Genomic DNA, 125,097 nt, shown 5'->3' with positions numbered 1-125,097 from the left:
GCTACAAACGGTTTTTTGGGTAAATATCTTTATACCCAGTGACTGGGGCGCTCGATTCCCTTTTTCGAAATTTTGACATTCCTTTTTTCGAAATTTTGACATTGACCGATAATGTCAAAATTTCGAAAAAAGGAATCTAGCGCCCCAGTCACTGGGTCTAGTAAATGTCTAAGTAAACTTCCAATCTCCAAACACGCCGATCACTTTTGAGTAAAAACACCTCAGTAATCAAAGGGTGAGAGTTAAACTTACACCTTCCGTAGCTTCTTAAAACAACTTTCTTACTGGCCTACTTGATTTTGTACGTCTATCCTATCAAATTATGATCGGGCAAAACTTTAATGAAACTATACATGTACACATCTCTCATCTTCACGACAACCTACAATCCAATGTGTGAGGGAGTTTCTGTCCCACTGTATTATTCTGCCCCTCCCCCCTCCCGCCCCAATTCGGCGAACTCAATCATCTTCTTATGATAGCGCCCTCTGTTGAATCTCCGGGAGAAATATTTCCCCATGACACCAATAGTTATACTTAATGCAATATTTAGGATTATTTTTTTGTAAAATTCAAACAAAATTAATGAGATGCAGTAATATCTTTAGCCATAGCCATAGAAAGTTAGATAAAAGGCACCGTCCATCACGGGACTGTGTTTAAAATGTTGTCATGTGAGGGCGGTAGATAAGATTAATGGTCATTACAAAACTACACATCAAGCACAAACCGGAGGCGGATGCGGGACCCGAGGACCAGATTTTCCGGTGAAATAAGGATTTGTTTATCTTAAAATTTCAGGAAACACCCAACAATTATGAAATACTCATTACATACAAAATTGTTCAAATTGAAAAAAACAAAAAACGCCAAAAATTGCTGATTCAAAGAGAGAAACTTCCAAGCAGTCATTGCGTTAACCTCATGATTTTTTTTTTGCCGTTCGTTGAAAATTGAAATATTATTTATTCATTCTTCAGATTATTAAAAAAAAACTTTATAAGCTTTGTAGGCTAAACAAGTAGTTGGTATGTTGGCAAGCTTTTTGGGTAGTAAAGTTAAGAGGAACTAAATTTCCTTAGCAATTTAGGCCTCCCGTCACAAACGAGTTTTCAAATGAACGAAAAGTCAACACTGGTTTACAGCGTCACTGGTTGGGATAGCACCAACATTTTGTTACACTATATTTTTTTGGGGCGCCGACTTTCCTTTTTTTCCACGACTTTTTTGGGGCGGACTGCGTTTTTTTTTTTTTTTTTTTTTTTTTTTTTCAAGTGGCGACCTTTTTACTTGTCCGAGTTTTGTGTTCTTGTGTAATACACATTCATTACAACGGAAACTACAACGAAAAGGACAACACAACCATGAATGGGAGTTAAAAGAAACAACAAAGGAGGGGGAAATTTAATTATAGATATCCCAATACAGGTGTGTGTGTGTGGGGGGGGGGGAATCTTGTTCTTATATCTAGTTCAAAATTGCCGCGTTAAAAAAAAACAAAGTCGCCGCCCCCTCCAAAAAAAAAAACAACAGCGCAGTAACAAAAAATTTGCAGGTACAAAAACAATAGTTACCGTGTGTAAAAAGTCACTGTTAAATTTACATTTATGGAACGTCATAGGAAATAGAAGAACAATAGCAGGACTATGTTGGTTGTGTCTGTTTTTTGTAATGTAGAACAAAACTGTAGTTTCTGGTTTTAACACTACTGATATATTATGTGTTGTTGGTTTAGGTTGTTTTTGTTTGCCGTTTGGGTTTGTACTCCTGATCCCGGGTATGGTAATTATTTTGTATGCAGGGAAACAACCACGAAGTTGGCCGGCTGTGCACACACTAATAACACCAAGACTGGACTACTGCAACAGTCTCTTGACTAGCATCAACAAGATCCTGGAAAGAGTGCTTCAAAGGTCTGATGCAAGGTTGATTCCAAAACACACAACTACGATTCCATCAGTCCTCATCTATTCAACCTACATTGGCTTCACATCTCCCAAAGAATCATCTTCAAAGTTATGATCCTGATTTATAAAGCATACTATACAATAAATAAGCTCTCCTGGGGTGGATTTCACAAAGAGTTAGGACTAGTCTTATCTCGAGTTAGGACGAGTTACTAGTCCTAACTTATGACTAGGTGTACGTTTTTGATATCTCTTAGGACTAGTCCCATCTTAGGACTAGTCCCAACTCTTTGTGAAATCGACCCCTGGATATTATTATCACAGACATGCTCAAATTGAGATCTCAACAAAGACATCTTCGTTCGTCTACCTCTTGCTAACTATTTGTTGTGCCAAGCACTTGCTTTTCAACTTTTGCAGAGAGAAGATTCTCTGTATATGGTCCCAAAATGTGGAATAAGCTTTCTGCACAGATCTGTAACATGCAGAAAATAAAGACTCTTATATTCATGGAATCTTGTTTTGTATCCAATAGTTTAAATTTATTATAAAAGAGAAGCTAGCTTTTTGATAAAAGAAATCATTAGTAGGCCCCTATGCCCAAAATACCATGCAGGGAGGAGAGTGTTTTCTGCATGTCATTAACTTTTCAAGGCAGTATCTTTTTTACATCATCCAACAATGAAGTTAGTTAATTAAACTAATATTTGAACACATAATACACTGTGGAAAAACAGAAATACAACCTCAAAAGAAAACAAATAATAATGCTGAAGGAAAAAGTTTGACAATAAACCAATTGACAACTTATTAGCATTATAATGCGCAATTGGTTGATTAAGAGTATTATTAATACATTACCCCCTTGAAAATATTTTATCCGTAAAGACTATGAAATTATTTAAAAATGCCAACAACAAAAAACAAATTTCTGATCAGCTTTAACGGATTTGAAATTGTGAATGCGTCTTAATGGATTTTGAATCCTTAACGACAGATTGTGATAAAAGGAGTAACGAGTAATTTGAATCCATAAGAACAAATAACGTGAATCTGAGAAAGAAGATTGTGAATCCGTAATACTATAAATTGAGTTTTTATTATTAAACAATAAACCACATTTTTTTATTGGCACAAAATAAATGAGCTTTTGGAAAAAGCTGGGAAAAAAACATTTAAAAAAAAACACACAATGCTGCAATTAATTTTGTTTTCTGTCCTGCCCTACTCCAACAAACAGCAAAAAAACGGGAAAAAACGGAAAAAACCCAAAACAGACAAAACAAAAATTAATCACACGATAATATTTTCATTTATACAGGATGGGGTTGGGTGAAGGCGTTTTTTAAAAGTTTTGTTTGTCCTTTGCAGTTCTTCCATGTATGTTTGTAACTGTTTTACTTGGTGTTTATTTTCGGGTAGGGTGAGCTTCAATTTTTGAAGCAAATGTGGCAGTAAATGGACTGATAATCTCAATCCGAAATGTCCGTCTCTTATTGGTTGGAGTTAACGAGAGATCCAAACATACTGTCCGGATTGGCTAGGAGATTCTCGGGCGTGTCATTCTCAATGACCTCTCCCTGACTCAAGGTCAAGATGACGTCAGAGTTCAAGATTGTTGCCACACGGTGCTGTAATGGATGAACGAGAGAAAAACAAAAAAGTGCGAACAATATAAATGGTAACATGGTTGCTGATTTCTAAATATAATTTTGTTTATTAATTGGATTAAACTCCTTGTCTGTCTAATCAGGACTAACTTTACTCACTTAAAGGCAGTGGACACTATTGGTAATTACTCAAAATAATTATCAGCATAAAACCTCACTTGGTAACGAGTAATTGGGAGAGGTTGATAGTAGAAAACATTGGGAGAAACGGCTCCCTCTGAAGTGACATAGTTTTCAAGGAAGAGGTAATTTTCTGCGATTTTGATTTTGAGACCTCAAGTTTAGAATTTGAGGTCTCGAAATCAAGCATCTAAAAGCACACAACTTGGTGTAATAAGGGTGTTTTTTCTTTCATATTATCTCGCAACTCCGACAACCAATCGAGCTCAAATTTTCACAGCTTTCTTATTTTATGCATATGTTGAGTTACACCAAGTGAGAAGACTAGTCTTTGACAATTACCAATAGGGTCCAGTGTCTTTAATGTCTGTGAAGTAAACTTACAGAAATGGTGTTTACAAAAAGTCAGCTGTGGATGCATCAATTTAAGGTCTACCTGTTTCGCCCTCAATTCCCCTCACCGATAATGTATAATTTTGCGACAAAATTAGTTATCAATATAAACCACAAAGGAGACCGCCAATATAGCGAGACTGCCAATATAGGGCTATAGGGCTAGTAGATAGCTCAGTTGGTAGAGCCCAGCACGTTAATCTGGAGGTCGTTGGTTCGAATCCTACTCTAATAAATTCCTTGTTTAACCCCAAAATTCATTTAAAAATTTACCCAGTCAGTTTCCATTGTGGTTTATATTGATATCTAAAACAAAAAGTCACATCCCCTTAAGGTGATCCCCTGGCTGCCGCTTCCCAGGATGTATCGTAATTTTGGTGTGATCCCTGGCAACACGGCAGTTAACGGTTGTATGGCTTCTGACTGGCACCCCCGAACAAAGATATTGACAAAACAGGGAGAGCTAATACAGGGCTAGATAGCTCAGTTGGTAGAGCGTCGGCACGTTACTCCAGAGGTAGTTGGCTTGAATCCCCCTCTAGTCAATTCTTTGTTCAACCCCATAAAACTAATACTAGTTTAAACTTACAGCAATGGTGAGAACGGTTTTATTGACAAAAGCAGTAGTCACAACCTCCTGCAGTATTCGGTCCTTTAAGGGAAAAATTTAAAATAAGCTTTGTAAAAGAAAATATTCATACAGTTTTGTAAATTGTTTTCTCTATGGAAGTATTTGTGTATCTAATATCTTTTTCTAGGCTCTTCAACTGAGATGCAGTAGCCTACGGTTATCATAGGGTGAGATAGTATAAAATGAGAAGTAAACATTGGATAAAAGTTTCCTTGTAATTTTGACACTACAGGAAAGCTCAATTAAACAAAGAGGCTCAAATAACTTCAAGATGCTATGTCAGATTTTTTGCCCAAAACATAAAACCCATCAAAATACCTATTGAATTTTTAATCAAAATTTTTGGGTCAAATCGGCAAAAAATCTGACATAGCATCTTTAACATCTTTTTCATATGACAACTCACACCTGTTATCTCTGTGTAATTCCTTTTCCAAACAGTGGTCAAATAAAAAGATCAAAAACAAACAAAGAAACAAATGAACAAACGAACAAACCGTACAGTTTCTACGTCAATGGAAGCTGTGGCTTCATCCATGATAAGGATGTGAGCATTACGAAGGAAGGCCCGGGCCAGACAGAATAACTGGCGCTGACCAACACTGAAGTTCTCTCCTCCTTCTGAGACTTGGGAATCTGTCAATCAAGAATAATCAATACCAGTTAAAGACATTGGACACTAATGGTAGTTGTCTAACACCTCACTTGGTGTATCTCAATACATGTTTATACGTAATATAACAAACCTATGAAAATTTGAGCTCAATCGGTCGTCGAAGTTGCGAGATAATAATGAAAGAAAAAAACAACCTTGTCACTAAAAGTTGTGTGCTTTCAGATACTTGATTTTGAGACCTCAAATTCAAAATTTGAGGTCAAAAAATCAAATTTGTGGAAAATTCCTTCTTTCTCGAAAACTACGTTACTTCAGACATTTCTCACAATGAGACAGCTCCCCGTTACTTGTTACCAATTACGGTTTTATGCTTATAATTATTTTGAGTAATTACCAATAGTGTCCACTGCCTTTAAGTTGAATAATCCACCCTGTTTTAGTTATTCATTAGCCACCCTACAATTGCTTTGACCAATCACAATCAAGAATGTGTGTCTGAAAACACTCCACTTTGGGTTTCGTCAGTCATTTTGAAAATGGACACAATCTGTACCGGAACAGTGCCTTAAGCCAGAGGCTGAGCCTTGGTCCCTGTTAGGGAAAATGGCCTTTGATGCTGGGTTGCTATTGTGTGTGATGACCGACTCACTTCAGTGTCTCATGAGTGTGCACTTTGACATAGATGCACTTCTATATCCCACAAGTAGGCAAACAAATCACAAAAACAGTTATTCTGATTTGAAAAACACGACCTCTGAACCCTTAGCCCAGGCTCTCCCCTTGACGCAAATTGATATAACAATAGAATAAATACAGACCTAGACCTCCATCCATTTGCATGACAAGATTCTTGAGTTGTGAGATTTCAAGTGCGTGCCATAGTTCCTCTTCGGATCTTTTAAACTCTGGATCAAGATTCATTCTGTGGAACAATGCAGACAACAAAATGAACAATCTTCATTATCAAAATTCACCAATAAAATTCTTAGCACTGTTTGGGAAATATTGTTCAGTATGGCTACTGCCTGCTTAAGTCGAAATTAACAGTTTCAAAGGGTCTGTATTATTTTGTTTTGTTTGAAGAAGTTCAGCAGCTCTGGATAGTTTTATGCATTTTGAAAATCTTTTCACTTCAAAGTACTGCAGTAAAAGATACCACCACTTCATCACCCCAAAAGTTGAATCTGGGAAGAATTACTGACAGTAAACCTGCCTCAGAGTGGTATTCCAATGGGAGACTTTTGAAACGCTTTGTGGCAGCAGACTTACCAGGTAAAATCCATTGTTCTTGTTCATGTGTGCACAAGGAATTTTACCTGGTAAGTCTGCTGCCACCTAGCGTCCCAAAGTCTCCCATTGCAGATTATTCTTGCTACATGGACAAAACAGCTCCAGATTTTTGGCAAAATATCAAAAATGCTAGCACCTTTCCAAATGAAATTTTCACAGGTTAGTGTTATGGTATACATGTATATCCATAACAGGATTTGCACAAACAGTGAGTTCCAAATACCCCATATATACAATTCCTTAAAGTGATTAGCCATCTTTTTGGTACAGTAATGTTTCTAAAGGCTGAGTCACACTGCAGCGATAATGACTCAAAGAGACACATTATATTGGTTGAATCAGCGTGTGTGTAACCTGCGTGGAGCAATTCAACCAATGGGAAGCATTCTCTTTGTGTCGTGATCATCGTTTGCGTTATCGCTGCAGTGTGACTTGGCCTGACCAATTTGTTTTAAACAGTACACGTTTTTGAAAGAAAAGGCCTATATTTACAGTGCTCACTAAATACATTTAAAAAAAAGGTTTGAACATTTAAAGTAATTTTTAACTAAAATCTTGGTCAAACAGTATCTGCACATTTTACTCAACAGGATATGACCCTTGACCTGACTAAGGTCATGACTAACTGAAGTTGACCTATGACCTTACCTGATTGTGCCGTCAAAGAGAACAGGATCTTGAGGTATGATGGCAAGACGTCTCCTTAGAGTGGTTAACGGTACGCTGGCTATATCTACACCATCAATTATTATACAACCTGTGAAACAAATGCAAAAATGGACTTCCTTTTTTTTAAATGTTCTAATTTATTCGAAGTATCACATTTACATTTTTACTGAATACTGAAGTTTACACAATGTGTGTTAGTTTTTAAACACTGGACGTGTTTATCAAGAGGGGCTGTTTTGTTCTTAAAAGTATATCATGCATACCTTTGAATGTGTCTATGATGCGGAAGAGAGCAGCAGTAAGGGAGGATTTGCCACTTCCAGTTCGACCACAGATACCAACCTACAGAGAGGGAACAACACACAGAAGTAGTCATTATACATGTACTGGCAAAATCTCTTCTATCAGCTTCTGAAAAAACCTTCTCTTTTGCCGCCCCTAAACTTTGGACTAGTCTCGCCCCATCTCTGTGCTCTGCTGATTCACTTCATATTTTCAAGAAGCATCTGAAATCACATCTGTTCCCACAGGGATTTCTTGGTTGTTTAAGATTTTAATTAGCAATTTCGTAACTTGTTGCCATGTTTCTTTAGCTGTGTGTTATCACAAACCGCTGTGATCTTGATGAAATGGCGGTATATCAAATATTTTTGTTTGTAAGTTTGGCATGATCAGTGTGAAGGTAGAACTAACTAAAAAAAGATCTAGTTTACATGACCAAATAGAGGTTTACCATAAAGTTATTATCAAAATGTAATGGAAGGGCGGGGGGCAGGTCTCCTTTAATAAAAAGGGAGAAAACAAAGCAAATCACTGAACCTCAGCGTCGACAGAACTGAACCACTGAACATCTATGACCATCTTTTGACCTCTTAATCGCTGTCAAACCTGTCAACCTCTGTACAAACACTGAACCTCTGTTAAAGGCAGTGGACAATATTGGTAATTACTCAAAATAATTATTAGCATAAAACTTTACTTGGTAATGAGTAATGGGAAGAAGTTGATGGTAAAAACATTGTGAGAAATGGCTCCCTATGAAGGGACATAGTTTTCGAGAAAGAAGTATTTTTCCACGAATTTGATTTCGAGACCTCAAGTTTATAATTTGAGGTCTCGAAAATCAAAATCAACCATCTAAAAGCACACAACTTCATGTGACAAGTGTGTTTTTTCTTTCATTATTATCTCGCAACTTAGAAGACCGATTGAGCTCAAATTTTCACAGGTTTGTTATTTTATATTTATGTTGAGATACACCAAGTGAGAAGACTGGTATTTGACAATTACCAATAGTGTCCACTGTCTTCAAACCATCCAACCACCACCAAACAACCGAACCTACATGTATGTCTTCAACTAATTCAAGAAAGATCTAGTGTAAATAACCCAATAGAGGTTTACCATAAATTTATACTCAAAATGTGATGGGGGGGGGGGGGTCTCCTTAAAAAGGGGGAAAACATAGCAAATCACTGAACCTCAGCGTCGACAGAACTGAAACCACTCAACATCTATGACCATCTTTCGACCTCTAAATCGCTGTCAAACCTCTCAAAGCACTGAACCTCTGTTAAACCGTCCAACCCCTACCAAACAACCGAACATACATCTTCATTTACCTTCTTCCCTGCCTCTATCTCTACTGATACATCCTTAAGAACTGCATCAAGCTCCTCAGCATATCGGACCGAGATGTTCTGGATAGAGATCGCTCCTTTAGATGGCCAATCGTATGGCGGTTCAATCCCTATTTAAACAAGGGAGTACATAACTTTATCAGAAACAATCTAAATTGATTCTACAAGTAAATCATACAATTTTGTTTACTCACTCCTGAGATCTGGCGTTCCAGAGAAAGTTTGATTTTGCAGAAGTTCAAAATTGTAACTTAAATTTCGTTTTTACCATCATTGTATCCATCATTGGTTTCTCTCAACCATATAATTGCTATTAAGTTGTTCTATTAGCTTTTCGAAATATGACTTGAAGCAAAGTCATGTATTTTTACAAAACAATTTTAACAAATACTATTTTTATAAGAGGTCACCTTACACCACAATGCCACGAATGACCACTTCAAGGTGAGGGCTACACTTAACTGATTTGGGCTGTCAAACCAAAATCAACTGTCACCAGGGCACGTTGCCACCTACTCCTTGGACTTAAGCATGGTTACCCCCTTTCACACTACTTAAGGATGCAGGAAATGGTTTCAAGATTGGAGTTTAGGGATGTCCCTTTGCAACCACCATAGACGATGGATTATATGTCTGCTGGTAAAGCCATTGGTCTTGTGGGGAGCAGGAGGGAGTTGATGGTTAAATGGTGTACATCATTGATCATGTCTTGAACATCATTGATCATGTCTTGAACATGGTATATACATGCATGATATTTGGTTATAAAGAAAGGTATGAACATTTTATAATACATGTAGTGGCTTCTTATAATAGTGTGCATATCCGCGCTTTAACATACAGTATTTACCTGCAAGGTATGTGGGACTAAGTTTGAGTTATGAGATCATTCTCCTTTTACATAGCACCATGCAAAGGTTTACAAGGTGCTGTGGAGCAATATGCTGCCAGTCAGTTTTATGGAGTACAACTTACCTACATATACACATGGTGTAGGCTGAACAGACGTTTCAGGCAATTTAATCTTTACTTTTCAAATTTATTCTAAGGGGAAAAACAAATCGGCAGTCAGACTAAAGTAGGAATAATATCGTGCTTGTTTTTACCTTCATATGATTCTGGAGTGAGAGCTGTATAATGTTTGACTCGCTCTACTGCATTCATCTGCATCTCAGCTTCTGCCATGTACCTGACTAGCTGCTGAAGGTACACAGACACCTGTCGACATATTGAACGTAAAATTGTTTAAAGGCACTGGACAAGATTGGTAATTACTCAATTATAAGTAAGCATAAAAACTTACCTGGTATAACAAGCAATGGAGAGCTGTTGATAGTATAAAACATTGTGAGAAACGACACTCTCTAAAGTAACTTCGTTTTTGAGAAAGAGGTAATTTCTCACTTTAATATTCGAATCTGAGAAAGATTTCAGGCCTGAATCCTTTCTTAGGCATCTGAAAGCAATCCATGGTGCAACAAGGGTGTTTTTTTCTTTAGTATCTTATCATTGCGAATAAAGACATGGGACCAGTCTAATCCCTCCCTTACCCCTATTGACCTTTATCATGCTGTCACCATCTTGGTCATGTTCCCTGTTTCCAATAATAGTAATGAAAGCTAACATTGCGCATGACACCAGACTATTATTTCGTCCAGCCTCAGTTTGGTTACAATGAGTTGGAATGAAGTAAAATCAAGATCACCACACCTAGATAAAGGTGTATAATAATAAAGCTAATTATTTTTTCAAACTTTGCATGGTGGAAATACGATATAGTAAGGTTTGTGGTAACACCATGTAATGATAATCTCTAGAGTTGGGGTGGTTCTGAAAAAAAAACACTGGTCTCAACTTACATGTATACAGAACCACCCCAACTCACCTCACACCTCAGAACCACCCCAACTCACCTCACACCTCAGAACCACCCCGACTCACCTCACACCTCAGAACCACCCCGACTCACCTCACACCTCAGAACCACCCCGACTCACCTCACACCTCAGAACCACCTCGACTCACCTCACACCTCAGAACCACCCCGACTCACCTCACACCTCAGAACCACCCCGACTCACCTCACACCTCAGAACCACCCCGACTCACCTCACACCTCAGAACCACCCCGACTCACCTCACACCTCAGAACCACCCCGACTCACCTCACACCTCAGAACCACCCCGACTCACCTCACACCTCAGAACCACCCCAACTCACCTCACACCTCAGAACCACCCCGACTCACCTCACACCTCAGAACCACCCCGACTCACCTCACACCTCAGAACCACCCCTACTCACCTCACACCTCAGAACCACCCCGACTCACCTCACACCTCAGAACCACCCCAGCTCACCTCACACCTCAGAACCACCCCGACTCACCTCACACCTCAGAACCACCCCAACTTACCTCACACCTCAGAACCACCCCAACTCATCTCACACCTCAAAACCACCCCAACTCATTTAGAGGTGATCATTACAGTGTTACCGTAAACGTTACAATATATAATAACATGCTGTCACTGACCATAAGAGCATAACTTATCCCCAGTCCCACCAAGCTAGAGTCAACAGAGCCGTAGATGGATCCCAGCACCGTAGTCAGTCCAGAGATGAGAACCACCAAAGCACCGACGAAATCCTGTCAATCACAGAACAAAACGGACAAAAGTAAAACATCCGTCTTTAACTGATAAAAAGGGACTGTACATCAGCATAGATTACTACTTCTTGAGTTATAAGTTGTGTGTTATCCAAAGACTGTTAAAAAAGTAACTTCCAACTTAAAAATTCATGATATAATCATAATAAAATCAAAGTTTTATATAGCGCACGTATCTACCAAACAAGGTACTCAAGGCGCTGAGTATTATACAAACTGGTTTATGATAGGGGAAACTTAATGTTTTTTCAAACTGAAGGCTTTTCTTAAAACATTTTTACGAGCAGTGCCAACCGTCTAGTGAAAGACTTCCAACTGGAACATTCCATGTCCACTCATATTTGTGTATCGCTGATAAAAGGACAAAATGATGAGATACTGAGAAAGACGCTGAATTTAACTCATTGACGGCAAGGCGTGATGTGGCCAAGCAGTGAAGCTTACAGGACTTCAGCTGTAGTGCATGTTTTCGATCAGAAGAGCACGGGTTTGAGTCTCAATCTTGACACTTGCGTCATCAAGCTACACATCAACCATTATTGCTCCATCCTTCGAATCTGTGACCTCCTGATTAACGTGCTGGCGCTCTACCAACTGAGCTATCTATATACCCCAAATGTCAATGGCAATCTTGTCATATTTGATTAATACTTGGTTTGATATGTTAATTTTCAGGAGGTTGAAAATTCTATGGGAAAAACTCACCAGTCTAACGGCAAGCCATCTCAAACTTGTCTGAAGATATAAGTAGGGTGTGTTATTGGCAGACACTCGCTTAACAATATCATCAAAGAAAGACTGTTGTTTGCTACAAATAATAAGAATTTGAATATTGAAATTTTGGGAGTGAAGATGTTTTTTCTTTTCTTTTTATCTAGATGACACAAAATGTCCCCGTGGTACTTGACATGGTGGTACTTGATGACACGTAATGGCACAGGACCTCACGGGTCCGCAGATGATGACAAAAAATGACACAGGAAAAGCACAAGATGACACAGGATGGCACAGGAGGGCATGTGTTGGGTGGTATATAATACAGCTTCAGATGATGGCACAGGATGGCACAGGATGGCACAAATGAAACATGGTGGCTATTGATGGCTAATATAGAACATGACGCCTAAAGCTGGCACAGAATGGTACGAGATATTACACAGGATGGCACAGTACAGCACAGGACGGCTTGGGATGGCATGAGATGTCACAAGACAGCACAAGATAGCACAGGACAGTACGAGATTTCACAGGACAGCACAAGATATCACAGGACGGCAAGAGATGTCACAGGACGGCACGAATTGGAATATAGTGGCTATTGATAGCTAAAATATCACAGGACAGCTTGGGCTGGCTAAAATAGAACTTGATGGCTAAAGCTGGCATTGGATGCTAGGAGATGGCATAGGACAGAACAAGATGGCATAGGACAGAACAAGATGTCACAGGACAGCACAAGATGGCACAGGACGGCACGAGATGTCACAGGACGGCACGAGATGTCACAGGACGGCACGAGATGTCACAGGACGGCACGAGATATCACAGGATGGCAAGAGATGTCACAGGACAGCACGAGAAGGCACAGGACGGCACGAATTGGAACATAAGGGCTATTGATGGCTAAAATAGCACAGTACAGCTTGGGCTGGCTAAAATAGAACTTGATGGCTAACGCTGGCACAGGATGGCTAAAGCTGGCACAGGATGTTAGGAGATGGCATAGGATGGTACAAGATGGCACAGGACAGCACAAGATGGCACAGGACAGCACAAGATGGCACAGGACGCCACGAGATGTCACAGGATGCCACGAGATGTCACAGGACAGCACAAGGTGTCACAGGACGGCACAAGATGTCACAGGACGGCATGAGATGTCACAGGACGGCATGAGAAGACACAGGACGGCATGAATTGCAGCATAGTGGCTCTTGATGGCTAAGATGGCACAGGATGGTAGGAGATGGCATAGGATGGTACAATATGGCAAAGGATGGTACAAGATGGCACAGGACAGCACAAGATGGCACAGGACAGCACAAGATGGCACAGGACGGCACAAGCTGGCACAGGACGGCACACGATGGCACAATGTGGCACAGGATGGCGCAAGATGGCACAGGACGGTGCGAGATGGCACAAGATGGCGCAAGATGGCACAGGACAGCACAAAGGACGGCTAAATGGCACAGGACTGCATGTAATGGCACGAGCTGGCACACGATGGCACCAGATGCCACAGGACGGAGTGGGATGCCACAGGACGGTGCGAGATGGCACAGGATGGTTCAGTAAGGCTTCAGATGGAACGAGATGACACAAGATGCCACAGGACGGCTCAGTAAGGCTTTGGCAGTTAAAATCAGTACAGGCTAGGAGATATACATTAATTTTAGACATTATCAAAAGAATTCTGCTTGGTGTAAGCTGGTGAATGCTCGTCATTTTTAATTAGAGGGCCGGAGTCCTTCCTGTGTCTTTACCCTAATAACAAAAAGAAAGATAAGAAGCTCCCTGGGACTCACCGATAAGCTCTGATTGTCGACAATCCACCAAGGGTCTCAGAGAAGAAGGAAAATATTGGAGATTTGGAGATGCTATCTAACCTCTGAAGCTCCCTGATCAAGGAAAGAAAAATAAATTAGGCTGTTTCTTAGCACCTCTCCTCATTGCAACTGATACCCATCTAATCTTTGGCTTTCTCCAAGCAGTATTGTTTGCTAAACAGCTTTATGAAACTGAGCCCTGACCATCTGGTGTGTTTATATCACGCCACATTTTAATTATTAATTCATAAATACCTCAGACAGTTTTGCTATTCCTATTGGTGGAGAGCACGTCACGTGGGTGTATTTAAATGGTTGATAATGACCAGCTGGAGCTGGTCATAAGTCAGTCATAAAAACGCAACACACAAACAAAGCTCAAGGACATCGGAAAACGTATAAGTTTTACAGAGTTTCTGACTTTATTACCCCTTTTAACCACAAAGGCATTGAATCAAAGAGTAGTGACTAGTTCTTAAACTGCTGTTTAAAACCTTGCAGGCTCATGGCTTTATTGCTCGGCCAAGACCCTGCCGGTTTTAAACGGCCGAGTAAGAACTTGTCGCTACCCTTGTTTACGTTACCTTGAGGCTGTGATGAATATTTTCTGGATCACGTAGTAGAAGACAAGAAGAGGTAGAATAATGGCCAGGAAGAGTGGATTGATGATGGTATTGATAACTAAAGCTGCTACGATGGCCATCAAAAAGAACAATATGGTATCGAACGATAGTACCAGTTTCTGAAAGCAACCAGAGGGGATTTTCCATTACAGGAGACATTTAATATGCTAGGTGGCAGCAGATTTACCAGGTATGGTATTGACCCCTTGCACGCGCATCACACGCAGCGACTGTGCCACGCTAACCATTTTGGTGAGCACATAGGTTAACGTGTAAGCGCCGCATCGCCTAAAATGCGCCCCTCAATTAATAACGCACAGTGACATTGCCCACCAATATGGTGTATCCAAGATTATTCTGAGGATGACGTCATGTGAAGTGGGTCAATAATACCAGTGATAGCATATCGAGCGTGTGGTGTACCCAATCTTTACCATGAAGTCATCACACAAAGGGGGCAGCCATTTTGAACACAAAATGCGTATACAAAAATTGTAATGTACTTTGTGAATTAAGGAAGGGATTTTGATTCATCAGCAAGTTTGTCTATGTTGCTTAAGCTTGTTTATGGCAACAACCTTGGTTTGATTATTGTTTACTTCTTTAGAAAATTTGCAAAAAATCATGCAGGCCTATATATTACATGCATTAATAATAGTGTGAGATCATGTGAGATTCAAAATGGCGTTCACTGACCAAAACAAACATGTGCAACCCAATATCCAGACAGTATAATAGAGATCAGAGATAAATAAATTGTTCACAGAAATCTGTGCAATCTCAAATTAAAAGGAAAACAACTACAAAATTTCCCAGTTAGTCTGCTGCAAAACTTAAGCCAAATGAAAACATGTCACCCCAAAACAAAGAGTTAGTAAAAGATCAATAGTTTGGGAAAAGCACACTAGTTTTATTCAAGGGAAATTCAAATGTTTAAATGTTTTTACTCTGTTCTGTCAATGATGCAAACTTCAATAGCTTATCAGTCATAGACTTTAAGAAAACAAACAAAAAAGTTCTACACATAAAAGGTTTTAATGTTTTGGTTACCAAGTTATAAGAATGCAATTTTTATATGAAAAAAATTAAACATTTGACTATCAATTCAAATATCCATTTTATCCAAAATTTGTTTGTATTATTTGTTGATACTTACCATGTCAATAATTTGTGTGTCAGCTGAGAATCTATTGATGATGCGACCCAAAGGTGTTGTATCAAAGAACCTTAGGAAAGGAAAAGTAATCCATTATTTAGTGGTGTATATCTATAGTTTGATTTCGATTTTTTAACCATTCCTAATATGGAGTTAATAGTGGTAAACGTAGACTACTTCACACTCGCTTATGGCCAACGTGGTTGTGCTTTATATGTTTGTTTAAAAGGCAGTGGACACTATTGGTAATTACTCAAAATAATTATTAGCATACAACCTTACTTGGTAACTAGGAATGGGGAGAGGTTGACAGTATAAAACATTGTGAGAAACGGCTCCCTCTGAAGTAACGTACTTTTTGAGAAAGAAGTAATTTTCCATGAATTATGAGACCTCAGATTTAGAATTTGAGATCTCGAAATCAAGCATCAGAAAGCACACAACTTTGTGTGACAAGGGTGTGTTTTTCTTTCATTGTTATATCGCAACTTCGATAACCGATTGAGCTCAAATTTCACAGGTTTGTTATTTCATTCATATGATGAGATACAGCAAGTGAGAAGACTGGTCTTTGACAATTACCAATAGTGTCCACTGTCTTTAACCGCTTACAAACACCAGTATGATGCACTAAAATAATGTGATTCAAGTTCTTAACTTTAGTACTATGTTTATTTTATCTAGACAAAGCTTTCAGAATGACCCCAATTACGTATGAAAATGGGCTAGACCTATTGCTCAGTCTAGGCAAACTTATTTATTAAGCCGTGTTCATTTATTGATGAACACTGCTTTCTAAAGGGCTTATTCACACAACAAGAAGTACACAATTTCACATTTTAATGTTCACTTTGTTTTCTTTGGAATGAAAAGTCACCGATATAAAAATACTTTATTACACGTGGGGCACTTGGGGGCAACCAACTGCAGTGCATGCTGCAGGAGAACTTTGGTAGCACATGAGTAATTTTTCAAACAATGTCTTGGGCCTTGTCACACGAGGTAACTTGTGCAGGCAACTTCGAGGCAGGACCAATTTGGTAGCGTATGAGTAATTTTTAAGACAATGTTTACAATCCCCCAGGAAAATGTGAGTGCCTTTTCTTCATGGAGATTGCCTGGATCCGATTGCCAGTAAATTGCTTTGTGTGACATGGCGCAAAGTTTGTGCAACCAAAGTGTTCCTTTTGCATGCAATGCAGTTAATTGCTGCGGAGTTGCTTCTACAAATTATTGTGTGACATTGCCGGAAACCCATGTATCAGATTAAAGCTCACCTCATGGGCATGTGTATAATGTTCCTGAGCATGAGATAGAACAGTTTCCTAGCAGCAATGACAAGACCAATAACTGTGGATAGCGTTGTGATGAAGGAGTTAAACATTCCTGCCACTGAGATATATGCGTAGACCTTAATGTAGTAAACCGAGTCTGTTGCCTGAAAATACAATTTTGGACCAAATCATTAATCCTCATCGATCATTAGTATCTCATAAATTGTGCATGCTTGTTCATGCTTGCTCACGCTGGTAAAAGTATAAGCATGCAAGACAGCCTAAATTGTAAGTACTCTTTCAAACTGAACAGGGCTAAATTTCAGATAGATTTAACTTTACCCAGTCAGTTTCCCTTGTGGTTTATATTGATATCTGAAACAAAAAGTCGCATCCCCTTAAGGTGATCCCCTGGCTACCGCTTCCCAGGTTGTATCATAATTTGAGTGTGATCCATGTCTACATGGCACTTAATGGTTGTATGGCTTCTGACTGGCACCCCCGAACAAATATATTGACAAAATAAGGACACCGCCATTATAGGGCTAGATAGCTCAGTTGGTAGAGCGCCGGCACGTTAATCCGGAGGTCGTTGGTTTGAATCAAACTCTAGTCAATTCTTTGTTCAACCCCAAAAATCAGATTTAATTTTAGATAAATGTAAATGGTTAGAGTGATTTTTTACTGTGACATCACACTTTGGGTAGCAATTACAATTCATACTAAAATTGGATTAATGATATTTCACCTGCGAAATTTGTTAAAAGGAAAGACACCATGGTCACCTGCTTAATTAGCAAATCTTTACAGAGAATTGTAGTTTAAAATTCACATATAAACATGTAAAACAGCAATCAAAAGGTAGCAGGATATTTTGAACAAAAGGACCTGAAAGATGCAAATGTCTTACATTTCCTTCCGTAAGTCCAGCATTCGACCACTCTGAGAGCCAGTAGTTGCTCCCAGCGATGATACCAGCCTGTAATGGGTAGAGCAGTAGGATGGCCAGGGCCATTGGGAGGCCGATTGCTTTGGCGTAGAAGAAATACACTTTTAGAGACACCGACCCTCGTTCTATTTCCTCCCTCGATATAAGACTCCCTCGCTCATCTACTGGCAAATGTACGAATAGGAAGAAATTATTTAAAATAAGTAGTAAACATGCGGTTACAACCATGTGTTAATCTCTTATGTGATCTCTACGTTTCGAACAGTACTCTCTAGGTGTATCAAGAACCAGGCCTCGCCGGGTTTAAACTACAAGTTTAACACGGATTCAACACGCTTAGATTCCCAATCATAAATACCTTAACCTTCATAATGTTTAAACAAACTGTTAATTTGAGAACGAAATTCTGCTGCCATACTAGCTTTGCCTCTCGTTAGCGATTTATGCACTTTTTTCTATCCATGTTAATGGGCTAATTTACTAAATGAAACACACATCTTGTTGCGCGAATATGTTGGGAACCAGACTAAATGATTTATGACATTTACTTCAGTGCATTCACCCAACGTTTCAGGCTCTTTTACTATGAATAGTTTTATTGTTTTGGTCAAGAAGGAATTTTAACAAAAATTTATTTAAAAATTGTCTCAAATATAGTCCTAATCCACAACCCTAAATTTCACCAAGCTTCAGAACCCTTAAACTTTCAAACGGGGATAAATTCAGCGTGCTTGGTAAGTGATGAACGACATTAGAATGTCAGAAATCCAAGTTGTATACTCCTATGCTGATTAAGTGGCCACACATACATGTAGGCTAGCTGTGTTTACACACTTCTGGCTGTAGTTATATTATCGATTTAAACACCGCCATGTGATGTCCTCTCATCCAATCAAAATGGAGAAACTGTCTCAGGAATAATATTTTAGCACACACTGTTTAGAAATAACTAACTTTAAGTACCACGAAGCCGTATGCAGTGGGGCTGGCAAGTTGTCCCTTATGGCAGCAATTAACTTACCATTACTCTTAAAACTTGTGTACTCACGAAGAACTCAAACAATAACTTTATGAAACCTTTATGAGAATATGTAAAAGCATCACTAGATCTTACCACATGTTTCTGCTGTCTGTTCCTCTCCAATGGCCGATCGTTGTCGAGATATCTGCCTCTTGATCCTAATCAGTTCATGTGTCCTTGACTCCACGTCCGTCTCCCCTTCGGACTCTGTCATCCTCCTGACCGCCGTCTCATAACCGCTGTATAAATCAGGCTCAGCTGCCGCTATGTCTTGCAGTGTTCCCTCGTGGGCTATTGCACCATCTCTCATTAATAAAATCTGTAAAATTGTGACCAAAAAACATAAAAACAGTAATTTTCTTAAAGAATTTCAGCAAAAAACTTCTTTGTAAACATATATAAAAGTGCAAAGTGTTCTCGATTATTTTGTTCCAAAGCAAAAACTTGTTCAGAACTGCTTATGTGACTCTAGGAAGGTAGTAGTAGCACTTAAAAACTAACTTATTACATAAAAACAACTACTTCATCAGATGCAATGATGGGGACAAGCTGAGGCCTACATGTTACATAGCAAGAAAGTAACAGGTGAATGGTTCCAAGTCGTTGTTTGAAAGCTTATGCAGTATGTACATTGTATGTATGTGCTTCGATCTACTACCTTTCTTGTTTTATCTATTTAACACACTTTTGTTTTGTTTTTTGACTCTGCAGAAATTGGCACTCCTTATTATAGTGTATGGTTTTGATAAGGAGATCCTGTGCATAAAACCCACCTTGTCTGCTTGTGACAAATACTGAAGTTGATGTGTCACCAAAACGATGGTCTTCTTCTTCTTGCGCAACTTGTTCATAATGCCGTTATCAAACAGGTGTTTTCCGACGTGGACGTCAAGAGCTGACATTGGGTCATCCTGTGAAGGAACATTACAGTCCAGGGTCCCATTTTAAAATTTAGGATACCTCTTTGGGTCTAGCCTTATGCTTTCCCCTTAACATCATATCTCTACCAGAGTACAAAGTCAGTTGATTTGAGGAGCAAATGTGAAGTATTTGCAAAACGATATGAGCACCTTGAGCACCTCATTTTGGTGGATTTTGGCGCTTTATTAATATTATAATTTATCACACAAGTGCGAGTGGAATAAGGAAAAATATAGCGCGTCAGTGTTCCATACCCAAGGAGGCCGAAGGTCGAGTTTTCCGCATTTCCATGACCAGCGTGTGATAACGTATTTATCTTCAAGCAAACTTGGCCCGTGACATAGAACACACAATACGCATGGTAGTGATATTAGCCGTGCAATATAGGTTTTTATCGCCACTCCATTCTGCCAATCTAATTGGAGGATTAGTGCGTACTTGAGGATAAGATAATCTTTATGATTATTATTACTATTATTATTATTGACATCACAGCGAGAGTTGATCAGTTAGGCCAACCAAAGCCTAACGTTACACTTCGTACAGTGACCTCGGGACAAATCTATAATAAGCTACTTCTGATGGAAGCAGGCGTAAGAGTTTGAAAGAACGACCGTATTCACAACTTTGCTTACTGATCTCGCTACATGCACTGCAGTTGTTACAGAATCGTGGCGCACCAGGCCTTGATCTATCAGAGTGCTTGGTCAAGTTTATTACTCACCAACAGTATGATATCTCTATCCGAGTACATGGCCCTAGCCACACTGATTCGTTGCTTCTGTCCACCGCTGATATTAATTCCTTTTTCTCCGATCTCAGTCTGGTCTCCGGCTGGAAGGATATCGATATCAGCTTGAAGAGCGCATGATGAGATGACACGATTGTACCTAGAATCAACCAATCAATCCGCGACGATTTATAATTCAGCCAATCAGTACGGGAAAGCTCCAGAAAAGAAAGCGGCTAGAATAAAAACATCCTGTTCGTATGACAACTCACACCTGTCATCTCCATGTAAACGCAACCTAAAAACTTATTAGTTCTAGTGTATTGTAATTGCTATTGTTTTTGAATGTAAAGCGCATTGATAATTATTTTAGAAATGCGCTATAGAAGAGCTGGTGTTAATATTATTATTTTTTCCCCCGAAAGTTGACTTTATTGGAACATATACAAACCAAAAGGGTTACTGACGTTCCAAAAGGCATATTAAACTGCTCATCAATTAAATTAAACGACCCAAGTAATTCAATGAAAGTCATTGTAGACACACCCACGTATGCTAAAAAGGATATATAGTTTGTAATTTTGTGTGGGGAAACTTGGAAAATGTTTAATGAAGCTTTTCCATATTGAATAACTTAATCCACTAAGTAATACAGATTAATGGATGACAATACCCTGCCAGTCAAACACAGATTCGGTAAATATTTTATAGCTATGATTTGAGGCATTGCATGGTGAGGTATCAATAAATATTTGGTTTGCGGCAACACCATGTGTATATCTACTTGCCAGGTAGAGTCTGTTCTTATAGAGTCTTTCTTTAATTCTACTACCGCAGAGTAGATTGATCCGATATTCGAGAGACTTCTCAGTTCTGAAAAGAACTGTCCTGACTACCCAGGCAGAAGGTACATTGTATAGTAATATGTTTTAGTTTCCTATTACACATTTTGGCATAGGTTTATTGGACACTTTGAGAAACTGTTTCCCTTCAACACTTGTCTTTGCCATCAAGGGCTGTTATAAGATACTAACATAATCAAAATACCAAATACAAACAACCAACATCCCAATGTCCATGCAACGCCCCCCATTCAGGAGAGAGTGTTGTGATTGTTTTATGTAGGCAGCTGACAAGCGCGCGTGAATGATCTCCTTGAAAGGACTTTTAAAGACAGTGGATACTATTGGTAATTGTCTAAGACCAGTCTTTTCACTTGGTGTTTCTCATACATATGCATAAAATAACAAACCTGTGAAAATTTGAGCTCAATCGGTCGTCAAAGTTTCGAGATAACTATGAACGAAAAAAGAACACCCTTGTCACACGAAGTTATGTGCTTTCAGATGCTAATTGATTTCCAGACCTCACGTGTCCACTGCCTTTAAACGATAATCGTTGGACTCACCGACGCTGATTCAAGGGTTGGCCAAATAAGATATTTTCCTTCAGGGATGCGTTAAGCAACCAAGCTTTCTGACTTGCATATGCAATGGATTTTCTGCTCCTGAAGATATAAGAATAACATTAATACAAGTTTAATGTTCGGGGTTGATGAACAAAGACAAAATTACGAGAGTGGGATTTGAACCAATGACCTCTTGATTAGCGTGCCGGTGCTCTACCAACTGAGCTATCTAGCACTATGTTGGCAGTCTTCCTTGTTCCGAGGTGCTAGTCAGAAGCCATACAACTGTTACTGTCATGTAGCCGGGGATCACACCAAAGCTTACGATACAATTATTGAGGGATAGCCAGGGGTCACCATAAAAGGATTCAAATTTTTATTTCAGATATCAAAATATTAAACCACAAGGGAAACTTAATATTTAAAAACTACTGGGTCAGTTCCCCTTGTTGGTTATTGACATTAAAATAAGTGATACTTTTTGGTTCGTGAGTAATGGATCTGTTGCTTTGCAATAGCTTTTGCTACGTTAAAGCATGACGATTTATCTTGGGGATGACACATCCCAAAGTAAGACCCCGTCTTCCCATTATAATTCATCTTCGAATGTTGACAATATGAAAGTACTGGGTCAACCTCCCCATAAATAATCTAGGGAAGAAGGCATTATTTGGGGTCACCATTTGAAAACAATCCATATGTGATCAACTGCGATCACCAAAATAGATGGTGCATGAAAGAGTTAATACAATGTGTCAAAAAATGGTGAGCCAAACAACAATAATAATAATTTTTATATAGCGCTTTTCATACCCGAGGGCTTCTCAAAGCGCTCATGACATTATTACCCCTGGTCACCGGGCCTTAAATCATTCCTTCAACCATCTCAACTCCCTGGGGAGTACACAGCCTGCGCGACAATTATATGCGCTACTAAGCTGAATTAATCACAAGAACCAACTTTGTCCTCACAGGTACCCATTTACCCCTGGGTTGAGAGAACAATTACAGTTAAGTGTCTTGCTCAGGGACACAAGTGTCACAACCGGGATTCGAACCAACACTCTGCTAAACAGCAGCACCAGTGCTTGAGTTTAAGTGTTTCCACTCGACCACGACACCCTAATACACCTTACCCATTGATTTGTATGGTTCCTTTTTGCAGCGTCATTTCTTCCAAGATAGCCGACAGAAGGGAAGACTTTCCGCTTCCAACAGTGCCAACAATCATTGTCAATTTTCCTTTAATTTACAAAAAGGGCAAAACAAAAGCACTCAGAACAATCAAATTCTTGAGGGCATGGCTCAAACAATTCAATACTACTCTTTAGTATTGTTTACTTAAAAGGCAGTGGACACTATTGGTAATAACTCAAAATAATTATTGGCATAAAACCTCACTTGATAACAAGTAATGGGGTGAGGTTGATAGTATAACACATTGTGAGAAACAGCTCCCTATGAAGTGACCTTGTTTTTCGAGAAAGATGTAATTTTTCACAAATTTGATTTAGAGACCTCAGAATTACATTTTGAGGTCTCGAAATCAATCATCTGAAAACACACAACTTCGCGTGACAAGAGTGTTTTTTCTTTCATTAATATTACTAAAAACTTTGGTCATTTTAAAAGTCATTTTATTTCTTTATAGTCCCCCCCTGGAAGAATGCATTAAGACTAACAAATACATCATTCTCCACAACAACACAAAGTGTTAAGTGTCAGTGATTGAAGATTTTTACAATTTCTTTTAAATTATACAAACCTTACATTTTTTCACACTTTTGCCAACTCATATGTAACATGTGAGGTTTCTTACCTGCTGGTATTGTAACATTGAGATCATTAAGAATTGGCTGGGAACTTTCTGGATCCCACGTAAACGAGCCGTTTTCGATCTATCAAAAGTAAAAACAGTGGAACATAATACGAACTGACTTGAATTATCTGTTTTTACATTTTTACTAATGAATATGTTTTTTCATTGATTCAGTTTCAAATTTGCCTTTGAAAGAATATGAAATATGACAATATTTCACACCATTCCAACTTGAGGTTAGAGGCTTGTAATTGTGTCTATTCGAAAATTAGTGATCATAAAACTATTGTTGTATCCCGTCTTTGACACCTAAATTCCACTATTCCCAGTCGAATTCTACTTGTTCACAACCAGACTGATCAAATCTTTGATGGCTTTGGCCTCTCCTTGATCGCTATGTGATCGAGCAACTCCGAAGAAGGACAGTAACAAACTCACTACTATCTCATTTCCGCAGAATAAACCATTTTTGTTAATTCCCTCGAATTAAAACTTTTGAGGGATCGAAAGAACTTTTTTGGGGAAAAAAATAATGTATTGAGGTATCAATATAATATTGTGAGGGGAAGAAAATAATATTTTGGGGGAACGAAATAATTTCAAAATTTTCATAATTGTTGTATACTTGTCCCTTTAGGAGCTTGATACATAAGGACTCTCTGTCTATTGTGATATGACTGAATCACAAAATTTAATTTGACCATGAAGCTCCAATTTTTTAGGAATAAAGTACACGATTCCCTGTCAGATTTATTTTCCCACAACAAAACTAATCCAAGCTTCAATGGCTTAATCATCCTCACCTGAATCGCAATGTGATTGGGCAGCTCAGGTGGAGGCGGACACGTGCCATACTCAACACTAGATGACGACAATAGAGAGCCATAGGTACCACGTGATTCTGACTCGTGACTTGTAGACATGACTGAGTCCACGAGTTTGTCCGATGTGGTCTTCAATAGTGGTACCTCAAGACCCTCGTCTGAGAAACAATTGCCTTTGTTTTCAAGCTAAAGATAAAGTTAAAAAAGGCCCGGTTGTAAGTCTACTAAATTATCATTGAAATGATTCACAGTATTTCCCAAAGTTGTAATATTTGTACATGTTTATCTAAAAATAGTGCACTTGGAAAACCTTTTCACTGAAATTATGTTATCTTTGACGTCAAATTCTATTGCAAATTTTGATTAATATTAATTTTACTTAGTAATCAGAATATTTAAATTAGAAATCTGTACTAGTTTAGACATTTATTCCAATATTGGTAACAACAAACAAAAAGTATCAAAATGTAATGTAAGCATTTATATATACAGACTACAACGTCAATTGAAACATAATTATAACATGGTTAAAGAAGCTCTGTTAAGTTACTACCAAATGCCCGGAAAAGTTGAAGCATGAAGGGAAAATTTTGAAGCACAATCTGAATGGTTGTCTGGTTGGCATAGTGGTATCTTTTCTCCCCTTCCACCTTTAGGACCCTGATTCAAATCCCACTTTGGGCACTAAGTGGACAGGGTTTTCAGTCCCTATCCGACTACAGGGGTTTTCCTCACAAACGCAAGGGTATTCCTTCCACATCTTAAACTAAAACTTCCGTTTTGGTATTCTCTCCATGGTGTTATACGTATAGTGAATAAGTTCACTTTTCTGAGAGTCCTTGTCTCACAACCAGAATTACTGAATAAAATGAAGTAAATTCACAATGTTACCCTTCCATTGCTCTGCGAGTCGAAGTGCGTTTTCTTGGTCTCGATTGCTGTAAGTGTCTCCATATTAACTTCTGGGGCTGCTAAGAAGGCCCCAATGCGTGCTGTGCTGATTGCCCCGTTGATCGTCATGAACAACGTCATTGGGAAGAGAAAGAGGGGATCTTGTAGAAGATTGAAGAGGGCCAGTGAGGAGAAAGCAACGTCTGGAGTCAAGATCTGGCCGGTCAGAGGTAACATTGTCCCAAAAGACTGTCGAGAAAGGCACAAAAGAAAGACTGATGTTTAATTTGAAAATTTGCATGGTGGAGAGACAATCTAGTTTGCGAAGACAAATTTCTTATTGGAGTTGCAGTGGTTCAAAGAAGACACAGGTGGTTTATAAAGTCAAAGTGAAAGGATACTAACGAAAGTTCCGACGAATGTTTGATAGCCTCTCATTAGTACAATGTACATACTTTTAATTGTTTGAATGATCACACTTTGTGGATCTTATTTTTGACTTTTTCACAATTTTACTTTTTGTGGTTTGGTGTTATAGTTTTCTCTTGTAATGCACATTGGAGCATTATAAAATGGAGTTTGCCTAATAAATGTGTTTTACTATTATTATTATTATTATTATTATTATTGTACGTCTCTGATGTTCCTTCTGAAACACCATAGGATAAATTGACGAAATACTTACTACAAGTGTCACCATGAGGGGGGCTGCCTCCGTCAACGAACCTGCGCAAAAGATATAAAAATGAGTAGAGCAGAGTCATCAGAAGTGAAGCACATCTCACAAGTCTGTTCACCTTGCGATAAATTTCACGCAATTCATACATGTACGTATGAAATGAAAACAGTTTCTGCTATATCAGAGGTTGGAAAGTGTGCAGCCTGTGTTGACCCTAATACCCCAAGACATGTAGCAGATTTCGTATGCTGGGTATGGTGTTTTTTTCCCAGCCCATGAAAAAACACAGCCTGGGAACTGACCCCCCTAAGATATGTGGATTAGTCCAGTATAGGATGTCAGTGACTTTCGAACTCCTCTAGGCATTGCAAATGGGGAAACAAATACTATAAAACACATAGCTGTCGTGGCCGAGCGGTTAAGAGCACCGAACTCAGGCTCTGCTGTTTCTGTTCAGCAGAGTGTGGGTTCGAACCCCCGGTCATGACACTTGTGACGGCTTGAGCGAGACACTTAACTATACTTGCTTCTCTCCACCCAGGGGTAAATGGGTACCTGTGAGGGCAGAGATGGTTATTGTGATTGATAAGCTTAGTGCGCTACATACTTGGCGGCACAGACCGTATACTCCCCCAGGGAATGGTTTAAGGAATGATTTAAGGCCCAGTGACCAGGGGTAATAATGTTGGAGCGCCATCAGTGTCACTGAGTGACAGGCCTGAGCACTATGTAAGAAGCACAATTATTATTATTATTATTATAATTTGTGGTTCCTGTAGGAGAACATGGCACTCACAGGTCACTTACCAATTACTCCGTAGCTTCCCATCATTTTGCTGACATTCCATATTTCCGATCGCCGGATTTTCTCGATGGCCTTCCCGAAGAGGTCTTCCCAGCCGTACATCTTGAGCAGTTTGATTCCTTGGAGAACCTCGTTAGACATCTTGAGTCGATCGTCTGAGAAATTCTAAAAGGTGAAGCAAAACAATCACAATACCGAATCCTAAATAAATGGAATCAAAGATGAAGGTTTACAGCCCTGTTTTTGTAGTTGGTCAGATTAGAAATATTGAGTAAAGGGTATTGTGAAAATTATAATTTATTATAAAAAACATTGATAATCAAAAAGGGCAATTCCAAGCAAACGTGGACATGACACCAAAAAATCAAGTTTTTGTCACATTTTTCTTTCCACTTGGTTGAGGAAATTGTTAAACTATGCAAAGTGTGTTTTTTATACCATGTCCTTTTTGTGTAATGCGACTGACTGCTTTTTACAACATTATAACATCCAGAGCACAAAGCCCACAACATTTTGATAGTATCATCATTTCAAAGCTTCGGGTGTCAATTACAAATCAGTCTATAAACATAATGGAAAGAATATCTCACACAGAACTACTAGCACAGAGACCAAGAAATGACACAGAAAAGTGTAATGCGACTGACCATGGAATTGCCTAAAACATTCTTGACAAAATATTTAGTTCAGTAAAAAATAACAACAATGCAACAAAAACTTATGCCAGTGGAGTAATTTTGACATTTAACTTGTTCACAATTAACAAAGCAATTTCAACCAAAATGTCACATTTCAGGCCAATAATAGAGTGTGGAGAAAAAAAAAAAAAAAAATGGATTATGAATTGAGCATAATTACGCAAAAATGTAAAATGGTTCAAACTTGATTTGTTTGGTCAGTGGGTTTTTGAGTTGTTTAAAAATTAGAATAAACTCGTACCAAGGCTTGTTTCTCCAGTCTGGCCATATAGTGTCCAAAGATGATCTGGACTGGAACAATGAAGAAAAACACCACCACACCAAGCAGAGCTGATATCCCCAACTGGAAGACCAGCAATGTCATAGTGACGACAATCTGAAATTCAAATAACAAGTTGATTGTAATTAGTTTTGTTGTCAGATTTTGTCATTGAATATTATATTAAAGCAAAGATTTTATTTCAGAAAGAAGAAAGTACTTCGTTCCGATGCGCGCAAAACTGTAACAGTCTATGCCGAACTATAGCGAGAGGTGTATTATAACTAATTTTGGTAGTTATGGTGGCCATCGCTCCCATTCATGAAATCACACATCAAAGGTTGGACATTATGAGAGATATACATTGCATGGAAGGACAAAGACTCCTAATGGATAACATATAAAAGTGGATTATGTAGCGTGCATATCCGTACCAGTGACGCTCAAAGTGCTTTAACATAAAGTATTTCCTGCAAAGGTATGTAAGACTACGTTTGAAATATCTATTCTTTTTGCATAGCACCATGTAATGGTTTACAAGATGCTGTGGAGCACTATGCAGCCAATCAATTGGAGCAAACTCCTTTCTATAAGTGCACTGGGTTCTTTTACGTGCGTTACACAACAATGGGACCAACAGCTTTACGTCCCATCTGAAGAACGAGGCAAGTTAGTGTCACAACTGGATCTCGAACCCACACTTTGCTGATTAGAAATACCAGAGTTTGAATCCGGTGCTCTTCACAGCTCGGCCAAGACACTCCCACATTTGTACAATTCAATAAAGTGTCTACCTGAATTGGCACGGTCACCATCCAACAGATGAACTGAATCATATAGAAGATATTCATGGCGTCTGTTGACATATGATTGGCTATCTGTCCCATGGTCATATCCCCATTTGATATCACGAAGGTCGATATGCGTAGAGACTTCTCAAACACCATGGTCTGAAGATAAGAGGTATAAATACAGATAGCATTATTCAACTTATAGTTAATAATATGTAACTTGTTCTTATACAGCACATTTCACAACTATATTGCCTCAATGCGCTTAAATTATCCCTCGTTATTTGGCCAATAACATTCCTTTTACTTTCTCAGCTCCCTGGCGAGTATACAGCCCTGAGCTGCCGTGGCACTTCGGTTGCTTTTTGAAACAAAATATCAACCTCTATCCTCGCAGGTACCAATTTATACCTCTGACTGAAGAGAAGCAATTATAGTAAAGCATCCAAGTGTGTCTTAAAGGGACAGACGCCATTTAAAGGGACTACACTTCAAATTCTGACCTGTATGGATGAGCGAAAGTGTATTCCAACCACAGCACACCAGTATTCGTAGGTCTGCATCAATAAGGTCCTGATGCAGGCGACTATGAACGTTATACCTACAAGAACAAGACCGTGTTGGAAAAACTCTGGAACGGTGATGAAGTGTGGTTCATGGGCTTCCTGTATGAAAAAAGAGATATAAACTGTAGTTGGGATTAAATTTGCTTCAGATGTATAGCTGGGAGCCTATCACTGAACTTTGGGATGGGATCGAAATCTTGTGTTTGTTTGTTTTGTGGAATTTGTGTAATTTAATTTTCTTCTGTTTATTTTTGTTGTGGCGTCTTAAACACTCTTAAAAACAAAGCTTTTTGCATTCCTTCCAATGTGGTTGCAGTGATTTTTACTTTTTGTTGTTATTCATAAATACAGACAGTTTCGCTATTCCTATTGGTGGAGAGCGCGTCACGTGGGGGTGTTTAAACGGCTGATAATGACCAGCTGCACTGTTTATAACCGGTTAGTCTTAGTGCAAGACGGTTCTTGTTACGGGCGATGCGGGCGCTGTCGGTGAGTTGGCCGCGCTGTGTGTGAAAGGAAAACGAGAACGTATTGCACCAAGACTATACGCGCACGAACGAATCCGGAAAATGTCGGAAATAGGTGTCTCAGTCATAACAGTGCAACACACGGACATACAGACATACAGAGCTCAAGCACGTCGGAAACGAATAAGTTTTTCACAGTTTCTTACTTTATCACACCTTTTAACCAAAAAGGTATTTATTATAAAAGAATAGTGACTCGTTCTTAAACGGCCGTTTAAAACCTTGCAGGGTTATGCGTGGGATAAAGGCCCTCGCCTTCGGCTCGGGCCTTTATCACACGGCAATGACCCTGCCTGTTTTAAGCGGCCGTTGAAGAACTCGTCGCTACCCTTTTATTCCCTTATTTTGCTCAAAGTACACTGGGCACTTAAAGGCATTGGACACATTGGGTAATTGTCAAAGATCAGTATATTCTCAGTTGTATCCAAACATACATAAAATAACAAACCAGTGATAATTTGGACTCCATCAAAATTGCAGAGAATAATGAAAGATAGAACACCCTTTGTTGCACAACTTGGGGTGCTTTAAGTATGCGAAATGAAAGGCTTCAGCTTCAAGTCTTTTATTATTTGAGAGTGCCGTTTCTCACAATGTTTTATACTATCAACAGCTCTCCATTGTTCATTACCTAATAAGTTTTTTGTGCTACAACTATTTTGAGTAATTACCATCAGTGTCCAGTGCCTTCAACATTTCTTAAATGATCCTTACCTGCGACCCTTCCCTGACTCGCCCCACCCAGATGATGATTCCATTTAGGGCCATGGGACCCACGTAGCTACACATCTCCCCCGACAGTTTTAGCACCATCGCAAACACCATTCTCCAACCATGTACATCCCAGTAAACTCTCCATAAAGACGGCTGACAATATGCCGTTCTAGCTCGGTCCTGAACATGAATGAAATACTGTTGTTAGATCTTTGGCTGACTGGGCATGGTGGTCAGGTTGGTGTAATAATATCAAAGTCCAAATATAGCGCAAGTATCTACCAACAAGGTTCAAGGCGCTTAGTATATACAGTAACATGTACATTTATACAGAAAGAGAGTTTATATTGAAAGTTATGAATTCTGAGAACCAATTGTGTAGCATCTTATAAGGGTTTAAAAGGTGCTGCACAGCGCATTTAGCAGCCACAGCCAGGCACACCGAGGCAAACCCCTTCCCTTTTCGATAAGTGCACTGGGTTCTTTCACATGCCTTACACAACACATGGGACCAACAGCTTAATGTCCCATCCGAAGGACGAAGCAATGGTCAAGTGTCTTGTTGAAGGAAACAAGTGTCATGGCTGGGGATTCCAATCCACACTCTGCTGATCAGAAACACCAGAGTTTGAATTCGGTGCTCTTAACCACTTGGCCACGACATTTCCAATCTGTCCTTGCCTTCCATTCCAACTTCAGGACCCTGGTTCGAATCACAACAGGGGCACTATGTGGATTGTTTTTTTCATTCCCTACCTGGCTGTGTGGGTTTTCCCTGGAATAAATATCTTTGGTTTTCCTCCATTATCTAAAACTGAAACTTCCTTCCTTGTCTTCTTTCTTTTTTGAGTTACAAACCGCTTGAATTTCATGCAGGTTTAATTCAGGCTTATTTTGATTAAGGAAAATTTAGAGTGTAGGGGGCAAGTTTGCAAAACAATCGGGGGCAAGCTTGCAGAACAAAAGTAGGAGACTTATCCATTGTGGAAGATTTCAGAAATGTTCTCAGAAATGTTCACATGCTCAGATTTATATGTACGGTGTCTGCTGCCACCTAGGGTTCAAAAGTCTCTCATTGTTGACTGTTACGTAAGCCTTGATATTATAAAAAAAACAGTCAAATGTGGCTTCTTTTGTGGCTTCTATTGGTGTTGTGTATATTTGGGATGTGAAATTGTTGATACAATTTAATTTGTTTTAATACTATCAAAACTCTCTTATGCCCCACAAGAAGTCAAATATTTACCTTTTCCCTAAGATAGGCTTTTTTGAAATTATTATGGACGTAACTTGCAGCGTGCTCCTCAGGCAAGCTCCCAAGATCTGCTTGTTCAAGAGGTCTTTTGTAGCCGAGCCGGAACAACCAGTTGAGCCACCAGTAGGATACCTCGGAGGGAAATCCGGAATATTTCTGGGCAAATTTCATCGCCTCAGGGGTTCTGTTGATGTAGGATGCGCTGGCTCTGTGTTTAGAACAGCAGATCTTGAGAGGAAAGTTAAAATATTAGCGATTGAAAGAAAATATGTAGTAATGAGATTTGAGGCATAGCATGGTATTATGTATTAATATAATAATAATCATAGTAAAAGCTTATTCCTATATAGCGCATTTTATAACTGAAAGAAATACCAATGCGCTTTACAAAAAACAAACAAGCAAAGAGCAATAGATAAAAAAAAAAACTATATAATAGGCAAACCAACCTAGATTAAACTGAGCAATAGGCAATAGAAAACAAACAAGATTTGAGCTGTATTTTGAATTGTTCTATGCTCTGTTGAAAGCGGATGTAGCTGGGAAGAGAGTTCCAGAGTTGGGGGGCAGCACTGGAGAAAGTCCTTGAACCGAAAGATTTGGTTTGTACAGATAGTATGGTGAGGAGATGTTGTGGGGAGATGTTGTGAGAATTTATTTTTGTACAGTGTGTATGACTCAAACAAGTTTTATAGGTTGATAAATGCATAGGAAATTGCGATTTGATTTGACATTGAAAAGTTTTGTTGAACAATAGGATTATCTTTTCTTTGTTTACATTGATAAAGAGATAACTATAGATCACTATGAGGTCAAAGAGCGCAAAAACTATAGTATCTGGAAAATATGTGCAAGGTTTTTGAGCATTTTTGGCTAAGCTGTTTTCATTTCTCTCAACCTCTGAATTTGTACATAGATTTCCAAGGTGAGCCTACTGCCCCAGTGGAATTAACATCAGTCAGGCTTTTCTTGAAGGCATAATGGTCGAAAACCATTTTTATTATTATTACAGAATTGGTAAGAAAAAAACTTTTTCTAAAATCACAGATTTATACAGATTTTACACAGTCCAAGCATGATGATAGTAGAAAACATCCCTTGAAATATTTTTGTCTGAAAGGTCATAATTATATGATGAGAAAAAAAATAAAATTGATTTCCCGTCTAAAGTTTAATTAAGTAGGATTTGCTCATCAGTGAGTGTTTTAATCATTTTTTTAAATCGATGTCATGCAAAATGTGTAATCGGTTTTACACTATTTTCTTGTCACAGTTCGAACAATCTCAAAATTTATAGGCCTACCGGTTTGTCAGTTTAGCTTTCATTAGCTGTAAAAGGATTAATCCATCAAGTATCAAGCATCAAGTGGGTCAAAGTGCTTACACTACTGCCAGCAAATGTTTTGTTCGTTTAATGTTCGTTTAATTCATTAGGTGAATTGTCAAAATGTTATCAAAACTCTCGAGGCCTCTAGGGATCGAGTCTCGTCGCTGGGTTTTAACCAAAGAAATATGGTTTACAATGAGCGCATGACTCCGCAGTAAACAGCGCAATTACATTGATTATTAGAAGATAGGCATGTGTTGAACCAACGCGAACCACAGCAGCACAGTGACAGTTTTACAACAAAATTATTAGAAAGCTGATTTAGAATTTGAGGTTTGAAAAATTTGAAAAGGCTTACCTTCACCCGGACATTGTTTACTTGTATTGCGATGAGGCAAAAGTAAACCGCAACACTCAGCACGCACAAGTCAAAACGCAACACCGTGAGCGAACCGAGTTGCACCTCGATAAGCGCCAGTAGATGAATGATCTCGCCGGCAAGAGCGAAACACCAGTAGACTTGGAAGAGCCACAGCATGTATACACCCCGCCACACCTCAATGTGATGATAGTACACCATAGCTAAGATGGACATGACGAGTCCGCAGATGGATGGGATATACAGATGAGGTTGGGTTGAAACGATAACACCCAGAGTGTTTATTCGGAATGTTTGGTCTGTCAGGCAACCCTCTGCTAGACCGAAGAGATGGAGGAGGAAGGCGAGAAACATCAGGATCCACTGGGCCACATGCAATGGATATCTGGATATAAACATAATACATGAAGCCAGTTACAGGATCCACTGGGCCACATGCAATGAATATCTGGATAAAAACATAATACATGAAAACCAGTTACAGGATCCACTGGGCCATCAATCCCCGATAATTCCCAAATTTTCTTTTCTCCAAGTAATCCCCATCCAAGAAACAAGTTTGTATATCACTTCTAACTCAAATTACAGTCTGGAAGATGACTCACCACCATGACCTTGACCTTACTCACCCCAAAATAATCTCAAATTTCCCTTATTTTAGAACAACCCCCTTGATCCAAGTTGCAAACATTTGTCCAAAATGACATCGTAACTCAAGTTAGTCTGGAAACCAGATAGATTTGACTCACCACCATGACCTTGACCTATTACCATTTTCACCTGCAAAACAATGGCAACTTTCCTTTCTCTATAAGCACCAACCCAATCCAAGTTGCAAGTCCAAATGTCACTTCTAACTCAAGTTACGCCCCAGAAACCAGATTATGACTCACCACCGTGACCTTTGACACCTTTTACCATATTCACCCCCAAAACAATGCCAACTTTCCTTTCTCTAAGAACAACCCCTAAGTTACGTCTCACCACCATGACCTTGACATTTGACACTCACCCCAACAATCTTCTCCTAATCCGTTTTCTAAGCAATCCCCATGAAAGTTACAAGTCCAAATCTCACTTGTAAATCTCACCTGCAACTCAAGTTACAGTCCATAAAACGAGATAAATATGACTCACAGTCACCACCATGACCTTGGTCTTATTCACCCCATCAATGCCAACTCTCCTTTCTTTTATGTCTTTAAGAGCAACCCCCACTCACTTAACAATTAGCAAAATTTAAGGCAAGTTGTTCAAGTAACAACAGTCCCGAAACTAGATGACTCACCACCATGACCTTGGTTGATTTCACAAATAATCCTAACTTTCTTAGGAATACAAAAACTTAGTAACAGCTGGTCCTAAGTTGGGACGAGCAACTTGTCTGAACTCGAGGTAAGACTAGTCTTAAAGTTTGGGTGAAATCCACCTCACCTTTAATTATTAATTAACCTTATCACCCACAAAAGAACCCAGGGCCTTCCTCATAGAAGAAACAACCCCCGCCCAAGAGTTCCAGTTCCAAATGTAAAAGAGTGTTACTCCAGTATTGACGGTCCAGAAAGCCACGGACTGGCGAACAGTCTTCGTTGGTAGTGACAATACGCTTGTATGTAGGGGACTTCTGTCCAGTTCCTAAAACCACTTCCGCGATCTACTCTGCGACAGTACTGCTGTGTGCGTAGGGAATAAGATTCAATTGATTCTTCTCAACATGGAGCTGTGGTCTCAGGAAGGAGTTCTCTACCTAGTTAGAACAAATCTACACAATGTATCATCATTCTATCGATTAATACTTACCTTTGTAAATATCCCGTAACCCATTTTTGACGATGTGAACAACATTTCAGGAGAAGAAGAACCAAGGAAAATACGATAAAGAACAGCGCCTGAAGAATGGATTTAAGCCCGTCAATATGACAGACATGTTGGAGATCTGTGTCGTCCTCCCACAGTGAGGAATTACCACCGCAGAACCAATCCGGTACAAGGAGATCTGTTTTGTTTTTGCTGTCCATGGTGGCGTGCCGGGCACCTTCCAAAAAGATAAAAAGTAAAAAACTACAATGGGACATTACAGAATTGGTCTTGAACAAACAGTTGATAGTACATATTAGGCCTATAAGCACTTTATGTAATCCACCTAAACATACACTGACAAATCTGTAGAAGTTTGAGATCAATCAGCCACCTCGGTCACGAGAAAATCATGTGGGGAAAAAAACACCCGATTACACATTTTGCATTACAATGATTTAAAAGAGCGATAGTTTGATTTATTTCCCATCAAACATGATATTTCAAACAGAAATATTTTAAAGGGGTGTTTTCTACTGTCACCATGTAAGTTGTATGTAAATAATGTGATCTTGGACGAGTTTTTACGTAGTGTTAAAACAGGGTAGACTTTAAATAATTTTGAGATGACAAAAGCAAAATGACTAAAGCGGGATTTGAACATGGGACTCCGAGACTTACGTGCCGCCGCCACGCGAGAATTTTTTCAGCCTTACAGAGGTTACACTTTACCTAAAACCTCTCCCGCCGCGGGGTTCGGCCCGTGAGATTCGTGTACTTTTCAGGGAGCCGTGGGCCTACTGTTGTCCCCCGAGATAACTTTTATATACGGACATAAAATATTTTGCTCTTCATCACTGGTGCGCGTAAATAAAGTTTGATTTTTAAAATTATTATTAGGGGCATAATAACATGCAAAAGGAAACACAATTACCTAACAATGAAATCGATGTCAAAATATGTTGTTTGTTTGCCATTATCATAGTAGGTTCCCTTTTGATCTGGCAACAGCTATACCCGCCGTGATGTTGTTAGATATCGTACAACTCTCAGGGTAATTGGGGCAAACGACCCAACGTAGCTGAAACATTTATAAAAACTTCAGTTGTAAAAAAAACTATAAGTAAACCAATGAGCAATAATGTTTCATGAAGCTATGGTTATGTGTTCTTCTACCATCCTTAAAGACACTGAACACTATTGGTAATTGTCAAAGACTAGTCTTCACAGTTGGTGTATCTCACCATATGCATAAAATAACAAACCTGTGAAAATTAGAGCTCCATCGGTCGTCGAAGTTGCGAGATATTAATGAAAGAAAAAACACCCCTGTCACACGAAGTTGTGTGCTTTCAGATGCTTGATTTCGAGACCTTAAATTCTAAACTTGAGGTCTCGAAGTCAAATTCGTGGAAAATTACGTTACTTCAGAGGGAGCCGTTTCTCACAATGTTTTATACTATCAACAGCTCCCCCATTACTCGTTACCAAGTAAGGTTTTATGCTAATAATTATTTTGAGTGATTACCAATAGTGTCCACGCCTTTAAAAGCAATTCACACGGATCAGATCATTGCAGTACAATACACATGTGACTGGCCTGAAGCATGGAGGAATAAGAACAAAACGTGTAGGATTTCTCTTACCATCAATCTATGTTCAGTTGAACTTGTGCATTCTTACAGTCGGTCAAAGACATCAAACCATATCACTTTTTCGCGGACAAAACTAAACTATAGTTTCTGTGTGTTATATACATTTTGTAGCGAATTGAAGTTTGCCAAGAACAACCACCATACCTAGGTACTGTCCATGTATATAATGGCGTTTGTTTGTTTTATCAGGTAGTAGTTTTTTTATGACCTTTGTACGGGAACTTGGCTGATGTCATTGTTCGGGAAAATTTGCAATAGTGAATCCCTTAACAGGTAAACCAACAGCCGATATATGACCCTGAGCAATCCTAAATATTTGGTTTTGCGTAACGTTTATGTTTTGCTGAAGAAAAATCTTATACTTGAAAATTATTTACACTTAATGCATAAAGGCCCAGAATGATCAAAATAAAAACCTTGAGTTCAACAGGAACGACAGTGAATTTGCTGTATTCGCAACCTGCATGCTCTCAAGTGAAGACTAAACTATGATATACACTATTGGTAATTGTCAAAGCGCAGTCTTCTCACTTGGTGAACATACGCATAAACAAAACCTATGCAAATTTGAGCTCAATCGGTCCAGCTGGTGATTTACAGTTCCGTTTGATGCAATAGTGCTGTCGACTTCTTGATGGTCAGGGAAGGGGACAGCACTATGGTAAAGAATTTCAAAGTCGTTTATTAACAGCACAATTGGTTGACCGCGCAAGACGTAGCAAAGCTCTGTGTCAAATGACAAGAAACTTCTTAGAGTCAATGCAAGAGACCCGACAGACAGGGCCAACTGGAGGAGAGCCATAGGGAGAATTAAAGCAGGCCAACTCAGAAAAGACTGAACAACGGCCTTCAAACTGACATGTTGACTATGTGCCGTACAACTCTTCTAACACAGACGTATACATGGGGTGGGGGGGGGAATAAATGACAAGTTACAGCAGGGTTACCAATTATTTTTATGAATAAAAAAGCAAGGAACTGGTGAGAATTGGTTCCTTATTATTCAGGGTACATTGCGGGAAAAGAACCATGACGGTAGGTTGGAACGGGTAGGTAATGCCACACCGATTCCACAACTATCTCTTGCAAACTCCCATTGTATTCTCCCAGAATACACTGAATATACATGTAATCTTGCGTACAAATACGAGGCCGATTTGACACCATGACTCCCAAATTGCTTTTTACAATGTAGTTATTGCTTGAAATTACCGTTTTCACCAGTGATATTCACTTCGGTAAACCATGAGGATGTGCTCAAAGTGTGTTTTCCTGATACCTAATTACTGTGTATTCAGTATAAGCTGTTTGTGATTTACGATAAAAGATCATACCCAGAGAGAATATTGAAGACTCAACTGTAAATAGTTAAAACACATCTTAGCCAACACACTTTCAAACCATTAATTAAGTTTGGTTTGTTCGCAGGGAACACACACAAAAGTTTAATGTTTGAAAGAATATTTAGCCATCCAACAAACTTGTGTGATATATTAGCACAGTTTATACATATCCGAGCAGCGCCCTCTGGAGGCTATATGTATTTTAACATGACGTCATTCGTCATTTTAAAAACCTGTATCTAACCAATAATTTGACCAAGTTTTATCATTATACAGCAAAGTATAGTGGTGTAATTGCCAATTGTGCAACCATATCCTTACCCTAGTGCTAAGGATTTGTGCAATAAGCTCATTGTGACTAGGCTTAAAGAGTGGCCATTTACTATCACTAAGCTACCATCCTGGGATTGCTATCACATCAATTTATCATCCCTAGACATAGACCTTTCAAACAAATGTATTTAGATTTTGCCACCTCAGGGGGTACCAATAAGTCAAATTTTGGCATCCGGCCCATGGACTATTAATGCTATGACGATTTTCAAGGCGGGCCAGCGGCAGGAAGTGGACCTGTACCCCTCCAAAATTGGTGCACGCATGCTGTGTCTAAAATGGGCCACCAAACACACGGCGCCGGTGATGAATAGAACAAACAATATATTCACTCAAAAATGGGCCCGGAGAAATAAATCTCTCAGCCAAACTCTTCATGCTAGAGAGACGCAATTTGTACCTGAGTCATCCCGGCATGTCCCTACATCCGAATTTCAAAGTTTTAGGGCGACTTCCACACTTCTTGATAGCGCAAACGACAAGCAGGCAGGTTATGCTCAGAAACGACCTCCCCTATGGAAATTTTGTGCACAGACCTCTCGGACAGAAAAAACAAAATTTAAAACGGATTAATTCGGTCCCAATTTTATGCTCAATCTTAACAAGCTTTGTACCACCGGATGGCCATTTTCAAGGGCTTTCTTCTCGTACAAAACTTAATGCTATGACGATTTTCAAGGCGGGGCCAGCGGCAAGAGAGTGAAAATTGGTGCATTCATTGCTTGTATCGGGCCATCAAACACACGGCGCCGGTGATAAATAGAAACAAAATATTATTCGCTCAAAAATGGGCCAGGAGAAATAACTCTTTCAGCCAAACTCTACAATAACTCTGAAACTAAAACTGCTAGAGAGACGCAATTTGTACCTGAGTCATCCGGCATGTCCCTACATCCAAATTTCAAAGTTTTAGGGCAACTTCCACACTTCTTGATAGCGCAAACGATAAGTAGAAACGATCCCAGCCCCCCCCCCCATGGGAATTTTATGCACAGAGCTGTCGGAGAGAAACGGGTCAATTTGACCCCAGTTTAATGCTCAATCTAAACATGTTTTGTACCATCGGATGGCCACTTCCAAGGGCTTTCTTCTCGTACAAAACTTTATGGTATGACGATTTTGAAGGCCGGGCATGCGGCATGGAAGTGGACCTTCTACCCCTCCAAAATTGGTGCATGCACTGTTGTGTGTACAATGGGCCACCACGCACACACGGCGCGTGGTGACGGGAAAAACAAATATATTCAAGCAAAAAAGGGCCCGGTAATTAATATATCTTTCAGCCAAACTCTTCAATAACTCTTGAACTAAGTTTTGTACGAGAAGAAAGCCCTGGAAAGTGGCCATCCGATGGTGTAAAACTTGTTAAGATTGAGCATTAAACTGTGGTCCAATTGACAAGAGTCCACGGTTCAAGAAGGGTCCATAGTTTGAAAACGGGAACAAAACCAAGTTCAAGTATAAACAAAAAAGAGGGACAAGAGGTACACGGTGGCAGGCGTATACGCATTCTTGTAATGGAACGCTTTCGTGACAAATCAGGATTCAGTTATTTTTTGTCGCTATTTATTTGATTATCAGTACATTCCATATTAGCCTAATTATACCTGACATAATGTGAAAACGGATACCACATTAGATAGACTACTTTAATTGTCAAAGAAGTAAAAACAAAATAATAATAAATAAAAAAATAAAAACAAGTCAGGGATTTTGCAGTAAATTGTCCGCCATTGCCGACCGCGCGACAGACGCTATAGACAGCAAGTCAATATTAATGTCGTATAGTGACTGAATACGCGTAAAAAGCTAATGTGTTCATGTTATACCTGCCATTATGAGTGTAGGACCTGCGTTTCTGTTCATACGACATACATGTACACTCAAGGGGAACCAACATGAGCAACACCACTAGTGAGAAATCGCATGTAATTAGCATTACTCCCATTATTTGGCTCTGTTTTGCATATGCATACCATTGAAAAGGCAAGTCAATCGATGTAGGTAATGCGAACAGTAGTCACGCTCAAGAGCAAGATCTGGGGATTTCCACTTTCAGGTCTTTCATCAGTACTGGTAAAACCCACTGTTGCGAAATAAGCATTGCAGTCTATGGCGTCTACAAGTAAACATGCACAAAAAACGGAACAATTTGTTGAACGGCAAGAGTGTGTGGGTTGTGGTCAAAACGCCAAAGAAAAAGAAATACAAACAAAATCACCCGGAAATGTCCGACCATCAACGATACTGTCCGAATGTTGACGACAACACGTTCGGAACATTTCGGATAACTTCGAAAAAGGAGGAATTCCTCCTTTTTGGTCATGTGATTTTCGGTGATACCGGACCCTTAATTCGACAAAGCATAGTCGGAGATTTCTGGGTGTGGGAACCAGACTATTTTCGTGTGAATTAAACAATACCATATACCAGGAAATAATCGAAAGATTGACAAACAATAATCACAAGTGAGATTTTCAAGTAAACTACAAGAAGTTTAATCTTTCGGAGGAGGAACTCGTCACACAGCTGATGTTGGTTACATACGCCCGGTGTTTTTGTAATACACTGTGTGCATGAATCCCTGTTCCCTTTTCCCGTTCCCTCGAAATGTGCTTGTGTTTCGTCACTCTGTTCAGTTCAATCCAGATATGTTTTCGATCCCTCAAGCAACGCTTTCGTTCTCTCAAGATACGCTTACGTTCCTTTAAGATAAGTTTTCAATCCCCCGAAATACGAATTCGTTTACGTGAATTCGCAGAAACTGCGGCGGGCTATTTGGACACCGTAGTTTCCTGTGCTGACTGGTCGAGGTAAAAGTTATTGTTGTATTTTCTTTAAGGCCATTGGACCCTTTCGGTAAACAGTGTTGTCCAAGGCCCACACTTTGTGTACCACAACTTCTACATCAAATAACAAACCTGTGAAAATTTAGGCTCAATCGGTTATCGGAGTCGGGAGAAAACAACGGAAAAACCCACCCTTGTTTCCGCGCGTTTCGCCGTGTCATGACATGTTTTGTGTTTAAAACAAATCCGTAATTCTCGTTAACGAGAATTTATATTATTTTGCTGTTTTCTCAAAAAGTAAAGCATTTCATGGAATAATATTTCAAGAGAAGTCTTTCACCATTGCCTTCTGTAAACCCTGTAAGTTATTTGTAAATCTGTTTACTTTTATTTTTTTCTGAACCGAAAGGGTCCAATGGCTTTAAGTGCACATAGATGTCGACATTGTCTGGTACCCAGCACAAGTTGAACCTTTAATTGATGGACATTTGCATCGGGGATAAATAACATTAATTTTGGTTTTATCAGTATACGCCGATGAGTGTTAAACACTGTGATACACTGAGATACAATTATATATACATACTTCTATGCTGCCCACCTTCACAGCCTTTATACTCGGGGAAATCATCCCTTTTTTGGTCTCTCGAAGTCCACGTGGGGAAACTAGTTGGGGCGGGGGTGGTGGTATGTGTCCTTTCCGTGACCTGTACCATACAGTTGGTCATTTTAATTTCGTGACGTTTCATGCAAAACAAAGTATTTTTAGCATGGGTGGAAGTCGAACAGATTATCAGAATGCAAACCTTTATGGCCAAGTGAAATACGAGAAAACCAACCTCGTAAAGTAACACACTTCACATTTTGGGGCAAAATACATGACCACAACCGTAGTGGGCAAAATGGTACATGTTGCTGTTTGAGTTTAGTATCCCAACACACATCAACGCACCAAAAGAAATCGTTGTTGTACATGTATATAATAATAATAATAATAATAATAATGTGTTAATAGCACAGTACTTTCCCGAGGACTGGGGGGGGGGGGTGGCATTTTGATTGATCCATTTTACCTACATACTGTTGACCAGCATGTACATTTTGATTGGTCCATTTCGCCTAGATACTGTTTATTAACTAACATGGACATTTTGATTGGTCAATTTCTTTTCATTTAACTCGATGGGTTGGGCCTGATGTGCCGCAAACGAGTGGCTCAATGTATATGTACTGATGGGCGGCAGCCAGCAGCGCACGCGAGAAGATCACGTAGCCATCGCGCAAGCCTGTTTCTGTTGTTGTGAGCGTTTATATAGCCCGTCGTCAAAACAGAGCACATCAGAAGGCGTTATCATCATCATTCTTATCCATCGATTGTTACTCTGGTGTGCTACTCGATGGTTTTAGGAACACTCTGGGATTAGGACTTCAAATTGTGCTCAACAGGCTTGATACTGAGTTGCCTTTTCAGTATTCAAAAGGTAGGAGCCTCAAATACCAATCCAGTTAACAACCGGAGTCGAACTAGTACTTCTGGTACAGTGGTTTGCGGATTTGAAAACAAGAAAACCGAAATAACTATCACGAGCACGTTATGCTTTATTTTCCAAAATCGTAATGAATTTACAATGGCATGCGACGAGCTCGTGGACTGATTATAATTGTAGTATCTATTACATGGTCTCTATCGACCATACCTCTATGATTTGGCTTCAGTTTGTTACGTTACTCTCACACTTGAGCGAATATGAATAACTTGAAATTCGCCCCAAATTTGCGGTTTGATAGTAAATATGCTCTCGGTCGTCCTAAACCTCTCCTTACAAATATATTACACATAATACGCACGCTTTACCAACAATACCAACGGCTTACCAGAGCTTACGAAAATCGATGACGAATTACCGTCTTCACAACATTGGCTGAAACTTAGGAAGCGCTTCGTATTGCTGCTGTCACAGAGTGGCGAATGTTCTCGCGAAGATGAATATTTGAATTTCGCGATGAATTCGTCCAAATTGGCAGTTGGATTAGTGAATATTTTCATCTCGAACTCACCCCTCGATCGTCCCTCTCCTTAAACTAATATCTTACGAATATATTACGAATGCTTTCCAACGCTTGCCAATGCCTTTACGAACGTTGCAAACGCTTACGCACGCTATACTAACGTTACCAATGCTTACGAAAATTTACGGCGAATGACCGTTTTCGCAACATTCGCTGAAATGTATAATCCGGTTACTAAATTGACCGATCTTCGTAAGGAGATGGGGAATAATTTGTGAACGTTCCGAATTTGTTACCAACGCTTTACGAAGACACGGCAAATGTTGCGAAGTTTGAGCGATTGTGAAATATTTCCTTCCGATAGCTTATTCGCTAACATATTCGCCGTATAAAAGCAGCATAAATTGACCGATCTTCGTAAGGAGGTAGAGAATGACTTATGAACGTAGTGAATTTGTTACCAACGCTTATGAAAACACGACGAATGTTGCGAAGTTTGAGCGATTGTTAAATACTTCCGTTCGTAGGCATATTTGCTAGCATGCTCTCCCCAGTGTGAGAGTAGCATTATTCACCGTCTGCAATTCAATTAACAATATATTTTTTTCAATGACATGAACAGGACCCTGTGTAATCGTCGATCATGGCATCAAACTGGGACCCAAGCCAAGGCCCGGACTCAACACACCCGGTGTCTCAAACGGCGTCAGAGAGAGGGGTAAGCTAACAATACTTCCTTCTTGGATGAGTTTTTCCTTTTGGCTTGAATAGAATTCCAAATACACTAGTTTCTTTATCATGAGTCAAATGGCGACAGCTCTGGAATGTTTGATTATAATGTTGAACTTCGTTTCAATTTTTCCGTTGTTGGAATTGGGAAACAGAAAACAATGAACGTCATATTATATAAAGTGTAATGGAGATAAATAAATCATATTCAATAATTTATTAATATTAATTAAAAAATGGAAGCGTAGTAGATAAATTTGTTTTCTCAATTGCGTAATTAGTGTAAGATTGTGGTATTTACCGTGTGCGCGTTCCATGCAGCTGATTAGTTATCAACCATTGCGTTTCTCACGTATGAGATCGCGGTTATGGACCCTTTTTTGCAACGTCACAGCCCGAGTTTTTGCCCACCCAGGTTGGAAAACTATGAAAAACCATAAATGCAAATAAAAAAACCAGTTCGCTACTGTTTGTAAAAATGTTATCAAGTTGTTCAAAAATTGTGTTAAAGGCAGTGGACACAATTGGTAATAACTCAAAATAGTAACGGGGAGAGGTTGATGATATAAAACATCGTGAGAAACGGCTCCCTCTGAAGTGCCATAGTTTTCGAGAAAGAAGTAATTTTCCACGAATTTGATTGCGAGACCTCAGATTTAGAACTTGAGGTCTCGAAATCAACCATCTAAACGCACACAATTACGTGTGACAATGGTGTTTTTTTCTTTCATTATTATCTCGCAAGATCGATGACCGATTGAGCTCAAATTTTCACAGGTTTGTTATTTTATGCATATGTTGAGATACAACAACTGTGAAGGCTAGTCTTTGACAATTACCAAAAGTGTCCACTGCCTTTAATTTTGTTAGAAAACATAAACAACTAATTATGTGGGGTATTTTATTAATTGAAAGTTTGTAGAAAATGTTGAGTTTGGTAGAAATATTTGTAAATACAAACGAGTGTTTTACTATTATTCGGCCGGTCATTTAATCAACAGAAGAAATGTCTGTTTCATGTATTATATAGCTCAAACTCTGATCCAAACACCAAGATCACTGGGTGTCAGTGTTTGCACTTGCAATACACCCACAAGCTGCCATGTTAAATCCTGTGTATTGACTATAATGCATGTATAGGGACATTTCATGATTGTTTGTGTGCAATGTTGGAGTATGGAGGTCTAACTAAAGTTGTATGGCGTTATTTTGCAGAAAGTAATTTTATTGTAACATACTTTGTTTGAACACAACTTGACAGATTTAATGGCGATTCAATTTTCATCGTTTATAGACCTTGTGTTGAATGAATGTTCATGATTTGTAAAACCATAACAGACATTAAACCTATGCTTATACCTGATAACAATATAAATCATGACGGTTCGATCTTGGATGTGCATTCCGATTAGTCATAATGTAAATCTTACATATACTATTTTGAAAGTCAGATTCTTACACAAATTAACTATTAAGTGACCTGGGGTGGATTTCACAGAGGTAGTCCTAGTTTAGGACTAGTCCTAGGCAATGCTAAGAGACAGGACCAGTCCCAAGTTAGGACCAGTCTTAAGTTAGGACCAGTAACTCATCCTAACTTTAGGACTGGTCCTATCTCTTAGCATTGCCTAGGATTAGTCCTAATATAAGTTAGGACTACCTTGTGAAATCCACCCCAGAGGCTGTATACGCCACTGTACCAATGATATATAGCTAATTACTCTGCAGTTTAGGTGTGCGTATGTGATATTTGCATTTGAAAGCTTTGAGTTTTCATGAATGTATACCTAGGTGTTCGTGCAAAACAAGCACAAACATGGCCAAAACCGCCATTGTTCTTGTTCAAACTGGGTTTTTTTTTTGTCCGGCCAACAGCAAAAAAAACCCTATTGTTTTGGTTTTCGGCCATTTGCCGAAAAACTTCTTGTTCTGGTTTTGTTTGTTTAGGTGCATGGCCAACAGCCCCCCCCCCCCCAAGAAAAAAGAAAAAAACAAAAAAACAAAAAACTTGTTCTTGTTCTGTTTTTGTTAGTAAAGGTGCTCGGCAAACAGCCAAAAATCCTACTGTTCTCTTTCTGTCCTTTGTAAGGTGTTCGGCCAACAGCCAAAAAACTATATTGTTCTTGTTCTGTTGTTTTAGGTGTTCGGTCAAAAGCCCCCGAAACGATAATGTTGCTTGTATCCTGTTTTTAAGTGTTCAGACAACAGCCCAAAAACCATCGTTCTTGTTCCGGTTTTTTTTAGGTGTTCGGCCTACAGCTCAAAATATCTATTGTTCTCGTTATGTATTTGTTTAGGTGCTCGGTTAACATCCAAACAACCTATTGCTCTTGTTCTGTTTTGAGGGGCTCGGTCAACAGCCGAAAAAATACTCTTCTCGGTTTTTTTTAGGTGTTCGGCCGTCAAAAAACACTATTGTTCTTGTTCTGTTGTTTTAAGGTGTGAAAAATACTAACAGAGGAAAAAACGTCGTTTACAGCGATATTATAGACGATGTGACCTATGTTTACATTCAAACCGCCGTCTGTTGAAAAAACACTGTATACGTCATGTTTCGCCGGGCAAAAAGTCACGTAGTCATGGTAAGATTGCATACACTTTCTAGCTGGCTGCCAAAACACAAAGGTTTTGCCCGGCGGTATGCTCGCGAATCATGTTATGGTTTTCGTGTGACGTCAGAGGTCACATCGTCTATAGGTAGGCCTACGCGAATTGGCTATTCACTTTGTATAAGAAAACGGTTGTATAATATTACTGTAGACCAAGGCATGTAGATCCTCCTCAACCTCTTAGTGTGAGTCCTATTATCCTAATCATCAACACTCCAAAATGATCGTTTCTAAAGTATAACTTCAGATGCATTTTCGTCCGTTATTCAGTGGGGGGGGGGGGGGGTAGGACGGCGAACCGTCTTTTTCAGCGATATCTAGGTGAATGTTTCTACTCATTTGTGCACGCTAGTATGAGTTGCTATGGGCAACGCTCTTTGATCAGCTTTTATGACCTGAGGTATCATGAGCCGTAGGGTAGTAATTAGCATAATATTCACGGTAACATCATGATGTTGTATAGCATATGCATCACACTGTAGCGCGTGTGTCGTGTCGCGTTGTTGACAATACATACATTACAACCCGTACATGTACCGTATTAACTACATGTTGCAGACGCGTCGATGTAGATATTCAGTTAGCCTTGTCCAAGGCTCTTTACGCAAGCACCGGCCCGCTCTGACTTCACGAAATGCATAGATACTATACCGCACGGCACACAACAGTACTTGATACCGCGGGGTCGAAGCATGGCTTTCGAGGTATCAACGAGGTTACAAAACGAGGCCGGATCAGAGCCTTGTTTCCTTTGTAAAAGGCTGCTTCAGGGTGTGCAGTGAAAATGTGCTTAGAAATGAAGTTTCGTGGCGCACCTCTTGCATGAGCGTGGAAACAGGTTTAATTAATAGACAATTACATAAATCCACAATTGTGGAAAATAGCGCCCTCTATGAAAATAGCGCCCTCTATTGGCCATTTTTAGAAAACTGTGTACATTTCAATGGAGCATTGATGCAAGGAATTATTTGTCATGAAAGGGTGATCTATTTTAGGATTTCCCTTACTCAAAAGTTGCAATAAAATGGTTCATTAGGGGTGGATCTAACGCTGTCTACTCAAAAATACAAATATTTTATCCTTAAACAGAGAAGTATTATTTTTTAACAATAATTTTGTTGTTCCAAACACAGTTAGATTTACTGTCAACACATTTAAGAGACCATCTAAATGTTTAAAAAATTGTTGTTCAGGTCATACTATGGAAAACTACTACTATTAAATGGATAGATCTGCCGCCTGGGGTTAAATTAGGCGCAACAAATCTAAAAAATTTAATTTTGACATTTTTGGCACTTTTTGACCTCAAAATTACCTTACACGAAGGTGGTATTTAATTTTTTTTTTTCAAAAACTGCCTCGGTACATTAACCTTTCAAAAAAAAAGTAGTTTGAAACATATATATGCACCAATGAGAATAAAGTTGAGAGTAAATTAAATCATTCAATGACAAATAACCACTCTTATAAAAACAAAACAATACATTCTTTTGGAGTAATAATCGTGTGGAAAATGCTGCAAGTAAAATTTATTAGTGTCTTCCTGTTTGTAGGAGACCAAACACAATAATTTACATTCAATGGTTTGCAGATAATGCAGGTAGAAAGCAGTTCCCATAAAACACTAATTGCTGGGGTGTTGTGTTTGAGAAATGCAGAGTGAAACAATGTCATAGAATAATTGTTTTCTCAGGAGTCGAAAATAATTTTAACATGGTAAAACGTATTCATTAGTTGTGGTATTCATCGCCATGTCAGACTAGCGCAGGCACGCCTTCGTGTTGTTCAGTGGACGACCTCTGCAGGCAGGTATTTACGTACTTTTTAAAAATCTAGACAAATAATGAAGCTGAAACTTCTACAGGGCAATTGTATGCATTAATCTTCATTCACAGTTATTAGGAGTTCATGTCATGGCCAAAAACAACAGGCATCAAAACTACGACGTGTTTCTGTAAATAATTTGGCTGCTACACGACACGACTAGACTATACACAGACGGGTGAGATTGTTTGTTGACAGTATGCAGTAGTACAGTACACATGTCTCTGTCACTGTTAAACCTTTGGACTTTAAACTGTCTCGCGTGCAAACCGTGCATTCGGTAGATGATTGGCACACCTATATTGACCAATGAGCATACACCTTCCGGAAATATTAGCATACAGCAACTCCGCCCCCAATGGCGTGTTTACAAAGGAAACAAGGCTCTGATCCGGCCTCGTTTTGTAACCTCGTTGATACCTCGAAAGCCATGCTTCGACCCCGCGGTATCAAGTACTGATGTGTGCCGTGCGGTATAGTATCTATGCATTTCGTGAAGTCAGAGCGGGCCGGTGCTTGCGTAAAGAGCCTTGGACAAGGCTAATATTCAGTAGGCCTACATTATACAAATGTTGCACGCTGTGACGGGGTCCATGGGTTTTTTGTACACCCGAGGGGTAAAATGGCACATGGCGTTTTGTACACACGAGGGGTAAAATGGCACCCTCGGCTTCGCCTCGGGTGCCATTTTCCCGCGAGGGTGTACAAAACCTATTAACCCCAAATCACAGCGTGCAACAATTGTTGTGTTATACCTAGGTAACATTATCATTCCTCTTCTCGAAGTTCTGTTGCCATCCTCAAACATTATTACATAGTTAATAAAACAATTTTTCACTATTCCCTCGAACCCGCGGTTGTTTCGTACTAAGCCCTGGAAATCGCCCAACGGTGGGAACGACCAAGGTAATGTACACCGGTGAACATCACTCGTTTTGTACATCCGTCTCGGTAAAATGATCAATAACCAGGTCTCGGCGGGTTTAAACCACTAGTTGAAAACCTCTTCACCACACATTGATTTCCTTATAACGAGGGTGTACAAAACCCATGGACCCCAGTCACAGCGTTCAACAATTGTTTTGTTATACCTTGGTAACATGATTATTCCAATTCTCGAAGTTTTGTTGTTATCTTCAAACATTATTACGACGTATTGCAGAACAACGAAACAAAACAGAAAGACATACTGATAGTAGCAAAGGTATATCATCCAATTGCTATTAATAATGGTTTCCGTTTTTTGTCACTCATGATCGTGAAATGTGACCATACTACTTTAGTTCACGTTTTTTTCACAGTGGTCAGGAGATCTTCGTAGGGTCTAATGACTTGCCTGATTCTGGTCCGTACGTCCTCGTTGATGATGTGGTCTTTGTAGGAAATACCTGGAGCATATTTCTGGTTTAAACCCTTGATCACTAACAATAGCTCCAGCTGTTACTTGAAGTTTTGACTGTAAAGCTTCCTGTCGTTGACTGTGATGTCAGTGGTGATACCGTTGATACCGTTGGTCACGAGTTTGGTCTTCTCTGCACTGATTTCCATGCCATATGATGAGGATGTTTTGTCAAGGTTTACCACTAGTTTGGCAAGCTCCTGCAAGGCCATCGATATCGTCGAAGAAGCGCGAGTGGGTGGCAGTCCTGCCTCCATTGCTGACTGTACCTTCATGGTCTTCGAGTGCGTCCGTCATGACTCTCTCCAGAAAGATGTTGAAGAGCGTGGGAGAGCGCAGACAACCTTGCCTAAGTCCAACTGTCGTCCTGAATCAGTCCCCTGTGCTGCCGTTGAAGTATACTGCACTGGTGGCCTTGTCATTGAGGTGCTCCTCCTGATCAAATTGGCGTTGACGTTGTACAACCTCATGGTTGCCCATAATGCTGCATGCCACACTCTGTCAAATGCTTGTTTGAAATCCACAAATACGTGGTAGAGGTTTTGCTGGTCTTGTAGATATTTCTCGCAAAGTATCCTGAGGTTGAGTATCTGTGCAGTCGTGCCGCGCCCTGCTCGGAAGCCTGCCTGTTCCTCGGAAATGATCTCTTCTGCTTGAGGCTTCAGTCTGCTTAGCAAGACTTTCAACATAACTTTGCTTGGGTGACTTATCATGCTAATTGTGCGGTAGTTTTGGCACTGCTGTAAATTGCCTTTATTGGGGAGAGTTTAATGATCAGCGACAGAGTCCATAGTGTCGGCCATTCTCCTGTCTACCAGTATACAATTGTTGCACGCTGTGACGAGATCCATGGCGTTTTGTACACCGAGAGGGAAAATGGCACCCGAGGCGAAGCCGAGGGTGCCATTTCTCTGCGAGGGTGTACAAAACCCATTGACCCCAGTCACAGCGTGCAACAGATTTTTTTATACCTTTGTTTAATTGTTAATCCTCTTCTCGAAGTTCTGTTGTCATCTTCAAACATTATCACGACGGTCATTTCATTGTTTAATAAGCAGACAAACAAGAAACAATTCTCTCGAACCCGCGGTTGTTTCGTACACAGTGCTGGAAATCGATCAACGATGGGAACGATCAAGGTGATGTACACCGGTGTCCATGCTCCGCTGTATGTCCATGCTCACACTTGATTGGAAGCGTCTTTTTACCATTATGTAGTCAATCTGATTATGGTGGTCTCCGCTTGGGCTGTGCCATATCCATTATGCTGACCAAATGTTTTTGCCATCACAAGATCGTTGTTTGTGGCGAATTCCATGAGTCTTAATCTTCTCTCTTTGGTCTCTGTATTGCAATATTTACCATATCCAGTTCTTGCATTAATTCATTCCTACCTTTGCAATCCAGTCGCCTTGTACAACCAGAATTTCCTTCTTTGGAGTTTGATCTAAGACTTCTTGTAGTTGATCATAGAAGTCTTCCATCTCTTCGTCATTATAGTCAGACGTTGGGGCAAAAGCCTGGATGACGGTGATGTTGAATGGCGATGCCCTGAGGCGGAGGGTGATGAGTCGGTTGGAGACTGGCGGAGCATATTTATCCTCTCTTGTGGATACAGCTTGTGGCCTTCAAAGTGTGGATGTTTCCCCAATTTTTTTTCCATCGTACTTTACAGAGTCCAAGAATGTTCCAGCGGTATCTGTTCATTTCGTGGGTGAGTTCTTCTAGCTTACCTGTTGCTCTCAATGTTCTCACATTTCATTTGCCGATAGCAATGCTATTTCTGGCACGAATGTTCATTGCACCAGTCGCCCTGATCCGCAGCCAGAGGAGCGGCCCTTGGTAACCCGGGCGACGACCAATCCGGTCGTCGTCTAGCCTGTTTCACTCCACTGCAGGAGGAAAGCCTCTTCACCAATTCTCCATCTCACTCATATCCTGTGCTGTCTGTTGCCAAGCAATGCCCCTGTCTGTACTAAGTTCATTTCTCCATCCTCCGTTTTGTCGCCCTCTTTTTCCTGTCCAGTCTCTTGGAGTCCAGTTGGTTGTTTTGCATGCGCATCTAGCCTTGATAGCGTAGAATGCCTAGTAATGTGGAGTACGCACGCGCACAAGCCAAAACTCGCCGCTAACTCGTGAAATACGCTTGCCGTAAGCACAGAATTCCCTGCTTCCGTAAGCGCCGATTCTGTGCTTGCCGTAAGCAGAGCTATGAAATTGGGCCCGATCCTTGACCATATGTTCTTCATGGAGTTCTGTGCCTTCAAGGCAAGAGCGATACGACATTTCACATCTTTCTCGGTGTCATTTTAACCCAGGAGCCCGGGTATTTGGAAATCTGTCACCCGATTCAGCCTCAACTGATGGTTGTCTTAAAGGGAGTGGCAGTGTTGCAGTAAAATGTCATGTACTTTGTCTTCCTGGTGTTTAGAAAAAACCCCACTCTTGCACATTCGGTCTTTGTTCTTTGCAGAATCTGCTGAGCTTGCTAAATCTCTTCAGATATTAGAACGATATCATCTGCAAAATCAAGGTCTGTGATCATGACAAGAGCCACTCGTCTGCTCCTCCTATCGTGCTCCTCCTCGGCTGGTGGATTGTTGGAGTTTACCTCTTCGCTTATCCTCCTTTAAGGAGCACGGATATGTGCGACTGCTGATCTTTTCTGCCTGAAACCGTTCTGGTTAATCCTTAGATGGAGATTCAGGGCTGGTCTTTTGGAAAATGTTTTAAACAAAATTGCTTTATTTATTCATTTCGAATCAAGTACAATTTTGTATTGGAAAAATACATCCTTCTACATTAGCATGATCAAAACACTGTGTACTTTTAACTCTCTTCCGAATGTGTGTGGAATCAAATTTTATCTTCAAGCAAATTGTACACACAGATTAATTGTAGATCATTAGTTTCTATTGATCAACCAATCAGAATCAAAGGTTCAAAATTGACACCCATATTAATTTCAAATTATACGAGTGCTTGTGGTAATCTTTTTACTTTTTTTTGCAGGTGAAAAATCAAACCACTGATCCGTTGCCATCTGAAAATGACTTCTTGCATGATCCAATAAGAACCATGGAAGGGACAACTGGCAGTGCTCAACATAAAGCTACATATCAAGAGATTTCAGGTCCCCCAGAAGATAGTGCAGCAAAAAGGGTATGATTTGTCTTCTTTAATTTACTGTTCTACTTCTGAAGTGCTTTTTAAAATAGAGGATTGTTGAGCTCTACAGAATTTTAATACTAAAACAATCCCAGTACTAGGAGTTGTTTGAGGTGACTCGATGAGTTATTTCTACTACCTATTGATCTGAGAAAAGATTGTGTTTGTCAAAATGTAAGTTTTAAGACAAGACAGTTGAACCAGCTGTTATTCACGCAGAATTCTACAAGTTCAATACACACCTTTAGGAACTGTGGTTCACTGTTGTTTGACTGTAGAACCCCTACCCCACAGCCCCATCCAGCCAAAATGGCACTCATTCTGTGGACATTGGTCTGTACCTTTTAGGAAAATCATATACTTCAACTCTTTGTCGATGTGTTTTAAAGACAGTGGACACTATTGGTAATTGTCAAAGACCAATCTTCTCACTTGGTGTAAATCAACATATGCACAAAATATCAAGCCCGTGAAAATTTGAGCTCGATTGGTCGTCAGAGTTGCGAGATAACTATGAAAGAAAAAACACCCTTGTCACACGAAGTTGTGTGCTTTTAGATGCTTGATTTCGAGACCTAAAATTCTAAACTTGAGGTCTCGAAATCAAATTCGTGGAAAACTACTTCTTTCTCGAAAACTACATGACTTCAGAGGGAGCCTTTTCTCAAAATGTTTTATCAACCTCTCCCCATTACTCGTCACCAAGTGAGGTTTAATGCTGATAATTATTTTGAGTAATTACCAATAGTGTCCACTGCCTTTAAGTCCACAAAGTGTGTCAAGTCCCTACATTATGTGACCTCTTTTGTTCCAGATCCACACTTTGTATGTAGCGATTAAACACACACACACCCACACACCCACACACGCAAACACACCCATGGATAACATGTCTTACATTCTAGTGTGCTAATCTTAGGTGTTACACCAGAAATCTGGGCAATTTATACAGGGCGAACTTTTGGTTATTTTCTAAAAGTTAAAGGCCATAAAAACGTACATTGTTAACATGGTAAAGAGCACTGGGGAGTTGTTGATATTATAAACAGTTTTTAAAAATTTCTCCCTTTGAAGTAATTTCCCGAATATATTGAACATATATATATACGTGTTTTATTTCTTGAGAAGATCAAAAGTACATTGGTGCACAAGAGCAAATAAAATACTACCGGAGGATTGCCTAAAAGAAACAGTTCCCGTGTAGTGGCCTTTATCGTAAATAGAACAGCTATAAATTTGAACACGAGAAAGACCTCTGGCATGAAGACTTTCCTACATGTAGGTGTTGTATTGGCGTGCAAGGGGTGAGTCGTCGACGAGTCCTGCACTGGACAAAAAAGACACGGTGGACGCTTAGCTTGGGTGCATGATCCAGACTGACGGCCTCGTGGCCAGCTTGGGAGCTGGTCACTCATGCCGTCATGCCTGACTGATTTATTATTATGTAACCAATCACCAATCACCACATTCCTCCCTATCAAATACTTTTAGAAGGGAAATATTAAAATTAAAAACAAAAGTGTATTTTACAAAAATTAACTAAACCAACAATCTTCATTTCTCTGTTCTTCTTTGTTGCACACAAACCTTTGCACAAGACCAACTACGATGGCCAATTGAGGCCAAAATATCACAGGTTTGTTATTGTAATTATGCACTTCTGTTGGGAAGCGCCAAGTGAGGATACTTGACAACTACTAACTGTGTATCCTGCCTTTAAAGAAACACTTTAAAAAACCATTGCTAGTGACACTCTCAAAAATTGTCAAGCTTTACTTGTTAACTTTGTGAAATGTCAACCAATTCTTAAATTCTGTACGCAGGTATCCCATAGCTTCTGCGTCCTTCTTGAGGTTGAGAACGTCAAAGAAATACAGCTGAGAATTCAAGAAAAAGGTTGCAACACAAGCGGTAACAGAAAGACATTTAAAATGACACAGAGCAAGGTCACTGTACCGCTTTCCAAGAAAACCTGGTGGAAGGCCAAGATTGATATACAGTTACCCGAAAAGACAAAGTATACATATACCTATATGTTTGTTAAAGAGGCTTCCTTTAAGTCACCATCTTCCTTCATAAAACAACCCACGAAGGAGCGATGTGAAAGAACAATGGATTCAATGGTTCATAATGATCTCTTCAACTACACTAACTTATTACCAAAACAAACGATAATTTGCCTCACACATTATGAATTGGAACTGTGTAGGTTAGTTAATAACGGAAACATCACACGGTATCTTTTCGATGATGACACAAAGAAGCTTCACTCATTGTTACGTGATGCTCAAAACGAAAAATTCCTGCAAGATGTACAGTCACACATCTTAAATCTGATTGGTGGTGAGGGTAACTCAGATGCTCAGGTAATCTTCCTAGCAAGTCTATTGGGCATCTTTACAATTGATACATTGCCAAGCTTGGAAAAGGTTGCAACATCCATTCTTACAGCTTTTCGAAACTGTAAAGCTGTCATTCGCCCATCTCTAGAGAAGCAGCAGAATAAAGATACATCATATTGCCTCATGGAAATAATCAGAAGTTCCATACAAGCACTGAAGCAAAGTTGGCTACAGCTTGTCTTTTACACTTATCCTGTTGTTAATGCAACTAAGTTGTGTTCATGGCATGACAGTTGGCCTTGTGTTTCTCAAACTGATGATAAACTGGCAGTTAATGAAGAAGATGTCCTGTCTGTCTGCTTCAAACACTACGAATGCAAAGATTCTGAAATGCTGCTCATCAGTTTGGTTTTTCAGAGCATCACAGATGTAAAGCTTCTCCTGAAAGTTCTGAACAAATCAGAGCATGCTCAAAACTTCCAGGATGACCATGGGTACAAAAGCTGGGTGAAAGATGCACTCCAAAAACGCATGCAGTCGATGAAACCAGAAGATATCCAAAATATCTGGGAAGAGGTTGCTGAAACAGATTTTCGCATACTGCATTTGCTTGGAAAGGAACTTGTCCTTGGTTCACTCTCTCACAGCAAAGAATGGTCAAACAATGCAAATAAGTTTATGAGAAGTTTGCTTTCCGATGAAGGCTTCTGGACAACATATCAAGATCATCAACTTTCAGACAGTCTTCTCAAGGTCTTGCACAAAATGCTGGAGCAGAAAGACACACAGGAGGGCATTGACTTAAATTTAAAAGTCATTTCGATGCAGTGGATAACCAAATGGTTAAGTCTGGAAGAACTTGAGAGACTGTGTGGAACTATGTTCAAGAAACAACTCCATAGTACGATGCCTCTTGCTAAAGTAGTGCACTTCATCTACATGTTTCTAAGTACTGTTCACTCTATTCGATGGTTTGATGAGCTTTCAGCTTTTGTTGAGCAGCTAGGCATAGAGACGTTGAAGTTCATCATTGACAGAAAACAGCAAGATACACTACTAGAAATAGTGTTCAGCAGTCCCCAAAGTGCACATGTGACCCTGCCGGATTCAGGAATGAAGCTCGCTGTGAAGCACTTGATATTGAGTATTCAAAGCACCCAGATGAACACAAGCCTAATCTGTGAACTACTGAAACCGTATGCGCCCAATGGAATCATAGACCTGCACTCTCGGTAAGCAAGTTAGATTTGTTGGTCATGGTTGGATTCAGAAACTTATGCCGAGCAAGGGTTTGGCTGGATTTGGTGCCTGCTTCCAAGCGCGCAAGTGCTGCACGCTGCCTGCGGCTGCGCCACCATTACTATGGGTCACGGCAGCACGATGTTTTCTACACGAGGGCATGGCAAAATGTGTTTTTTTTTTTTTTTTTTTTTTACTATATGCGAATTAGATGTCTTCTCAATGATTTTGACACTTTCACTGACAAGACAGTACGACAAAATTATGTAGAATTTACTGATTAAATAGTTTTAAACTAAACAGAGATGTAATTGAAATTCTGTTGAAAAACATTTGCCAATGTAACACATTAGATTGTGTAGTTTCTGCTCTGTTTTCAGAATTCAATTTCCGTTAAGTATTAAGTATTTATGTTTAGTCTATACATCGATATGATCGAAATATCATGCTGTCGTGTCACGGAAATTGTGTAAGTAGTTGAGAAAGACACCTTGTTCACATTAACAGTAAAACCACAACCATTTGTACAGATATTTTTGTACAAAACATTGCCCTACCGCTACCCAGCATTGGCGGGTGGAATATGGCAGCGTACAGCACTTTCGCAATCGGGTTAAAATGGACCGGTCTATATTATCTTGATTCGCCCCTTGTCATCATAAACTATGTAGACTTTTCAAAACAACCACAATATCTATAATATATGACAGCAATAATATGCATCCTTTTGAGTAGAAGGAAGACAAATTGGCTAGAGTGAGACTTGAACCTATTACCTTCAGGTTAACTATCTAGCCCTAATGTTGACAATCTCCCTATTTTGTCAATACCCCCTTTTCAGGGCGCCGACAAAAGATATTAATCACCTAAATTTTGTAAGGCGCACAGTATCTGGAATTATTAAAACCATGCAATGGCGTCGGTTGCTAGCAAGTTCTGATAGATTGCGCAGATGAGTCCTGAGGTTGTGTTTGAATATTGACAGATCGATCAGGTGTGTCCCTCCACTCGTCTGTGTGATGAAGATGAAGATCCAAGGCCTGGTCTTTTGAGATGTTGACTTAATAAGGAAACCGCAAATAAAAGGCTTGGAAGCTCAGTTGGTAGAGTGCTGGCACTGCTCTAGAAATGTTTTCTATGCTCAACAAAGGTTATTTACAATATTGTCCAGTTTTCCTTGTGGTTTATTAGAGTAATGATCAAGCAACTTTACCTACGGGATCAAAAGTCATTTTCTCATAAATCGATAACACGCTGTTTTAATGTTCTAAACATTTTTATGAATTTTGTTTACTAAACAGAAATGCTGTTGATGTCCTCTTGTCTTTGGTTGAAACAAAATTTGGAGCCAAAGATGATGTTTTCACAATCCTTGAAAGCAGCAGTTTCTGGCAACTCATCTTCAAGGCAGAAGGGCAAATGGTCTCAGAACTGCATAACAACCAGGTATACAGGGCAGTGGTAACCAGTTTGAGCTGTATCGAGCAGAACTTATTACACAAGAAAGTCACAGTTGGGTTTATCAACAAGCTTGAACGATCAGGATTTTGTGGTAACTTGGAACAACTTTGCAAAATTGCAAATACGGGTGCAGACTTTGTAGAGAATAAGGATCAGACATTCAGAGAACCTCTGGAAACGCTTCAAACCCATAAACAAATCCTTCACCAACTAGAAACATTTTCGTTTTTTTGCAGCAAGTTTAGAATGATTCTGAGTGGAAAAGACCTGAAGATAATGAGAAAAGAACTTTCCTTACGAATGCAACATGTTGATGCAGAAAGTCAAACTTGTTTGATGACTCTTGTTGATCTTGAATACTGGGGGTTCTTAAAACCTTTCCTGGAAACTGCAAAAGACACTTCGAAGTTTTCGAATTCCACTGTGTTCTTTAACATTTGCATTTCTTTTGTTAAGAACATCCACACAGCAGAACTCAGCAGTGCCCCATGTACAGCTGATGATTCTTCCTCAGATAATGACCTGGAAAAAGATTTAGTATCTGATGCAGAGGCTAAAGATCAGCTCAAAGACGAACCTGAACTGAAGTCTCTGAAAATTGATGATTTCTCTAAATTAGTTTCGTCAAAATGTCTGCCTTTGTATAATAAACTTCGTTCCGACATTGCCGAAGGGTGTAAGACCATGATTGTTCGTAACATGAAAATCATGTTTGCTGGAGTAATAAAGGTTGAGGTACTCCACCGAGAGCTTGAAATCATGCAGATCCATGCAAAACAGTCATTTGACTACCTTAAGAGTTGGATTAGCCTAAAAGACCTCATGGGATATTCAAAACAATTGCAGTGTCTGTTCAAGACATTTGAAGTACCTGAACAGAAAGCTGGTGACCTTCTGGATAATGTTGAGCTCTTGGTCAATATATTTGACCCTGACAATGATGGGAAGACGCTTCGAGAAGTTCATATGGCAGTAAAGTCAATCGAAGATGTGGAAAAGAAGTTTAATGATGAGGATTGGTGCAGAATGCATGAGCTAATTCACTCGAAAGACTTGATTCAGTTCCTGAGACCCATCATTGACGATGACCTGAGAAATCTCACAGACGCAGTGGAGGAGAGGTCAGATTCTTTGATCAACGAGTCTACTGTGTCAGATCTCATTGAAGTACAGCGGTACTTGAGATCTTTTCTGAGAATTGAAGTCATGGACACACCCGAAAAGCTCATCAATTCCATAGCAAAGAGTAAACAACTAGAAATGAAGAATGTGTCTGAAAAGATCAGAACATGCAATGAACATTTCCATGCCTTGAGGAATCTGTACAACAATATTGCTCAGAGAGGAGAGATGACAAAGAAAATAATCAGAAATGCCCTTGAGAAGGGCTCATACAAATTTGTCTTAAAAAACGATGGGGAAATGTGCAAGGTGTCCATGAGCTACACAAGGAATGATGGAACTAGTGCCACATATGAGCAAGATGAGCTTAATGATTTACGCAGTAGAGCCCTCCTCATGGTGAATTCGAGAATATCTTGTCAGCCTGAGGGAAGTGAAGGGGATAGAGTTGTTGGCCAAATGTTCAAATATCTCCAGAAATTTATACAATGCATAGATGAGGTGAGTGAAATTGTTGCGCTCTGTTCAAGGCTTTCTAATTCTGGTCATTACCACTTCAGACGGTTCCAAGATAGCGTCAGAGATCTGGAGAGTCTCCTCTCACTGAAAGATCGCTTGGAGAGAGAAGATTCCAACTGGAGATCCATTCTGAAGGATGCAAGGGGTCAATTCTACTTTTTGAACTTCTTCCATGCAAGACATCTATGGCTGCTAGATCAGTTTTTTAGAGGAGAAATTGATTCAAAGAGAGAAGTCGTTCACCTGTTCCACTATGTTAACCCTGACATTCATGTGGGTAATAACTTAAGAACTTATTATGAGTCACCAGATGACACTAACGATTTGAGGATGCGGGTTTTCCAGATTGGTGAAGCTCTCCAAGAAGTTTTTTCAGGTGTTGTGACTCCTGTTCGAGAAATTGTGTGTCTTAAACCTCATCAAAAGGCAACTGTGGAAAGCATAGTCCAACGCGGGACTGTGTTTGTAGCAGAACTAGATCCAGAGAGCACAAACTCCATTCCAGTTCTTATGACACTGCTAAAAAACACAACTGGAAAGTATCCCCTGGCAAATCATGTACTTTTCTGCCATCTAGAAACCACATGGGAAGAGGTGTACCTTTTATTACAGAGGTGTCGCAAAGCATCTTCAATGCCACAACATGATCTGTATGTACTAATTAATGTTGAACAGCTGACTACAGAGATTCAATTTATGCTGGTCGATGAGGTGAGGGGAATTCAGGAAGAGGAACGTTCTTTCCTGTTGGCCATAATTTGCCGTGGGGGATGCCATCACCACATTATCGATCAATTTTCTCCACATTACACTCACCGAATACAAGGAATGACACCCAATGAAATGAGGGACTGTCTCGAGCAAGGTTGGCCAGACATTGAAGTTGTCACTTCCGAAGTTCCTGGGCTTGGAAAATCGGAGTACATATCTTGCAGAGCATCAGAAAAGGGGAAAAGTTGCCATTTATTACCGATGGGAGGACCACAGACAAAGATTGATCTCGTCCGTCAGTTATTGCAGACGCCTCCATCAGAGTTTCAACTGCTTCACATTGACATAAGAACAACATCAAACCCAAGCTTGATTGATTCATTCATTTTTGAGCTTATAGTGGTTGGAATGGTAGTTGCGGGTTCATTTTTATGTAAGTTAAATATGAGTGACATCTTGATTGAAATTGCAAACGTTCAACAGAACAACCTTCGGAACTCGCTCACGAACTGCTGCAAGTTTAAAAGGCATCACATTGAATGGGACAACTATAACAGTTTTCTGGTGAGTGAAGAGGTTAACAGCCCGGATCAAGTTGTGTGCAGCTACTTAAAAGCAGTGAACGAGAGATCACTTGATGCGAAGCAGATAACCTTTTCCAGTTCATCAAAGGGATCACTGCTGCCACAGGATAAATGCAGGCATCTCTTAAGAACCCACTTCTTTCCAACATCCAAGATGGCGTTTACTACTGTTAATATGTTCCTGAATGTATTAGCAACGGAGCTGAAGAAACTGTCTGCCTCTCATTACTTCACTGAAGACGCTCTGCGCGCTATGCTTGGGAAAGATGTACATTGTGTGCGATCAGACCTCTTCAAAGCACTTGATGCTGTCGCACAAGAATTTTCATCTCGCTCCGTAGAGGCCGGTGGTACACAGTCGATGACTGGTAGAGATGCAGCAGAAGCCTTGAATGAACTTCATCTAGGTCCATCGGTTACTGCGAAGAAAATGGTGGCACGTGTGAAAGGTATGGTACAGTGGGCAGATAGTAATCACCTCATGGTAGTGTTCAACCAGCAAGACACTCAAACGTTGTCAACTCTGTATCGTCTCTTAAGTCAGGTCCCCAAAAGTGTAAAAAAACTGTTTGAACAGCAACTTGCCAAAAAGCTACCCGACTACCAGCGAATGTCACAAAAACAACTTCAATCAGTGCTGGAGAAAATCTGTCGAAACACTCGAGATCCGTTTGCAAGGAGCAAACTTGGCCATTTGGACAAAGGGTATGCACTGACTCCAGATAACTTAATGAAGATGGTCTTGGTTCATATGAGGATTAAGTCTCGGATCCCAGTTGTCATCATGGGTGAGACTGGATGTGGCAAGACAACTCTGATTACATACCTTGCACGTGTTTGCGAGGTACCTTTCTATGTACTCAACTTTCATGCAGGAATTGAAATGGACACCATCATTGACTTCATCCATAACAAGACGAAAAAAGCCGAAGAAAATCTTGATGGCCAAGTATGGTGCTTCTTTGATGAAATCAATACCTGTGATCAACTGGGGCTTTTGAGTGAAGTTGTTTGCCACCAAAGTTGTCTAGGGAAACCATTGCCAGTTAACCTTGTTTTTCTGGCAGCTTGCAATCCTTATTCGTTACGCCAGGGAGACACCCAGACCTCCGGATTAACCGAAAAACTTGTCATGGACGAGCGATCAAAGTTAGTGTACAGAGTAAACCCTCTGCCAGAGGCATTGATGGATTATGTGTGGGATTATGGTGCTCTGGATGCAAAAGATGAAAAAGCTTACACTAAGAGAATGATCAAGGGTAATATCGATGATGATTTAGTGCCTCTTTTTGTGCACCTGTTGATAATGTCACAGGAGTTCATGAAAAGCACTTTGAAGAACAATTACAGTGTAAGCCTGCGAGATGTCAATAGGTGCAAACATCTTGCCCATTGGATGACTAAAATGCTGAAAGACAAAAAGCTTGCCGAAGTCAAGCACCACAACAAGTGTCATCAAGAATATGAATTAAGGGGTATAATTCTTGCACTAGCACACTGCTACCATTCTCGGTTAGCATCAGCTGATGACAGGAAATTGTACAGAGAGAAGATATCCAAAATCTTCAAAAGAAGGAATCACTCTGAATTTTCAAAAAGACACATTGAAGAGGTGATCAAATGCGAGCAACTCGATATTCTCAACAGAATGGAATTGGAGGATGGAATTGCCAAAAATGAGGCACTGCGAGAGAATGTGTTCGTTGTCCTTATTTCTATTCTTAATAGGATTCCTGTGTTTCTGGTTGGAAAACCGGGCAGCAGCAAGTCGCTCTCAATGCAGCTCATTCGCAGTAATCTGAGAGGGCCTGACTCAAAGGACAAATACTTTAAGACATTACCTGCTGTCTATGTTGTCTCCTATCAGGGATCAGAATCGTCAACGTCAGAAGGAATCATCAAAGTCTTTGAGAAGGCAAAGCGCTATAAGGAGCACAATCCAGATATCATACCGGTCGTCCTCCTAGATGAGATAGGTCTGGCAGAGAACTCCTCCTTCAACCCGCTCAAGGTTCTTCACAGCTTGTTAGAGCCAAGCACAGGTGATTTTCCTGAGATGGCAGTTGTGGGGATATCAAACTGGGCGCTGGATGCTGCAAAGATGAATCGAGCTGTGCATATATCGCGACCAGAACCAAACGCAGATGATCTGTTTGAGACAGCAAAGTCCATACGAGATGAGAATGCTAAACGGAACAGAAGTAAGACCAGTCCCAAACAAATACATGAGCATGATGACCAACTGCTGAAGAAACTAGCCGAGGCTTACCACTCACACAATCAGTCCCAGGCACGTAAAAACTTCCATGGTTTAAGAGATTACTATTCACTTATCAAGAGTATTGCATTGTCCTCATCACAACAAGACCCAGCCGTTTCATTGGAGATTGGACTTCTTCGAAACTTTGGTGGAAATAAAAAAGCTATGACAGGTATAATGAACAGCTTTATGGATACAATGGATGTAAAGCAAAAACCCGATTCAAGACCAACGACCATTAAGCTGATAGAAGACAATCTGGAGGATAGGTTTGCCCGCCACCTGATGCTAATAACAAGTGGAGACTCTGCATTAAGCATCATCGAGGAAGTATTAAGTAAGATGAAGAAAAAGTACATATCCCTTCTTGGAAGCCGGTTTGATGATGACCTCTCTGAGGAATACAACTATCGTATCTTGAGTGAGATAATACTTTGCATGGAACAAGGTTATATCCTTGTGTTGCGAGACCTGGAAAACGTGTACAGTAGTCTCTATGACATGCTGAATCAGAACTACACCATCGTTGGTAAGAAGCGGCATTGTCGTGTAGCTCTGGGTGCTTATAGTAATCCGATGTGTCAGGTTAATGAAGATTTCAGGTGCATTGTCGTTATAGACCAGCAGAATGTTGACTACTCTGATCCACCATTGTTGAATAGATTTGAGAAGCAAACTCTCACATTCATGGATGTTGTGAACGATCAACAGAAGACCGTCATTGCTTCACTGCAAAAGTGGGTTGGAGACATCTCAACAATCCCCAACATGCAGTTTACTCCAAAGCAAACATTATTGGGATATCACAGTGATACCATCCCCTCACTTGTGTATTCCCATTGTCGAGATGTAGAGCCTGATGAAGAGATGGAAGTGGATCAATTTGTACAGCTGTGTAAAAATGATCTGGTAAAAATTACTCCACCTGATGCAGTTCTTAGGTCATCAAAGTCAAATTGTGCCTCGGATGAAGTAATAAGCTTCCAACACCAGTATCTCAAACTCCCAGTAAACGGTGGTTTAAGGCATTATTTAGAGTTGTTACTTTCAAACGAGTTAAAAGGCACATCGATGACAGCGGTTGTTGGTGATTCTCTTCAGGGCAGTTCACTAAAGTTGATTGTGTATACCTTCAGTAGCATTCACACTGATCTTCGTACTTGTCTGGCAGACATGCCAAGTTTCCAGGTAGAGAAACTGAGCAAGTTCAAGTCGGAACGACAACTGTCTGCGGCACTTCAACGCTTCAATAAAAGCAAGGATGAATTGTTTATTCTTCAGTGCAAGACATCTCTAGATGCAAAGCATATGCTACTTGCTAAATGCCTCATAGACCGGTGGATGGCCAAGTACAAGAGGGAGGAAATGTATGGAGGAGTCAAACATGCTTGTATAATTGTTCATGTAGAACGGGATCAGAATGTTAAAGGGATGACATCAAGTTTTCCTTGGCAGTTTAACTTCTTGTGCGGCTGGCAACAAGTCACACTAGATGTACTGGAGAAACCAAAGCTTCAGATTGAAGAAATGATCGAGATGTCAATAGAAGACATTTGTGCCAGGACAGTTGATACTGGTAATGTCATTAAAGACAAACTGCTATGGTGTTTCTCATGTATCGCATATGCTGATCAGTCTAAAGATGTCATGGAAATTCTTGAGTTGATCAGACGAATCACCGAGTCACCAAAGCTCATTGACTGTTTCTGTAGAACAGTTTTACAGGACATCCAGAAAGATGGAGTAGTTTATGAGTCTGGAATTGATAAGGGAGCATGGCAGGTTTCTGTTGCGTGTGAACATGAATTGCTTGTTGAATGTTCTAGCTTCAACTATGCCCTTGTGGAGCACGTGAAACGCAAAATTGGACAGCCACTCTTCAAGATTGTGTTCTTTCTAGAGAGACACAATGCTTGGAACAGCTTTTTCAGTCAGGCTCAACAAAAAGACATTTGGAAAACAATGTTCTGTAACCCCTTGATCTTCGATGTTCGATCACATGCACTTCCAGAACCAAATGGTATAGAATCTTGCCCAATACATAGGACACTTCCATTATTGGAATTTCCTTTCTTCAGCAAGCTGTATGACATCATTGAAAAACATCTGAAGTCCTTGAAGGCAGATGCGAGGGAAAAACTGATTGCAGAAAGTTCCTATATTTACGAGGCTGAGATGGCTACAAAGTTGAAACAAGTATTACATGACAGGTATGTTTTTGTTCTTTGTATGCAGGCCCGTAACCACGGGGTGGGGGCAGGGCGGGAGCGGATGCCAACAATAAAATCCACACCCCCCCCCCTGAAAAAACGATAATTCCTTGTATTGGGCCTGTTTGGATGAAACATAACAGTTGTTATAGTCATGGAAAAGAGCTTTTACATCACATCGAACAATGGTACTGACATAACAGGAATTATACTGTCACCATATAATTCAGGTGGTAGAGCACTCTGCCGCCTTGTTGATCTGGAGGGTGCAATTTTAAGTCCCACTGTAGTCAATCTTTTTGTCCAACTCCAATTTGCACTTAAAATAAACTCCATGGAAATGTGCTGGTGAAATATGTTTAGTTGCCACGTAGTCAGAGTTACTGCAATTTCCTATGAAACAGGTGTGCCCATTTTACAGTAAAAATACTAACAGTAAGCCTTAGCCCAATCTTCTTTGATTTTGCGATTTGCTTCACTGTTCAAAACCATTTCATTTTTTTCAGGCTACCCGAAGCAATCAAGTATGATTTGGCACAGCATGTTGATGAAGAGTTTTTGGAAGAGCATCTTAATCTTTATCTGAACGATCTGTGTAATGTCTTCTCGGTTGGCTGCGTGGGCCAAATGTCTCAAGAAGCTCGTGTTTATGCTACCAGGTTGCTTGTCAAATTGCAGGATTCTGCATTAGTGAAAGGTCTGTCAACAATCGAACAACTGTCTTATTGGCATATTTCTCTTCAAATGAGTTCTGACCTTCTGTCGGCAGAGCTTCAGCTTTTGCACATGTACCAAGTGACAACGGGGATGGACTGTGTGCAGTTACTGAAGGTTATGACTGACTCCTTAAAGATTCAAGATGAAAATCCATGTTTTGACGATGAAAACAGTATTGCGTCCGAGGAATATTTTGATGCGAGTGAGGACTTACTGTTTGAACTTGACCAGGTTTCAGAAACCTCATCCTTTGGTTCGACGTTTGAAAGTCCCTACGGTGACGGTTCAGTCAAATCAGATGAAGCTGAAGAAACTCGAGACATTCCAATCAAATTAACTCTAGTTTCTCATGTTTGCAAATCTCTACTACCAACCAAACCTCTCTTAGAACATTGTACCGGTCAGAATATTTGGGCGAGACGCATCAACAACATTCTGTTGCTGGCAGCTAGCATTGATGTGAGACCACAGGAGCATCATTACCTTCATCTTTGCAAAGACTTTGTCAACTTGCTGGTCGTGCCCAATAATCTTCCAGATGACAAATTGGCTACCCTTGTTGAGCTCATAGCTGATATCGATGGGAACTCTCTCGACAGCGAAAAGGTCTTGGAGTTTGTACAAGATATCATACAGGATGTTTCCAATGAAGACACTGCAGGATCCATGCAGCAACTGTTTCTGACGAAGTACTTTGGCTACTGTCTAGAATCTAACGTTGACACCCCATTGCTTAAGGATATTTTAAAACTGCTTATCACTGAAAAGGGGGAACTCATTAAAGGCTCACGACTAGTCTTGTTCCGTGTCATACGTGATGAAATTGAGGACATAGGGCATGAGTCTGTGTATACTAAAGTCATCCGTGAAGGTGTCAATCCTGATGACTTGTCAGATAATCTGGTTACTTTAGACGAGGTGCTTTTGGAACTTCCATCTGGAGAAAACCACCATTTTGCAGTTCTCTGTTGCGACTTGATTGAGGAGAATGGTTTTCATAACCTTACAGCTCTGCGATTGATGTCGGGTGGTTCTTCTTCACATGTAGTGACTGCAATGACAGCATGTCGATTGCTTGAAAAGGCGAATAAATGTTCTCTTCAGCTTGTCTGTGCTTTGGCGTTCTTAAACAAGCTGTTCCGTGTTTTCGCAGAGATCCTGATTGACAATGTTAAACAATTTCCTGAGACGGAGGAAGATTTTGAGCTCCTACAGCATATTCGTAAAGTGGTTGATAATTCCCTGAAACAAAGCGGCAGAGAGATCAATGTCCATTTATGGATTTTGAGATACTTATTTCAGCAAGACAGCACCAATGATCTGTACAAACTGATGTCAAGTTTTAATCAGGAAACAGAATTCCTTAAAGGGATTTATAGTCTGACTGATGTACACTCCCGCTCTGGCATTGGTTTAAATCCTGTCAGCTACATGGACTTAAATGGTGAGATTACCAAAGCGTTGGCAGATTTTCAAGAGGTACGCAAAAAGGATCGCATGAGAGCTGTGATTGACAGTCTAACATCCAGTCCGAAAAAATGTGTTGCATTCATGGCTGTCCTTGCAGAGTATTATTATTGTGCTGGTCAAACTAAGGACCTAACTGACCCTGAATGGATTGTCGGGGAAATTGAAAAAGAACATCTTGACAAAACACCGTGGTGTCAACTCCTTAAGGCTGTCTTAGGATTGTCTGATTTCAGGGGAAGAATGCAACTATCAAAGCAAGTCAATATCAGTGATGTGAGGCTAACCTCTGTGCTGCTGCATATGGCTGCAGTTATTGTGGGTAACCATTCAGGTCAACAAATGCATAATTTCTTGCAGTTTGTCTGTCCATCTAAACAACTACAGGACTTGCATTTCCCTGGTGCAGCAACTTTATCCAGGAGGACAAATCAACATACAAGATCAGTCATTTGCAAATGCAGTCAACTGTTGGTACAAAGCCTGGGTCAGGATTCACATAGGGTGAAATGTCCAACATGTGGCAGAAAAATCAACTGGCCAGTTGTGCCAGGTGCAGTCGAAGAAGAGCATGAAACCGAAACCGGTGTTGGATACATGTATCCTTCTGTTGAATCCTGGGAAAATCTGGTACAAACAGGCAACATCTCTATTAAATCAAGATTCATCATCGACTTCTTGGTTCATGGATGTCTGTTTATTGCATCTGAACTATCCCCACCAGGGTCTAATATTGTTGATGTATGTAGTGCGGCCGAGCTTGATATGAGACTGACAAAGCTCTGGGATACAATGCCAGTGGTTCTTAGGACTGGTCGCCAAGACACATGTGTGCTTCTTCATTGTATCATTAAGGAAATCAGCCCAATCCTCACAGATACACAGTACACATTCGTTTCAGCTGCAAATCGGGACCAGCAGGAGATTGAGATAGACAAAGCAGTTCAAAAGATACTGTCGAATTCTACGCATTCTATGAAACGATTCCTGCAAGATTCCTTTGAAGCTTTAGGTACACCAGTTGATAGATCTCTGGAGCATCAGCTACAGGAATTGGAAAGCATTGATGGAGACACATGCAAGCTGTTGTCAAGATCCGTCCGTCAAAAACGTCGGCCATCTCTTGAAGATCTCAAAGCATGCTTTTGTGATCAAAGCAAGAATGTAGAACGCTTTCCTTTTCTTCATTTAGTTTTGTCACAAAACAATGCGTTGAAGTATGTTTGTAACCTACCTGCTTTGCTTGAATGGAACAAACTAGTAAGTGCTCGACTTAGTCAGCAGCGTGAAAAACGCAAATATGCCGATCGACCAATCAGCTCTTTGATTAGGGCTTTTCCAAGTATGTCAGTTCCCTGGACAGCCTTTAGAGATGCAGCCAATAATGTTTGTGATGGCTGGACTGAACTTACCGGTGAAACAACAAATCCGGATTATATCACCAATGACTCTGAGATCATAAAGTGCCTGATGCCAACAGGGAAAGAGCAGAACACCCTTAAGCGAATGATAAAGACTCTACAAAATGTACAAAACAAATTCTTGACAAAGGCTCTGGAGATTGCTGTTACGAAAGAGTGTCCTGCAATTAGCTTTCTTATTAAAGAAAACCACCTTGCTGCTCTCCAAACAAAGCCCCTCGATCAAGTAGGGAAGAAAGACATCATAACCAATCCCTGGAATGATCAGTGTCTTTGCTATCACGACATCAATACCGAGTATGGTCATGGCACAGAGATCACATATGAGTTAAACCAGATTGAAATGGAAGTAGCTTTAACAACTGTAGTGAATAAAATGATCCTAACAGATGGCTGCGCTTTGGAAGGCTTTATCTTTTCAGATGATCTCTACCACTCTTCAACAGCCATTCTTGAGGAAATAGCAGCAAAAGTCACACAGGAAACCTTGCCAAAGGATATCGCAAATCTGGTCAATCAAAGTGACAGAAAAAATCAGGGCCTTTTCACAAACGACCTGCTTCAGCAGTTAGAAGTTCTCATGGGTTTAATTAAGAGGACAAGTGGTGAACCCGAGACTACTTTACAAGACTACATCAGTAAATGGAGTGGCATCTTAACAATTGAGTCTCCAGAACTGTTTGCATCCATCAAGTTGAAACACATAGTTTCTCTTTATCAGCAATTTGAAGTGCTTCTAGCAGCTGCTACTGTACAGACCCTAGGTGATAAGTTTCGAAAGAAGCTCCCTATGATATCTGAGTGTGAACTGGAGAGATGTTGCAGTGAAAGACCCGGCGATGCCCTCATCCAGATCAGAGACATCCTGAAGAGGTTTGTTTTCCGCTACCTTAGGGCCCGACATAGCTTTGAACCAGACTGCGAGACGAGATTGCGTGACCTATTGAAGGACATGAGTGGCCATGTTCGTGTGATGCCCCTGCTTCACAAAGATCTACAACTTTGTCATATTGTGAAACTTTTGGAGTTTGTCAATAAACAAATTAAGGTAAATACTAAACAAGTGAAGTTATGGGAAAAGGGTAAATAATGATTTGCCCTTTCTGATATTAGAATACTTTTACAAATACTACAAAAACGCAGTACATTTTAAGTGAATAGCAAGTCCTGCAAAAAAACAAAGGCTCCCTTATTTAACAGGATTTGTTGCCTTCAGTTTGTGTGTTTAGGGGCTGTAAAGCTTACAAAATCTTTAAGAATGTAATGATTCACACAAAGATCCCTCAAAACTGTGCGCCATTTTGTGGCGTAAACAATTTGGTTGTATGAAAAACCGTGTTAGTTCTCGAAGTTAAAGGAAGAACCACACAATTGTTATATATAATTGTGTGGGTCATATTCTGTTTTTAAAACATCTCTCCAACCACATTCCTCTCATAACTATATTTTGTTAAAGCCCAATTCGCCCAATTATTATTAGTATCTCTATTCATTTGATACTTAATATTGAAATACAAATAATTTGATTTGTAAATTAAGACCTTTCTGCACAAACCTGCATTGCGGGTAATCAATGGGAAAAGGTACATTCTTCTCAAGGTTGTTTACCTGAGATACGACATGCTCGGAACTCATTACCGATGTAAATGACTTAATTTATTGTAAATAACAATTTTTTTTCTTTTTCTGACAACATTGAAATCTTTTACAGCCTATTCAGACCAAAATTACTCAACTATTGTATATTCCAACAATTTCACTCAAAATGTGACAGTAGTGTACAACCCCCCCCCCCGCCACAGCGATCAAAAATTGTTTTGTTATACCTTGGTGACGTAAGTATTCATCTTCTCAAAGATCTGTTGACGGAGTATATAAACTAATAAGCAGACTACCAGTTGTTCAAATAAGAAACAATGCTTTAATGTTCCCTCGAACTCGTGGCTGTTTTGTACAAAGTGTTTGATATCAACCAACGATGAAAACGATCAAGGTATTGTACACAAAAAAATGTTTACAAAACTCATGCTGCCCTCCGCACTAGCACTGTACAGTACATCAAGTGATAGTTTCTCCATCGATAAAACTTTATAATTGTAACCGAGGTATAACAAATGACATTGTTTCACTGACGCGACAAATTCCTGCTGTCATCATTTTACGAGTGAGTATTTATTGTGCAGTTATTGCTAGGTAATTTTTTTTCACAAGATATTCTTTTTACACCAATTTCATCAAAAAGGAAAAAGAAAAGCCCATCAAGATGAAACGCAAAACCACATCAAAGAAAGGGGCACATGCGCTTAGCCTATACTGAAGACATAAGTAAGTTATAGTGAGTATATTTCAACTTTAAAGAAGTTAAATAGTTTCAAACGATATTACATAAAATTAAGGTGTTCACTTTATTGAATAATGTTCATCTGCATTTAGTATCACATCAGAATAGGAAAAATGCAAACTGAATCTGTGGGAAGATAAATAAATAATCAGGTTATTTTGTAAACCCATGTGCAGCATTGGTTGTTGAACAAACCTTCTAAAATTAACATAGATTTATGACATGCAAAATCTGTAAAATAATACAGGTAAGTCAGTAACTGAAGTCACAGGGACAAAAGTGAAAGAACCCCTTATGTGACAGATCGTAAAGTTTTACCACGTTGTTGCAATTTAAACTGTTCAACTGCTTTAATCAAGCTCCTTTGACTATTTTTACATTATAGTTGTTAACTGTGTGTGTGTGATTTCCTGAAACAAGAACAAACATAAAGAAATCATGTATAAGCACAACAATTAATGTCTAGCAAGAAATAAACATAAAGGCAAAAACACATCCTTTACAAATACACATACACATACATGTACAGTAAGCTGCTGTATGCCCTGATTTCACAAGTAGAATTGCTGTAAATGTATCACAATTGTTATACAATGTACATGTATTACTTATATGTAATACATAAAACTTGACCTGGACGTGATCTATTTTAGTGTATGCAGTGGCCGCTGTTACCAGGCAGATCCAAATCAGAAGTAAAAGTGTGTGTCAGCTTTCATGTTGTTACTGGGCAGATCCATAACAGGGGGAAACGTGTAGTTAATGACCATTTTGAATAGTGGCTGCCACAATATAAATAAAATAGCCAGTTTGTTAAATAAACCTGGGTCATACTACTAATAATTGTTTATACCTCTGAATATTATAAAAGAACTTCTCCATGTAGTATCGTTGATTATTTTAAAGGGTTTTATAAGCAATTATGGGAACTTACACATTTATGATTAATGGTACATGGCGGCCATTTTGGAAGTAAAACGTATCTGTAAAACGTGTTTAGTAGCCTCATAGAAGCTCACATTTAGAAGGTTTTGCTTTTGATGTCGAGCGAAAAGTGATTTTTGGCGGCCATTTTAAGCCGCTAGGAGCAAAAATTGAAATGGCCCAATATCCAAATATTTTTGTTACACATTAAATTACATATATACCAAATATCTTGCTTTTATCACAAAATGCACAATTGTTGTTAGATTTTGTGTTATGCCGCCCCACTAAAACGACTTGCGGCGACTCGCCAAGTTTCACAGATACATATCAATCCGCGACACTGAATGACCGTAGCACTACTATATCAACTTACAACCAATTACAACAAAAAGTAGTGCGTTGTAACAATCGCCACGTAATCAAAATACACCAACATGAATCAACCAACATGGATATTAGTGAACACTTGAACATATCGCAGATAAATCCTAATCTCCTAACAGTTTAAACCACCAGCGATAATGAGAACTAAAGAGGGCAATTCCTACGGCTATACGCAAGACCAGCGCAACCCTAAAAACATGGCGCAGGCAGGCTTCCCGCTGTTATTGTGAATGCATACACATGTGCAGTATACTGTAGGCCTACGGATGATTAATTTACAACAACCGATCTAAAACGTATCTAAAAAGAATATTAAGGAGTATAGCAAACCCATAGACCGAACCTGCCAAGTCCTGAAATAATCTTACAATAGATAAATAAAGATGTACATACCTGAAAATGGCAATAAACTTGATCAAAATATGGAAATCTGGAGAGTAAAACTTTAACGTTGAAACTTTACGAACTAGTGTGTAGAAGTGGCTACTAGTCTTGAACTCAAGGCACACAGTAACAATGAACTTCACACATGGCATACGAAAACAATAAATGTGTCATGTCATGACACCCCTTATTATATCAAAATGTTGGCCTCGCATGATGAAAAATCGTTTTACCCATTTGCCAAATACTAAAGCTTCATCTGGCATAAATATTTTTATCTGTTTACATAACAACATTACTTATAAGTGAAATGTTTCTCAAATTGCTTTATACTACCGGAAGCTGCTGTAGGCTTTTCTCAAAGTTTTATTTACATTCATTTTAAAAGTGGTTACGAAACGTTACATTCCCTTTAAAGTAATAATTATACACACATTGTAATTTATTTGGATTTCTAACCATGAAACTACATGAAAGATTTCCACCTTCTGGGGGATAACATAAGTCGCTTAATCCTGAAGCATTTACTTAAATCGTATTAACACATTGTTCGTCTTTACCTCTTTGTGAGAATTAGCATAACTGATCTGCAGACAGCTCCTAATTAAAAAAAAAAAAAAATCAGACGAGTAGTTCAAAACATTTGTGTTTATTTCTTGGCTTGTGGGATGATGAAGAACTATTTAAGTGATTGGAAGTAAATGGACGTACTTCTGCATTTCTTCATGGAAACGGGACATTTCAGACAACGTTTCCATGGTATGGAAACATTGTCTGATCTGTTCAGTCGGCCCTGCATACATAGGCTGAAATGTCCCTTTTCCATGAAGAAATGCACTTCATAAAAAGTTCGTACGTTTCCCTCGAGTCACTTAATTAGCTCTTAGTCATTCCCACAAGCCAAGAAATAAACACAAATGTTTGTACTTTCGCCTGTTTTTGTTTTTTTTTAGTTAGGAGCTGTATGCAGATCAGTTATGCTAATTCTTTCTTGCAGCCTGACCTGGCGGACACAAAGAGTACTCTCTTTGCCAACAGATGACCAGACTGATGCTAGTTCTCTATGAGGAAAACTGTTTCGTCACACCTCGAGCTTCTGTAAATATAAGGAATACTGATAAATTAATTAAAGTCTCAGTTGATACATTGTATATAGATTACTTGCCAAATCTGAAAAGTAGTACCCTTTGTTATACAGGTACACTGTAAATAGTTGATACACATTGTACAAAGCCCTCTGTGAGATTAATGACAGGCCTTTTTGGCAATGTGGATATAATAATTATTAGATGATGTTTTTTTTTCTTATTATGTTGGACAAATCAATGACTTTGATAACATTATACTTTTGTGAGCTTTGACTTTAATTATACCTGACAGTGATTGACATATGTTTTGTTTATTTGTTAGTATATGAACTGTGAGTTTTGATAAGCGCAGACCACCATTAGGGTGTTTTGTGTATAATTATGAATGTTAAATGATTTTTGATAAGCCCAGTTGAAAAATAGCCATTATGGTGTATTAGTTTTCATATAAAGTGTGTACTTGCCAGTGTGCTTAGACTATGGTCATTGTACTGACTGTGATGACATATAGACTTCTCTATTAAAGAGACACTTTCAATTGCTGGCACATGAGATGTAACGTACTTTGCTGTGTATATTATAATGTAGTATTCAAGAGTTGACTTGAGAATCATTCTTAGCTTTTGTGGGGTGGGGGTGGCTAGCATAGTACTTTAGGCCTAAGTGTGTCAGGAAAGGCCCAAGTGCTGAATAGGGATATGCTTGGATTTGTTTAAATAACGTAGTATTCATGTCTATTAATGGGATGTTTTTCTGTATAATAGCATACTATAACCAACATGTTTTAAAAATGTAGTGTTCACATTGGGATAACAAGGACTGATATGATTCTCTGTAATTTGATGTGTTTTGGGAGAAACAAAAAGTGATAAAAGATACCGTGTATCGGGGTAATTTATAGTATATGTTGGGACAAACACGATACAATAAGGCGTATAGGCCTACTGTTTTCATATCTGTAAATATTTGATAGGCACACCCAAGAGCTAATAGCCATTATTGATTCCATGATAATACAGAAAACGTGTGTATGTATGACATGCCAAATCGGTAATTTATTTATATTACAAATTGGAGTACCATATTCCTTGGGACTTTCTCAATTTATGAGGCATGAAGTGTAAATTATTTTTAAAAATCTGTAGGTTTTTTTTTATACATGTACCTGCCATGTGATTTTGTACACACCAAATTGCTTGTTGGATGTTGTATTTTTTTATCAGCATAAGTGTTTTCTTACACTAAATGATTACTAAGAGCATACTGTGATAGTGTGTAGGGACAAACACATGATTGGATGGCACTTTTTGGGGGTGGGGGGGGGGGGGGGTTGTAACACTAAAGTTATTAGGGAGGGTTGTATCATTATCGGGACACGTTATGTTATAAAGGCTGTATCACTACATGGTTTTTTATATACTGTGACCCAGCAGTGATAACAGGATGGCACACTCCTGCATGTAACTTTTAAATATCAAAAGTTCCTTGGATGGACTGTAACATATGCTTTATTTCTTTTGGGAAACATAATGATTTTGTATATAATGTGACAAGCATGATGATTGGACGGCAAACTTGTGTATTCGTGAACACTAAAGTTACTTGGGATGATTTTTACATAAGATATACGCTTTAGTTGTGTCGGGACAAAGTATGTTATATGAGAACTTTATCACTGCATATTGATTTGGTTTGACTTTTTTTCTCTAAAAAATCAAGTTTGTGTTTTATACATCATTGATTATGAAATCAGACGGGAAAAAAGGGGTGTAATATAATTGGGTTGGTATGTACGTAATGAAACTTGTTCCATGGTTTGTAATGAGCGTGTTTCAATTATTTGTAAATTTTCATTTTGATGAAAAATTAATTCATTTGTAGATTAGGGTTTGTTTGTTAACAAATGTATTTCAAAACTCACCTGGAACATGGTTGGGCTTGGAAACGTCGTTGTATTAATTGTTTTTAGATGATCATCATTCGATTTCATGTTTTTTTTCTTTTCTTAGTTTGATAGAATACTGAAAAACACTCAACAAAGTTTTTTGTGTACTGGACCTAGAAAGCAAAGTTGCATGCCTGCATATCAAAACGATAACAAGGAAGGTTCATTTTCTTTAAAGTGATGTTCTATCTTTGGTTAAAGTGTCGCAGAATATTGTTGATGTACTGATTGTCTACTTCTTGTATAAACCAATAGTAAGTAACCTTTTGATGTGGGAGTTTAATTGTCTGTTGGGGAAAGCAAATAATGTGGGATAACACTAAAGTTACTTTTGAGGATTATAACATGCTCTTATTGTGTTGGGACACAATTTGTTATGCAGACTGTATCACTTTAATGATTCTGTATACTGTGATAGTGTGTTGGGACAAACACATGATTGGATGGCACCTTTTTTTTGGTGGGGGGGGGGGGGTTGTTGTAACACTAAAGTTATTAGGGAGGGTTGTATCATTATCGGGACACGTTATGTTATAAAGGCTGTATCACTACATGATTTTTTATATACTGTGACCCAGCAGTGATAACAGGATGGCACACTCCTGTATGTAACTTTTAAATATCAAAAGTTCCTTGGATGGACTGTAACATATGCTTTATTTCTTTTGGGAAACATAATGATTTTGTATATAATGTGATAAGCATGATGATTGGACGGCACACTTGTGTATTCGTGAACACTAAAGTTACTTGGGATGATTTTTACATAAGATATACGCTTTAGTTGTGTCGGGACATAATGTTATATGAGAACTTTATCACTGCATATTGATTTGGGAAACACACAAGCAGTAATGGTTCCCTTTTTTCGGTTTCACCAAAGTGTATTAAAGGAGGGCAGATTTGTTCAACTTTTTTAGTATGTGTTGTGGTTTGACCGGCAGTGACGGTTTAAGATTTAAATATGCTGTTAATGGTAAATGTTGTGTTTGGTCTTAATAATGGACCCTTCCCATGAAATATGCTAATTACATTCACGCATGCGTACAGACCCCATTGGTTGGCAAACGCAATAGAGTTGTGCACTAAGCAGACGCGCAATCGCGTCTGCGTGACGCACCCATTAGCCGTGTACAAAACAGCGCGATGTTCCCTCATTTTGCCAACCAAAATGTTAGTGCGCATGCGCTATGTGCAATTAACATATTTCATGGGAAGGGTCTAATCAACGAATATAATTCTACTTCATGTTTTGCTAATTGTTTAATTCAAAGAGTATCAAGCAAAATGTTAACAATCTGAAAAATGTTCAAAGTGTGGATTTAAACATAAAAAACATTTCATTATGAGTATTGCATTATTAAATATTTTGATTGGTTTACTTTTTTTTCGTCTAAAAAATCAAGTTTGTGTTTTATACATCATTGATTATGAAATCAGACGGAAAAAAATGAGGTGTAATATAATTGGGTTGGTATGTACGTAATGAAACTTGTTCCATGGTTTGTAATGAGCGTGTTTCAATTGTTTGTAAATTTTCATTTTGATGAAAAATTAATTCATTTGTAGATTAGGGTTTGTTTGTTAACAAATGTATTTAAAATCTCACCTGGAACATGGTTGGGCTTGGAAACGTCGTTGTATTAATTGTTTTTAGATGACCATCAGCCGATTTCATGTTCTTTTGTTTTTTTTATTATATAGGTTTTCTCGGTCAAATTCGGCAAATGAACAGTCAATTTTATTTTCATGCGTTCAAATTAAAGCTGTTTTGCCTCTCCAGTTGTTACTGCGTTTCAAATTCAGAATTCGGCCATTCAATTTCGTTTTGGGTCGAGTTAAATTCCTTTAGCACTCTGTTCAATTTAGCGTAGCGTCATTCTTTTTCGTGACACACACGCCTCAAGAAGCGTCTGCGAATTTGAATGTTGCTTTGATGAATTAAATTGAATGATTATTTTGTTAATTCGAATGACGCAACAATACATTTGGCTAATCCCAAAACGAAATCGTATAGCAAAACTTGAGTAGCATTCGATTTTGCGCGAAATAGAATAGCTTGGTGGTTAAATTGGCTGCTCATTTTTCGAAATTGACCGGGAAAACCTATAGAATACTGAAAAACCAAGTTTTGTGTACTGGACCTAGAAAGCAAAGTTGCATGCCTGAATATCAAAACGATAACAAAAGGTTCATTTTCTTTAAAGAGATGTACTATCTTTGATTAAAGTGTCGCAGAATATTTTTGATGTACTAATTGTCTAATTCTTGTATAAACCAATAGTAAGTAACCTTATGATGTGGGAGTTTAATTGTCTGATGGGGAAAGCAAATAATGTGGGATAAGATATTACTTTATTTTAATCACATTTACTAAAGATTTGCTGTAATTTTCATACATCAAATAGAGGAAAACACGAACTGAATTGTGGAACTGGATTAGGTAACAGGAATCGGAACAAAGGAATATATTACTGTTTTATCTTATTTTATTTTATTTTACTTAAAAGCACTGGACACCTTGGGTAATTGTAAAAGTCCAGTCTTCTCAGTTGGTGTGTCACAACAAATGCATAAATAACTAACCCGTGAAAATTTTAGCTCAATATTGGGCGATAGAATAATGGAAAAAAAAAACACCCTTGCCGCTTAAGTTGAGTGCTTATACAGATGCTTGATTTAGGTCTCTCGAATTCAATTGAAATATTTTAGTGAGAAATGACTTCTTTCTCAAAAATTACGTCACTTCACGGAGCCGTTTCTCACAATGTTTTAAACTATTAACGGCTCGCCATTGCTCGTTACCGAGTAAGTTATAATAGTAATAACAATTATTTTGAGAAATTATCAATAGTGTCCATGCAGTACCTTTAATTTGTAATAGATTTGTTGTAATTGTAACACTTCTTGTATGTTCTTGTAGTAAAAACAGACTGAATTGGATCGCAGATGTTGGAAATGTTAAAAGCATGAAACTCAGCACAAGGGGCCAACTTCTAAATGGCATATTTGGTCGTATAGGCTTCGACCAGTTGCTTAAGACGCGGAATGCGGGCTTTAATCAGAAGGACGGATCCCCTTTTCATACGACAGCAATTTAGCAGGGGACCCTTGCTCAGTTAAAGCATGGTTGTGATTTTACTAAATGCACAATTACTGCAAATTTCACATTGTGAAAGGACGGCACACGTTTGGGTTGACCAAGGTCCCCCAGTGAAAAAATATACGTCCTTTTACAGACAGCATAAACATTGCTGCCTTGCACACGAGGTGCAATTTCGCAACCATGCTTAAACTAAGCAAGGGACCTTTGCTATCAAGATGGTGGGGCATGATAGTACAATTGTTGCCATTTCGCAAAATTATCTTCATTTCTGTTGTACATGTCTATTGTAGAGTTTAAGAGGACATTTCAAAAGGGCGAGAGTATTTATCTCCCATTACTTTTCAAGATGGCGGCTGTAGTTTGGCCAAGCAAGCACAATCGATGATATTGCTTGGGGTGCATGCTACCATGCCTAAGATGCATGTTGAATCTTCATCTTCTTCATTTTATTTTACTTTTTATTAAAAAACATTGTTTACTAAAGGTCTTTCATAAACTTTGAGTATTTTGCCTGATCCTGACTTTTATGTGTGGCATATTTAAATATGCATGTTCAAAATGGCAAACAAATGGTATCAACATGGCAAACAGATAGACCTACTAACTCGTAAGTGAAAACAACAAACTGTTTATCAGCAACCTTGCAAAAGCAGCATACACATTTTATTTTCTTACAAAAAACCTTTAACAAAAAACAGCAATCGCTACATTATTAATTGGCAGTCTAAACTTGACAGAATTCAAGAAGTAAAGCTTGAGTTTGAGTTTGAGATAACGTCTTGGACAAAGACTAGATTACGTCGACTGTCCAAACTATAATGTAAAGTGTGAAAAAGAGCGTGTGAACTCCACATTTCTGTATCTAGCAGGTAAAACCAATGTCACAAAAAATGATTAACTGATTACAAATGATGAGTGATACCATTCATGAACTATGAGTGAAAAGCGACTGAAAGCTTGCAAGCGCAAAATCTCCCGAGTGCGAAGCCTGCATGCTTACAAATTACATGCATTATCTTTGGTTTTAGAAAGCCCTGCTCTATAATCTGGAATGGTGTAGGCTTATGGTTTTATCTTCATTTTCTTATGAATTTGATCTTTTAAATTTGATCTTTTAAATTTGATGATTTCTCAAAAATGATCTTTTATAATTAAATCAACTAAAATAATAGTTTTTTTTTTGGGGGGGGGGGGGCAGGAGGTTAAACAGAAATAACATCCCTGCATTTAGCACCAAGAACTCACTCTGCAATTCAAAATAACAGCGATGTAAAAAATTTTACCTTTAACTGAAGTTACAAAGCAGAAACACTTAAAGTATAACTCACCAGTGTGACATTGAACTTTTGACCTTCCATCAATCCCCGATAATTCCCAAATTTTCTTTTCTCTAAGTAATCCCCATCCAAGAAACAAGTTTGTATATCACTTCTAACTCAAATTACAGTCTGGAAGATGACTCACCACCATGACCCTGGCCTTACTCACCCCAAAATAATCTCAAATGTCCCTTATTTTAGAACAACCCCCTTGATCCAAGTTGCAAACATTTGTCCAAAATGACATTGTAACTCAAGTTACAGTCTGGAAACCAGATAGTTTGACTCACCACCATGACCTTGAACTTTTACCATATTCACCTCCAAAACGATTCCAACTTTCTTTTCTCTAAGAACAACCCCTAAGTTACGTCTCACCACCATGACCTTGACATTTGACACTCACTCCAACAATCTCCTCTTAATCAATTTTCTAAGCAATCCCCATGAAAGTTACAAGTCCAAATCTCACTTGTAAATCTCACCTGCAACTCAAGTTACAGTCCATAAAACGAGATAAATATGACTCACAGTCACCACCATGACCTTGGTCTTATTCACCCCATCAATGCCAACTCTCCTTTCTTTTATGTCTTTAAGAGCAACCCCCACTCACTTAACAATTAGCAAAATTTAAGGCAAGTTGTTCAAGTAACAACAGTCCCGAAACTAGATGACTCACCACCATGACCTTGGTTGATTTCACAAATAATCCTAACTTTCTTGGGAATACAAAAACTTAGTAACAGCTGGTCCTAAGTTGGGACAGCAACTTGTCTGAACTCGAGGTAAGACTAGTCTTAAATTACCTTTAATTATTAATTAACCTTATCAGCCACAAAAGAACCCAGGGCCTTCCTCATAGAAGAACAACCCCCGCCCAAGAGTTCCAGTTCCAAATGTAACAATTGTTACTCCAGTATTGACGGTCCAGAAAGCCACGGACTGGCGAACAGTCTTCGTTGGTAGTGACAATACGCTTGTATGTAGGGGACTTCTGTCCAGTTCCTAAAACCACTTCCGCGATCTACTCTGCGACAGTACTGCTGTGTGCGTAAGGAATAAGATTCAATTGATTCTTCTCAACATGGAGCTGTGGTCTCAGGAAGGAGTTCTCTACCTAGTTAGAACAAATCTACACAATGTATCATCATTCTATCGATTAATACTTACCTTTGTAAATATCCCGTAACCCATTTTTGACGATGTGAACAACATTTCAGGAGAAGAAGAACCAAGAAAAATACGATAAAGAACAGCGCCTGAAGAATGGAGTTAAGCCCGTCAATATGACAGACATGTTGGAGATCTGTGTCGTCCTCCCAAAGTGAGGAATTACCACCGCAGAACCAATCCGGTACAAGGAGATCTGTTTTGTTTTTGCTGTCCATGGTGGCGTGCCGGGCACCTTCCAAAAAGATAACAAGTAAAAAACTACAATGGGACATTACAGAATTGGTCTTGAACAAACAGTTGATAGTACATATTAGGCCTATAAGCACTTTATGTAATCCACCTAAACATACACTGACAAACCTGTAGAAGTTTGAGATCAATCAGCCACCTCGGTCACGAGAAAATCATGTGGGGAAAAAAACACCCGATTACACATTTTGCATTACAATGATTTAAAAGAGCGATAGTTTGATTTATTTCCCATCAAACATGATATTTCAAACAGAAATATTTTAAAGGGGTGTTTTCTACTGTCACCATGTAAGTTGTATGTAAATAATGTGATCTTGGACGAGTTTTTAAGTAGTGTTAAAACAGGGTAGACTTTAAATAATTTTGAGATGACAAAAGCAAAATGACTAAAGCGGGATTTGAACATGGGACTCCGAGACTTACGTGCCGCCGCCACGCGAGAATTTGTTCAGCCTCACAGAGGTTACACTTTACCTCAAACCTCTCCCGCCGCGGGGTTCGGCCAGATTCGTGTACTTTTCAGGGAGCCGTGGGCCTACTATTGTCCCCCGAGATCACTTTTATATACGGACATAAAATATTTTGCTCTTCATCACTGGTGCGCGTAAATAAAGTTTGATTTTTTTAAATTATTATTAGGGGCATAATAATATGCAAAAGGAAACACAATTAAAGGAAACACAATTTAAAACTTCAGCTGTTTTAAAAACGGCACTTTTTAAAAGTAAGCCAATGAGCGACAATATTTCTTGAAACTATTGTTATGTGTTCCTCTATATACCATCCTTATAAACAATATACCACACGGATCAGATCATTGCAGTATAATCTATGCGCACGGGAATGTACAATACACATGTGACTGGCCTGAAGCATGGAGGAATAAGAACAAAACGTGATGTAGGATTTTTCTTACCAATCAATCTATCTCAGTTGAACTTGTGCATTCTTACTGTCGGTCAAAGACATCAAACCATATCACTTTTTCGCGGACAAAACTAAACTATAGTTTCTGTGTAGTACATTTTGTAGCGAATTGAAGTTTGCCAAGAACAACCACCATACCTAGGTACTGTCCATGTATATAATGGCGTTTGTTTGTTTTATCAGGTAGTAGTTTTTTATGACCTTTGTACGGGAACTTGGCTGATATCATTGTTCGGGAAAATTTGCAATAGTGAATCCCTTAACAGGTAAACCAACAGCCGATATATGACCCTGAGCAATCCTAAACATTTGGTTTTGCGTAACGTTTATGTTTTGCTGAAGAAAAATCTAATACCTGAACATTATTTACACTTAATGCATAAAGGCCTACCTACAACATGCAACAGAATGATCAAAATACAAACCACGAGTTCAACAGGAACGACAGTGAATTTGCTGTATTCGCAACCTGCATGCTCTCAAGTGAAGACTAAACTATGATACACTATTGGTAATTGTCAAAGAGCAGTCTTCTCACTTGGTGTATATCTCATAATGCATAAAATAACAAACCTGTGAAAGTTTGAGCTCAACCGGTCGTCAAAGTTGCGAGATATTAATGAAAGAAAAGACACCCTTGTCACACGAAGTTGCGTGCTTTCAGATGCTTGATTTCGAGACCTCAAAATCTAAGTATTACGTCTCGAAATCAAGATCAAATATTTTAGTGGAAAATTACTTCTTTCTCGAAAACTATACGTTACTTCAGAGGAAGCCGTTTCTCACAACGGCTCTCCATTACTCGTTCCCAAGTCAGGTTTTATTCTAATAATTATTTTGAATAATTACCAATAGTGTCCAGTGCCTTTAAAGGAAAACTCTGGAAACAAGCTCCCGCCTACATCACGGACATGGTCTAAGTAAGTTCTCAAAAGGGACGACTTCCATCACCAACCTCCTGTTTCTCCACACTTTTTGAGCCTAACCACTGTGTCTCTTTTGCCGATAGATTATTTTCGGTAAACAGACCCAGAATCTGGAACAAGCTTCCAGAAAAGTCAGAGATACCACATCACTGCATACTTCAACTGTCCCAGTAGGTGTGTCAATGATGGTTCTTCTGTTTGTGCCATTACATCAGCGCCTTAGAGCAAACTTTTGATTTTGAAACTTTATAAATTTCCTTATTTTTACTGATTGATTGATTGGTTGATTGACTTTTTGGCTTCAAATTAAGCACTTTATCATACACAAAATATACAGAAATTACAAAAACTAGACCTGTTACAAATAATAGTTGGATTATATAACAACCAAATTTGCACTTAAGCAAAAACATTAGCATGGCATGGTAGACAAGGACGAAAGCAGAATTACACAGTCCATTCAATATCATTATCAGTGATCTTGAATATTATGTTGCAGAGGTCCCATTTCTTGATGAAAAGGGGAACATTAAACATTGTTCTGGAGCTTGTAGTAGGGTACTCTATTAAGATTTTACTCTTTCAATACGATATTTCCAGGTTTGTATTAAAACAATCGTTGAAGTTTGAGTGCACATACAAAATAACCAGTAGGCCTACAAACTCTTTGAAGCTGACAATTAAAAAGTTGGCTAAATCAACAAAGTTTCTTCCGGTCGGCTCCCACTGTGGTGGATCAGGCACCAGTATAATTCAAAAGTTAGTGTCAGTTTGGGAAGTAGTTGTCTGATGCATCGATTGATTCAGAAGGTTCAGCGCTCAGTGCCACATAAACTGGGCCCCTGTCTTTATCTGCAGGGATAAAGACAGGTACTTGCTTTTTAAAACGGTGATTGCATTGGATAAAACTATTTCATTGGATAAACGTGCAGTGACATAAGCTTTCCATATCTGTGCTGTGATTGGTCCGAGCTGGGTGCAGAGCTGACAAACATCACGTCGGAACAATTAAAACACAGATATTGAAAGCTTATTCGTTTCGGTCGTCTGCATGCAGTAGTGCACAGACACGTAGAATGTTACTGCGTATCTCTATGTTTCAAATATTGTAGTGAGAAATTACTACTTACTCTCCATTGCTCATTACCAAGTAAGTTTCTGCTAACAATTATTGTACTGTAATTACCAATAGTATCCAGTGCATTACAGTACTAGACCGATCCAGTAGGTAGGCTCCGCCCACGACGCACGTGTGAGCAAGAATACGTGGGGCTCTGCCGCGCGCGCCAAGCATACGCGCACGCATGTCGGACCTTAGTGTCGGACCTTCGTTGCGTTGTGATTGGTCAATACGCAATGGGGCGGAGCTTAATAGACCTTATGCACATGACGTCATTTCAGTAGGGCGCCCTCACCTAGAGGTCAAAAGGAGTTTGTTCATTGGCCAATCCTGTGCGCCGCGCGTACAAATCTGTGCGTTGTGATTGTTTCGTCACCGTTTTTCCACTAAGATGGCCGCTGGATGACGTCAATGCATAAGGTCTATGGATCGGTGTATTATGCATGATTCAGTTGTTGACAGCAGAGGCTACGGCATTTAGGTTGAGCATCATCCAAAAGTGAACTGAATACAAACAATTATATTAAATAAAGGAAGCAGGAAAATGTAACATGAACATGAAAATAATTAATAGGCTTATCCCACATTTGCTTTTCCAAGTAATATTTATTTTAACCAAATCAACTCCAATTAAAAGAACGCTAAGGTTCGACTCCTGCTACTTCGTCGGTTCGATTTTTACTTCCATATTGTTGACACATTTACAAAAAAAAATGTAGCATATCTTATTCAAATGAAATAATATCTTATCCCACATTTGGTTTTCCCCCAAAACATTAACAAATAAACTCCCGTCCAAAGATGGGTATTTTTGTTCAGACTTGCGTTACATAATTTAGTTTGTATTTTACTTCCATATTGGTGATGCAAGAGGTATTCTAATTGCAATACATGTGTAGAAATTTGAATGAAAATAATTAAAGTATTATCTTATCCCACGTCTGTTTTCCCAACAATATTCAACAAATAAACTCACATCAAAAATCAAGTTACAGGTAAGTTAAAAAAAAAAAAAAAAAACTTTTACCTGAATCTGCAAATGATTTTCATTATTCTTCGAACAAAAAATAAAAATAATGATAGCCCCCATTAAAAAAGATTGAACATGTTTCCTTATCATAAAATATCTAGCCAGTTTTTTAATTCATAATCAATGATGTATAAAACACAACCTTAATTTTTAACAGAAACAAAAGGCACACCAATCAAAATATTGAATAATGTAATCTTCGAAATGGAATGTATGTTTAAATCCACGTTTTCAACATTTTCCCCGTCTTTAGTGTTGCTTTATAGGCCTCTAATGGCAAGCAATAAAGTAAAAATTGTATTCGTCGCAATAAACACATGCAATTCTTTCAGCAAGAAAAAAATTGCTTAAAACCAAACAAAATTGACCATTAGTAGCATATTTAAAACTTAAACAGTCACTGCCCGGTTTCTTTGTATAATTGCTAAGTTATTGAATGATAGCAAAATAAAATGGTAATTTTCACCAAATGGTTTACTTAGTTTAAAAGTGGTCTGTTACTTTTGTATTTTTGGTAGTATAGTTGTGCATTTACTAAGCAATAATTTCTGTTTTTGTTTTTGTTTGTTTTTTGCTGTTTTTTTTCTGTTTTTTTCTCACTAATTTAACTTTTTACCTGTAGATTGAACACTTTTTCTAAATACAGAAGAAATAAATGTCATATATCCTACAGGTGCCTTAACTCGTCAATGACTGCTAATACATGTACCCGAATCCCAATGAGATTTATAAAAAGCATTCTGATAATCGCAGTTATAACATTGCTCAATAACAATGATTTGAAAAACCACCAACAAGGAGATCTTTGTTTGCAAATTACATTAATCGACACACCTTACAACATACTCATTAAATAATTAACACAATTTAAAGTATGTATTACCTAGTTTGTGTTTGTCTCAACACACTATCACAGTAAACACTATTTAGTGATAATCTCCTTAAAGTCACCTGGAAATAGAATTTTTTCTCTTTCAAACATAAGAGTATATGCTTGTTAAAATACGAACAATAAAACAATTTTTTTAGTAATTGTTTGTCACGATTTATATGTTAAAAAAATATATAAAGTTGTTTGGGGGCTGACTCCGCCTACCCCTTTTGTGACGTCAATCGAGGCAGACTTTGCCTGCAATGCGTTTAGTAAACACACGTGCAAAGTACATGTACGTCCAAGTCGTGAGTTGGTACATTTCAAAAAGTGTTTTTCTGCATTCAGCAGCAATACACCTGGTCGGCATTTTTTTGAAAAAAACAAAAACATTTTTTTTTGAACCGTACAAACTCACGACTTGGTCCGTACATGTAATTTGCAATTGTGTTTACTCTACGCATTGCAGGCAAAGTCTGCCTCGATTGACGTCACGAACAGCGCCTTCTCGGGTCGGGGTCTACTCTTAAATTTGTAAATAACATAAGAACTGATTTTTTTAAACCTCAGTTAACTGTTTGTTCACATTCCACTCATCGAAACACATATTTTATTGATAAAAGCTTTATTTTGAAAAAATACCACTTCCAGGTGACTTTAATATAGTGTGTCTCCATACAATTAAAGCGTATATCTTATGGTACAATCATCCCAAGCACCTTTAGTATAACATTATACGAAAAGGAGTGTGACTTCCAGTTATCACTACTTGTGTTTGTTCCAACATTACCAATTAAAAATGTACACAAAATCAGTATGTAATGATACAGTCTTCTTAACAAAGTGTGCCCCAATACTATTACAGCATATACCTTATGTAACAATCCTCGAAAGTAACTTGAATGTTTAAAAATACACAACAAAATCCAAAGTTTCAATGATGTACCGGGTCGTCAACAAACCCATTGACATCCCCGACAACCAGCTGATCCCAGCCAAGTCATCCACCAGAGGAAATAACATGAAACTCCTTGTTCCATCAACCCACACCAGCTTACTGAAAGACTCCTTCTTCACAGACACCATCCGCCTGTGGAATTCACTGCCCAAGCAATTTACTGAGTCACCAACTCTGGATGTCTTCAAGACCAGACTGAACGGTGTCACCTTCAGTTAATTATCCATCCCCCCACACAAAATGCTTAAGTGCTTTTACTTGCACAGTATATGCGTATCTTTTTATGCCTTGAGTTTATGTCTGCTACCAATGTGCGAACATACTCCAGAGGAGGTTTCTGCACAGTATATAGGAAGATGATGAACTGAGCCATCCAACCATCACTGTGTGTCCCATACACATATATTACAGTATAATACAGAATTATTATTTAGTGATACAGTCTTTGTATAACACAGTGTGTCCCAATAAAAGAATTAGAGTGACGTAACACTCCTCCCAAGTAACTTTAGTGTTCAAAAATAGACAAAACAGAGTACCGTCCAATCACCACTGCTTGTGTGTGTGTGTCCCAACACACTATGACCTTTTTAACTGAATAATTATATATAGTGATAGAAAGAAAGTTCTTAATATAGTGTGTCCAAGTAACTTTCGTTTGTAAAAAAAAAATACAAGCACGCAGAAGTGCGACATCAGTTATCACTACTCGTGTGTCCCAACATTATCACAGTAGGCCTATATACAAAACCATTATGTGGTGATACAGTTCTTATAGTATAGTGTGTTCCAATACAATTAGACTATATTACAATCCTCCCAAATAACCTTTTATATTAAAAAATACACATGGAATAATGATATCTAGTCATCCTTGCTTGTGCTTGTCCCAAAATGTTATCACAGTATATACAAAACCATTATGTAGTGATACAGTCTTCATCACTTGGTTTGGCCCAATAAAATAAGAGTATGGTACACAGACAAATAATAGTTAAGTGTCAGTCGTAAGGTATTAATGCTTACAGATAGGCTTGTCTCAAAACATTATGAACATGCAAGAAAACAACATGTTATCTTGAGTGTACCACATACTTATTGAAAAACCATGTCACATCAACTTGCCAAAGACTTTATTATAATACAGAAGTCAGAAGTCTAAAACAGCAAACAGAGTAATAAAGTAGTAATTGCTTATAGGTGCACATCAACACACTTCTATCAAATAATTGTAGAAAGAAGCAATTCATTGTATCCAAAAAAATGTAAGAAAGCCTGGTTTGGTCTCAACACAAACTTTATGAGAATGTAATTTCAGTCGTCAGTAGGCCTACTTGGGTTTGCCCCCTCACTATAGAACTTAAATTTAAAAATGTGTAACTAATGCAGTTATTTAACAACAGTGGTTTCCAAACACACTAATACTATGTACAATGAATCAATACTCATGCATTTATAAGTTATTGTTTATTTAGTTTATCCCAACACTTACTCTTTCAAATTCCAAACTCAATCTCAGTACATAAATCTGTAATACCTTTCCCGAGTCTAAACAAACTCAAATAGCCAAAAAATCACTTTGATACTAAACTCTAAATTACTGATAGCATGTATACTTATCATGCTCAGTTATCATTAGTGTCAAAGACATGCTTGGAAAAAATACAACATCCTTGTAACTCATAATATAACCAATTAGTTTGTAAAAAAAAATCACTTTGGAACTTTATTCTGAATTACTGATAGCATTGCTTAGTTATCATTTAGTGTCAAAGACACTTATGCTGAGAAAAAAATACAACATCCTTGTAACTTATAATATAGCCAATTAGTTTGTAAAAAAAATCACTTTGGAACTTAATTCTAAATTACTGATAGCATTGCTTAGTTATCATTTAGTGTCAAATACACTTATGCTTAAAAAAATATACAACATCCTTGTAACTCAAACAGCCAATTAGTTTGTCAAAATTCACATGGCAAGTACATGTATTAAAAAAAGAAAACTAATAAGCAATTTACACTTAAGTGCACCTAAATTGTGCGAGTCCCAACTCATTTATGGTACTAACTCCACTTTCTTTTTTTGATCTTTATCAATATTTGGCATGTCATACACACACGTTTTGTGTAATATATAGAGGAACAAATGAGTGTATTAAGCTAACAGCTTCTGGGTTTGCCACATGTCATTTATATACAGAGAATATGAAATAGTACGCCTTATTATCATCATGTTTGTTCCTACATGTACAAAGAGACTCAATACACATCTTTTGTCACTGCTTGTTTCTCCCAAAACACATCAAATTACAGAGAATCATATCTGCCCTTGTTATAGTTATAGTACAGTATGCTAATATACCGAGAAATACATCCCATTGATAGACATCAATACTATAATTTAAAAAATCCAAACATATTTAGCACTTGGGTCTTTCCCTAAACACTTATAATAACATGCTACCCCCCCCCCCCCAAAAAAAAAGAAGAAGCTATGAATAACTTCTCAAACTCTCAACGCTTGATTACTAAATTTATAATATACAGGAAAGAATTTTACGTTTGGCTTATCAAAAAACCATTTACTCTAATTATACACCAAACACCATAAAGGTGGTCTGCACTTATCCAAATGCAAAGTTCATCTATATTACAAATTAACAAAACATAGGTTAATCACTGTCAGGTGTATGGTCAAACTCACACAAGTATCACAGTCATTTGATGTGTCCAATATCATAAGAGCAAAACGTCATCTAATAATTATATCTACATTACTAACGAGCCCGCCATTAATCGCACAGGTGGCTTTGTATAGTGTGTATCAACTATTTACAGTGTACCGGTTTATAACGAACGGTCCTGAAAACCTTGTGGTATTTTTTCAGAATTGGCAAGTAATCTATACAATGTTTCAACCGAGACTTTAATTTATCAGCGTTCGTCGTATATACAGAAGCTCAAGGTTTGACGAAACATTATTCCTCACACTAAACTTGCACCAGTCTGGTTATCTGTTGGCAAAGAGGTTGAAGAGCTGTCTGCAGATCAGTTATGCCAATTCTCTCTTGCAGCCTTACCTGGCAGAAACAAAGAGGAAAAAACAAACAATGTGTTAATGTTTTAAGACTAAGCAACTTAAAATTAACTAAGAAAGGGGGAACTTTCATCGGTTTAATGGTTAGAAGCGTATGATAGAATAAAGCATGTTGAGAAAAATTTCACTTTGAAGTATTGTGTAAAAATATAACAATTGGTTATGGCCCAAAATTTTAATCTGAGAAGCTTTCTCAGATTTTGATTCTTAATAGGGATTTTTCTTCCTACACGGATATTATTCGCTCTGGATTTTCAGCGATATCTAATCAAAACTGCGAACGCCTTTGAAAAACAAATTTCAGATGTTAATTTGAATGTGTACATCTACAGTTATATAGAATTAAAATAATCAAACAAATATTGTTTAAGCATTGGATATTGGTCTTTCAATAACCAATGCTTTAATTGAGTTTTAATCAAAACTCAGATTGTATAAACTTCCTTTTCTGGTGTGAAACTAAATGCAGACGAACATTGTTCAATAAAATTAACACCTTTAATAATGTATAATCATTTGTAACTACGTAACTTCGATACAGTGAAATTATACACCAGAACACTTACTTATTAAAGGTCTTCAGTATATGCCAATCGCATGTGACCCTCTCTTTGATATGGGTTTGCGCTTCATCTTGGTGGGCTTTTCTTTTTCCTTTTGCTGAAATTGGTGTAAAAAGAAGATATAGTGAACAACAGCTTCCAATAACTTTAAATGTGAATTCATAAATACCTCAGACAGTTTGGCTATTCCTATTGGTGGAGAGCGCGTCACGTGGGTGTGTATAAACCTTCGTTAATTACCAGTAAAAAGTGTCGAAACATAGGCATGACACGCGAGCTTGCACCTGTGCTTAGAAGACAGTTTCTTAATTTCTATTGGTTGAGAGCAACGGCCGGGACAGCTGTGCCACATCACGCGATACGCGCAACGCGCACAGCATTCCTTTATAAGGAGTTGTTTAACCGAGGGCCTTACCATTTAAAAGTTGAAGGGGTGTTGTGTTGAAAGAAATCATTGAACAGTTTTTGCATTTATTTTAAGTGTGTTGAATTTGGGCTTTAAAAGGCGTTTGTTATAATTAACATGGTTGGAGAGATGTTTTGAAAGTAGAATATAATGATTCACAAAAATACAACTCGTGAACTTAACAATGGTCTGCCATTTTGTAGAAAAGAAAAACCACACAGTTTTGAGGGATCTTTGTGTGAATCACTATATTTTAAAGGCTTTATATAGCCTCAAAACACCAAATTTGAAGGCAACATATCCCTTCAAATACCGTAGGACTTGTCATGCACTATAGGAATATATCTTGCGTTTTTGTAGTATTGGTAAAAGTTTGTCAATATTAAAAAGGGCAAATCAATATTAACCTTTTTGCCATAACCTCATTTGCTTAGTACTTACCTTGATTTTTCTATCGAAGAACTCCAGAAGTTTCACAATGTGACAGAGTTGTAGATCCTTGTTGAGCAGAGGCATCACACGATCATGGCCACTCATGTCCTTCAACAGGTCACGCAGTCTCTTCTTGCAGTCTGGTTCAAAGCTATGTCGGGCCCTGAGGTAGCGGAAAACAAACCTCTTCAGGATGTCTCTGATCAGGATGAGGGCATCGCCAGGTCTTTCGCTGCAACATCTCTCCAGCTCATGCTCAGATTTCACAGGGAGCTTCATTTGAAACGTTTCATCTAGAGTCTGTACAGTAGCAGTTGCTAAAAGCACCTCTAATTGCTGATAAAGAGAAACTATGTGTTTCAACTTGATGGATGCGAACAGTTCTGGTGACTCAATTGTTAAGATGGCACTCCATTTACTGATGTAGTCTTGTAAAGTAGCCTCTGGTTCACCACTTGTTCTCTTAATTAAACCCATGAGAACTTCTAACTGCTGAAGCAGGTCGTTTGTGGAAGTACCTTGCTTTCTTCTTTCACCTTGATTGACCAGATTTGCGATATCCTTTGGCAAGGTTTCCTGTTTGACTTTTGTTGACATTTCCTCAAGAATGGCTGTTGAAGAGTGGTACAGATCATCTGAAAAGATAAAGCCTTCCAATGCGCAGCCATCTGTTAGGATCATTTTATTCACTACAGTGGCAAAAGCTACTTCCATTTCAATCTGGTTGAACTCATATGTGATCTCTGTGCCCTGACCATACTCGGTATTGATGTCGTGATAGCAAAGACACTGATCATTCCAGGGATTGGTTATGATGTCTTTCTTCCCTACTTGATCGAGAGGCTTTGTTTGGAGAGCAGCAAGGTGGTTTTCTTTAATAAGAAAGCTAATTGCAGGACACTCTTTCGTAACAGCAATCTCAAGAGCCTCTGTCAAGAATTTGTTTTGCACTTCTTGTAGAGTTTTTATCATTTGCTTTAGGGTGTTCTTCTCTTTCCCTGTTGGCATCAGGCACTTTATGATATCCGAGTCCTCGGTGGTATATTTAGGTTTTGTAGTTTCACCAGTAAGTTCAGTCCATCCATCACAAACTTCTTTGGCTGCATCTCTGAAGGCTGTCCAGGGATCAGACATACTTGGAAAAGCCTCAATCAAAGATCTGACTGGTCGATCTGCATATTTGCGCTTTTCACGTCGCTGACTCAGTCGAGCACTTACTAGTTTGTTCCATTCAAGCAAAGCAGATAGATTGCCAACGTACTTCAAGGCATTGTACTTTGACAAAACTAGATGAAGGAAAGGGAAGCGTTCAACATTCTTGCTTCGATCACAGAAGCATGCCTTGAGATCTTCAAGAGATGGCTGACGTTTTTGACGGACCGATCTTGATACCAACTTGCATGTGTCTCCATCAATATTGTCCAACTCCTGTAGTTGATGCTGCAGCGATTTATCAACTGGTGTACCAAATGCTTCAAAGGAATCTTGCAGAAACTGTTTCCTGCATAGTGTGGAATTCGACAGTATCTTTTGAACTACTTTGTCTATCTCAATCTCCTGCTGGTCCCGATTTGCAGCTGAAACGAACGTGTACTGTGTATCTGTGAGCATTGGGCTGATTTCCTTAATGATACAATGAAGAAGCACACATGTGTCTTGACGACCAGCCCTGAGAACAACTGCCATTGTATCCCAAAGCTTGGTCATTCTCAAATCAAGCTCGGCCGCACTACATACACCAACCATATTGGACTCTGGTGGAAATAGTTCGGATGCAATAAACAGGCAACCATGAACCAAGAAGTCGATGATGAATCTTGACAAGATGGAGATGTTGCCTGTTTGTTCCAGGTTTTCCCAGGATTCAACCGGGGGATACTTGTATCCAACAGCGGTTTCCTGCTCTTCTTTAACAGCACCTGGCAAGTCTGGCCAGTTGATCTTTCTGCCACATGTTGGACATTTTACCCTATGTGAACCCTGCCCCAGGCTCTGGACTAACCATTGACTGCATTTGCAAATGACCGACCTTGTCTGTTGATTTGCCTTCCTGGCTAACGTTGCTGCACCAGGGAAATGCAATTCGTTAAGTTGTTCAGATGGACAGAGAAACTGCAAGAAATTACGCACTTGTTGACCTGCTGAATGGTTACCAACAGCAACTGCAGATATATGCAGCAGCACAGAGGCTAGCCTCACATCACTGACCTTGGACTGCTTTGATAGTTGCATTCTTCCCCTGAAATCAGACAATCCCAAGACAGCCTTCATGAGTTGCCACCATGGTGTTTCGTCAAGACTTGCCTTCTCAATTTCCTTGGCAATCCATTTAGCTTGAGACTTTTCAGAGTCAGTGAGGTATTTTGTTTTACCAGCAAAATAATAATACTCTGCAAGGACAGCCATGAATGCAATACGTTGTTTTGGACTGGATTTCAGACTGCCCAACACAGTTCTCATGTCAACCTTTTTGTTACGCAATTGCAAATCTGCCAAGGCTTTAGTGATCTCTCCGTTCAAGTCCATGTAGCTCATAGGATTAAAACCAATGCCAGAGCGGGAGCATAAATCAGTCAGATTAATCCCTTTTAGGAATTCAACTTCCCTGCTTAAACTTGACATCAGTTTGTGCAGATCATTGTTGCTGTCTTGCTGGGATAGGTATCTCAAAATCCATAGTTGGACATTGAGCTCTCTGTCACATTGTTTTAGGGAACAAACCACATCACGAATATGCTTCAGGAGTGCAAAGTCTTCCCCCGTCTCAGGAAACGTCTCAATATTGTCAATCAGGTACTCTGCGAAAACACGGAACAGCTTGTTTAAGAACGCCAAAGCACAGACAAGCTGAAGAGAACATTTATTCGCCTTTTCAAGCAATCGACACGCTTTCATTGCAGTCACTACATGTGAGGAAGAACCACCCGACATCATTCGCAGAGCTGTAAGGTCTTGAAAACCATTCTCCTCAATCAAGTCGCAACAGAGAACTGCAAAGTGGTGGTTTTCTCCAGATGGAAGTTCCAAAAGCACCTCGTCTAAAGTAACCAGATTATCTGACAAGTCGTTAGGATTCACACCTTCACGGATGACTTTTGTATACACAGACTCATGCTCTCTGTCCTCAATTTCATCACGTATGACACGGAACAAGACTAGTCGTGAGCCTTTAATGAGTTCCCCCTTTTCAGTGATAAGCAGTCTTAAAATATCATTAAGCAAGGGAGTGTCATTGTTAGATTCTAGACAGCGGCCAAAGTACTTCGTCAGAAACAATTGCTGCACAGATCCTTCAGGGTCTTCATTGGAAACCTCATGTATGATCTCTAGTACAAACTCAAAAACCCTTTCGCTGTCAAGAGTGTTGTCATCGATATCAGCTATGAGCTCACCAAGTGTAGCCAATTTGTCATCTGGAAGATTATTGGGCACGGCCAGCAAGTTGACAAAGTCTTTGCAAAGATGAAGGTAATGAAGCTCCTGTGGTCTCACCCCAATGCTAGCTGCCAGCAACAGAATGTTGTTGATGCGTCTCGCCCAAATATTCTGACTTTGGCAATGTTCTAAGAGAACTTCAGTTGGCAGTAGAGATTTGCAAACATGAGAAACAAGAGACAGTTTGAGTGGAATGTCAGCTTTATCTGATGTGACTGAACCGTCACTGTAGTAACTTTCAAATGCTGATACAAAGGATGAGGTGTCTGAAACTTGGTCGTGTTCCAAATCTTCCTCAAGTTCAGACAGTAAAATATCACTAGCATCTAAAAAATTCCCTGACGCAATACTCTTTTCATCATCAGAACATGGATTCACATCTTGACTGTCTATGGAGTCTGCTATTACCCCCAGTAACTGCACACAATCGTTCCCTGTTGCCACTTGGTACATGTGCAGAAGCTGAAGCTCGGCAGCCACTAGGTCAGACTTCATTCTAAGAGAAATATGCCAATAAGACAGTTGTTCGATCGTTGACAGACCCTCCACTAATGCAGAATCCTGCAATTTGACAAGCAACCTGGTAGCATGAACACGAGCTTCTTGAGACATTTGACTCACGCAGTCAACTGAGAAGACATTACACAGATCGTTCAGATAAAGATCAAGATTCTCTTCCATAAACTCATCATCAACATGTAGTGCCAAATCATACTTGATTGCTTCGGGTAGTCTGAAAAAGAAAACAAAGGACTTAAAGGAACATTACAGATTAGGCGAGAAAACAACTCGTCTAAGATCACATAGTTACGTAAAATTTGCCAGTAGTAAGTAAACATGCCTTGAAACTGTCTGAAATGTCATATTTGATGAGAAATACAAACAACTAATTTCCCACTTGGAGTCATGCAAAAATGTGTAATTGGTTTTTTTCTCGTGAACCAGAAGGCCGATTGATCTCAAACATGTCAGTTTGTCAGTTTATGTATTTTTTATGGTGGATTACATAAAGTGTCCACACTGCCAGCAGCGCTGCTTTAGCAAAAACTGATTCTATAATGTTCCTTTAAGCTTACAAGGTTTGATCCGTTGAGGAAAGTGTTTTTTTGGTACGTTTTTACTATGAAATGAGCATAGTTTTTTTTATAGTAAATTGTAGAAACTCTAACTTCTTGGCAATAAGTTAAATTTTAGTAATTGCAACCTCCAGATTAACAAGCAATCGGTGCTCCTCCATCTGAATTATAGGGTGATCTTCTTACACCGCGTTCTTGATCCTGCTAGGAGGTTCAAAGGAGGATCTGATCTCGAAAAGGCGCTCAAAGAGAGATCACCGGCTAGTGTGAACACGATCAGGATCAGGATCAGATCCCCTTTTTGACCTCCCGTTATTAAAAAAACCCAAATGTGAATGCAGATTGAGATCAGATCTTGCAATTTAAGCTGCTCACATCCAGTGTGTCGGGTCAAGAAATTGTAAACAAAGCTTTGCCTACCTGTCATCGTCCGTGGCTGGCCACAATCAATGACATCGACAGTAGCCTTTGCCGTCAGCTGAATAGAACTATGCGAGATCACACTCAAATGTGAACGCGGCACAAAAATGCTTGATCTCGCTTTTGGGATCTGATCTTCCTTGGATCCTTGTAGGAGGATCAAGTGTAAATGCGGTGTTAGTGTAACCAACCAATTTGGAGCAATCAGTCATTTGTTTACGTAATTATTTTAATTCCTTTCCTTAATTTATAAAGCAATTGCACATCAATGAGGCGTTAAGGGTATGGCGCGGAGCTATCCTGCATTGGCAGCGCTTGACTCAAATAATTTCTGCACAAGAAACAATATTGTTGTGTTTCATGCAAAAGAAAAATAGCCTACCTGTCACGTAAGACTTGTGTCAACTCTGTAGTCATCTCAGCCTCGTCAATATAGGAATTTTCTGCAATCAGTTTTTCCCTTGCATCTGCCATCAAGCACTTCAATTGTTCTTCAATGATGTCATACAGCTTGCTGAAGAAAGGAAATTCCAGCAATGGAAGTGTCTTATGTATTGGGCAAGATTCTACCCCATTTGGTTCTGGAAGTGCATGTGATCGAACATCGAAGATCAAGGGATTACAGAACATTGTTTTCCAAATGTCTTTTTGTTGAGCCTGACTGAAGAAGCTGTTCCAAGCATTGTGTCTCTCTAGAAAGAACACAATCTTGAAAAGTGGCTGTCTAATTTTGCGTTTCACGTGCTCCACAAGGGCATAGTTGAAGCTAGAACATTCAACAAGCAATTCATGTTCACATGCAACAGAAACCTGCCATGCTCCCTTATTAATTCCAGATTCATCAACTACTCCATCTACCCCATCTTTCTGGATATCCTGTAAAACTGTTCTGCAGAAACAGTCAATGAGCTTTGGAGACTCGGTGATTCGTCTGATCAACTCAAGAATTTCCATGACATCTTTAGACTGATCAGTATATGCGATACGTGTGAAACACCATGGCAAATTGAACTTAATGACATTACCAACATCAACCGTCTTGGCACAAATGTCTTCTATTGACATCTTGATGATTTCTTTAATCTGAAGCTCTGGTTCCTCCAGTACATCTAGTGTGACTTGTTGCCAGCCGCAAAGGAAGTTAAACTGCCAAGGAAAACTTGATGCCATCCCTACTTGGTCTCGTTCTACATGAACAATTATGCAAGCATGTTTGACTCCTCTGTACATTTTGTCCGTCTTGTACATGCCCATCCACCGGTCTATGAGGCATTTAGCAAGAAGCATATGCTTTGCATCTAGAGATGTCTTGCACTGAAGGATAAAGAATTGATCATTGCTACAATTGAAGCGTTGAAGTGCCGCAGTCAGTTGTCGTTCCGACGTGAACTTGCTCAGTTTCTCTACCTGGAAACTTGGCATGTCTGCCAAACAAGTACGAAGATCAGTGTGAATGCTACTGAAGGTATACACAATCAACTTCATTGGGTTGTCACGCAGAGAATATTCAATTGATGCTGCCTGTGCTCTGTTTTTCATCTCAAGTAACAACTTCAAATAATGCCTTAAACCACCGTTTACGGGGAGTTTCAGATACTGGTCCTGTAATTTGTGTACTTCATCCACAGCAAGGTTTGACTTTGATGACCTTAGAACTGCATCAGGTGGAGCAATTTTTACAAGGTCATGTTTACACAGCTGTACAATTTTATCCACTTCCATCTCTTCAGGCTTTACATCTCGACAGTGAGAAAACACGAGTGAGGGGAGGGTATCATTGTGGTATCCCAAGAATGCTTGCTTTGGAGTAAACTGCATGTTGGGTATTGTTGAGACGTCTTCAACCCACTTTTGCAGTGAAGCAATGACAGCCTTCTGTTGATCATTCACAACATCCATGAATGTGAGAGTTTGCTTCTCAAATCTATTCAACAATGGTGGATCAGAGTAGTCAACATTCTGCTGGTCTATAACGACAATGCACCTGAAATCTTGATGAACATGACACATCGGATTACTATAAGCACCCAGAGCTACACGACAATGCCGCTTCTTACTAACGATGGTGTAGTTCTGATTCAGCATGTCATAGAGACTACTATACACGTTATCCAGGTCTCGTAACACAAGGATATAACCTTCTTCCATGCAAAGAATTATCTCACTCAAGATACGATAGTTGTATTCCTCAGAGAGGTCATCATCAAACCGGCTTCCAAGAAGGGATATGTACTTTTTCTTCATCTTACTTAATACTTCCTCGATGATGCTTAATGCAGAGTCTCCACTTGTTATTAGCATCAGGTGGCGGGCAAACCTATCCTCCAGATTGTCTTCTATCAGCTTAATGGTCGTTGGTCTTGAATCTGGACTTTGGTCAACATCCATTGTATCCATAAAGTCGTTCATTATACCTGTCATAGCTTCTTGATTTCCTCCAAAGTTTCGAAGAAGACCGATCTCCAATGAAATGGCTGCATCTCGTTGTGATGAGGACATTGCGATACTCTTGATAAGTGAATAGTAATCTCTTAAACCATGGAAGTTTTTACGTGCCTGAGACTGATGGTGTGAGTGGTAAGCCTCAGCTAGTTTTTTCAGCAGCAGGTTATGCTCATGTTTTTGTTTACCTCTAGTCATGCCGCTCCGCATGGAGTTCTCATCTCGAATGGACTTTGCTGTTTCAAACAGATCATCTGCATTTGGTTCTGGTCGTGATAGATGTACAGCTCGGTTCATCTTTGCAGCATCCAGTGCCCAGTTTGATATCCCAACAACTGCCATCTCAGGAAAATCACCTGTGCTTGGCTCTAACAAGCTGTGAAGAACCTTGAGCGGGTTGAAGGAGGAGTTCTCTGCCAGACCTATCTCATCTAGGAGGACGACCGGTATGATATCTGGATTGTGCTCCTTATAGCGATTTGCCTTCTCAAAGACTTTGATGATTCCTTCTGACGTTGACGATTCTGATCCCTGATAGGAGACAACATAGACAGCAGGTAATGTCTTGAAGTATTTGTCCTTTGAGTCAGGTCCTCTCAGATTAGTGCGAATGAGCTGCATTGAGAGTGACTTGCTGCAGCCCGGTTTTCCAACCAGAAACACAGGAATCCTGTTTAGAATGGAAATAAGGACAACGAACACATTCTCTCGCAGTGCCTCATTTTTGGCAATTCCCTCCTCCAATTCCATTCGGTTGAGAATGTCAAGTTGTTCGCATTTGATCACCTCTTCAATGTGGCCTTCTGAAAATTCAGGATGATTTTTCGTTTTGAAGATTTTGGACATCTCCTCTCTGTACAATTTCCTGTCATTAGCTGTTGTTAATCGAGAATGGTAGCAGTGTGCTAGTGCAAGAATTAAAGCCCTAGTTTCATATTCTTGACCACACGTGCTGTTGTGCTCGACTTTAGCAAGTTTTTTGTCTTTCAGCATTTTTGTCATCCAATGGGCAAGATGTTTGCACCTATTGACATCTCGCAGGCTTACACTGTAATTGTTCTTCATAGTGCTTTTTATGAACTCCTGTGACATTATCAAAAGGTCCACAAAGAGAGGCACTAAATCATCATCGATATTACCCTTGATCATTCTCTCAATGTAAGCTTTTTCATCTTTTGCATCCAGAGCACCATAATCCCACACATAATCCATCAATGCCTCTGGCAGGGGGTTTACTCTGTACACTAACTTTGACTGCTCGTCAGTGACAAGTTTATCGGTTAATCCAGATGTCTGGATGTCTCCCTGACGCATTGAGTAAGGATTGCAAGCTGCCAGAAAAACAAGGTTGATTGGCAACAGTTCCCCACAACAACTTTGGTGGCAAATAACTTCACTCAAAAGCCCTAGGTGATCACAGGTATTGATTTCATCGAGGAAGCACCATATTTGGCCATCAAGATTTTTTTCAGCTTCTTTCTTCTTGCTATGGATGAAGTCAATGATGGTGTCAATTTCAATTCCTGCATGAAAGTTGAGTACATAGAAAGGTACCTCGCAAACACGTGCAAGGTATGTAATCAGAGTTGTCTTCCCACATCCAGTCTCACCCATGATGACAACTGGGATCCGAGACTTAATCCTCATATAAATCAAGACCATCTTCATTAAGTTATCTGGAGTCAGTGCATACCCTTTGTCCAAATGGCCAAGTTTGCTCCTTGCAAATGGATCTCGAGTGTTTCGACAGATTTTCTCCAGCACTGATTGAAGTTGGTCTTGTGACACTTTTTGGTAGTCGGGTAGCTCTTTGTCAAGTTGCTGTTCGAACAGATTCTTTACACTTTTGGGGACCTGACTTAAGAGACGATAGAGAGTTGACAATGTTTGAGTGTCTTGCTGGTTGAATACTACCATGAGGTGATTACTATCTGCCCACTGTACCATGCCTTTCACACGTGCCACCATTTTTTCTGCAGTCACCGATGGACCTTGATGAAGTTCATTCAAGGCTTCTGCTGCATCTCTACCAGTCGTTGACTGTGTACCACCGGTCTCTACGGAGCGAGATGAAAATTCTTGTGCGACAGCATCAAGTGCTTTGAAGAGGTCTGATCGTACACAATGTTCATCTTTCCCAAGCATAATGTGCAGTGCTTCTTCAGTGAAGTAATGAGAGGCAGACAGTTTCTTCAGCTCTGTTGCTAATACATTCAGGAACATATTAACAGTAGTAAACGCCATCTTGGATGTTGGAGAGAAGTGGGTTCTTAAGAGATGCCTGCACTTATCCTCTGGGAGCAGTGATCCCTTTGATGAACTGGAAAAGGTTATCTGCTTTGCATCAAGTGATCCATCATTCACTGCGTTCAAGTAGCTGCACACAACTTGAACCGGGCTGTTAACCTCTTCACTCACCAGGAAACTCTCATAGTTGTCCCATTCAATGTGACGTCTTTTAAAGTTACAGCAGTTTGTGAGTGAGTCACTAAGGCTATTCTGTTGAGTGTTTGCAATTTCAATCAAGATGTCACTTGTATTCAACTCACACAAAAAGGTACCTGCAACCACCATGCCAACCACCAAAAGCTCAAAAATGAATGAATCAATCAAGCTTGGGTTTGATGTTGTTCTTATGTCAATGTGAAGCAGTTGAAACTCGGATGGAGGCCTCTGCAACAACTGACGGACGAGATCAGTCTTTGTCTGTGGTCCTCCCATCGGTAACAAATGGCAACCTTTCCCCTTTTCTGATGCTCTGCAAGATATGTACTCCGATTTTCCAAGCCCAGGAACTTCAGAAGTGATTACTTCAACATCTGGCCAACCCTGCTCAAGACAGTCTTGCATTTCATTGGATGTCATTCCTTGTATTCTGTGAGTGTAATGTGGAGTAAATTGATCGATAATGTGGTGATGGCTTCCCCCACGGCAAATTATGGCCAACAGGAAAGGACATTCCTCTTCCCCCTCTTCCTGAATTCCCCTCACCTCATCGACCAGCATAAATTGGATCTCTGTAGTCAGCTGTTCAACATTTATGAGTGCATAAAGATCTTTTTGTGGCATTGTGGATGCTTTGCGACACCTCTGTAACAAAAGGTACACTTCTTCCCATGTGTTTTCAGAGTGGCAGAAAAGCACATGATTTGCCTGAGGGTACTTTCCAGTTGTGTTCCTTAGCAATGTCATGAGAACTGGAATAGAGTTTGTGCTGTCTGGGTCTAGTTCTGCTACAAACACAGTTCCATGTTGGACAGTGCTTTCGACAGTTGCCTTTTGATGAGGTTTAAGACACACAATGTCTCGAACAGGAGACACCACATCTGAAAAAACTTCCTTGAGAGCTGCACCAATCTGGAAAACACGCTCCCTCAAATCCTCAGTGTCATCTAGTGATTCATAATACTCTCTTAAGTTGATGTCCACACTGATGTCAGGGTTGACATAGTGGAACAGATTAACAACTTCTCTGCTCGCATCAACTTCTCCTCTAAAGAACTGATCTAGCAGCCATAGTTGTCTCGCATGGAAGAAGTTCAAGAAGTAGAACTCACCCCTTGCATCCTCCAGAATGACTCTCCAAGTACAATCCTCTCTTTCCAGGCGATCCTTTAGTGAGAGGAGACTCTCCAGATCTCGGACACTATCATGGAACCGTCTGAAGTGGTAGTGACCAGAATTAGAGAGCCTTGAACAGAGCGCAACAATTTCAATCACCTCATCTATGCATTGTATAAATTCCTGGAGATTTTTGGACAAATGACTATCATCGTTATCCCCTTGTCTTCTCTCAGGCTGATGAGACATTCTTGAGTTCACCATGAGGAGGGCTCTACTTCGTAAATCATTAAGCTCATCTTGCTCATATGTTGCACAAGATCCATCATCCCTTGTGTAGCTCATGGACACCTTGCACAACTCCCCATCTTCGCTCAAGACGAATTCGTACCAGCCCTTCTCAAGGGCACTTCTGATTATTTTCTTAGTCATCTCTCCTCGCTGAGCAATGTTGTTGTACAGATTCTTCAAGGCATGGAAATGTGCATTGCATGTTCTGATCTTTTCAGACACGTTCTTGATTTCTAGTTGTTTACTCTTGGCTATGGCCTTGATGAGCTTTTGCGGTGTGTCCATGACTTCAATTCTCAGAAATGGTCCCATGTACCGCTGTACTTCTATAAGATCTGACACAGTGGACTCGTTGATTAAAGAATCTGACCTCTCCTCCACGGCGTCTGTGAGATTTCTGAGGTCATCGTCAATGATGGGTTTCAGGAACAGAATCAAGTCTTTAGAGAGAACTAGCGCATTTATTGTGCACCAATCATCGTCATTAAACTTCTTATCAACATCTTGGATTGACTTTACTGCCATATGGACTTCTTCAATCGTCTTGCCATCATTTTCAGGGTCAAAGATGTCAACCAAAGTTTCCACATTTTTCATCAGGTCACCCGTTTTTTGTTTATGTACTTCAAATAGCATGAACAGACAGTGCAACTGCTTAGAAAAAACTCTCATTTCTTCCAGGTTAATCCAAGTCTTGAGGTATTCCATTGATTGTTTGGGGGGCTTAAAGATTTGCATGTTTTCAAGCTCTTGGTGGAGTTCCTCTGCCTTGATCACTCCAGCAAACATAATTTTCATGTTATGAACTGTCATGGTCTTACACCCTTTTGCAATGTCAGAACGAAGTTCTTCAAACACAGGCAGACATTTTGATGAAACTAATTCAGAGAATTCATCAAGTTTCAGAGACTTCGACTCAGGCTCGTCTTCGAGCTGATCTTCAGTCTCCGCATCAGATAGTTCTTCTACTTCTGAGTCCATATCTGAGGAAGAATCTTGAGCTGTAAGTGGGGCACTGCCAAGTTTTTTTGTTTGGATGCTCTCAACAACAAAAAGGCAAATGTTAGAGAACACAGTGGAACTCGACAACTTCAGTGTCCCTTTTGCAATTTCCAGGAAAGGTGATAAGAACCCCCAGTATCCAGGATCAACAAGACTCGTCAAACATGTTTGACTTTCTGCATCAACATGTTGCCTTCGTAAGTGAAGTTCTTTTCTCATCATGTCCAGATCTGTTTCACTCAGAATCCCTTTAAACTTGCTGCAAAAAACCAAGAATGTTTCCAGTTGGTGAAGCATTTCTTCATTGGCCTTAATTATGAAACAAGGTTCTTTGAATGTTTGATGCCTTTTCTTTGCATACTCTGCATCTGTATTTACATGTCCACAAAGTTGCACCAGACAGTCCTGATACTGTTCGAGTCTAGTGATAAACCCAACAGTGACTTTCTTTTGGAAGAAGTTCTGCTCTACAGAGATCAAAGTGTTCACCACTGCTTTGTACACCCAGTTGTTCTGCAGTTCCTTGGCCATCTTTCCTTGTGCCCTAAATACGAGTGTCCAGAAATCTTTATTCTCTAGGAGTGGGAAAACGTCATCCTTGGCTCCATACATGATTTCAATGAATTTTGAGAGGACATCAACAGCATGTCTGTAAAACAAGCAAAATGTCAAACAAACAAAAGTTGAAAAAATATAGTTGGTTCAAGCAGGGGCTATTGATTTGTTTGAACATTTGACACAAGCAAACAACAATTTTCATATATTACTTAAAATGCAGCAATTCAAAAAATTTCAAATATTTATGAAATCTATTTAATTGACCTACTGCAACACAGTGCAGTGCAAAGTGATGCCGAGGCCAAAAATCCTCAACCCCATCAAAATTATTAAGATCTGCTTCCATTGATCCACTTCCTGGAAATTTCAGTATGCACCCACAATTTTGGAAGACAGGGATTCTAGTACTTACTGTGAGTGTAGGTCGATGATCCCCTTGGGTGCATATGGCTTCAGTAGTTCATAGATGCCGCTCACGCCCATCACTGTGCTCTGAATACTCATGATCAGGTGCTGTACAAGAAGTTTCATTCCGGCATCAGACAGAGTAGTACTATCACTCTTGGGACTCTTAAACACTATTTCTAGAAGTGTCTTCAACTTATTACTTTGACTGATGAATGCCAAAGTCCCTGTGTCTAGCTGCTCAACTAAACCTGGTAGTTCACTCAGCCACTGGGTAGAATGTACAATAGCCAAGAAAACGTAGATCTTGTGCATGAGTTGTGCTGACTGTGATTTACTTTGGAGTTGTTTCTCGAAAATAGCTGTAACCAGTTTCTTGAGGTTGTCTGGACTCACCCATTTGGTTACCCATGGTTTGGATATAACCTCCAAGTTGTAATCAATGCCAGCCTGCCTGTTTTTCTGCCCAAGAATTGTCTCTAAGATGACGAGAAAAGTACTGGAGACTTGATCCTCTGGAGGCGTTTGCCAGAAGCTGTCATCAGTAAGCAAACTGCTCATAAATTTAGTTCCATGAATGGACCATTCTTTGCTGTGAGCAAGTGACTCAAACACAAATTCTTTTGCAAGCATTTGCATTATGACCACATCGGTTTCAGCAACCATTTTCCAGATGTCATGGATGTCTTTCTGTTGAAGTGACAGCATCTGTTTTTGGAGTGCATCTTTAACCCAGCTTCTGTATCCATGCTCATCCTGGAAGATGTGAGCTTTGTCTGATTGGTTCAGAACTTGAAGGAGTAGCTTTACATCTGTAATACTCTGAAAAACCAGACTGATTAGCTTGTCAGAATGAATTGGCTCATAGTGGTTTAGGCAGACTGACAAAACCTCTTTCTGGTCAGCAACTGTTAGTTTGTGATCTGTTTTCTCAGTACCACGATTCCAGCTTCGATGCAGTGCACACAACTCGCTTGCGCTTATTGCAGGAAAGGTGTAAACCACAAGTTCCGTCCAACTCCCTTTGACAGCACGTAAAGAACGTATTACGATGCCTGTAAGGTCGGAAGATATGCGTTTGTTGGCTTGCTTCTCAAGGGATGAAGAAATACTCTCTGTGCAATGTTGAAAGGCTCTTAGAATGGTCTTTGCAATCTTGACCAAATCTGGCATTGCTGACTGCCTTGAACAATTACCCAACAACCTTGCTAAGAAAACAACCTGTCCATCATCTAAACCAGCCTCCTCGATTAAGCTTGTTATGTAAGATTGTACGTCTTTCAAAAAACTCGTGTCCTCAACATTGGTTGATAATGACTTGAGCTCTTCTGCATGATCATCAAAAAGATGATCCTTGATATTATCCTTGTTGACAATCCCAGCCAAGTACAGGCTATGAAGTAAGTGGCCAGTCATTGTCTTTTCAATTGTGAGATTGTAATTGAAGATATCTTCATTCTCCAGTTGCTTTACTGTTCTTTCACCCTGCTCTTCGTTGCATGAAGTTTTGTATCGAAGAAGACCCAGCCATCGAGAGTCATGTGTGTAACTATACTTGTATGTGTAGCATGTCTTTTCTGTCAACTGAATGGAAATGCATGCACTCCACCAGGTTTTCTTTGAAAAAGGCAAATTAACAGCAATTTTTCGGAGAGTCATAGGAATATTGAGTGGCTGCACTGTTCTTTTACCACCTTCCTCGATAGAAATTGATACTTCTTTGATGTGTTCAGCCTCAAGATGGACGCAAAACCTATGAGATACCTGCAAGACACAAGTAATTCACCAGTTACTGCTTAAAAGAGAATACAGATTTAGGTTCAATATAAGAATTATCATTTCTGCATGTTTGTCACAAATGTTTTACCCAACACAAACTCACACATAAATTCTGTCGACATTTGAATTTAATGGATTTTCATGCAGAACTTTGATATAATATAATTGTGTAGAATTTTACAATTAATGGATTAAAAAATTAATGTTCAAAAACTTTTCATTTGACAGAAACAGTCTAAACATCTCCAGTTAAATCTTATTGTTATTACTACATATTTTAACTGTTCAATACCTGTTTAGTAGCTTAAAACGGGTAAGCCAGCCTTTCCTGCAGTTTGAAGAAAAGCTTGTATAAGCAGGGGTTGAACAAAGGAAAATATTTTATAGCGCGGGTTGAACCAACGACATTCGGACTGGCACTTTACCAACTGAACATTCGGGCCGTATTATTGCGGTCTCCCTACATACCTTGTGCACATGGGGTCATTTGAGTAGAGCCCCCTACAAACCAGCTAATAATGAAAATAAGACAGCTCGGTGATCCTTTTCTGCGTGCGTACGTTCTATTTGATTGTTTCATCGTTTGTCATAAATTATAAAGATCCTTTGTCAACATCTTCGACTAACTTTTTCTCTCTCAGTATTTTGTGAATGTAACAAACTAAAAGTTACCCATCGATTACTGTTCTCTAAGATTGACTTCTGAAGCTCAGATGTCCCTTCGTCTTGACTAGTTGAGTCAGCTTCTGCATGTGGAGGCTCTACATCGGTTATCTCAAGATCTTTAGCATCACCGCTTGACGAAACATCTTTTGGAGGATCTTCCGTCTGAATAAGGATAATTTAAGAATGATTCCATTTTTGTAAATGATTTTCAATAAGATTTTAAAGAAGAAAAAAGAGATTATAATGCAAACACAATGTTATTTTCAAAGCTTTTTAGTTTATGTGAAGAGATAGTTTTCCTTCTTGAAAAAACAACACAGTGTATTTACAAACTCCTTTTTGATAGATAATTTAGTTTTCAAATATGATGGTTTGATTTTCTTTATCTGATAATGGATTTAAGAGGCCAAACAACTTTTTACAGAGTATTTCATTTTATCGAGAAAGAGCTGAAATTATTTATATTCGGCATATTGCTCCCTGTTGGTGCCGTTAGCTCGCATGAGTCAATGTGAGACTTGTTTTCCAGTCTAGGTTTTTCCCCATGGCTTGGCGTGTTGTGCTTGTGGGGGGTTATGTATGAAAGTGTAGGATATTCAAAAACTAATAAGAGTATGGCTTACATAATTAGTTTGCTTTGGCTTGATTAAAGACACTGGACACTATTGGTAATTGTCAAAGACTAGTCTTCTCACTTGGTGTATATCTCAACATATGCAGAAAATAACAAAGCTGTGAAAATTTGAACTCAATCGATCATCGAAGTTGCAAGAAAGTAATGAAAGAAAAAACACCCCTGTCACACGGAGTTGTGTGGTTCCAGATGCTTGATTTCGGGACCTCAAATTCTAAATCTGAGGTTTCGAAATCAATTCGTAAATTACTTCTTTCTCGAAAACTACTCCACTTCAGAGGGAGCCGTTTCTCACGATGTTTTATACTACCAACCTCTCCCCATTACTCGTACCAAGTAAGGCTTTATGCTAATAATTATTTTGAGTAATTACCAATAGTGTCTACTGCCTTTAATAAGCATTGGTCTTGCAAATGAGTGGCTGGAAGTTTGGCGGGAGCGAAAGTATTGTCACTTTGTTACAGCTTATTTTTGCAGTCACTCTTAACAGATGGACCGTGGATTGATATTTTTTATCTTTTTCAGAATGATCATTTTAACAAAAGGATTTACATAAGTTTTACTTTTACTGCTTGTTTTAAACATGTCAACCATTTGTGCTAAATTAAACAGTAACTTTCTTTGTATTTAGTGAAAGTATCAAATTAAAAGTTACCCATCGATCACTGTTCCCTTTGATTGACTTTTGAAGCTCAGATGCCCCTTTGTCTGGACTAGTTGATTCAGCTTGTGCATGTGGAGGCTCTACATCGGTTATCTCAAGATCTTTAGCATCACCGCTTGGCGAAACATCTGTTGGATGATCTTCCCTCTGAATGGGAACAATTTATAAATTGTTACTCATAAACACCCCAGACAGCTTCTCTACTCCTATTGTTGGAGAGTGCGTCACCTGGGGGTGTTTAAACGGTTGATATGACAGTGTTTATAACCGGCTGGCTTCCGCGTGTCAGGCGCGCAAAATTATCACGCAGCGCAATCATAGCTATGAGTAACAGCGCGTAATCTACTTCTAAGCGCGCGCGCGTAATCTATTTCTAAGCGAGCGCGCAAACACACAGCCCACGCGCAACAGAACCTTCACAAAGTTATTGAAACAAATATTTCAAACCTCAAATTTTCAACTGTCAAAGTGTCTGTAATTGTATTTTTCAACGTTTTTAACAAAAGGGCATTATGAATGGGAATAACAATAATAATAATAATAATAATAAAAACTTCAAAGCTAATTTAGTTTGCAAATAATTTCTCAAGATGGCTGTTTGGCACCACTGCCAATTTTTAAATCAAGTATCTCTAATCTGCAACAGGTAATTTTCCTCATTGAAAAAATGTATTACAACGTCCTGAAGACTTTTCATAGAATATCTGATTAAATAGTTTTCAAACAAACATGGTGGTTTGTTTATCTTTATCTGATAATGGATTAAAGAGACAAAAATTTAACGCTGAATAAATAATTTCAGGGCAAAAACCTTTGCAAAAAATCTTGTTAGGAAACAGTCAACTGTTGATTGCATTTTTTTTTTCTTTTCACGATGATGATTTTTTTTTTATTTGCTCATTATTTTTAACAAAAAGTTTTACTTTTACTGCTTTATTAACACATATAAACTATAACATTAATAAGCAACTAACCTGATGTTTCTCAGTTGAGGTACTTGTTTTGTCGTGCAGATGTTTTTTTTTTACGAATGCATTTATATCCTGAATGATCATTGTTTTGTCTTGAACATAGCCAATCTTGTTCAAACGAGGAAGAAGAACATCTGAAATGCACTGCAGAGACGGAGGCTTGTCATGTGCCTTTGTTTTAAACTGCATAACATATGATCTATCAAACAGAGGGTAGCAGTGAAGAACAACATAGAGCCAATGGTATTCCTTGAGTTTCTTTAGAACGTCAACAACCAGTTGTTTCAACTGCTTTCCCTCCCAATAATCCACATGGTATTTATCAAATTTGTGAATACTTCCTATGAGTTTTCGAAGTTCAGCTTCTTCCATAGCTTTGACTATCTCAAAATCAGAGTGTAAGTAAGCAACAAGGATAGACAAAACAGTAAACTGACTGGTTGATGTCACATTTTGAATGGAATAATTTATCCACTTTAACAAGGCAGTAGTTTTCAATTCCTCTTTGTGCTTTGGGAAACATTCTCGAAGACCTTTTGAGATTGTGTTTCCGCGATCTGGATACATCAGATGATTTAGTTCAGCTACCCTTGTTTTGCATGAGGACCTTTCTGTGCTTGCGTAAATGTCTTGCATGTGGTACATAAAGCCCAATGAGTACGAAGAGGGAAGATTTGATGACAGAATGTCATGGTGAACTTGATAGTAAGGAAGCTGCGAAAACCACTGAGATTTAAGAAACACTGCAGGTTTATTAGCATCAAGGTAGAGTTTGTAGTAATGTTTGTAGTCATCTGGAGGGAAAACACTGCTACGCCAAATATTTGATATTGAGACCTCTCTTTCCATTTGGAAACTTCCGTTTACAAAGCAAACATCAACACGATTAGGCTGAATCAATCCAGTGTGGAGGAGAAACCTTACCTGTAAGTAACATAAAGAGCAATTACAATTTTAACCAAGAGGGAAAGCAATAACACACACATTGGCAAGCAGGTTCGTTACTTAAAAACGGTAGAGATAATGTGAACCAAGTGCAAATGACTTGAGAAAGTACTACAGGGTCAGTGCTAAAGGCCCTGTCACACCATGGCGTATCGCCTGAACGTATGCCAGGGTCATTCCGTGTCAATTCAACACGCTTTTGGACCTGACCCTCACGGATTTAAATGAAATTCGGTGTGCTGATTGAACTCCCTGAGAAACGCCCAAATCCCAAATTTTATGTAATTCGGATCATTATTTTGGGAGATATGGCTAAACGAACTTTTGACTATTAACATGACCTGCTATATTTGGACAATCATATCTCCAAAAGTAAAGCACCTACAGAGATAATATTTACATAATTTTGAAGCTCTTCACATGGCCCACATTTGATAACATAAAATCAAAAACTGTCCATGTACCACCGAAAAAATACGCAAAAATTTGACCGTTGACCTTGATTTGCGAAAATGAGTATTTTTCAAAATGCGTACAATTTTTTTAATGCAAGTTTAAGATGTAAGCAACAATATTCTGAAATATTGTGATGGGCACTCTTACAGTTTTTTAGTTATGATTTTCCTCTCTGGAGTGTGGGGAGGAGGAACATTCTCTAACTGTCACTTTAGTCTTGGATATGGGACACAATCTGTGAAGTTTCTGTGTGCCAGGAATGGTTCGTGCAGATTCAAATCTCTCTTTAAGAATTCCCGCTTCATGTCTAGAACGCTGGTCTATACTCCTCTGAAGTTGAAAAGCAAAATTTAATTTCTCTATTGCTGAAATGGCAAACTCATAAAGGTGGTGTGGGGTCATAATTTGACGTAGCTTTCTATAATTATTTTTTGATTGGTCCGAGGTGAGGTTTGGCAGCTGCACTTTCGGTCGTCTGCATATGAACGTAGGTGTTGTACCGGTCCAGGCAGAAAAATACGAGTTGTTAAAAACAAATGTGATTTTCTTTTAGTTCTATTTTTCCCCCAACAGGATCAGAAGCTAGGACTCAGTGCTAGAACTGGTTGTAGCGCTAGAATTTCAGAATTATTAATGCGATCAAAGAAAATAACCAGTTTATTTGGATCACCAGGAAGGAGTCTCGAGGATGAAACAAGCGTCATATTCATGTATTGAATATCTGCAGCGTTCGCTGGGGAACAAGACGGGAATGCCACGACACAGCAGAAATCTAAATTATTTTACACCAGCTCCATCCCAGAACATGTCCCAAAGGTAAGGAGGGTCAGAGCCTGGGTCTAGTGTTAAACATTCAGGGCGTCGAGAGTTTAAGAACAATGTAATAGCACAATGGAGGATAGCGTGCAGTGAGTTGTCAGACAACACTGAAGATCTAAGCAACAGACGAAGGTACCACAAACATAATATGTTCATTCTCCCCGTGGTAAGTACTGGCTGTGGGGCTGCAGAGGCCGCCGATAAACACACGGAAAACATAATGACAGTATTCTTTTCCTCGAGGTGGCTCACCTTCCTGTTTGTGTAGATAACACCAAGCTGACTTTGAGGTTCAATGCTTGTGGGTTTGATGGTGATGGTTCCTTTCGCATGAGGACTATTTACTTCATTTCGTTTAGAGTGGGTATAAATCAAAAAGGGAATGTTAGTAACAAATGCTGACTACTTATTTGTGTGGCACTGAAATGGCAGGCAACTGAAGAGGCTTGCTCTTTGCCCAAGGAGTCACAGACCAGCTACAGTGAATTAATAAGAACACTAGAACGCTGGTTTGGCACAAAGAGACAGCGGTTACGCAATCTGGTCGAGTTGACATCTCGGGGAAGAAACTCGGGAGCGACTGTGGCTGAACTCGGTCTGGCAATAAGAAAGTTGGTTCGCAGAGCTTACCCATCAGATTGCCTGTGACCTTTCAGGTGGTTTTTGCAATTCACAGGTGGATTTTGCAATCATCACAAACTGAAATACACCTTATTTCAGAGAAACATCAGAGTCTACATCATTTGATGAGGCAGTGGATATTGTGGCAGTGGTGGAGGTTTGACACAAGGCATGGAAAGTTGGCAAACCAAGTGTATTGTTACCTTAAGTAACGGAGGGACGGAGGGTGCCCCAGTACCATTTATGACCTAGCTGAGATGTTGCAAAGCCCGGAGGCATCGACTGTGGTTCGATTACAAGTATAGGTAGCCTCACCACTGTTGCAGGTAGTCCAACCACTGGTATGTACAACCTCACAGCCGGCAGCCTCATTGCTAGTATTGCACCTCGCCGCAGATACAGGCAACCTCACAACTGGTGCAGGCAGCAACATCGACAGTTAAGACAGCCTGATGCTGATGCTGCATTGCAGGTAGGCCTACCAGAACCGGTTCCATACATGGAGACTGACCGGAACCAGTATGGGAAGCCAAAGCTCCAGTGGAAGCAACCGAACCGCTGATATGGCAGCTCAACCGCCAGTGTAGGCAGTACCATTAGTACCCAACTCCCCTTACGTCGAAAGATGGAATCCTGTCCACCAGTAAACCGAGATTGAAAACCTTCATTCATAAATACCTCAGACAGTTTCGCTATTCCTATTGGTGGAGAGCGCGTCACGTGGGTGTGAATAAACCTTTGTTTATTTGTAACCAAATTTTTGACTCCACAAAAGGGCATGACCGTGTTATGCGAAGTAAAAGAAAACCACAATATTTTGTGGGTATTGGATAAATCAATAAATTTTTCCACTATTAAGGCATCCTGCAAACCACCATTCATAAACACCTCAGACAGTTTCGCTATTCCTATTGGTGGAGAGCGCGTCACGTGGGTGTGTATAAACCTTTGTTTATGACCAGTAAAAAGTGTTGAAACATAGGCGTGACACGCGAGCTTGCACCTGTTCTTATAAGACAGTTTCTTCATTCCTATTTGTCGAGAGCGACGGCTGAAACAGTTGTGCCACATCACGCGATAAGCGCGACGCGCACAGTAGTCCCTTATAAGGAGTTGTTTACCCGAGGGCGGTGGAGGGCTTTACCATTTCATAGCTGGAGGGGTGTTGTGTTGAAAGAAATCATTGAACAATTATAATTTTTGCAGTTTATTTCTTTTTAACCAAAAAGTGTTTATGTTTTTGACCGAAAAGGTATTTAAGAATGGGAATCAAAGTGTGTTGAATCGGTTTTCAACGTGGTTTAAACCCTCCCGAGGCTTGGTTCTTAATAATTTACCTCAACTTCGTCTCGGTAAAATTATCAAGAACCAGGCCTCGTTGGGATTAAACCACTAGTTGAAAACCTTTTCACCACACATTGATTCCCTTATTAAAGAAAGCCGATAGAGCAGGCACCTTCACCGCACTTACAGGAAGGCTCATCGCTGGTACAGGCAGCCTCACCGCTGGTACAGGCAGCCTCTCCACAAGCTTAAGCTGCATTGCAGGTACAAGCATCCACTCCAAAGGTGGAACCTGACATGAACCAGTTTGGGGAGCCCAACCACCAGTGGAGGTAGTACTATTAGTACCCAACTCCCCTTACTGTCGAACGATGGAATACAGTCCACCAGTAAACAGTAATTGAACACCCCCATTGAAGAAAGCTAACGGTGTAGGCACCTTCAGGTAGGATCACTGTTTGTACCGCAGGTACGGGCAGCAACACATCGCCAGTAAAGACAGCATTAAGCTTAAGCTGCGTTTCAAGTACAAGCATCAAATCCAACTGTGGAAACTGACCTGAACCAGTTTGAGAAACCTACCTGCTGTGGAGGCAACCATCCGCCAATATGTGAAGCACAACCGCCAGTGAAGGCAGTACCATTGGTACCCGTTATTGTACTGACGAACGATGGTGACCTGCCACTGGTATATCGATATTGAAAACGATCATAGTAGTAAGCTGATTGTGCAGGCACCTGATTTCCAGTCAGGCAAACTCACAGCCGGTACATGTAGAGTATTAACCGCAGTACAGGTAGGCTCACAGCAGGTACAGGCATTCACACTACAGGGAGGCACAGGTAACCTCAATACGGGTACAGGTAAATTCATCATCGATACAGGCAGCCTCTCCACCAGCTTATGGAGACTGACCAGAACCAGGTTGGGAGTCCAAACGCCAGTGGAAGCAACTCAATCGCTGATGTTTACGGGACATAGGCATTTGTACCAGACACCCCGTACCGACGAACGACAGAGACCTGTAATCGGTACATTCAGGTAGCAAGTTGATCGTGCAGGCAGGCTGACCGCCAGTCATTCACCCTCACTACCAAAAAAGGTACATGTAGTATCACCTGGTGTACAGGTAGCCTCATTGTTGGTACAGGTAAGCTCCCTGCGTGTATAGGTAGCCTCATCATTGGTAGAGGCATATACAGATTTGTCGTATGAAGACTTCTGCTGCTGGTGGCGCATATGTAACTGAGCCGTGACGCGTGTGTTGACGCTGGGTTTGAGGAGGGGCGTCGCGGTGGGAATGGTTGTTCGAAGACGCCGTGACATGAGACGTTGGGAAGGTGAACCAAGCTGGGGGTCGGTTGGGATGTTGCGAATGTTCAGCAAGTTCCGGTAAAGGTCGGATCCTCGCGTTTTGTCTTTTCCAGGAGTAGTTTGGCGCGCTTGACGGAGCTTTCTGCGAGTCCATTGGACTGAGGGTAATAGGGACTACTTGTTGTATGTTGGAAACCCCATGACTGTGCAAACCGTTTGAAGGCAAAGCAATCAAATTGTCGTGCGTTGTCACTGATGACGATGCGGGGGATCCCATGAATGGAGAATTGTCTCTTTAGTACCTCAATAACTGTGGAGGCACAGGTGTCGTCGAGCGAGGCAAAATCAAACCAGCCGGAGTATGAGTCGCCAAGGGCTAGGTAATCCATGCCGTTCCATTGGAATAGGTCAACACCGATATGTTCCCAGGGAAGATTTGGTGGTGGGTAGCTTTTCGATGGTTCTTTCTGTTGGTGTGCTTTGGTAGCGTTGCAAACTTTGTATTCCGAGACGGACTGTTCGATATCCATGCACATTGAAGGCCAGTAAACTATATCTCTGGCTCTGCGTTTGGTAGCTTCGATATATGGGTGACCTTCATGCAATAGTTTAGTGTATTCCGTACGAAGCGACTTGGGAATGATGGCCTTTTGTCCCTTCAGAATGACGCCGCGTTCGAGGGTCAGTTCTTCTCTGAATGGGAAGTAGGGGCGAGCATCCGGAGGGGCGTTGTTGATGTGTGAAGGCCATCCGCGACTGATGACATCAGTTAGTTGTTGCATGGTGGCATCGCGGGCAGTTGCTGCTTTGAGCTGTGCAAGTCGTGTATCGGAGATTGGTAGGAGGGTCATGACTTACAGGTCGAGGTTGTCGTTATCAGTGGTTGTCAATGGAGCGCGTGACAAAGTGTCTGCGATGAAAAGTTTTTTTCCTTTTTTGTACACAAGGGTGATGTTGTATTTCTGCAAGCGAAGAAGCATGCGTTGGAGCCGGGCAGGGGCGCTAAGCGGGGGCTTCTTGACGATAGTGACCAATGGCTGGTGATCAGTTTCAACGATAACCGTAGATGTAGTCATGGAACTTGGTGCAGGCAAACACGACAGCAGGCAGTTCTTTCTCGATCTGTGCATACCGTTGTTCGGTGTCGGTCATAGTGCGTGAGGCGTACACTATGGGGTCGCCCTCTTGCAAGCAAGCTGCACAAAGGCCGAACTTTGAGGCATCGCATGTCACTGTGATTGGTTTCTTGACGTCGAAGTACTTGAGTGTCGGTGCGTGAGCGATCTTGTCCTTGATTTCCAAAAACACTGCGTTGTGACGGTCTAACCAGCACCAGTGGACGTTGTTATGTGTGAGCTCGCGTAGTGGGGCTGCTAAGTCGCTTAGATTCGGTATGAACTTGGCCAGGTATGTCACCATGCCAAGGAAGCGTTGTAGGGCAGTGACGTCCTCAGGTGGGGGCGTGTCGGTAATAGCACTGACTTTTGCTGGATCGGGCCGAAGGCCAGTGGCGGTGAATACATGACCGACATATGATACTTGTGCTTCGATCATGTTCTTCTTTGCTACGTCCACCAACTAGTATGTCATCTACGATGATGGAGCATGGCAGATCAGCGAATAATTGTTCCATGATTCTCTGGTATACATCAGAGGCAGAACAAATACCATAGGGCATACGGAGGAACTGGTACCTGCCGTGTGGTGTGCTGAAAGTAGTTAGCAATGATGACTGATAATCGAGGGGGATCTGCCAGAAGGAACGTTTAGCGTCGAGCACTGAGAAAACAGTGACACCATCCATCTGTGCCGCAACTTCCTCTATTGTTCGTGTAGGGTGGTGCGGGCGCTTTAGAGCTTTGTTAAGGTCGCGAGGGTCGATGCATAAGCGAATCTCTTCGGTGTTTTTCTTATGAGTTGCGACCATGGAGGACACCCAGTCTGTTGGTTCCGAGACCGGAGTGATTACAGCGAGGGTAGTCATGCGTTTCAGTTCAGACTTGACCTTGTCTTGCATTGCTGCTGGAATGCGTCGTGGGGGGCGAACAACTGGTGTGGCGTTAGGGTCGATGGTCATGGAGTAGATTACAGATAGTGACCCGAGGGAGCCGTCGAACAGGTCTTTGTAGTCTGTAAAGAGCTGTGTAGATGTTGAGTCGGTTGCGACGTGATACACGATGTTGTTGTTAACTGACAGCAGGCCTAGTCGAAGGCAATCGGTCAATCCCAGGATTGCTTTCACTCGCGAGTCTACGATGTGAAAGTCAATCATATTATGGTGTGTTTGTGATGACTCGATGTTGCATGGCAGTGTGGCTCGGCCGATTGTCTTGAGCTCATTCCCTCCATATGCTACAAGTGTAGTAGGCTTAGTATTGTCGATAGATTTTGGCGGTGCAATGACGTTAAGTATCTTTATTGGTAGGACGTTACAGCGTGCACCTGTGTCTAGTTGGATGGGAACGTGTGTGCCATTTATTATAAGTGTGGCGTGGATATCGTGCTTTAAGTTCAAGTTGGTGTTGTCGAGAGCTCTAATGTGGAACAGTTCCTGATCATCGGCGATTGAGGCTTCCTCCTCTGAGTAAGATTCGGGGTTAACGGTGTGAATTCGGCGGCTGCCTCTGCAGTAATCACCGTAATGATTCAGTTTGTTACACTTGCGGCAAGTTTTGCCGTAGGCGGGGCATTCTCGCCGCTTGTGGAAAGTTCCACAATTTCCACAAGGTCGTCTGGGCCTTTGATCTTGTTGCTGTGTTGGTTTGGTACCATATGATTGTTGATGATGATTGGACTGACCTGTGTTCGACCGTTGAGCTTGTTTCTTTCGAAAAGCATTGATGCTGGGACTGGATTGTGTGGTGGCACTGGCTGTCAGCATTTTAGCCTGGTCACCTGCAAGCTGCATTGATTGTGCAAGTTCCACTGTCCGTTTGAGGTAAAGTTTATCCTCTGGTTGGGAGAGCAGGGATTTCTGGATCCGTTCATCCTGCACACCACAAACCAGCCGATCTCTCAGCATCTCATCAAGCTTTTGTCCGTAGTTGCAGTCGCTGGCGAGTGCACGCAGGGCTGCTAGATAGTCAGCAATCGTTTCACCGGACCGTCGGTATCGGCTGTCGAACTGGAAACGTGTGATAATGCTAGACTTTGTAGGCTTGAAATGCTTCTCCAATGTGTCTACCAGTTTGATGTATGTAGCTTGGTTTGGTTTCTTTGGAGCAAGAAGATCGCTGATAAGCTTGTACGTCTGTGATCCAACGACGGAGTTTAGGATTGCCCGTTTTCGTGTGGAGTCCGTTATGTTGTTGGCCGTACAATATTCGCCAAGGCGGTCCGTGTACATCAACCACGTTTCCTTTTTGATGAAAAACTCACCGATAGATCCAAAAGTGGCCATTGTGGGTTACTCTGACACCATGTAAGAAGATACAACTTCGTATGTTATGATTATAAGTCAAGCTTTACTCCAGATAATGAGACTTGACTGTTACATGCGGGCGGCCATGTTATAAGGTGGTACAATGCACTATGGGAAGTAAACACTAGACTTGAGTCAGTCTGCTTATGGCATACTGCTACAACTAGTACCGTATACATCGTTGTGCTATTTGATTTTTGTAGAAGTGAAACGAAAGTTTATGCTTTGTAAATAATTGTTGCCTTTGAGTTACCATTTTATAGTTTAAATAAACCCTCGATTAGTTATTCATAAGGTTTATTCTTTTTTATATAATTAATTCGTTTGAAGGGTTCGGTCGTAAAATGGCGACCGACCAGGAGTTTTTGGCGGGAAATACGGTCTTTGTTCAGAGTTAATGGGTTATTACTAGTACAATTTATACGTGAACACAAGGGATAAGTCATTCAATCGTTCATGGTATTTTCCTTTATTAGATTTGCTCATTTTGACCTCACAGTTGGAGTGTCACATATATTTAAAAGTAATAATACAAGTAGGGTTTCCTTGTGGTGAAAATCAGGAACAAACGTTTAAAAATTGTAGGGTTATAGAACAACATCCATTTCACCTTGTAAGTTAATTTATTCCCCATTTTTTTTTTTTTAATTGAAAACCCCAACAACGAAAAACAGTGACGACTGTTATAATATTGCTTTCAAAGAACAAAAATGATAACTACCTAGCGTACAGTGTCATAAACCTTTAAAGTTGTAAGTGGAGGAGAAATTTCGGATAGAAAAAAAAGGAATATTTTTCCAAACTTTAGAACTTAAACACTCAACATTTAATAGAAGTGTGAATTTCTTGTATTACCATGACTAACTATCGGGGTTAATTTTTTAAGTTAAGTCATAAAATAGTCACTTGGAGCAAGCCTGTGAACACCACATTGATAAAAAAAACAGGCTAAATAAATAAAAAAAATTGTTCTAAGGTTTGAAAAGATTAATTTAACATGTCTTTAACCAAGAATGTTTATATATCAAAATCATTTGAGACAACCCGTGTACATCTTTTCTGCAGTCTGAGAAATTCCCCCTTTCAAACAGTAATCCAAGAAGATTGAGTGGTCCTTTTGTGAAGCATGTCAATTAAACGACTGTTGACTGCATGCCTATTCCTACTTTGGACAATAGATTTACATAAATTCCTGTACAATTTCCATGTGAGGTTATTGTCAACTTCTAAACTAGACTTTTTAGTTGAGTGCCCCTAACATTAACATTGAGTTTGTCGAAAGAGTGAGACTGACCAAGGGTGGTTTTAGTATGATTTGTTAGAATGGGAAGTATAGGCCCTATCATTTTCATACCATGTAGTAAGGGGTCCATTTATATTACACTGTAGCATGTTGTCAACATTATCAATGTCAGGATTCGAACTACATTTAGCTACTGGGCAATCTTGGCAGTCTATAGTTGGTAAAACATCTATTGGCAAAGGGCGTGGGGTTGAAAAACAACCCGAGTAATATGCCAGTGATTTTTTCACCGAACTCTGAGAAAGTACCGAGTATGCAGCGCTTATAAACACACATCGATATAAAGGGTGAAACTAAATAATATGTTTTATTCCAAGTGCAAATAAAAACCTGTGGTGTTAAAATAACAACGCTCTTGGCGAATAAATTGCAGGAATAAAAACTAAAGGAAATGTCATTATTGAAAAATATGTCACATCAGGACCTTAACACTCTATAGTCGTTTGATTAGGTTGGAAACTTTACCATAGCAGTAAACCACTTGTAAACGGTTCCCGATACCAATATGAAGCCACCTATGCTTATTGGTAAATACTTACTAAAATTAAAGGCAGTGGACACTATTGGTAATTACTTAAAATAATTATTAGCATAAAACCTTTCTTGGTGACGAGTAATGGGGAGATGTTGATGGTATAAAACATTGTGAGAAACGGCTCCCTCTGAAGTGCCATAGTTTTTGAGAAAGGAGTAATTTTCCACGAATTTGATTTCAAGACCTCAAGTTTAGAAATTGAGGTCTCGAAATCAACCATCTAAACGCACGCAACTTCGCGTTACAAGGGTGTTTTTTTCTTTCATTATTATCTCGCAACTTCGACGATCGATTGAGCTCAAATTTTCTCAGGTTTCTTATTTTATGCATATGTTGAGATACACCAACTGTGAAGGCTAGTCTTTGACAATTACCAATAGTGTCCACTGCCTTAAAGTTGGTCTATGAAAAGCATTTGAAAACCGTCTGTTTTAAAATACATATGGTTCGAAAGATGTTTTGAAAGTAGAACATAATGATCCACACAAATATGCCTCGAAATTGCATGGTTTTCCTTCCTATTGAACGAATTATCAATTTGAAATTTCAGAAGTTGAATATTGATTCATTTAATATTGTAAAGGCAGGGCATGCTTTTGGTAATAACAAAGATCGGTATCCTCACTTGGTGTATTCATACTTCAATTAACAAGTAGGAATGCAATTTCTTTCACCTAACTGTTATGATAACATTATCGTATATCCACAGAATGGCCACAACATCCCTTCTTTCATTAAAGCCACTAAATCCACAGACCGATGTAAAAAACTTATGAAAACACATCTCTTCCCTGTTTAAGCTCTTCTCTTTTTTCTCATGCTTTTCAAACATTGTGTATGTAGCTTTTCCGACTAGATTGTGTTGTTTATTGTGCATTTTCAGTTGTTGTAAGGATCAGCGAGCTCAAGAGTTAGTTACAATTTTGATGGTAGTGATAACTCAACAAGCCATTCATAGTATTTGTTCACTCATACATGTACCTCAAAACCTATTTACTCTTTAAAGTACAAACTATTTTAAGTCCAGAACAACGTATTACTTTCTCATACAAATACACCTGCAAAGCCAGGTCATCAGTTAGTTACAATTTTGACGGTAGTGATAAGTCAACGAGCCATTCATAGTATTTGTTTCCTCATACATTGTTTTGTACATGTACCTCAAAACCTATTTACTCTTTAACGTACACATTATTTTCAGTCCAGAACAACGTATTACTTTCTCAGACAAATACACCTGCAAAGCCAGGTCATCAGTTAGTTACAATTTTGACGGTAGTGATAACTCAACAAGCCATTCATAGTATTTGTTTCCTCATACATTGTACATGTACCTCAAAACCTATTTACTCTTTAACGTACACATTATTTTCAGTCCAGAACATTTTCTCTGACAAATTCGTGTGCAAAGCCAGGCAATCAGTTTAATTACAATTTTGACGGTACCGATAACTCAACAAGCCAGTCATAGTATTTGTTCCCTCCCACATGTAGTTTACATGTAGATCTTTATGTATGCGCAGGCTACATGCATGATGTAATGCAACACTGCGACAGCTTTCATTGTTTGTATGCGTGATTTTCTTCCATGCATCAAACTATCATGTCCGTGCTTGCGGTATCAGGTATCTCCATTGCAGAGGTAAATTTAACAAGATCATGGTCAATTACATGGTATTAACATATTTAGAAAAATCAAGAAAATATGAGCCAACAATTTTAAGTTCATTGAATGCCTTAAAAAAATACTAACTAGACTGTGTCGAATAATTCTTAAGACTAAATGAAGCAAATTGATCAAAACGTTGTTCATATTAATTTAGGTTTTACCATTACGGTGTATAAAGCACTGTATACTAAGCAATATTGCACCACAAGCTGCGTGGCGACTTTTTTTTCTTTCTTTTCAATACCACATCATCACCCGCAACATAGCGGCCAAATGAACGAGGACGAATAAAATAAGCACAGGCTGCACACAGGGATCATGATCATGTACGCTCATTTGACCTTTATTACTCACTTGTTTGTCACAATTTTTCATGAAGTTTCGTGCTCGGGGACTTTCCCCGGATGAGCAATCGTAAAGTATGGAACGCACACAGGGCAATCGAACGATTACAAAAGTATCGACAATTTTGATCAAAGGTGTTTCTTATACATGTAAATTCCTGATTATCCACTGTTTTCCTGAACCCCCAATGTATTGACTCCAAGCTCCTCTGGCAACTTGATTTCAGTGAAATATGAGGCTGGATTTTGTCAGGAAGGCTCTGCGAAGTTGAAGCTTAATCATTTTTTTAACAATTTCTTTTTATTATTTGGCCAACTTAATGCTAAAAAAAAAAATTGTAATCTTCAGTAGATGGCTTTATATTATAAATCATGCAGTCGTGAGAAAATCCTAAATTACTTTGAATCTAATTGAATTTAACTTACCCCTCTTTTTGCAGCCGGTTCGATTGTTCTTGCTGCCGTTTTGTTGACCGGGGGGTAAACCACGGCCTCACCCAAATGTGACGCCATTGTATATTAATTCGAACTCAAATCACTAGTGACAGTTCCTGTGGAGGAAATGAAACAGAACATCATTACATGGTTATAACATTACACACGCCTTTCAAATTTAGGAAAATGAAAGAGTTATTTGTACGAACTACCGTAGAGCAATTGGGATCAACTAAAAAACGCTTCTTCTTGAACCACTTCGACGGTCGGGGTTTAAGCTGAGAGCATCCCGGTGAATCACGGTGAGCAATTTTGTAATAGATTAAATTAATTTCAAGACAAAAGTTGTAAAGCTTACCTCATGTCTCATGTAACCAACAACGCGTAAAGTAGATGATGTACCGCATGAGTGGTTGAAGTATACTGAGCTTGAATATTGTCTGACTCTAAATAGGGTGGACAGGGCCGCGTGTCAAAACGTCTGGACTGTGGCCAATGTTAAAGATGGATCACGAAACATTCTAACACTGTTTGAAGGGTATGATATTTAGTAACGTCTTCTCATAGTCTATGTGAGTTCACCGTTTCCCGTCTCAGTTGAAAAGTCACACAACATACCCACGAACTCCCCATGAATAAACACACTCGCTCCGCTCCTCTAGCTCTCCTCTGCGTCAATGCTCAACAACACAGCACAGCACTACCCGGGCCGAGCGAAAAAGCCAGGCCCTGCCTGGTGCAATGTTGCCGTCAACACCCACATACTCCTTGCAAACTTTTTTGTTTGCATACAGACCGCCGAACCAATCACAACTGCCCGCGTGGTTTATAGGAGTCAAGGTTATCATGGAGGGAAAATATCTCAAAGGTTATAAGCCCTGAAAAGCGCCTGCATGTTAAACCAAAGGTCATTAGTCCTAATCCCGCTCTTGTACATTTTTCTTTGCTCAACCCATTTTTGGGGGTTTTCAATTAACTCAGTCAGTTTCTCTGTGGATATAAACAACCAGTTGGAAAATTTGTATCGAACACGTGTTGACGTGTTGCTGCTTGTATAAAACGAAACCAACGTAGGCCTAATATAATGCAAAACCACACTTGGGGGTACCTGGGGATGTGGGGACAGAAATGACTTTGAGTTTATTGTTATGTTCATGAACTGAACGGCACGGGCCTTTATCACACGGCAACGACCCTGCCGGTTTTAAACGGCCGTTTAAGAAGTCGTCGCTACCCTTTTATTCCCTTATTAAAAGCGCCCGTAACTGGTTCAACGCTGATGGTTAAACGCTTTCCTTTTTAACTGTAA

At 39.5% G+C, this 125,097-nt stretch overlaps 3 protein-coding genes and 2 long non-coding RNA genes across 9 annotated transcripts; 1 reads left to right on the top strand and 4 right to left on the bottom strand.

Moving 5' to 3' along the window:
* Window positions 1-1,495: 1,495 nt before the first annotated feature.
* LOC139945082 (ATP-binding cassette sub-family C member 9-like) lies at window positions 1,496-37,367 on the bottom strand. 2 transcript variants are annotated; one of them, XM_071942337.1, is made up of 33 exons: window positions 37,217-37,367; window positions 35,574-35,808; window positions 33,753-34,158; window positions 32,059-32,295; window positions 30,813-30,992; window positions 29,509-29,670; window positions 29,009-29,164; window positions 28,197-28,331; window positions 27,260-27,422; window positions 26,459-26,499; window positions 25,774-26,022; window positions 24,862-25,068; window positions 24,059-24,137; window positions 23,376-23,481; window positions 22,240-22,338; window positions 20,826-20,991; window positions 19,954-20,091; window positions 19,274-19,499; window positions 18,121-18,323; window positions 17,214-17,374; window positions 15,937-16,006; window positions 14,742-14,899; window positions 14,137-14,229; window positions 12,314-12,416; window positions 11,474-11,587; window positions 10,043-10,154; window positions 8,919-9,046; window positions 7,560-7,638; window positions 7,276-7,384; window positions 6,156-6,259; window positions 5,224-5,357; window positions 4,680-4,742; window positions 1,496-3,538 (listed from the first exon to the last, which is right to left on the bottom strand). In XM_071942337.1, exons 2-33 carry the CDS (start codon window positions 35,789-35,791, stop codon window positions 3,401-3,403), a joined length of 4,737 nt encoding a protein of 1,578 aa, XP_071798438.1. In that variant the 5' UTR covers window positions 35,792-35,808; window positions 37,217-37,367; the 3' UTR covers window positions 1,496-3,400. The 2 variants fall into 2 exon arrangements, with proteins under 2 accessions (XP_071798438.1, XP_071798439.1); XM_071942338.1 differs by having other exon boundaries at window positions 18,121-18,320.
* Window positions 37,368-43,050: 5,683 nt separating this feature from the next.
* On the top strand, window positions 43,051-75,902 carry LOC139945308 (uncharacterized). 2 transcript variants are annotated; one of them, XM_071942656.1, is made up of 8 exons: window positions 43,051-43,171; window positions 44,323-44,418; window positions 53,274-53,423; window positions 55,253-57,003; window positions 58,312-65,877; window positions 66,384-70,530; window positions 71,725-71,807; window positions 74,516-75,902. In XM_071942656.1, exons 2-7 carry the CDS (start codon window positions 44,344-44,346, stop codon window positions 71,797-71,799), a joined length of 13,764 nt encoding a protein of 4,587 aa, XP_071798757.1. In that variant the 5' UTR covers window positions 43,051-43,171; window positions 44,323-44,343; the 3' UTR covers window positions 71,800-71,807; window positions 74,516-75,902. The 2 variants fall into 2 exon arrangements, with proteins under 2 accessions (XP_071798757.1, XP_071798758.1); XM_071942657.1 differs by having other exon boundaries at window positions 71,725-71,817.
* LOC139945309 (uncharacterized) lies at window positions 74,467-83,476 on the bottom strand. Its single transcript, XR_011787070.1, has 3 exons — window positions 83,321-83,476; window positions 82,150-82,384; window positions 74,467-74,614 (listed from the first exon to the last, which is right to left on the bottom strand). It is a non-coding gene; the product is annotated as an uncharacterized lncRNA (long non-coding RNA).
* Window positions 83,477-90,765: 7,289 nt separating this feature from the next.
* On the bottom strand, window positions 90,766-107,586 carry LOC139945004 (uncharacterized). Of its 3 annotated transcripts, none has more exons than XM_071942230.1 (5): window positions 105,935-107,586; window positions 98,051-105,613; window positions 92,747-96,905; window positions 91,903-91,996; window positions 90,766-91,319 (listed from the first exon to the last, which is right to left on the bottom strand). In XM_071942230.1, the coding sequence occupies exons 1-4, from the start codon at window positions 107,584-107,586 to the stop codon at window positions 91,916-91,918; spliced, it is 13,455 nt and encodes a 4,484-aa protein (XP_071798331.1). In that variant the 3' UTR covers window positions 90,766-91,319; window positions 91,903-91,915. The 3 variants fall into 3 exon arrangements, with proteins under 3 accessions (XP_071798331.1, XP_071798333.1, XP_071798332.1); XM_071942231.1 differs by having other exon boundaries at window positions 91,224-91,319; window positions 91,906-91,996; XM_071942232.1 differs by lacking the exons at window positions 91,903-91,996; window positions 105,935-107,586 and having other exon boundaries at window positions 98,051-104,801.
* A 3,754-nt stretch (window positions 107,587-111,340) lies between these two features.
* LOC139945611 (uncharacterized) lies at window positions 111,341-124,438 on the bottom strand. Its single transcript, XR_011787094.1, has 3 exons — window positions 124,147-124,438; window positions 123,780-123,904; window positions 111,341-111,565 (listed from the first exon to the last, which is right to left on the bottom strand). It is a non-coding gene; the product is annotated as an uncharacterized lncRNA (long non-coding RNA).
* Between the last annotated feature and the right edge of the window lie 659 nt (window positions 124,439-125,097).

This window comes from Asterias amurensis, chromosome 12 (genome assembly GCF_032118995.1).
Source record: "Asterias amurensis chromosome 12, ASM3211899v1".
Lineage (NCBI taxonomy): Eukaryota > Metazoa > Echinodermata > Asteroidea > Forcipulatida > Asteriidae > Asterias > Asterias amurensis.
The sequence above is the reverse complement of the archived record's forward strand: the minus strand, read 5'-3'. Positions and strand labels throughout refer to the sequence as shown.

Bases quoted from the DNA above. Each gene is read 5' to 3' on its own strand.
- LOC139945308 (XM_071942656.1), top strand. From the start codon at position 44,344: ATGGCATCAAACTGGGACCCAAGCCAAGGCCCGGACTCAACACACCCG. The intron at 57,004-58,311 runs GTAAGCAAGTTA...TTTACTAAACAG, and splicing joins ATCATAGACCTGCACTCTCG to AAATGCTGTTGATGTCCTCT. The intron at 65,878-66,383 runs GTATGTTTTTGT...CATTTTTTTCAG, and splicing joins AAACAAGTATTACATGACAG to GCTACCCGAAGCAATCAAGT.
- LOC139945004 (XM_071942230.1), bottom strand. From the start codon at position 107,586: ATGACTCTCCGAAAAATTGCTGTTAATTTGCCTTTTTCAAAGAAAACC. The intron at 105,614-105,934 runs GTAAGTACTAGA...CTTGTTTTACAG, and splicing joins ATCATCGACCTACACTCACA to ACATGCTGTTGATGTCCTCT. The intron at 96,906-98,050 runs GTAGGCTATTTT...TTTCTTTTTCAG, and splicing joins ACACAAGTCTTACGTGACAG to ACTACCCGAAGCAATCAAGT.
- LOC139945082 (XM_071942337.1), bottom strand. From the start codon at position 35,791: ATGGACAGCAAAAACAAAACAGATCTCCTTGTACCGGATTGGTTCTGC. The intron at 26,500-27,259 runs GTAAGTGACCTG...TCTTTTGCGCAG, and splicing joins GGGAAGCTACGGAGTAATTG to GTTCGTTGACGGAGGCAGCC. The intron at 20,092-20,825 runs GTGAGTAATAAA...GTTCCTTCACAG, and splicing joins ATAGAGATATCATACTGTTG to GATGACCCAATGTCAGCTCT.